At 52.0% G+C, this 121312-nt stretch overlaps 9 protein-coding genes across 20 annotated transcripts; 6 read left to right on the top strand and 3 right to left on the bottom strand.

Moving 5' to 3' along the window:
• Window positions 1–2342: 2342 nt before the first annotated feature.
• Window positions 2343–13169, top strand: CXCR5 (C-X-C motif chemokine receptor 5). The gene is made up of 2 exons (XM_059182719.1): window positions 2343–2550; window positions 10430–13169. Exons 1-2 carry the CDS (start codon window positions 2494–2496, stop codon window positions 11495–11497), a joined length of 1125 nt encoding a protein of 374 aa, XP_059038702.1. The 5' UTR covers window positions 2343–2493; the 3' UTR covers window positions 11498–13169.
• On the bottom strand, window positions 13041–41225 carry BCL9L (BCL9 like). 4 transcript variants are annotated; one of them, XM_059182683.1, is made up of 10 exons: window positions 40489–41225; window positions 34095–34152; window positions 25474–25575; window positions 23827–24212; window positions 23038–23157; window positions 20325–20535; window positions 20060–20144; window positions 17684–19976; window positions 16918–17199; window positions 13041–16471 (listed from the first exon to the last, which is right to left on the bottom strand). In XM_059182683.1, the coding sequence occupies exons 3-10, from the start codon at window positions 25497–25499 to the stop codon at window positions 15378–15380; spliced, it is 4497 nt and encodes a 1498-aa protein (XP_059038666.1). In that variant the 5' UTR covers window positions 25500–25575; window positions 34095–34152; window positions 40489–41225; the 3' UTR covers window positions 13041–15377. The 4 variants fall into 4 exon arrangements, with proteins under 4 accessions (XP_059038666.1, XP_059038675.1, XP_059038690.1 ...); XM_059182692.1 differs by lacking the exon at window positions 34095–34152; XM_059182707.1 differs by lacking the exon at window positions 25474–25575.
• A 19301-nt stretch (window positions 41226–60526) lies between these two features.
• Window positions 60527–64602, top strand: UPK2 (uroplakin 2). Of its 2 annotated transcripts, XM_059155957.1 has the most exons (7): window positions 60527–60584; window positions 60706–60833; window positions 62494–62583; window positions 63056–63187; window positions 63342–63480; window positions 63726–63796; window positions 64130–64602. In XM_059155957.1, exons 3-7 carry the CDS (start codon window positions 62508–62510, stop codon window positions 64264–64266), a joined length of 555 nt encoding a protein of 184 aa, XP_059011940.1. In that variant the 5' UTR covers window positions 60527–60584; window positions 60706–60833; window positions 62494–62507; the 3' UTR covers window positions 64267–64602. The 2 variants fall into 2 exon arrangements, with proteins under 2 accessions (XP_059011940.1, XP_059011934.1); XM_059155951.1 differs by lacking the exon at window positions 60527–60584 and having other exon boundaries at window positions 60757–60833; window positions 61440–62583.
• A 1576-nt stretch (window positions 64603–66178) lies between these two features.
• Window positions 66179–67471, top strand: LOC131836841 (heterogeneous nuclear ribonucleoprotein A1-like). The gene has a single exon (XM_059182727.1). It carries the CDS (start codon window positions 66296–66298, stop codon window positions 67121–67123), a length of 828 nt encoding a protein of 275 aa, XP_059038710.1. The 5' UTR covers window positions 66179–66295; the 3' UTR covers window positions 67124–67471.
• Window positions 67472–72844: 5373 nt separating this feature from the next.
• Window positions 72845–81627, top strand: FOXR1 (forkhead box R1). Its single transcript, XM_059155967.1, has 6 exons — window positions 72845–72947; window positions 78667–78741; window positions 78825–79093; window positions 79351–79574; window positions 80865–81103; window positions 81554–81627. The coding sequence occupies exons 1-6, from the start codon at window positions 72887–72889 to the stop codon at window positions 81580–81582; spliced, it is 897 nt and encodes a 298-aa protein (XP_059011950.1). The 5' UTR covers window positions 72845–72886; the 3' UTR covers window positions 81583–81627.
• Window positions 81628–89285: 7658 nt separating this feature from the next.
• CENATAC (centrosomal AT-AC splicing factor) lies at window positions 89286–96029 on the top strand. Of its 2 annotated transcripts, XM_059182795.1 has the most exons (11): window positions 89286–89482; window positions 89625–89788; window positions 90403–90501; window positions 92455–92521; window positions 92593–92655; window positions 92983–93047; window positions 93193–93298; window positions 94297–94327; window positions 95429–95518; window positions 95598–95730; window positions 95815–95979. In XM_059182795.1, the coding sequence occupies exons 1-11, from the start codon at window positions 89345–89347 to the stop codon at window positions 95912–95914; spliced, it is 1056 nt and encodes a 351-aa protein (XP_059038778.1). In that variant the 5' UTR covers window positions 89286–89344; the 3' UTR covers window positions 95915–95979. The 2 variants fall into 2 exon arrangements, with proteins under 2 accessions (XP_059038778.1, XP_059038771.1); XM_059182788.1 differs by having other exon boundaries at window positions 95598–96029.
• RPS25 (ribosomal protein S25) lies at window positions 95979–98026 on the bottom strand. Its single transcript, XM_059182836.1, has 5 exons — window positions 97879–98026; window positions 97570–97665; window positions 96838–97021; window positions 96092–96191; window positions 95979–95994 (listed from the first exon to the last, which is right to left on the bottom strand). Exons 1-4 carry the CDS (start codon window positions 97879–97881, stop codon window positions 96097–96099), a joined length of 378 nt encoding a protein of 125 aa, XP_059038819.1. The 5' UTR covers window positions 97882–98026; the 3' UTR covers window positions 95979–95994; window positions 96092–96096.
• Window positions 98027–98058: 32 nt separating this feature from the next.
• On the top strand, window positions 98059–101159 carry TRAPPC4 (trafficking protein particle complex subunit 4). 3 transcript variants are annotated; one of them, XM_059182815.1, is made up of 5 exons: window positions 98059–98550; window positions 98717–98891; window positions 99493–99596; window positions 100211–100337; window positions 100488–100625. In XM_059182815.1, exons 1-5 carry the CDS (start codon window positions 98376–98378, stop codon window positions 100564–100566), a joined length of 660 nt encoding a protein of 219 aa, XP_059038798.1. In that variant the 5' UTR covers window positions 98059–98375; the 3' UTR covers window positions 100567–100625. The 3 variants fall into 3 exon arrangements, with proteins under 3 accessions (XP_059038798.1, XP_059038789.1, XP_059038805.1); XM_059182806.1 differs by having other exon boundaries at window positions 98068–98550; window positions 100612–101159; XM_059182822.1 differs by lacking the exons at window positions 98059–98550; window positions 99493–99596 and having other exon boundaries at window positions 98756–98891; window positions 100612–101159.
• A 963-nt stretch (window positions 101160–102122) lies between these two features.
• Window positions 102123–108559, bottom strand: SLC37A4 (solute carrier family 37 member 4). 5 transcript variants are annotated; one of them, XM_059182767.1, is made up of 11 exons: window positions 108464–108559; window positions 106929–107271; window positions 105885–106117; window positions 105332–105575; window positions 104660–104818; window positions 104342–104427; window positions 103719–103832; window positions 103440–103505; window positions 102964–103102; window positions 102648–102831; window positions 102123–102278 (listed from the first exon to the last, which is right to left on the bottom strand). In XM_059182767.1, the coding sequence occupies exons 2-10, from the start codon at window positions 107074–107076 to the stop codon at window positions 102665–102667; spliced, it is 1356 nt and encodes a 451-aa protein (XP_059038750.1). In that variant the 5' UTR covers window positions 107077–107271; window positions 108464–108559; the 3' UTR covers window positions 102123–102278; window positions 102648–102664. The 5 variants fall into 5 exon arrangements, with proteins under 5 accessions (XP_059038750.1, XP_059038724.1, XP_059038739.1 ...); XM_059182741.1 differs by having other exon boundaries at window positions 102123–102831; XM_059182756.1 differs by lacking the exon at window positions 108464–108559 and adding an exon at window positions 107729–108407 and having other exon boundaries at window positions 102123–102831.
• Between the last annotated feature and the right edge of the window lie 12753 nt (window positions 108560–121312).

A 121312-nucleotide genomic window follows, 5' to 3' on the forward strand; every position in this document is an offset into this window, starting at 1 on the left:
GCTGCCCACTGAGCAGAGAGCCCAATGTGGGGCTTAATCCCAGGACCCCGAGATCATGACCTGAGCCGAAGGCAGAGGCTTAACCCACTGAGCCACCCAGGAGCCCCAGGTAAGGCCATTTTCATTATAGTTATGTATGTACAGAGTCTTGAACAAGGAAATTCTTATCTTTATAGAAAGATATAGAAAGTCCTAGTCAGATAATATGTGGACCATTAACCAGAAATCACCCAGAGGCTGATAAGGGACCCAGAAATCACGTCCTTTGAAGAAGGACTGAAGGCACCCAGGACTTAGAAGGACTTAGGCACCCTCTAAGAGGAGAAGACTAATGGGGAGGTGGTCTGTCTTCAGAAGGTGTTTATTAGACAATCCGGAGAGAAGGCAGTGCCAGGACCTCTGGGATGAGTTACAGGGAGACACGCTTTGACTCAGCATGAGGATGATTAAATCATCCTGCCTTAAACACAATCTTTTGAAGGGAACAAGTTTCTTACCCCTGGTGATGTTTGTCCAATTCCAGCTGGCCCTCTGATAAGGATGTAATGACAAGAATCTTGCATTTGTTGGGGGCAAAGGAGGGGGAAAGAGGAGGGACTGGTGTATCTTCCAAATACCCTTCTAATTCCTATGTGATTCTGTATACTATACTCCTTCCTTGGGGGAGGGATGGGCAGAGGGAGAGAGAATCTTAAGCATGATCCATGCCCAGCACAGAGTTCAGTGGAAGAGGGCTCAATCTTACAACCCTGAGATCATTACTTAAGCTGAAATCAAGAGTTGAATGCTTAACCAACTGAGCCCCCAGGTGCTCCTATATTCCTTCCTAATCCATGTACTTAGAGCAGCAAAAATGAATTTGAATATATCAGTGGTTTGGAGGGGCAGGGGTGTTTCGGCATGGGGCTGGAAGAAGGGCTTAGCAAGCATGGGACACAGGAAACATCGGAGCAGCTTCCTCCTGAACGTTTCGGGGCTGGAAGTATGGAAGAGAACTCCTACCCCTTGTCCTGGGGTTCTTCCCCCTTGAAAGCCATTGCTGAAGCCAGTAAGTGAATGAAGAGCGGAAAGATGGGCCCCAACAGCACAAACAGAGGCCAAGAACTCCTCAAATTGTTGAAACCCAAGGAAGTTGTATCTGTTGGGGTGCAGTGGTGCTTATAAGCAAGGTGTATAGGAAAGAAAGACAGGGGATGAATATGGAGGAAAAGATGAAGACATTCGAAAGGGGAGAATCCCAGCAAATGGTAATTTGGCTGGAAGGGATGATGACAAGAGCTAAGAAGTCACATGTACCTTGTGAGTGCCCCTAGTTGTTGTCATTATTTTTACATTATTGGGGCTCAAAGGAGGCAATGTCCTCTCCTGGAAGAAAAGGCACAAAGAGGAGACATGGACGGGATACTGATCAGTGCCTATAAAGGGGCTTCTTAAAGGAAGGGGTCCTCAGACAGAACAGAGTTGAGAGAAAGGAGAGGGTTGCATGAGCCCGTGGGAGCAGCAGCTGGTGTAGAGAAAACACTGAACGTGCGGTCAGGAAAGCTGGCTTCAAGGTCCAGCTCTGCCACTGGTCAGCTATGGGCCCCGAGGCTCTTCCTCTCGCATTCTTAACCTCGGGGTCCTCCTGTGTAAGAATCTACTCCAGCTGGGTAGTCTCTGAGGTTAATAATCAAGTGCCAACCAAGTTCATATGCAGCTAGAACATCATTCTTTTTGAGTCAGAAGATGACTCTATGACTACTTACATTTTCTGCTGGTAATTTGGGTGATTTCATTTTTGACTTCCAGTAATGTTTTAGTGTTGTTCCCTTTGAAAATTTCTAACCTTTCTCTCCTGAACTTGAGCTGGAAAGGGAAGGGGTTTTGCCCCTGCCTGGGCAAAAGGATGGTAGCAAGTAGGGTGACCAAGTGTCCCCATTAGCCTAGGAGTGAGGGGTTTCCCAGGATATGGGACTTTCAGTCTTGGGGGGGGGGGGACCGGATGATCGGTCTCCCAAGTGGCAAGAAAGGTGAAGATTTGAAGGTGGCTTGGAGAAGAGATCCTGGAAGGCTGTCCTTCTGTTCCCTTTCTATGTGGAGTTCCCCTTGTTGCCCCACAGACTGGTGAGGTGGTTTTCATTACAAGGTACAACTCCCTTATGGGGAGGAATGGGGACGAGAAGCCAGGGCCGGCCTTCATAACAGTCACAAGCCCCATTGAGACAACCATTGCCAGGAAAGAGGCTGAAATGCTTGACTAGCACTGATGTTCTGGGGATTTTCCCTTTTTTAAAAAAAAAAAAAAAAACACACACATACACACACAACAGAAAAGACCCAGTGGAAAAAAAAGTGATGAGCTGTGAGGCAGACAGCGGGTCCTACGCAGCCTGAGGAGACAGTGCGCTGCTCATTTGTTTAAATTTGCAGCTGACGGCCGCCACCTCTCTATAGGCACCAGAGAGCCTCTCAGCATCAGTCAGTGACCAGCCTGGTTGATATACGGCTACAAACATGAACTACCCCCTAACCCTGGACATGGACCTTATGAACTACAACCTGGAGGACGTGGTGAGTAGGACAGCTGGTTGCCCAGGCCTTCCCTGGAATTCTAGATATTTTGTGCCCGGGACCGGGAAAGTGGGGCTAGCTGTGGAGTCCCCTCCCTCTGTGGGTTGGCAGAATCGAGGCAGGCCCCATGGTTCTTGCCTTTACGACTGTATTTTCCCATTCCCTGGAAGATGCTGATCCATAGAGCTGTTGCTTGAAATAGACATTCTTTCGGGGGACTGAAAGTATGGGTTCTGGTGTCTGCGTCCTCCCTGACATGCTGTGTGACCTGGAACAAGTCACTTTGCCTCTCCATTGTTCAAAAGATTCTCTCCTTATCTCTCGGGGGTAGAATAAGGGCCCAGATGGGAAAGTACTTGGGAGGTTTTCTTACTCTCGGGAACCTGGCATTGCGCCAGTATATTTATTCATCTCCTGCCCTGTGATCCTATCATTAGGGTTCTACATTTTGTGTTGGATGGAGAAGTTGAGGATTTGGTCCTCATCCTTAAATAGCTTACAGCCTATCCGCAGAAGAAAAAAAAAATCCACTCACTGGAAGCTTTAGATAATAATGATGTGCTGAACCAAGGAAGTGTGAGACCAGGTGGTCAGCAAGGACCTCTGACCACACAATGGGTCAGAGTCCAGGGGCAAAGGGATGCCAAGTTGGTGGGAGAACGCTTGTGCTAATCCTAGAAATGTTTTAAAGAGCATGTTGTAAGCCCCCTCAAAAAAACTGGAATCTCTAGAGATGAGGTATTCTTGGATGGGCTAAGAAAACGCTGTCCCCTATGTCACACTCGGCCACCCACCCAAGTCCCTCCTGTGAACCAGAGTGGTTCCGTCGACCGGGCTCTCAAAGGATATGTACAGGGAACAGCTCAACGGAGGCCCTGGGGCTCTGGTGTACAGGCAGGTGGGGGCTGTTTATGAGGATCTTTTGGGAACTTCTTTCCTCCCTTCCTCCTTTTCCCCCATGGCCAATGGCACTTCAGAGGAAAGGACTTCTCTGAGCTGTGCTCTGGGCTGGATCATAAACCCTTTCTCCTATACCCTGAGATATTCTACAACACCCTCTAGTTCCCCTGGCTAGAGTCTCCACTAGAACTCTACCCACCATGTTCCCAGACTTGCTTGGAAAAGTCTGCCTCTCACCTGCCCAGATCCCAGAGCTTAGAACTCTTAAGTAGAACAAGGGGGGAAAGTGGGGAGAAGTCCAGCCTCTCAGATCCAATCCCCAGATGAGAGTAGAGCCAGAACCATGAGTCTAATCAGACCTGCTGCCTCATTTGTGGGACCCAACGCAAAATGAAAATGCAGGGCCCCTCATTCAAAAATTATTAAGAATTTCAAGATAGCAACAGCAGAGCACTAAACCAAGCATGGAACTCTTCTAAGTGTAGGATCACATGCCCATGAAGTTGACCCTGAGAGTCATCACTGAGTCTGAGCAATACCCTAGACCAGACTTAAACTGCACCACCCTGACAAGGCACCTCCCTCCCAGCCTGGCTCCCTGTCCTGGCCCTGGCCTCCCCTGATTAGGTTAGTGGGTGTTTTCCTTTGCCCACAGCTTTGAGCTGACCACGAACCATGACCCAGTTGGATAACATCATAACCAACCCAGACCTGCCCGGTCTGGGCTTCTGAGAAACCTCAAGAGTTTCCCCTTACTGCATGCCTCACTCCACTGCGTGACCTACTAGGGACAGGTGGTGGCAGGGGCAGGGGACAATGGGGCATGTCCCATATAAGAAAGAAAACTGACAGCCCAGGGAGACAGACCTGGCTACTTGCTGAGTGTCGCAACCCACCTGAGTGGTCTTGGGCCAGGCATCCCAGCACGCCCAACCTCCCTTGATCAGAGTCTAGTCAGGAGCCCAGGAGTCCTGGGACGATCCAGGCTCTGGAGTTCTTCCACCAGCTCTCGGGGCCTCATCCTGCCCTCCCTTACTCCCTGGACACGATCCCTCTCCGGGCTCCTTCCCCTCAGGAGCACAGACCCTCTCCCTCCACCCCACCCCACCCCCTCACTGCAGCTCCACGCAGTTTTTATAACGCCTGACAGTGTCTCATGGCACAGAGGCCCCGGGATGGCAGAGAGCAGCAGAACGGTCTTGCCCATAGTAGCTTCTCAATATGTATTTATTGGCCTGTGATGTATCAGAAGTCCTTGCCTGTCGTTTCTCTCTGAAGTTAGTCTCGCTTCTGTGCTCTTTACTTCCAATTCCCTTTCCTGTCCTTGTCCAAACCAAGTATTGGTTCACTGTCCTAGAAGACAGGGTTCTATACTCTAACATTAGGTTAAAAACTGAGGGCCCTTGGCCATTGCCAAGTGTTGGTCATCCTGTCTTCCCTCCTACCCCCTGAATTCTAAGATCAACTCTAGCCAGTTAAAATGTCCATTTTTCAAAGATAAGCTGTTATTCCCATGAATGGAAGACCCAAACAAGAAATCTAGATGGCTGAGCACAAGGAATAAGGAGCCAGGTCCCTGGGGTGGGCATACCAGGGACCCATTCTGCTAGGAAGACAGATCTAGGCAGACCAAGAGAAGTCTCTGTCTGCAGGAAACTGGATCGCGGAGTGCAGACCTCCTCTTGACAGTAGGGGGGCCTGGACTGGGGTACCTATGGGGGTTGGGCAGAAACTGCACCTCCAGCCCTACCCCATACACAAGCCAGGAGAGGAAGCTGCTAGAGAGGAGGGCCAATCTGGTCCAGTCCCAGGGCCTGCCTCCCCCTAACTCCTCAGTGATGATCCTCCAAAACCATTTCACTGTGATCAGAGCATCATGGGCTACAAAGCCTGTCCACATGTACCATCTCATTTAATCAAGAGGTATAAGAAAGAGAAACCAAAACCACGCTCTTTCTGGACTATGCCTGGGAGAGGGAAGGAGCACTCCCTCAAAATAGGTCAAAAGTCCCAGAGGAATCCCAGGGGAAGAGGCCCCAACATGGGGGTGGGGGGTTGTCTGAGGGGTGAGGGATGAGGGAGAGACCCAGGGCCAGCCTGGGGAGAGATCAGTGTTGAGGTGAATCTGGGCTCAGGCATTCAGACCACAGTGTCCCTCAGGAATTCTTGCTTTTCTTAAGGACACAGGTCCCATCCCTCTGGCTAATGTCATAAAAAGTGGCCATGAATTAGGCGCTGAGAATCAAGTCTTTCAGGAAGGACAGGACAAAATATTTCAAGGGGCTGCGGACCCAGGAGATGGCTTCAAGGGTTTGCTCTACACACCTAGGATACATGTCCGCCTCAAACTGTGTGACTGTCCCCAAAGTGTGAACTGACTTTGGGATACCAGGAGAGGACCCCCTTAAACCTTTGTACTGAAGACTCAGTGCAAAGGTAGGAATAGCTTAAAGTCTTCCCCCAGAACCACATCGAAGCAGTACCATGTTCCTAATCAGGCCATAGACAGAGAGGAAAGAGGGGCCTGGCAAGTTTGCTCCTGAAGGGGGAGTGGGAGCAAGGGGGTGATGTGACAAGTGATAAGCCAGAGTCTCGGATGGTCTTTTGGGAGTGTGGACCCTCAAAAGGAAGAGTGGGGTTAGGACACAGACCCCAGTCTCAATCCCCCAGATGCCCTCCCCCCTCAAGTCACTGAAGGCTGGAGGAGAGCTGCCCGGTTGGCCCATGCACAGCTCCTGACTCTTGATTGGAGATATCCATACAGGGGCCTAAAAGGAGATAGAGCCTCCATGTGCTCCCTATGGCCAGAACAACCAACCGCATGTGTGTGCAGATGCCTCCCATGGCCAGAATGACTGAGGCCCCTGCCGTGGTGGGGCTCTGCCTAGATGAGCCCCACACTCGGCAGCCCTCCCTTCTCCTGGGGACTGAGCGGCAAGGTCAGTCTGGGGCATTCTCTGGCTCTAGGGCAGATGAGCTAGGGAAACAAAGCTCCCACGCAGGTGCTGAGCTCAACGAAGGTCATGCTGAGAGCCCACTCAGCCCTGCGCAGAGCATGACAGCTGGAGGTGTGTGAGGGGCATTTGAAGGCAAGACCCAGTCTCCTGTCCAGGGCAAGAATCCCTCCCCATGCTCCTGAGCTCAGACATTCCTCGTCCTCCCAGGCGCCGCCCAAACCCCTGTTGGAGAGTTCTGCCTGGGAGAAGGTTCTTTCTCCTTTGACAGAACACCCCCGACCCCAGCCTCTGCCCATTCCTCCTGGTCTGCCCTCTAGAGCTTCCCACGATAAGCCCATTCTGCCCTCTTGGCCACGGCAGCTCTTCTAGTCCTAGTCCAAAGAAGGCAGCTCTTCTTCTGCCTAGACTCTGAGTGCTGGGACCTGAACACTTCCTTCCAGGGCGGGGACTTCCAGACCCTTCAGCAAACTGGTCACCCTTGTCCAGACCAAACAAACCGGGGTGGTGTCAGCTGCCCACCAGGTTTCTGTTCACCTCGGGTAAGGTGACAGTACCCCTTCTGGGAGCCACGTCACCCTGTGACTCATCTGAAGCTGGCAATCAACACATTCTCAGGTCTTTTTCTCATCAACTGTCGGTAAGCCAGGTCTTCCCTAACTTGTCCCCAGACGGTTGAACTTTTTTTTTTTTTAATTGAAGATTTTATTTATTTATTTGACAGACAGACCACAAGCAGGCAGAGAGAGGAAGGGAAGCAGGCTCCCCGCCAAGCAGAGAGTCTGATGCCTGGCTCGATCCCAGGACCCTGAGACCATGACCTAGGCTGAAGGCAGAGGCTTTAACCCACTAAGCCACCCAGGCGCCCCAGGACAGTTGAACTTTTAAACGCGGGTCTCGATCTCTCTGTTGTTCCTTACCAATTCCATCTGGTCATTTTTGGGCCTCTCTGGGCTCTGAAGAGAGGCTCAGAGAGAAGGCAGTCCAGGACAGACTCCCGAGGAATGCCCCTGTCAGCCCCTGTCCCACCTGTTCGAACAGAATCTGGTCAGCAAGTGTTCGCTGGTTTTCTCCCTGGCCAGTGCAGGGCCCTACGGCACTGCTCTCCCTGTACCCCCCACCTCTCCCCCGTTCATCCTCTCTCCTCCTCAATACTGGGACCTGGAATGTGCTAGCTCCTTCTCCTGCCCTATCCCCAGCGCTCACAGCAATTTTCCACCTAGATTCCTGGCTCAGCGCTCAGCTACATCCCTCTCCTCGTGTTGGGTTGCCGTCTTTGGGGTATGAGTCCCTGGCTTGTAAGCATGCTTTTGTCTGCTGGGTACCCGCCTAGGCCACATGCTGTCGTGGCCTGACCTGGGCACGTGGCTGTGTCTAAACCGGATGCCGTCAGAGCATGTGTGTGTGTATATGAGGGCCTTGTGCTCCTGTGGCTTTTGATGTCAAGAAATGAGTAAGCAATTGGCCAGATTGTCTACACCGAGCTCCCTCTGGGTAGGCGTCTTAGAGGGGTCCCTTTTGTGCCCCACTCCCCACACCATATAGGATTCATGATCCCTCTACTTCCCACCAGACCAGAGCCAACCTTGCTTCACTACCTCCCTCCCGGGTTTGGGAAGGGGTGGTGGTGACTGATGCCCTAGGTATGGGAAGTGGCTTTGACATGTTCCACCCCCAAGCCCCCAAAATGTCTGTTTGACACCTCCTGCTGAGATGTACTAACAACTCCCAGCACCCCTGAAACCAGTTTCCTCCCATGTTCCTTCCATGTCCTCCCTGCCTGAGCACTTTGCCAAACAAATAGCTCTTGGTAAGAAGGGAAAGATAGTTTCCTCTCAACGGTCTTCTAAACCTGGGTTCTCAGGAGATGGGGCTTCAGGGGTCCTGGGAACATAGCCCACTGTCCTGACTTTAAATGAGCATAAACCAATCAGCCTGGATGGTTTGGAGGGTCAGGACTTGAGTGGCTCTCATAAAGGGCTTTCCGGGCCCGAAAGGCAGACTGTACCTAAGCCCTCCCAAAGGCAGGTAGAGTCCAGCTCCACAGACAGCCCCAGGTTCCCGCATTTCTTCACCCTGGGTCTGAACTGCTTTGCTCTGCATGGAGACTACTCATCTCACTATTTCCCCATTTGCCTCCTGCTGAATTCCAATTCCAACATGAGCCAAATGGTTGTAGTCAATGACAGTATCGGACATAGCTCCCAATGTGGCAAGAGAACCTAAGACAGGCTCCAGGCTCTCAAGGGCATTGGGAGGAGGCAGGAACTGAGGAAGGGGAAAAGGAGTGTCTGAGTCTCCATGGTGGCCCAGAGACGGACTTGCCTAAGGGGTCAGAACAGAAGGGCGCCTGACTGTCTCAGGGAACCTGCCCTCAGAGCCTTTCAGCACACATCTGTTGCATGTCTGTCATGTGTGAAACACATGGCCTTGCCAGGGGGACACAGAGGGCCAGCTTCAGGAGCTCGCCATCTAGTGAGGAAACTCACATGGCAATGCCCAATGCCATAATAAAACAAGGAGACGCGGACCGTAAGAAGAGAATCTCCTCCCAAGCTAGGAGGGAGGTAGGGAGGTGGGACTGAGCGGGACCTTGAAGGAAGCCTAGGCATTCGCCAGGCAATCATGGCGAGAAAGGAGTGCTCTGCACAAGGCAGAGTTGGAGCAAAGATTTGGAGACAGGGGGGCACTGGGGTGTTGGGTGCAGGCAGCCAGCAGGATGAGGAACACGGAGGACGCAGTGCCTAAAGCAATAAAGGAGAAGATGAGTTTTGAAAAGTCAGGGGGCTATCTCCTAGACATTTCAAGACCCCTGTAGGGGAAGGCAGACCTCATTCTGCCAGTCCATGGTTTTCAAATGAAAGCAAGCCCTTTGCTCTCCTGGAAGAAGGGCAACGTGAGACCAGCTAGAGGGTCTGTGCAGAGTATTCTTTCCCATCCTCTCCTTCCCTGGGCTCATCATTTATAGAAGTATCTTTTTCAACCCACAGAAGTTGGTTATAATTGGTTTTGAAACCATGGGGAGGGGTCTGGTGGAGGGGGGAGAATGGGGCTGGGAAGTGAGGAGGAGCAGGTGCAGAGGGACAGCTGTGAGTGAAAGGTATGAAAACAGATACCAGTCTTCCTTTGCGGTTAGCTGGGTAAACAACCTGAGCACTGGTGGCCAGGGGCGGGGCGGAGGAGGAGGGAGGAGGGGGAGGCTCGGGAGGAGCTTCCGGAGACAAAGTGGGCATCTCCCCTTCCTCACTTGCTTCTGAGGCAAAGGGAAGCAGAGGAGAGAGATGACCAGTGACGGAAAGTAGCCCTGAGGGAACCCCAGACAAAACTGCGTAGGGGTCAAAGAATGGGATCTGGAGGTGGATCAGCATGGGTTCAAACACACCCAACCTCTCACCCGACCGTTAGCAAGACACATGGATAAGATAGGAATATCACATACCCGAGCTCGTTGCGCAGATTAAACAAAACAGGTGGCTAATACTACCATTTCGGGGATAATGAAGACATTCAGGAATAGGGAGACATCCCAAGAGGAAGCCAGGAGCCTACCCCAGTGGCTACCCCCTCAGCAGGATCTTAGGCTCCAGTGCCCACTGCTCTGTTCAGAACTGGACAAGATGGCTCCTTGCCCCAACCAGGTCCATTCCCCAGATTCCAGCCTGGGAGCCCACAGCCTTCCATATTTGAGGACACATAAACACAAAGTAACTTACAGGTGCCCTTCAGGGAAGCGTCTCCCCACCACATACACCATGTATCTCCTTCCATCTTTGTCAGGACTTGCAGGGCATTAGTTCCTTTCCCAGGGGAAAACTGAAGTTGGAAAAGGCAAAGTGATTGGTTCATGGACACACAAGGGGAGATTGGGAATTGGTCGGTGGGACATATTGGGAGTACAGGGACAAAAGCAACATTAGGGGGTGGTGTGGGGGGAACAGGAGAAATCCACAGGGGAGTCCGGGTCCCTGCGTGGTGGAGAGAGACGGGTCCTTCACTCCCGCCCTGCTGTCTCCCCGCCCCTGCAGTACAGAGAACTAGGCAACTACAGCGACAGCACTGAGAGTCCCACAGTGGAAAATCACCTCTGCTCCACCGTCGAGGGGCCCCTCCTGACCTCCTTCAAGGCTGTGTTCATGCCGGTGGCCTATGGCTTTATCTTCCTCCTGGGTATGATGGGCAACATCCTGGTGCTGGTGATTCTGGAGCGGCACCGGCACACACGCAGCTCCACGGAAACCTTCCTGTTCCACCTGGCGGTGGCCGACCTCCTACTGGTCTTCATCCTGCCTTTCGCCGTGGTAGAGGGCTCTGTGGGCTGGCGCCTGGGCACTGTCCTCTGCAAGACTGTGATCGCCCTGCACAAGATCAACTTCTACTGCAGCAGCCTGCTCCTGGCCTGCATCGCCGTGGACCGCTACCTAGCCATCGTCCACGCCGTCCACGCTTACCGCCACCGCCGCCTCCTCTCCATCCACATCACCTGTGCCACCATCTGGGGAGCGGGCTGCTTCTTCGCCTTGCCGGAGATCCTCTTCGCCAAAGTCAGCCAACCCCACCACAACGACTCCCTGCCCCGCTGTACCTTCTCCCAGGAGAACCGGGCTGAAACCAATGCCTGGTTCACCTCCCGCTTCCTCTACCACGTCGGAGGGTTCCTGCTGCCCATGCTGGTGATGGGCTGGTGCTACGTCGGGGTGGTGCACAGGCTGTGCCAGGCCCAGCGGCGCCCTCAGAGGCAGAAGGCAGTCAGGGTGGCCATCCTGGTGACGAGCGTCTTCTTTCTCTGTTGGTCACCCTACCACATCGTCATCTTCCTGGACACCCTGGCGAGGCTGAAGACCGTGGGCTACAGCTGTGAGCTCAACGGCTACCTCTCGGTGGCCATCACCATGAGCGAGTTCCTGGGCCTGGCCCACTGCTGTCTCAATCCCATGCTCTACACTTTTGCGGGCGTGAAGTTCCGCAGCGACCTGTCGCGCCTTCTGACCAAGCTGGGCTGTGCCGGCCCCGCGTCCCTTTGCCAGTTGCTCCCCACGTGGCGCAAGAGCAGCCTCTCGGAGTCCGAGAACGCCACCTCCCTCACCACCTTCTAGGTCCTGGCCCCCCTCGGGCCTGCCTTCCGTGCGGGTGCGGTGTTGCCGGAACCCCTTCCAGCAGGAGCTGGGACCCTAGGATATGGGACCCCCACTCTCCTCATCCGGGGCAGCTAGAGCCACGCCCTCCTTCCGGGACGTCCCTGCGCGCCCTTCCGCCCGAGGCCACCAGGCCGTCCTGGGAGCGGAAGCAGTCGCGAGGCCGAGCGGTGGAAGCCTGTGCCCGTCGTCGGTCTCCCCTTCTTTCATCTTAACTGTTGGAAGCTCAAGAAACAACTTTTGCTCCCGCCCTGCCGATTGGGAAGGTCAGTCGCCTCCCAGAACGCACTCCGCCATCGTAGGGACCAGGGGTCTCCACAACGACCCGCCTCTCCTCTCAGCCCTCCCGCCGAAAGAAGCTAGAGGCAGAGCACCAGGGGAGAGATGGAGGGCGAGGCAGAGGGAAGGCCCGCTGGCGAAAGGATGTGGCCTTAACCATCTCGGACCCTGACAGACGCAGACACCCTGCCCGGCCACCAGCCCTGCATCTGGACCGAGCAGGAAACGCCGACTGACCCAATCCAGGAAGCTGCTCCCGGCTCTGACCCAAGTGGCCCCGGGCCAGCCCCATGTCACCGGGCCGGGGAGGTCTGCAGACTCAGGGCAGACTCCAGGCACCCTCAGACATCAGCCGGCATCCTAGGGAAGAACGGAGGCCAAGCCAGCAGAGAAAAGCCGTTGAAAGAAAAGATTCTCCTTCCTCAGCCTCAAGGAGGGACAAGTAGAGACCAAAGCCAGCTGTCTTCTCTGCCCAGGGTGGAGAGGCCCCAGTATGGGCCAGAGGCAGTCAGGTCTGGAGCCCTGGTAGGTCTGGCCACTGAGAAGGAAGGAGGCAGACTGCTCCTTCCTGCCCCCGCTCTCCACAGGCCAGACAACCAGGAGAAACTGGGGCAGCAGAGGGGTCCCAATCACACAGAGGGAGCACTTCACGGAGGGTCGGAACAGAAATGCAGACCCCCGGAGAAGAATGACAGACTGAAAAGGGCCTCTGGGGTCATCTCATCCAGCCCCCTACCTGCGGGCCAGACCCAGAGTTTGCCACCTCTCTGGGCCTCGCAAGAGCCACAAGGCATCCCCTCGGGCCAGGCAGGGTGAGAAGCAAGGAAGTCCCCAAGCCCCAGGAAGCCCAGCCCTGCCCCTGAGAGGATACTACTCAGATGGAACCAGAGGAAACCACTCCGTGCCTGCCTGCCCGCCTTCTGCGGGGAGGGCTTTCCCGCCCTCCTCCGCAGCCCCTGCTCTGGCTAGGGTGGGATGTCGGGGACCCCTGCCCTTGCTGAGGGGGCATCTGGGGGAGGCCCAGTCCCACTCCAGGGCAGCCAACCAAGCCCCCTTGGCGGGCCCCATGTTGGAAATCAGACCTGTGACCCAGGGGAGGAGGGAGAGACTCTCTCCTCACCATGGAACACTGGGAAAGCCCCAGGGTCCCCCTTTTTCCTCCCAGCATCCAACAGTAAGCTGGGTTTGGGGAGTAGCCAGACACGGAAGCAAAGAAGGCAAGAGGTTGGATTTTTAATTTTCTCTTTTTAATAAAAAGGCACCTATAAAACAGGTCAATACAGTACAGGCAGCACAGAGACCCCCGGAACAAGCCTAAAAATTGTTTCAAAATAAAAACAAGAAGATGTCTTCACATATTGTATTTATATATTTATATTTATATATATATATTTATATAATGGTACAAAATGGCTGGGGGTATGGCCATGGATGGAGGGACATAGGCTGGCCTGTGGAGTTCACCTTGGAAAGCTAGTCTGGTGGCGGAGATGGGGCAAGAGGAGAATGGGGAGGACACTGGGCCCTTTGTGGTCTGACCCCTCTCCTCTGGGCAGGAAACACTTAAGAGTCAGTTTGGGGAGTCTTGGGTTGGCGGTGGGGGGTGGGGGGGCGCAGCTGGCAGGCCCAGGGCCCAGGTTGAGGCAGGGTGGGCAAAGCGCCTGGCAGGATGGAAGGCAGGTGGCCCCCAAACACAGGTGTCAGGGCCCTGACCCCGGAGCCCCAGGGAGGTGCTGGGGGAGGCAGGAGCCTGCAGCCAGCCAGCCCCAGAGGAAGCGCTTGACCTGGCTGACGGTGGACTGAGGACAGCACCAGACTGGGAAAAGTGGGGCAAATTCCCTTTGTATCACAGCTGCCAATGCAAGGCCAGACCCTGCAGATCAGGAAGGCTAGGGACGGGGCCGTGGCAGAAGACACCTTGTCTAGAAATGGCCCTTGGCCCTGGAGGCAGGGCACGGAGGCCAGGGAACTGCCCTGCCACCTCACAAGGCAGGAAAGGAAGTGAGAAAAGGAGAAGTGTTTTACTCCTGGGGCCAAGGGGGCAAAACACTGAATCTGTATGGCTTCAGCTCTGACCAGAGGCAGGTGGGGAGTTTTGGGAAAGAGCAGGGGAGCAAGGGGGAGGCAGTGGCTGGGCCTGGGCCTGGGCACAGTGCCCGGAGCCCCAGGCAGAGGGACCTTGCCGGTGAGTGGGCAGGTAGGATGCCCCCTGCTTCTCCACCACTTTCTCTAATCACTCCTCAAAGGGTGGAGGCTGGAGGGACACAGATTTACTCAGCCAACCCCTTTTCTTTCCACCTTTGATGAGAAGTGGGTGGCAGCTCCCAGAAAAATCAGGGCCTGGGGGTTCCCCGGGCTGGGGGCTGCTGCAGGAGGCACAAAGCCATCTGGGCCGCCTTGCTGTGCCTCCCTGGCTCTGCGCAAGGAGCCACACAGCCTCCACCTCTTCCTCCTTTCCCTCATCCCACACTGGGGACGAAGGACTTCAAGTTCTGACTAAGGTGTAGCAGCAGGGGACGCCAGACATCCATAGCTGGGAAGCCAGGGCCCGGGGTCTCCTGTGTCGGGCGAACAAGCCAGCCTGAGCACACGTTCTCCTGAATTCATTCAGCAGCAGACAGGCTGCCACTCTGGGGGTGGGAAGTGGAGGGCGGATCTCAGCCCAGAGGAGGCTCTCCAGATGGAAGCCCAGGTGGTCTGACCTCAGCTTAGGTGTGGGGTATCTGTCGTTTCACCATTTGAGGAAGGGACCGGAATGGTATCCTTATGGACCCAGAGACCCGCAAACAGTGGGAGAGTGTGTTAGACTGCGTGGTCCTGAGTCCAGGGGAATGGAAAGGGGCAACAATTTGAAGGAGGAGGGGAGGGAAGGGTTGCTTTTAACCTTTTCTCTTTTTTGTGACTTCTATCAAAACACAGAAATACAGCACACACACAAACCAGCACAAAAGCGCAGCGCTCTATTTACAGCTGCAGCTGGCACTGCCCACCGGGCCAGCCGCCTGCAGGGAGGGGTGGGAGAGGGGCTCAGCCACAGCAGCAGGGAGAGGAAAGGAGGCAGGAAGAGACAGAAGGAAAAACCGGTGGGAGCAGAGAAACAGAGAATGAAGCTCCAGGAGCACACAGAGCCTAGGATACGAGCCACAGAAAGGAGACAGAGTGGGGGAGACCTCTCCTCTACTCTGGCTGCCCCCCACCCAGGATTCTCTGCTCCCCCCAAGGATTCCATAATAGGACTCTGAAAGCACAGCTGAAGAAGGGGAGGGGTGCAGAGAATGAGGGACAAGAAAGGCTCCATTGACTGGGGAGGGGTGGGGAAGGGGCAGTCCCAGTGGCCGAAATGGAACCCCAACCCAAGACCCCCCCACCCCGCTCTGCCACCTCCCCCCAAGCTGCCGGCAAGTCTGGTTTCCACAAATGCCACTCCCCACACAAGCCCCTCCCACCCCATCCACCCCACCCCTTGACCCAGGCCATCCCAACACTGGAGGGGAAGGAACTTCTTTAAGGGTATCATATTTGTGGGACCGCCCCAGCTCCAGCCACCCGCCCCAGGGGACTGCTAGAAGGGCAGGTTGGCCATGCTGCCCGGCGCTGGGAGGTAGCCCATCTGACTGTCCAGAGACACACTGCGCTGCCGCAGTGGGTGTGACACCATGAGGTTCTGCTGGGGCGGGGGGCCCATGAGGGAGCCCTGTGGGGAGAGCATGTGGGGGGGCTGGCTGTAGACCTCCCCCCCCACCCCCCGCTGCTTCATCAGCATGAAATTCTGCTGGGTCATGAGACCTTGTGGCGGGGACATGACTCCCTGGTGCAGGCCGTGGGGCACCACGCCCTGCTGGGGGGGCACACCTGTCCTGCCCAGCAAGGACATCTGTCCAGGGTGGCACATAGACATGTTGAGACCCCGCTGGACGCCTTGCTGGCCCGGAAGGTTGGGGGGCCGTGAGGGGGTCTGCTCCGCCATCATGTTCTGCAGGTTCATGAGATGCAGATTGGGGGGCTGGGCCTTGGGGGGCTGGTTCTCACTCTTGGGAAAGTATTGGAGGGTGCTGCTTGGCTTCTCAGAGGGGATGATCCTCGATAAGTCGAATTCAGGGATCCCCGTCGGGGTGGGCCGGATCACCTCACTCAGCTCGGGGTCGCTCAGCACTGACGCCACCCCAGGGAGCACGCCCGGGGGGTAGGCGTCACCCATGCGCCCAGCCATGCCTTTGCCCATCAGGTGCTGTTGAGGGGGTATGGGGCCCGGCGGCTGGCTAGGCAGGTCCTCTGGGGGCAGAGGCATGCTGGAAGGGTAGTGCTGCTGCAGGCCGGGCCCCCCGCCCCCACCTCCGCTGGGGGCCATGGCACCATGGGGCTGCTGCAGCCGAGGGGGGAAGGGCATCATCTGGGAGGAGCTGGGCACTGGGCCACAGGGGGCATTCAGGGAGTCTGGGCCCCCTGGAGGCAGCATCATCGAGTTTTGAGAGGGCCCTCCTGTCCCCTGCGCATTGGGGTGCAGTGGAATGTTGGACCCCAAAGGGGTAGGGGAGGGCAACATAGTAGGCGGGGGTTCATGGGACAGGGGCTGCTGGCCTGGCAGGTTCATGCCCATTGGGCTCTGGGCAGCAGCGGAGTTCAGGTGCATCGGGTTGGGCTGGTTATTGCTGATCCCTGTGGCGAGAGAGAGGAAAAAGGGGTCAGGAGCTGTGTGCGCCATGCTGGGGAAGGCTGCAGAACTCAGTTCTTACCCTCCCCCACCCCAGCCAGGCTCATGCCAACAGAGGTGAGGGCCTCTACCATGGGCCTGTGCTGGCCACAGGGACACAGACTTCAGGCATGCAGTTTAGAAGCCAAGAGACCCGAGTTCTGGTCCAGTCTGCCACAGACAATGTCACTCACCAGATGTCGGAAACGATACTCCGCTGCCCTGGGCTTGGTTTTACTCCATGTCAAGAGGAAACCTGACCTGGGACATCACCCTCCCACTCCCAGGGCCCGCTGGGAACACAGGAGAGCCAGCATAACCACAGGGGCAACAGCTGGCCGTGGCAGCTCTTCCCACACCCGGGGCCCACCCCCAGGTCCTCTTCTCCCCGCACCCCCTTCTGGCCTCGCACCTGGCCCAGAGCCCTGCGGAGGTGGCGGAGGTGGGAGCAGGGGTCGGTCAGGCAGCAGCTCATCATCGGAGGTGGCGATGGTCTTGATGGCGTTGTGGTAGAGCGGGGTGGAGCTGGGCATGGCGTACTTGGACATCTGGGACATCATCAGTGACAGGGGGTTCTGGGAAGGCGTGGGGTCTGGGGAGGAAGTGAATGGCAGGCTGGGGTTCATGAGGCCGCTGGGAGGGTTGGCGGGAGGCGCTGAGGAGCTGCTCCGGGGGCCACTAGGCGGGAGGGCACCTACAGAAGCAGGGAGACAGAAAGAGCAGCGGGTAACCAGGGAGGGGAAGACGAGTTTGGTGGTTCACATACATGGTAGGCTAGGAAGAGGCCAGCCCCCAAATCTCCTGACTCCACCAGGCACACCTCTACTCCAGTGTTCTGCTCAACCCATTATCACCATTGCCCACCATTGCCACCATTGCCCCATTGCTTCGGGCAGCTCCTGCAGCCTCGGGGCCCCCAGACAGTGCAGACAGCCCAAGAGCAAACCCCTCCAAATGCCTGGCAGAGCCCCATGGCACTCCTTGTGGAAGCTCACACTCAGCTGCTGACATGTGTCCCTCAAGCAGTGTCCACCTCTGCGCCCCGCACAGATGCCTTTGCGTGCTCACCTGCCCCAGTAAGAACACACCACACCGTTCCCCTCCCAGGTCCCCAGTGCCAGAGTCGCATCCCCACTCCCCTACCCCCCGGACCCCACGGCCTGGCTCAGCTGACTCACCCTGTTCCATGCTGCCCAGGGTGGTGGAAGAGTTCATGTTGAGAGGCGGCTGCTTGTTCTGGGGGACCCCAGGGCTGGGCATGGCTGTCTTGGGTGAGGCGACCCAGCCGGGAGAAGGCACCGCCACGGAAGGAGACTTGAGCCTGCTGGGCGAGCCAGTGGGCGAACGGACACTGAGGGAGGAGCTGAGGACCTGTGGCGACTTGAGAGGTCCCGGCGGGTTAGCCGAAGGCAAGGGCACCATCTGTGAGGGGGTCTGGGGTGACTTGAGGTTGGCGGAGGGCGAGGTGACCAGGGGCGAGTGCACCTGGCTCAGGGTGGGCGACTTCAGGTGCCCCATGCCGGGCGAGCCCATCTGATTAATACTGATGGTGAGGTCTGAAGGCCGTCTGCCCAGCCCCCGGTTGGGGGCCGAATGCACGGACCCGGGAGGATTGGATGCAGGGGGAAGGGGCATGTGGCTGAGCCGGGTGGTGCCCACGTTACCCATGGGCATTGAGCTCTGGTCGGGACTGAACATGTCTTGGGTATTGCCCATGTCCTGGGGCATGGCTTGGAAGGGCCCCTGGCCCCCAGAGAATCCCTGCTGGCCCTGGTTGGGGAACTGCGAGGGCATAAGCATCTTCTGTGGGCCACCCATCATGCCACCGCTGCTGTTCTGGGCCCGCACCCGGGCCATCTCCTCAGGACTGAGGCCCTGAGGCCCCATCATGTCCCCGGGGCCCCGCATCTTCTGTGACATCAGCATCTGCTGCTGTGGGGTCATCTGGACATTCAAGTTCATGTTCATGTTCATGTTCACATTCATGTTCATGTTGAGGTTGCCCGGCCCCATGGGAGGGTCCACCTCTCTCAGCCCAGACTGCCCCATGGGGGGACTCAGGAGGCCCCGGCCTCCGCCGAACTCCATGCCCATGGGGGTGCCTGCCAGGCCCTCGCCACCAGCCATCTGCCCAGGAAACATGGCCGGCTCCATCTGCCGGTGTGCCTGCATCATCCGCTCCATCTCCATGCCCTGCCCCATGGCACCGCCCGCCATGCCCAGGGGGCGCTGCATGCCCATCGACCGCTTCTCCAGCAGCTGGTGCCGCAGCAGCTCCTCCCGGACTCGGGGGGTCATGAATCGCTCTGCTTCACCCTGCCCGCCAGGGTAGGGCACGGCATTCTGGGCAAAATTACTTGGCCCCCCCATGGGGGGCAAGTCTTCGGTCCAGCCCATACCTGGCCTCACAGGCCTCTGCATAGCATTCATGGGCACCTCCATGGGCATCCCCTGCATGCCTCCAAAACCAGGCACCCGTTGCATCTGGTTGCCTGGGAAACGGGGGCCGGGAAAGGGAGGTCCGCCCCGGAGCTGCATGGGATCTTGGACATCCATGGGGCCCCGCAGCGGTGCACCCATGCCAGGGGGCCATTGATCCCCAGGCTTGCTGTGGTAGGGAGGCGGTGGCCCCCTCACCATCATGCCCCCCATGCCCATCATGTCTTGCAGGGGGCGGCCCCCATGCAGCCCTATCTGCTCTTCCTTCCGCCGCTTCTCCTCGTAGTACTCTTCCTGCAGCTTGCGCCAGGCCACCTGCTCTGGTGTCAGGCTGTCCTGGCCCAGCCTCTGCATCATCATGTTCATCTGCTGCCCCATGTCCCCGCCTGGGGGGTGCCCAGGCACCTCATGCTCCAGCGGGGGTCCCCCCAGGCTCTGCGTCTGTGAAATCATAGACTGCAAGGGCTCCTCATACTTTTTCAGCCCACTGGGAGGGGCCGTGGGGGGCTGCTGGGAGGCAGGAGGGGCTTGTGCTGGTGGTCCCCCCTCGCCGGCTCCTCCTGGGGGTCCCTTGAGGAAGGGCTCCGTCTCCCCACTGCGGAGCAACAGCCGCTCAATGTCCCGCAGTGTCTGGAGGGAACGCTCCCGGTGCTCCAGCTGCTCCTTGGACAGGCCCTCAGAGCCCACCAGGCTCCGTTGCCCGTTTCCTGTGGGGGCAGCCTCCGCGAGCAGGGCAGGGCCAGGGGCACCACCGGGGTCTCCTCCCGGAGGCAGCGGATTGCTGGCAGTGGCAGCTGTGGGGGTGTTAGGGTGGGTGCCCCCGGCGCCACCGCCCGTGCTGGCTGCTCCCACGGAGTTGGGTGTCAGGTCCTGACTGGCGTCTTCAGGTGGCCCATCTGAAGGCAGAGTGGGTGGAGCGCTGCTGGGGGCCGATGGGGGCGGCGGTGGCAGCGGAGGGGCCTGGGACTGCGGGGTGCCCGCAGATGGCGTGCTTAAGGGTAGCGGCTCTGGGGTAGGTGGCACTTTCGGGGCCTGTGGGAGGACAGAGGCGGAGCATGAGCCAGGCAAGGGGAGGCACCAACCAATCCCACTATTCTCAGAGGCGCCCCACTCACCTGGTCCAGCTTGGCCCGGGGCACGTTCTGCTGGTGGTAGGCAAGGATGGAGTCAGCCCGGCCCTGCAGTACGGCCTCGGCGGCCCTGCACAGAAGGGTCAGGCACAAATCGGTCAGGGAGGCAGGTGGGCTGGCGGGAGGGTAGGGGGGAGCTCTTGCCCTTCCCCCACCTAGCCCAGCCCAGCCCTGGCTCCCTGCAGGCCGACACTCAGGACTGCAGGCTGAGGGGGCACAGAGCAGGCTGGGCCTGCCCCGAGGCACTTACGTGTTGGCCAGGTGGGTGGTGAAGACGTACACGTACTGTGAGGGAGGCTTGCCAGGAACACCCCCACCCCCACCCCCAGGGGCGTCTGGCCGGAGGCCAGGCAGCGGCCCATGTGGGGGTCCTGGGGTGCTGCTCTCGCTGAGGGGAAGTTGGGCGGCTTGGCCGGGACCCAGCTGTGGGGCCGTCATGGCTGGGTCTGCTACATTACAGTCTGCAGGAGAGAGGAGAGAAGCCGGGTAAGCAGCCTCGACTCAGAAAGGAGAGCCCGCTGGCGCTGCCCCCCACCCCATCCCAGGCAGGCTCACTGCTTTTCAGCTCAGGCCAGCTAGGTGATCTGTTGCCACACTCCGGTGGTACGTGCCTGGTGTCCACGCTTACTTGCCCTAGACATCTTCAACCAGGACAGAAATCATGGGGACCATATGGAGATGAGGGGGAGGGGAAATGGAACAGGCTCCCCTGTGCGTGGCATCCCAAAGGACACTTACAGATGTGATTCCCTCTGACCACAACATCCCTGGAAGGCAGGTGTCCTACACTCTGCTTTACAGAGGAGGAAACAACTCTGGAGGAATGACATTAACTCACCCGACATGACACAGCCCATCAGTGCCAAACCGGGATCTGAACCTGGGCTGGGACTCCAAAGGCCTGTTCTGAGCCCACAGACTACGGGTGTGTGTGTGGGTGGGTGTGTGCACCTGCAAATGCTCTGACCAGGTGAGGCGAGAAGGCCAAGAGACTGCACAGATTGATGAGTCAAATGATAACTGGTTTTGCATTCTAGCTCACCACTAACGGACTCTGTGCCCTTAGGAACAAGACAGCTCATCCCTTTAAACCTCTGTTGCTTCATCTATAAAATGGGAACACTAACTCCCTGCTCTGCACAGCGGGACATGTCAAAGAAATCTATTTTTACAGCAACTTCAGAAATATGTCGCCAACAACAACAACAATCACTTAGAAAACAGAGTTAGAAAAGACTGGCATAGTGGGTGCCCTCCCGGCGTAGACTGACCACCTGAGCACCAAATGATGTCTGTCCCATGGTCACAAAGTAGACCGAAGTCCAAGCCCCAAAAAGATCTATGTGTGGTCATTAACGAGATTAGGTAAGTCAGTGGACCCACTCCCATGCCAAGATAAATAAATTCTGCACAGAATAACAGAGACAAACAAAAGCTTGGGGGCTGGGGGGCCTGAGAGCTGGCCTCAGTGTGTGAGGGCTGTCCTGGGAATAGGAAGGTGCATAATATTCTGTACACAGAGCTAGGACTCCCGGGTACAAGTTATAGGAGGGAGGCAGGCTTTATTCCAATAAGGAACTTTCTAGTACAATAACAATAATGAAAACGAGCAGTGTTGTAAGTGTCACATGTAGCAAGTTATTTACTCCTCACACCAATCCTGTGAAGAAATCCATTCCTATAGATGAGGAAACTGGGACCCTTTCCCAAACTCACACAAATAATAAATGGGAGATCCAAGATACCAACCAAAGTTGTGTGACTGCAGCGTCTGTGCTATTAGCCGCTACATCGGCTGCCCCCAAGATAAGAACTCTCTGAGAACATCTTGGCAACTACAAATAAAATAGTATCAGTGGTTGCCTTAGTGCTGGGGACGGGATGGTAGCACCTTCTCCGTATTTCCCTGTTTCTTCCAATGTTTCTACATCCTGGCAGTCTAAAGTTATAAAAGCGAACTGATGGGGGCTGTGGGTCCCAGGAGGCAGTGACCACCCCCATCTGTCCCTGATGGGTTCAGAGGGGCTCATGGACGGCCAGTCCCCTGGGGTGGCACCTGGGACCAGAGGACCTTTAAAGTTCCAGCCTGTACACCCCACCTCCACAGACATGGTCCACTCCTTCCAAAAACATCTGCTTGGCCTGTGACCAAGCAACAGGCATCTTAACCGTAACCACACCTACTTCCCAGGGCTATTGGAAGGATTAAACAAAGTAGCAAAGGAGCCAGAACATTTTTTCCTTCCTACTTTCTAGGGTCCCAGCCCACCCAGCAGGTCACAATTTAACATTCTCTGGCTAGTTCACCGGCATTAAGTTGTTTCTCCCCTCAAAGAGATGTCAGCTTTGAGGGAAATCACCCAATAAATGTGTGCGGGCTTCCCAAGAGTGGAAGAGTGTCCGGTTCTCCCCATTATTTGAGCAAGGCCCAAATACACACTGGTCAATAAAAGAATGAGAAGGGTGGGCATCCACCCACACCCACACTCGTCCTGGTGATGCACGCTAGGCATTTGCCAGCCGTCAGTCAGAGGCTGGGGATGGGAGCCAGAGACAGAGCCAAGGTCAGCTCCCACCCAGGCTCAGCCAGACTTCTGAACCAACTGTCTGGCTCCCAGCAATGCAGGACGCTCGCCACCCTCCCTCTATTGACCAGTAGGTGGCAGCAGAGGCCAAGAATTCATGGGAGGAGGTGGAGGTGGTAGGGCCAGGAGGGGCTACCCCACTCCACCTCTGTCCCTAGGAAGAGGGGCTTACTGAGCACCTGGAAGGCAGGGGCTAAGCTGTCACAGCGTAGGGAGGGACCGAGTGACAGGTGAGACGGGAAAGAAGTAGTCTGGGTTCTGGCCCTTGCTCTATCTCAGACTCAGGCCTTTGAAGGTGAGGAGAGGGAGGCTCCCTCAGGGCAGACATGTCCCTGGGGCACCATGGGCCACAAGATCCTGGCAGCAATGGGCACTCACTGTGGGTGGCCCCAATGGGCTTGTCGTCCTCCTCGCTGTCGGGTCCTGAGCACCATTCGTCCCCGCTGTATGGCTGCTTCCGCTCCAGCACACACCGCCGCTTACTCCGGGGTGCCACCTCTGCCCAGGCAGGACAAGGCGGGCAGGGGTCAAACCAAGTGCCCAGAGGCCCCGTCCTCCCACAGCCAGGGTCTCCATGGGCCCATTCTCCCAGATGTCCCACCCTAAGAGGGCACTGCCCAGGCCATGGTGGGCACTTTGCCAGCCCTTGGCCCCCACCACACCATTTGTTTCTGATTTCTCTCTCCAGCCCCGCTGCCTGTCTCCCTTCCCCCACCCAGCACCAAGCACGGCATAATCCCCAACCACAACTGGTTCTAATTAGGGCTGGGGGGGTGGTGAGGGAGGGGAGAGCCACTGCTACCCTTGCAGGCCCCAGAGCCTGCTCAAAGACTCCCACCAGATGGGATACCAGGAGGTTCCTTAGGAGGTGTGTGGGTCTGCTCCTCACCCCAGAGCACCTCCCTCTCCCCCTCCAGAGAGGAATGAGGCTGACCATCACGCTGTGTGGCCCCTCCATGGGTGGCACCTGAAGATAACAAGGCCCCACCCTGGCCACCCCTGCTCCTGAGAGAATGGCCAAGCCAGTGGGTATAACGGGGGTAAGAGAAAGGTGACCCCACATAAATGCTGGAGAGAAGCAAGGGAAAAGGATTAGACAAAGGGGGCAGCAAGCGTGGGCCTTGGACTGGAACATACTGGGGTCTTAGGAATCAGGAAATGGGGTACCTTTGGCCTCTGAATCCAGGGATGGGGTCCCAGCCTCTCGCTGCTCTCCAGAGTCCACAGACACGCTCCGCTCCCTCTTCACCTTGCCCTTGAGTGAGCTGAAAGGGGGCACCCCTGCTTGGGGGTTCTTCAGACTTGAGTTGCTGGGTGAGATCTGGTTGGCCTTGGCCCCATGGCTCCCCGCCCCCACGCCCTTCGGGCCCAGGTTGCAGGTGGGTCCTTGGTTCACATTCTGGTGCTGGGATTGGGCCCCTCCATTCCCTGTCTTGCCATGATTGGTCAACTTATTTTCTGGGTGCATTGGCTTGGCTGGGGCTGGGGGGCAGTGGCCGCGCGGGGACAGCGGCGGGCTCCCTGGAGCTTCTCTCCTCCTGGGGTGGGGTAACCTGGGACAAGGTGGGAGAAACACGAAAGGTTAATCTTGCTAGGGGCCTAGCATGCCTGCATTTTAACCGTCCCCATCCTGCCTCACTTAATGGTAATGGGCGTGGGGGCCAAGGAGCGTGTTAAGACCACCAGCTATTCCCTATCTCCTCCTGTGGTCCCTCAGACAAGGGCTGATGCCTTTCTCCACCTTGGGGAGTGAAGATAGGGCAATCCTCTCCACCTCTCAGACCACAATTCAAGTACAAACCAGGGCCTGGGGAGGCAGAATCCACCCCCACCCCCAACATCCATCGGACAGCAAGCCTCCCAGCAACTCCCCCCAACTAGCACCTGACCAACACCTGAACATCTCTTTCAGGGTTTGCTCTCTCCAGACTCCTTCCAAGGTCCTAATCCTCAACTTTGATGTGCTCCACACCAGCAGGTAAGGGGCACAGGACCCCAGGGTCACTGCTCATGCCTCAGCCCTAGTCCCCTGGGGACGTGGGGACAAGCACACTGCAGAGTGGTACCCACTGGTCCAGACAGCTCCTCAGAGCAGGACGGGAAAGCCTGAAGGGGGTCTACCAGCAGGGCTGGCAGGCAGGCAGGCAGGAGCAGGAGGGAAGGGGGAGGGGCACGGTGTGCAGAGCAGACTGGAGCGAAGCTGGAAGCCAAGGATTCCTGCAGCCAGGCTGCGGGCCCTTTAAGCTCCAGCCCGCTCCCCCCACCGCCTCCCCCTCCCCGGAGACCTATTAATAGCCGCTGGAAAGATCACATCACGGGAGAGGATATTTATCCCCCCTCATTCCACACCAGCTCAGATTTATTTCAGCTCTGCTGTCCTGCTGCTGCCGCCTGGCCCTGTCTGCCGGCTTCTCCTGGGGAAGGGGAGGGAGGCAGGCACCGCCCCTCCCTCCAGCTTCCACCCCCAGCTAGACTTGAGGCCAGAGGGCGCCACTGCACCCGACAGTGGGGTGGGCCAGGGTCTGCTCAAAGCGTTTTTTAGGAGGCAAGGGCTGAGAGGGACTAGAACAGCAGGCCTAGTTGATTGCCACTGCCCTCTGTCCCCTGGGACCAGACATGAAGGCTGTGGGCTCCTGCCTCTGGGCAGGCCATCCCATTCTGACCCCCCTTTAGCCCACCGGTGGCCTTAGAAGCCAAGTGGCCATAGGGCTCACTGTCCAAGCCAGCACATCTCAGCCCCATGATCACTGGGCCCTTCCCTTCCCGGCACTCCACACACACACACACTTCCCGCCCTCCACGACACCCACACACCTTGTCTTGTTAGCCAGGATCCTCATGGCTCCCACACACAGTGGGGCTACGGCCCCTGTGCGTGCCCAGGGCCCAGCCAGGTACTCGGTACTGGAGCACGGACTGCAGCAACAAGCCCCAAAGAGAAAACTTGTGACTTGGGGAGGGGGTGTAGGAGGGGAGGGGAGAAGGGAGGACCCAACAGCCCTAGGACTAGGGAACTAGACAGGGTAAGGTGGGAATGGAAAGGGAGGACTACTAGGTGGGGTCTCTATCCTAGAGGCCGATTGTATCCCCATCCCTCCCGCACCTGACCCTCAGGGAGCTTGCAGTCTCTAGCAGGGCCCCCCTTTCCCCGGGCGGCAGAGGCAGAAGTCACTAAAAGGATAGGTTGCAAAGGCGCCCGCGTGAGGCGGCCGTGAGGTCTGCTCTGGCCCCTTGGGGGACTCCCGCTCCCAGGCACGTCCTTCACCCTGGATGGGGTACTCCTCTCGCCCCGCCCCCAGGGCGCCCCCCGGCGTCGAGGCGGCCTGGGTAGGGGCAATGCCCCGCCCCGCCCCCAGCTCGAGGCCTAGCCCGTGCCCATTCCAGCAGGCCCGGGCGGGCAGCGAGAGGCCTGGCGGGGCCCCGGGGCTGCAGCTGGGCTCTTCTGGAGACCAATAACGCTGGCTCAGATTCCTCCCCGACCGCAAGAATGCAGGAGCCTCCCCTCCTCCCCCCCCCCCGCCCCTGCACCCCACCCCGCCCCCTTCGACAGAGCCCGAGCGAGAGGCAGAGCGAGCGAGGGAGCCAGCGAGCGAGCGAGCGAGCGAGCGAGGGAGCGGGAGACGGGCCTCGCCGGGCCCCGCACGCGCCGCACGGACAGACACCCGGCCAAGTGCGGCCAGGGGCTGGGCGGGGCGGCGGCGGCGGCGGCGGCGGCCTCGGGCCGGGGTTCGGCCTAGCCCTGGGCGCCGCCTGGCAGGGGCGCCGAGACCCGCAAGCACCCGAACTCTGACTCACACACACTCACAGCTCACACGTGGACGGGGAGACAAAGACACGCACGGAGCCCAGGAAACTAGAGGCGCGCCCACGCCGACCCGCGGAGGTGTGCTGGAGGGCGAGGGAGGCGCTGGCCCAAGCAGGAGCACGGAATCAGCCTGGGGCACCCGCAGCCGCCCAAGCTGCCCGACGGCAGAGAGGGAGCGCGCCGACTCAGGGAACGGATGAAAAGACTGAGACCCGGCCCCAAGGGAACCAGAGAAAGTTGAGCCTGGTAGTGACAAAGGAACACACGCGCGCGTACACACAAACACGCGAGGCCATAGATACACCAACAGACTCACGCAAACACACAAGCCTCACCCAACCGCCCCCTGCCCTGCGCTCCCCCGCCCCACCGATCGAGGTGGGGGAGGGGGGGAGACTTGGGCCCAGCCTCGCCCTCGTGATCCGCCCAGCGTGACACCGGTGCGCACTCTGCCGCTCCCAGCGGGGCTGCTGGAGGCTGGGCTGGACGCGGAGGCGAGGCCCCCACCCACCCCTAACCGTGTGGGAGTCTAACCCTAAATTAACCCCAGGCGTATTGGCCTTCCCTTTTCTAGGTCTCCCTCCGGGAAGAGAGGCTCCTCAGGGGACGGTTCCAAAGTCCAGGGCCGGCTGGGAAACCTCCCTCCGCCAGCCCCAATCTCCTGCAACAGGTTAGAGCAGAAGCAGTTAAGAGGAGGGCTGGAGAGGGACCTGGGCTTAGGGACGGGGCCTGTGGCCTGACGCTTCTCAGTCAAGCTCGCACCTTCACCACCAAAGTCCTCAAAACTACCTATCACCTAAAGAGACAGTATTATTATCCCCATTTCACCAGAAAGAAACTGAGGTGTGCCAAAAGGAATCTGTGTGCCCCTGGGTCATGTGACCAGTATGTGGCAGCTCCAAGAGCCCATTCCTGGGGCTTCCCCCACCCCAACTTCAGTGTCTCCTCCCCCCTCCCTTGAAGTCAAGACTCCTCATCAGAGCCGGCACCAGAAAGGTGGGCTTCTAGGCCCGCACTACCTCCTGTGTTTACAGCTTCAAATGTTGGGACTTGGAATATTTTGGGAAGGGGCTGTTAGAAAATTAGTTCTCTCCGGTGTCCCCAGTCAGTCCTCAGAAGGATCTTGGAGTGGCCCTCCCCTCTCCAACTCCACCCCCTCGCTCCCACCCCACCGCAGGGCGAGCTGAGTCAAGCACAGATGAGTCAGGACTTTCCCATCTCACACCTCCCCCCTACCCCTCAGGAGTTTGCAGGGGCTCCCAAAGACCATTCCACCTCTACACCCTCAGCTCCCCCCAAGACACCTGGAGGGCCTAGGGATGGGGGGTGGCTAACTCCTGGTGGGTGCTGGGAGTGAAGGGGGCCTCCCAGCACAGGAGCAGGAGCGCCTGGGATGAGGGAAAGGAAAGGCATGGGACGCTGGAGTGGTGACTTGTGCTCACAAGCAGGAGCAAAGGGCCAGGGGCACAAACCAGGAGGCTGTTGAGATAAAGAGCCTGAGGTCAGCTGCTTCCCCATGGCCTTCCCTAGGGCGTTAGGGGGAGCCGGTGAACCTGACCCCGGTGGGGGGAGGGAGATCAGGAAGGCTTCCACGGATGCCTTCAATGGAGGCTCAACACAGAACCAGCACAGGTATAATGGGCATTCACACACCAGTGGCAACCTGACTATTTTCAGCTGCCCCAGCGCTGGGACCCCCTGCTTGGTTCTCCAACTGGCCCACTGGCCTCATTGCCTAGCTCAAAACCACCCAAGAGAGGAAACAAGAAAATGGTTTGGAGGGGCACCTGGGTGGCTCAGTGGGTTAAGCCGCTGCCTTCAGCTCAGGTCATGATCTCAGGGTCCTGGGTTCAAGTCCCGCATCAGGCTCTCTGCTCGACAGGAGCCTGCTTCCTCCTCTTTCTCTCTGCCTGCCTCTCTGCCTACTTGTGATCTCTCTCTGTCAAATAAATAAATAAAATATTTTAAAAGAAAAAGAAAATGGTTTGGAGGCTTCATGCTCCCCAGCATGGTGGGCAGACTCCTCTATAGAGAAGAAATGGGCTGCTCAGGCCCTCCGTGAGCCATGGAGGTGGAATTATTGTCCCTGGGCTCAAGGAGATGCAGCTCCCAAGACAAGGGCTGGGTCCCTTTTCCCCTGGGTTTCTGGACTCCTTGGTCCCTAGAAGCTCTCCTCTACCACCCAGGTCACTTCCTCTTCCTGAGGTGGTGACTCAGCCCAAGAGGGGAGGTCAAGGATTCACAGCCCAGCAGGAAATCTGCTCGAGGACCAAGGTATTGCTCTGGGACCCTCTGTGTGGGTCCTCGGAGGCCTTCCCCTCACCCTGGCTCCTGGCAGCTCTCCCCACTTCCCCCAACCCCACCTCTTGCCAAAGGAGACCATGCAAATCAATCATTTTTGTCTGGTTGACAAACCACCTTGCCCCACCTGCAGCCCCAGAGTGTTGCCAGGCAACCCCAGTCCTGCAGTTCTGTGGGAACTCCTAGTCCCAGACTACTTTAGTTGGGGTCTCTGAACAAGGTGCTTCTGGGGAGAAGGGGGTGTTCTGCCCATTCTGGTGCCCACTGTCCCTTCTGGAGTCTGTAAGACAAGTGGCATTGCCTAGACAAGCTTGAAGTCACCTCTCTTGGCTCCCTCAGCCAGTGCCAAGGTGGCCAGACCTTGGGACGCAGTCATGCCTTGGCAGTGGGGTGCCCCCAAAGGCTGCTGCCCAGTCCCTGGCTGCCCCCTCCCTCAGGGCGGAGGGGGAAGGGAGGGTGGGGGGCACAAGGAAACAAGACAGGGCAGGAAGCCCAGGCAGGCGGCGGGCACTCTGGGCCAGGCACAAACAGCCAACACAGGAAACCACAGCCCACCCCCGCCCACCCCACCCGCCCAAAGCTCTGGGAGAGAGGAGCTGCCAAGAGCCTGGTACCCCCAACCGGGGTAAGGGCCCAGGGTTAGCCCGGGGCAAGGCAAGAGCCAGAAGTTCTCTTCAGTCCTCTCTCTGCCCCAGACCCTACCTGGGGAGGGGGAGAGGAAGCCAGGCTGGCAGGGATGGTGCTGCCTCTTTAAATCCACCGAAATCCTGAGCTAGGCCCAACCCAGCTCTGGTTTCACAGGAAGGAAAGGAGCTCAGGAGCCAGTAGGGCAGGCAGTGGTGGCTGGAATTAGCCCCACCGGCCCAAATATATCTGGTCTCCGCCTGCCACCCCACTGGCACTTCCTGGCCCCTGGCACCTGCACCACGGTGGGGGTGGGAGAGGGTCTAGGTGCTCCTCCCTCCCTGGGGGAGACCCCGGTGTCTGCAGTGGTCCTGTCGCTGGGTACATGTGGGTGAAAGGTGACTTCCCAAAGCCCAGAGGCCCAGAAGGGAGGACTGGGCAGGGTAGCCCCCTGTAGGCCCTCACCTGGCCTGTCCTCCAAGGGGTTAATCTGGCCCCTGTTGGGGGGGGGGGGGTGGCCTAGGAACCTCCTCCAAACTGCCTGGCGGCTGGGAACAATGGGGCCATTGTGGGAGGACCAGAGTGCGGGCAGACTGCTGGCACAGCCAGCAGCGCACCACGGGGCGGGACCTCACCCAGCGCCCGACACTCGGCTTGCTCCCCCAGGTACCGCCAGCGGCAGACACATCCTCCCTGCCCCCTCACCCCGCCTGCCTGGCCCAAGCCCCTGGCCCCAGCAGCACCTGGAGGGCCCTCCAGCTCTGCCCACGTTGACATCCAGATGGCCGTGACCCTGCAGGAAGCAGGAGCCTGTGGGCCAGGACGGGGTGGGGGTGGGGACTGAGAGACAGGATGTATGCCTGTGATCCTCCCGCAGGGAAGACAGGAAGGCCAAACGGGGTTTCTGGTGTCAGTCCTGGCACCCTCAGGGTAGAAGGGCTTAGGGGATTGTGAGACCAGGGACAGGCAGGGTCCCCTGCCCCCAGGCCTCCTTTCCCACACTCATTCCAGAAACCTGCTCCCTGAAGAGATCCTGTCCCCAGAAGCCTTACCTCCTGGGGTTGGGATGCCAGGCCTGGAGTGCATTGAGGGTTACGAGGGCCGGGTTCACGGTCAGGGAGACAAGGTGCCAATCACATCCCGCCCTGTCTGAGCTAGAGGACTTGTCCCTCTGACCTGTATCCTCATCTTCAAAGTGAGGGTACATGTATAGGGTAAGATGGTTTTCTTAGTGAAACCAGCTCAGAGAATGCCTATGACATAGTTGGCCCTCAAGAAACCACCTCTGGCCACAATGTCCCTCCCCTTCTTTACCCTCTCGTAGCCCCCAGATATGTGGGCATTTGGTAAATAAAGGTAGGCATTTGCCCTTGGAGCATCCAAGGGAATGGGGCGCAAGGACATCATATAAGGGGGACCAGGTACAAAGACGTGGCTCTTCTGCTCTCTTGGAAGAGCTAGCTCTTCCCTGGGCATCACTGACTTCACCGACATACACTCAAAACCAGAGTGTGAACCCAGAAAGCAGTTATCCACTCTCTTAGCTTCAGGTGTGTGTCTCAAAACCTCAGGAGGCAAGTCAGAGGGGATTTCCTGTCAATAGTGGCCCAGCTGCCCCCAGCCAGGCAGCCCTCTCCCTGCCTACTTGGTCATCTCCTGCAGGACGTGGGGTGGAGGAAGCTGGAGCCTACTTTCTCCTCATGCATGCACGTCCTTAAAGAGCGAAGGGTCTGAGAGGGCCAGAGTAGCAACTGGTGCAGGAAGTTCTGGAAAGCAGGGGTCCAGGGAAAAGACTTGTCCTCTTCTCAACTAGAGAGGGTTGTCCCTCTCAGGGTGGCTCCACAAGCCCCCAAAGGGTTAATAAGGCCCTAAAAATAACCTGCTCCCAGCAGGACCCTCCAGCCATCTGTTCCCATTTTCTCCTGTTCACATTGGAACATCTAAACCAGCCCTAGAGCCCCAGCCCAATCCCAAAAATAGCCCCAGCCTGCCCAAGGAACAGGCCCCAGGGGCCAGGCATAGGCAGCATGGCCAGCCCAGCAGTGCAGCACGGCCCAGGCCAACCCAGAGCCCTCACTTTCAGGCCCATAGAAGGGAAGGGTCCTCTCTGGCTCCAGAAGAAGGGCTGAGGGTTCCAGAAGGATGCGTGGAGCCAGGGGCGGTACCAGGCCAGAGAAGGTTCCTGGCCACCAAGCCCAGGTTTCAGACCCAGGAGCCCTGGGATCACAGGCACTTCTGCCACATCTTACAATCCACTTTCCCCTGAGATCTGGATACTCACTCCCTGGAAGAGCCAAACGCTGTCTGTCCACTCTGCTGTCCACGCCTGGGGTCCTCCTCCAGAGGTTCCCAAGCCTCGGCTCCATGCCACTCCCCTCAGAAGCCCTGCTCACCCCGTGTTCCTTGGCACTCACCCTACCCCAGGGCACACAGGGCTGAAGCAGAACTCTTTCCAGCGCTGCCCACACTTACCACGCAGCCCATGAAAAGAGTCCTCTGGCCCCTATGGATACTGATGTGACCCCACCCCTCCTCTGAGCTTCAGGATGCCTCCTCCCTGCCCGTCTGTGTGTGGCAGGTGCCAGGCATGCCCATCTGGGCTTCTATACATATCACAGGCCTGGGCCCTGCTCTGCCACACTCGGGGAAAATGCCCAGGCAGAGGGTACAGGGAATCCGGGGGACCCTGGGGCAGCCCTAACAGCTGCCATGCATGTCGCAGCTCCACATTGCCACTGTTCTCCCCAAGGAAGGTCCCTGACCCCTTAGGCCAGGAAGGAGAGGAGGCAGCCAGTTAAGCCATTTAAGGACAGAATGTGGCGTTCAGCCTGGTGCAAGAACAGAGCAGCCGGGATGGAAGGGTGGGAGGGTGCTAAGTTGATCTGAGCCAGCAGCCTGGGGGAGGGAGAGCTCAGCCTGAGAAGCACTGGCAGATAGGGAGGGACATGTCCTACGTCCCCAAGGCCCCTCTCTGGGCCTATGGCCATTTGGTGAACCTGCACCCAAGATGTAAGCTGGCTCCAACAGTGGGGAGACTGAGGCAGTGAGAAAGTGAGTCTGGAAGGGTCTTAGAATCTCCGAGTCCAAAGTACTGGGAAGGTTGTTCTCCCCCACCCCCACCCGCACTCCCCAGTCCTCCACTGCTGTTGGCCAACCATTCTTCCAGGCCAAAGCGCCCCCGGGGGTGGGGTTAGGAGTTCCTGGAGAAAGCAATGTCTAGGAGCAAAGAGGAGGCTCACTACCTCATACTGAGCATTTTACGCCATCGCATCAGGCTGTCCTGAACACTACACATACACACGATCTAATTTAATCCTCACAACAGCTCTACACCAAAGTACTTTTATGATCCCCCAATTTAAGGCACAAGGAAGTTAGGTGACTTGCCTAAATTACACAGTCCAGAATGAGAAGAATAGGGATTTGAACCCAGACACGCCCGCAACTGGGTTCTTAACCATTTTGCGAGACCAGTTCACCCTGTATCAGTGCTCTAATGAGAGAATGGGCGCCCCTCACCATTCCACACACACTCCCTCCACGCCCGATGTGCCCCAGGTCCTGGCTAGAGACCACAAGTTCCTGCCCAAGGAAGAGATCAGAGAGAGGGCACCCCTCCCCACCCCCTCGGCACAGGTGCCCTGAGAGCAAAGTTCTCCGGGGGGGCCCCCAGTCCCACCCACCCCCAGTCCGCTATGTCCTCCTTGTCCATCCAGGTCCCTAATAGTCGGAAGGGAGCCAGGCAAGTTACCATGACAACAATACCGGGCCCCTGCTGAGAGAGACCGGTGGGCTGGAGAGGAGTCTGCCACCCCTCTCCCTCTCCAGGTGGGGGTCAAAAGTCAAGTGGGACTCACTAATGAAGGGTAGAGTCCAAGCCCTGCCCCCACACCTGCTCAGCCACACCTGTCACTGCTCCCCACTTTTTTCATTGCCTGAGTTGGAAATGGGATGACTTCCTCCTGGTCCCTGAGAGGCAGTGGCCTCCAGCGGGCCCCCAGGAAGGAGAGTGGGGGGGATCAGAAGCCCCTCCCTCCGGAGGACAGTCTGAGAGACGTGCCTCCTCCCAGACCTCCGCCTTCTGCAGCCTTCCCTAGTCAGCCCAGGAGCCTACAGGCGTGTTTGTTGTGAATTCAGGGAGTTGTTGCTAAGTAAGGAAGGAGGGGAGGGAGGGAAGGAGGGGGGGTTAGCAGTAGGGAGAGAGCGTGTGTGTGTTTGTGTGTGTGTGTGTGTGTGTGTGTGTGTCTGTGTGTGTGTGTGTGTGTGTGTGTGTGTGTCTGGAAGCCAGGGCAGAAACCACATTTCGGTGGCTGATAGCCACCCTGGCTTTGACTCAGCAGGGGGAGGCCAAAGCCAGGACAGAGCGGGGCAAGCACTTGGGATGACCAGGAAACCCTACCTTGCCCTCCAGGGGTGATTGGGCAGGAGCTCCCCACCTCCCGGGCCTGGAAAGATTCCAGCTCTGAGAAGACCTGGGACTTTCACAGGGGTGGGGCTTTACCCCTCCCTGCCCCAGCCCCACCCCCCAGGTTCCAGGTTGTAAGGCTGCTAGCTCCCCTCCTCTGGGGGCAGGAGAATGAAAGGAGAAGTGGGGGCAGAAAGCCAGGAGGAGGGTGCCCAAGACAAAAAGCCAAGCAGGAGACCAGCAGACAGGAGAGCAGCAAGGAGGCTGCAGAGGGCGGGCACAAGCACACGGAGCTCTCACCTCAGGAGTAACGTGTGCCGGGCTCAGGCTCAAGGGTGTGGTCTGGGAAGGGGGCTCCCTGTGGAGAGAGGGTCACTCACAGCTAGAAGCCCCAAGCCAGCGATCTAGGGCCCTGCTCCTCCCATAACCCCAGCCCCTCCCCCAACATGTACACCACAGAAACGTGTACACACACACACACACACACACACACACACACAGCCTGCAGCTCCAGGAAGTCTCTGAGCTACTCGGACACGACCACACACACCCCCCCACTCCAGGACTTCTGTGGATTGGCTGGGAGCCAGGCCTGACCCAGCTGCTGCACCACACTGCTCCCCCTCCCTATCCTGGAAGCAGGAAAGGAGAAGGCACTAGAAGATGCCTTCGACAGAGGCGGGGCCAATGACTCCCATGACCTGGCCTGAGGTCCTGGGGGAAGGGATGGGGAGACCAGAGGACCCTGGCTTTCAGTGCCAGCCAGCCCCAGGGTCATCCTATGTCAGAGATAAAAATGGGGCCTCTCCCGTGTCCATGTGTGGTCCCTTTGGCTATACCCCTTGTCCCCTGAAGACGCAAAGTCCCCACCGGCCTGGTTGGGAGGGCCTGGGGTGAGAGGATCTGGCTTAGCAGTTCTGTAGGAGGGGGGCTGGGTGAAGCTCCCACAGGCAGGCGGGAGGGAAGCTGGTGGCTGGGCTCAGTTTGTACTGGGGGTCAAAGGGGAGTTCTTTTCCGAAGAATTCTGGGAGAGACGCCAACTAGAGCAAGCTGCGAACCACCCCTCCCTCTTTCTCTCTCTCTCTCTCTCTCTCTGCACTGGGGGCAGGGGGGTGTCCCTGCCAACCAGACTTAACCCTGTCCAGCCTGTGTTGCTCCCAGGCCCAGGAAGGGGGAGCTGGGTAGGAGACCTCCAGCTGGGCCCAACTTCTAGTTCAAGAGGGCAGGTGCGGGGCCTCTTCTGCCAGAATGAAGCTGGTTCCACACAGCCCCATCTGGTAGTGCCCTGCCCTGCCGCCCCCTAGGTGACTTTTCTAGGCTCATCTCCTGAAGGTGTCTGCAGTGACGTGTGTGTGCGTGTCTCAGAGACAGAGATTGAGAAACAAACTGAAAATTCCTGGCCAAAGCCCTCCCCTTGCTGGGTCACTGAGCACTGTACCAACCTGTGCCTCTAGGCCTCCCTTCCTCCCACTGTGTCCTGGGACCAGAGGCCACGGGGGTGGGGGGAAGGGACAGCTTATCCTCTGCCTACATCCTGCTGCTGTCTGCACAGGCCCTGGACTCCTACAAACAGCCCCTGCCTGGGCCCTCTTCTTCCTCACTGATCTGACCCAAGTGCTTCTAGAAGAAAGCATTCAATTAGAGCCTGAGACCCCAGGATGGGATACTGAGTCATAGGAGATTAACAAGGGTTCCGGGGCCCGAATCCCATGCTAACATAATTCTGTTATCACCACCCTTGCTTTGGGAAAAAAAATAATAATAACAACAAAAAAAACCTCCCCCCTGCCCCCTCCCCCATTGTAGAACACTGTCTAATTGCAGAATGAACTTAAACATGAAGGACTTCCCAGGCTACAATGGCAGCTGGCCCCACCCCAAATACCCCAAATGCCTTGTATTTCTGGGGTGGAATATCACCCCCTTAGGATTCTAGCTTCCTCTGTCTTCTGTAAAGACTGGAAATATGAATGTCTTGTCTTGTTTTGCTGTCTCCCCCTAGCTAAAGAAGTCAACTTTCCTGAATCTTAAATTAGCCACCAAGCTCCCAGGTCTGATGCGGCCAGCCCCTTCCTCAACCCCAGTGAAGCAAGTGACTGGGATGGAGGCTTAACTCCCTCTCCTAGCCCTTCCTTTGGGGACTGGCCTCCCTATGATCACCCACCACTGTATCATGAGGTCAAGAAGAGGGTGTTGGGACCCCAAAGGTGCTGGGTGTCTGTGAGGGGCAGAGGAAGAGAGCCCAGTCGGGGGGAGGGGAGCAGTTTATCCCAAAGTCTCCCCATGCCACCACTTTCTCTCCAAGGACCCTGGCCCTGCCAGAAGCCTTGGCCCCACTCCAGGAAATCTCCCTATCAAGGGACAGAGTACTCCATGTCCCAGGTTGCTGCGGGGAGACCTGTGACTACACACACCAGTCATGTTCAAAGGGAGGAGGAGAGAAGCAGGAACAGAAGCAGAACACACACACACATGTTTACACACACATAAACTCATCGAAGAGACACAACCCCAGGCACACACACTCCTCAGAGACACTCCCTGGGACGTGCAACTGAGACGCAGACACGACTCCCAAAGACACACGTCCAAGATCTCTACCTCCTAAAAATAACCCCAAACTCCCTAAGAATGCCTCGAGACCCACAGAGGCTGCCATACTCCCAAGGAATGAGGAGAGCCAGAATCACAAAAGACACAGGCCAGTCACACAGACCTGCTGACAGACAGAAGATATACCCACACTGGGATACACAAACACACCACACACACACACACACACACACACACACACACACACACAGTAGTATGCACGTGGCTTTAGCACTCGAACTCACATACACAGACCCTGGCAATGCACAGCGTGAGGTCAGATTAGAGGACTAAATTCTGGACTAGTGGGGAGGAGGGGAGCCAGAGGGGGGTGGAGAAGTACTCAGGGATTTCAAAACAATCTTGGTTTCGAAATGCTGGAAATGCTGGATTCAGGGCCATTCCCAGTTGAGGCTGGGGGGTGGAGAGTAGGGGGGAGGGGAAGGCAGGCCAGCGAAGGGCCACCAGCCCTTTGGAGAAGGGGTGGGGCAGAGGGAATCCCAGCCCCCCAGAGAGGGGGGGCCTGGAAGAGACACCAAGGTTAGGAGGGTCTGGTGGTCTAGGCACCAGCAGGAAGGGCCTGGGGTGGAAAGGAGGCGAAGAACGAGAGGACTCTGCTTTGGCCACTGACTGAAAAAGTAAGAAGGCAGGGGAGGCTGCCGTTCCCCTCAGGAGTGAGAGGAAGAGGGAAGCTGCCTGTGCCCGCTTCCCCCATTTACCGGGCGGTGGTCAGCACCTTCTCCTCTACAGAGTAACAACCAGGCTCCCCTTTACCAGCTAGTAGAGCCCAAAGGTGGGCCCAAAGCTAAGGGGTCCGAGGGGGTGGGGAGACAGCAAGGGCCCCACAGGGCTCAGAGATCCTCCGTGGGACCCAGGACTCCCCATACTCAGAGCAAGGTGGGAGACAGCTCCTGGAGAACCAGGGGCTTCCCTCTTCTTCATGGGGAGGGGGGCTTTTGGGGAGACTGAGGCAATGCCACATACCCCCACACCCAGGAAGTCACCCCTCCCCTCCCAGGGCAGCAGAATGCCCTTACTGCCCCTCCCCCAGCCTCTAAGGAAAGTGGGCAGTTCTCTCCCAGGGAGGGGAGGTCAGGCCAGGCTGGAGGTGGGGCTCTGGAGGCCTGGCCCTGGCACCCAGCAGAGGAAATTCCAGGCTGTAACTCCAGGCTGCCTTTAGGGCCGCCCATCCAAAGGACAAGCAGCACCTCGAGAGCGAGAGCGCTGTGGGGGCCTTCTCCGCCTAGCCCCCCAGCTCCTGGCTTCCGGCTACCTAGCCCTCCAACTGGCCCCAGCCCAGCTCTGATAGTTAGAGGACTGGACCTGGGGAAACAGCCTCTACCAGACCCATCCCGGCCCCTTGGCCACTCTGAGCTGCCTTTCCCCAGATCCCTGGGGGCAGCCCCTCCAGTGTGGCTATGGTGGGCAGCTGCCAGGGCTGGCAGGCAGGGGCACACATGCCAAGCTACAGCAGCCAGGCGCTCAACAGGTTGAGCCAGTCCCTGGAACAGCCAGCCCCACCCCAGGGAGAGCGGGCCTGGCAGAGGCTCCCTGCCCGCGGCACCCAGCCTGCACCCGCTTGGCTCCCACGGCTGCCCGCTTTCCCACGCTGCCATCCCCTTCTGCCCCCTCCCCCCAGGTCAGCACCCGGGCAGTGCCCAGGGCTCCTGGCACAAGGAAGGAATGCCATTTCCCCAACACCCCTGGGTACCCAGGCTTTTGGGGTGCCTCACCACCAGCAACCAAGGAGCCCCAGGAAGAGTAAACAAGAACCCCAAAGTGTTCCCCCCACTTCCTTGCAGGCTTTTCCCAGTCCCAGGAAGAACGGATACTCAGACACCCTGGCTCCCTTTAGCTGCCCCATCCCCTGGGCACTGGGGCAGAAGTTCAGCCTGTGGCGCCAGAGGCAGTGTGGGGGTGCCCCCAGCTCCGGTCTTATACTCCCTGGAGGAGGGGCTGCGGAGCTGGGTGAGTTCCGACTCCTTCCACTCCTGCCAGAGCTGCTGCTACCTGCAACCCTGGTTCTCTTCTCCCTCCACCCCACTCCTGGGCTCCATCCCAGCCACTCCCCCACAGGCAGGCATCCCCCCTTTGCAGGCATCTTCTTTAATCTAAAGCAGGTGCCAGGCATTCCAGCTGAGTCCACACTGCCACCCACTAGGCCTCTGCCCAGAAGGCTACTGTCCTGCTTGTTCAGGGAAGCAGAGTCTCCAGCCCAGGGCTTCTGTTTAACCCAGGTACCCAGAAGCTGGGGGCCAGGAACTACGCAGACAGAGGCACAGGCGCCCTGCACAGGGTCAATAAGCAAGTTCGCAAGTCCCCCCATTACGACTGTTGCACTAGTCCCAGGTTTCTGTGGACCACCAAACCTTCCCCAGGACTCTGTAATGTCGTCCCACCTTGACCCTCAAGCCCGGTAATTAGAAACTCATCTTGAACCCGCACATGGACCTCCAGGACCCATCTCCAGCCATGGGGCCCCTGCTATTCCAAACACAAGTGTTGCCATGGATGGAAGATGATAGGTACTCTACCCCCAAACCAGCACCCTTCTCAAACATCAAACCTTCCCCCAGGCTCCACCCCTAATCAGGAGCAACACAGGTAAGCAGGGAGCCTCTAGAGAGAGGTGGCTAGACCCTGGCCTTCCAGGCCTGGTTCTCCAAGGCCAAGGAGCCTGATCACCTTGGGGAGGTAACACCTTCCTTTTCTACCAGACTTCCCTTACCCCTCACCTTCTTGACCCATTCTCACTGCATCCTGAGGCTTCAAACCAGTCGCCTCACAGATGACACAGAAAGACGGGGCCTGATCATGCTTTCCCCTGGGGCTATGAAATCGTGGTCCTGACCCAGAGAAGGCAAGACCCGTGCTGGGAGCCACAGAAAAGCCAGGCCCAACAGAAGTGTCTGCTCTCCGGAGAGGCTGAGGAGTGGGGAGAACAAGAGGAGTAGAAGGCCACCCACCCTGGAGGTCAGGCTCAGAGAGCTGCCCAGAGACATCAGTAGGGTTCCAGCAGACACAGTGTGAAGACAGCTTTCCTAGGTAAAACGGGAAACCAAGGCCAAAGATCAAGTGGGCCTCAAGCCCCTATCCCATGGCTCAGTCACATGCCCAGCTCACCTCTCCCAAAGCAACACTCTTCCTCCCTGCAGCAGAGCCCCCCTCCACGCCTCCCCAGACACAGACACACACCCCAAGCAGCAGACAGACTGAGGGAGGCTGGAGGAGGGGGTGTCAGAAAAACCCGGAAGGAAGGAGGCTGGACAGACAGACAGAAGCAGATCCTGGCTTCACTGCTCCAGAGAGACACCCTCCAGACTCCCAGACTGCGAGGGACATGCTCTTTCTCAGCAGCCCAGAGGGAGAAGGGGAGAATAGACTTTAGTGTCTCCAGAAACCAAAATTCCAGCAGCCCAGGGATAGGGCATACTCCAGACACACTAAAAGCCTTAAGTCTCACTTCTCTTCCTCATATTCCTCCCCCAGGAGCTCCCAGCACCAAGGCAGGGGGAGCCTCCCCTTAGCAGTGCAGGGACACCTCCAAGGAACTGTGTGACTGCCCCACCCCCCAGCCAAGCCCACACTGCTGAGAATCCTTGGCAGGGGAGACTCCAGGAGTCACAGCCCCTATTGCTCCTAGGCACTGCTTGGGGGCAGAGGGTAACCCCAGCAATCCCCAATCCTAATGCACTTCCTTCTGGAGGCTCCCATCAGCCAGGGGAGGAGTGCTGGGGTGTGAGACCCAAGGGGTTGGGGAGCCTGGGAGGGGGACTACATCTCCCAGAAGCCCCCAGGGCAGGGTTGCTGCTCCAGCTGGCCCAAGGCCGGCCTTGTTCTCTGCGCTAGGGTGGCAGGGTCCCCTGGTTGTCCCTAAGCCCTCCCCCCTGAGCTCTGGGGCTGCCAACCTGACTGGGGGCCCAAGAGTAGTCACCACTAACCCTGGGGGAGTCCCCCAGCCCTTAAACAGCCTGGGGGTGCGTGCCAGAGGGCAACAGACAATCAGACTATGTTCCCCCTCCCCAGTTCAAACTGGATCTCCCTCCTCGCGCCTCTGCCCGCCTGGCATGACTTTCACCCTCGGCCCCAGCCCACCCCTCACCTCGCGCGGGTCGGGGGTCCTCACGCCAGACCGGAGCTGGACGCCATGACCAGATCAGGGTCGGTGACTGGATTGGGGTCCTCCGGCTTGCCAGTTGGAGGTGCGGAGGGGGGCGGGCAGGCGGTGATCTTTTGATCCTGGACGCCTTGATCTCAATACCAGCCCGGCCCGGGAGAGGGTATCCGGGGGTCGCTGGGCGCCTGGGTTCCTGCCTCCCAACCGCCGAGCATGGTCGTGGGCGCCGGACAGCGGCCGGAGAGCGTGCACACCCGCCCGACCCGGGGCTCGGGGCTGGGGTCTCGGCCCCAAACCTCACGGCTCCGGCTCCTCCTCCCTTCCTTCCTTCCTTCCTTGCTTCCTTCCTTCCTTCCTCCCTTCCTTCGCCTCCTCCTTTCACTTTCCCCGAGGCCCGCGGGGACGGCGGGCGCGGGGCGGGGAGGGGGCTGTCTGGGCGCTTATTGTTGGTCGGACGCCGAGGGTCCGGGTCGCAGCCCCCGGGCGGCGCGGCGCCGGGGGACCCAGGCGTGCGGGCGTCCGGCCGGCTGGCTCCGGGCGGCGTCAGTGGTGCAGCGGCCCCGGGTCCGGGGCATGTCCGGCCACTGGCTCCGCCGCGCGCCGCCGCCTCCCCGGGTTCCCCTGCGCTGCCGGAGCCTCGCTCGCCCCTCCACTCGGCTCCTCTCCCCAGCCTGAATAAGCATCGGGGCTCTCTGGCTGCCTCCTTCTGCCTTCATACCAGAGCCCGGAGAGGCCCCTGTCAAAATAAGAGCTCCCCCATCTCTCTCGCCTCGTCGCCCAACCCGGCTCCCCCAGCCTCCCAGTGGTCTGACTCGGTAAGGCGCCCGGCCGGGATGCGGGAGGCAGGTTGGTCCGGGGGTGGGGAGGGGGCTTCTATCCGCCTCTCCTCCCCATTCCTGAGGACTGGGGAAGAGGCGCGCCAACAACATCCCCGGCTGGAGAGAGGTTTCACAAACCTACCCTCCAGTCTACACTGATTGGAAGGGATGGGAGTTCCCTGGACTCCCCTCAACCCCCAACACACACACACACACACACACACACACACTCTCTCTCTCTCTCTCTCTCTCTCTCTCTGCTGGATCCCTTTTCACTGTACCCATCCACATTCATTATAAACCGAGCATCTCTTTATTCATTTGTCTTTCCTAGTAGACCATGAGGTCCTTGAGGGCATAGACTGAATGTTTTTCATCTCAGTCCTTAGCACAAAGTGGATGCTAAGAAAATGTGGAAGTAAAATCTTTGTCTTCTCCAAAGAACTCCTAACCTCAAAGTGCTACACACACACACACACACACACACACACACACACACACACGACCCTATAAGAGGGTAGATGCAATGAATAAGAAATTGTAAAGCACTTTTTAAAAGCGTTTCACAAATGTGATGTCAGTGTTTACCACTGACCTTTGAGAAAGAGGTTATGGCCCCATTACACTGATGGGGAAACTGAGCCTTATAGTAGTTAAGGACCTCCTCAGGGTTATACAGCTAGAAAGTGGTAAGCCCAGGAGAAGAATTTGGGACTCCTTGTCCCAGGATGCTTTCCTTATATCCTACTGCTCCCACCCAAAATTAATACCAACCACTAACAAGACTGCTTCAGAAATGAAGAAAACAAACAAGCCTGTTTGCTCCTGGTATTCAGTTTCACTGCCTTTTCCCAGGCCCCTCCTGGGTCCCCAGAGAGCCCTAACCCTTATAGACCATCCTCCTTTCTGACTACCTATTACATCTATGACACCCAACAGAGATGAGTGTTTTATTTATTTGATTGCCCCAACAGATCCTTTAGGGTCCAAACTCTGCTTCCTATGCCTTTGTATTCCCCACAGCACTCAAGCACTCTGTTCATAGTAGCGCTTCCATTCACTTGCTGGGGGAGCGGGGGACTCACTCAATGAGTTGAGAGTGCCAGCAGCTGGGCACTGGGCAAAGTCTGAGGAGGCACAGGTGGAGATGGGGGACAAACACTAAAAAAAGATCACAGTACCACCACCACCACCACCACCACCCCCGTGTATCTAACATCAGTTTACAAAGCTTCTTCATACACATTATCTCTAGATCATGTTTTGATCTGTTCAACAAAACTTCCTCAAATGCCTCCTAACTGCTGTACCAAACACCAAGATGGGTTAGGGGTTGAATCATTACAATCTCATGAGGTAGGTATTGCCACGGAAAACTGAAGCCCAGAAAAGCTGAGCTCTGGTGTGAAAGATCCTAGAGCCTAGGATCCATGACCTGACCCATGGAAGAAGGGTTTAATTTCTTCTCCGCTTTCCAGGGTCCAGTGGATATAATATAACCCGCAAGGGAAAAGGGGCTATTTCTCAAACAGAATGCTTGTTAGGAGGAAGGGTCCACCCCATTTATGTGGATCAGTTTCCCATTACATACATGACAAACCACATGGGCATGTTACGATCTGTTTGGCACAATGTCCGGTTCACAGGAGGTCCAGAAAACAGTGTTCGCAGAAGTGAGTGACGGCTGTGTTTCAAAAGGTCTGTAAAATGCGGTACACAGTAAGTTCAAGTGCATGCTGCATGTCCAGTGGAGCAGCCGTGTGGCGCGCTCCCCTGGGTGGGGCTGTGACTCATTCCCCCAGCGTAGGGTCCAGGTTGGGATGCGGAGCTGAGCTCCAGGCAGCCACGAGTTCTGGGTGGAACCCTGGAGTGAGCGAGGAGAGAAGAGGGGCTGGAATCGAGCGGCTCCCTCTACTGGCCAACTCGAGAAATCACCGGGTGTTTCCATGCATCTGTGTGTCACTGTGTCACGAGGAGTGTCACAGGTGTGCCAGCGACTGACGGTGGAAATGCCGGCATGGGTATAGGTGTGTGAGGGTGCCTGTTCGTGGCTCAGTGTGGGTGTGCCGGTGCCAAGTGGGCCTGGCTTTGGAATCGGAGTGTACACACACAACCGCATCATGTAACACAATTAACTTTGGGACTGGAGGCGGGGGTAGGGGGTAGGGGGTAGGGGGCGCGGCGCTAGGGCTGCCGATGATCTGAGATTACTTCGTGAGGCGATTAGGACGCAAGGATCCTCCAGCTGGGACTCCTCACCTAACCTCTCGCAGGTGGGAGAGATTCAGTTCCTGGGAAGGGACTCTAATCCCCTAAAGCAACTAAGGACCCAAGAAAGGGTTAACGTTGAGCCCTACAGTGACTTCAATCATTGGCTCAGAGCACTGTCAGTCAGAGTTCTGGGGCGGGGTTTTCGGGGCCGCCTTCAGACTGCCCAGGGCCCCTCACTTGCCCCTCGACCCCCACATCGTTTCACTTCTGGGCTGCGCCCACACCCCCATCTTGATGGAGACACCTTCCTGGGCCTGGAGGAGGAGCGGATCCGGGCATCCTGGCTTCCCCACTCACTCCAGCTGCCTGGCTTCCCGATAGATGGTGATTATTATGTAATAGACCTGCTGGACAGAACCGTGCCAACGCTGGGAACACTCTGCCCCCTCCCGAAGCGTGCCCCAAGGCCTGGCACCAGCAGCCCAGAGTCCGCCGTCCAGCTCTGCCGGCGCCCCCAGCACCACCTCCGTCCCGGGGCGGGAGACCCCTGGGCCACCTTCCCCGGTGGACCTGGGGCCACGTCTTGGGATGGGGCGGGCGCCAGCTGGCAGTCCGGCGGGCGCCCAGCAGGTCCCAGTGTCGGCCTGCGGAGTTTGGCTCTACCAGCGCCTTGCCAGGAATATGGGACCCACCTGGCCCCTCCAACCTGAACTTGGAACTTGGGAGCCAACAGAGTTGGGGATAGGGGGCGCAGGGGCCAGGATCGGAAAGGGAAAGAAGTTTGGGAAAGGTGCAGGGGCAGGAAAAAGGAGGCTGGGAGAGGGGGCCGGCAGGGGCAGTGGGGGAGGGACTCTTATCCTGACAGGGCTCCCGCCTTCCCCGACTGGAGGGTTTGGAAAAACTGAGCAGGCAGCCAAGGCTTGGCTGGAAATCCAGCAGCCCACCCTCCTGGGGACACAAAGCTGGAGGGCGGAGGCTGGGCGGGGGAAGAGAGCGCGACCCCGGGGAGGGCAGGGCCTCTTTTGGGGCTGGGGGCCCAGGGGCCAGGTCCCTGGGGAGGGGGTTCCTGGCGCTGTCTCCCTGCAGTCTGCTTCCCCCTTCTTCTCTCTCCCCCCTCCTTTCCCCCTCCTCCCCTTCCCCGGCTCCAGTCTTGCAGATTGCGGGCAGACTTAACTCCTTGTGTGCCAGCCTGGTGGACTCCGGGGTGGTGACGCTAGGAGGGAGAGAAAGAGGGAGGGACTCCGGACCCCACTCCCACCACTGTTTAACACCTTGTGGCCCGGAATGCAGTCTCGGGATTTGGGCTGATCAGAGCCCTGGAAGGCTGGCTGACCGATACTCGAGGGGATACGCACAAAACCGGGCACCTGAGAGCTGAGTGATCTGGCCCATTCTGGGGCAAATCTTAATTGTCCTTACTCCCCCAACCCCAGTCCTCCGTGTCTCTCCCTCCAATCTCTGACCACCCTCCCCCACCAACACTAGTCATTACAAAGGTCCCTGACAGACGGAAGGCGGCGGAGAACCCGGAAGTCTGGCTCCTGCGGCTGCCCCAGCATTCTCTGTATCCCCTGTGAGGCCCAGCGCAGGTGACCACAACCCTTGCCTCTTTTGCCTTCGACTTTCTGCGGAGACAGCTCCCCAACGGAGGCAGGGAATGCTAGCCTCCGCCAGCTCCGGCTAGGACGAGCGCCTGAGTAACTGGAAACGCTGATATCGCCTTCACCCCAGCCCCTTTCTCGGGCAGCACCCCCTCCACCATCAGATTTGCCTTCCAGTACTCTGAATGACTCCGCCTGAGGGAAGTAACCCAGGCTGGGCAGGAAGGGGTTAACGGGGCTACCCGACTCCGTGTGAGAGCCAGGTGAGGCACCGCCCATCCTGGCCTTCAGGTGTAGGGGGGTGGGTTGGGGGAGTGGAGGGACACTGACCTAAGGGCTGCCTGTTTTGGGCCCCCTGGTGGCTAGAACTGGCTTAGCAGTTAACGGCTCCAGCTCTGTTCAGGTGGAAATGGGTGGAGGACTTGGGAGACAGCTGGAGTACTACTCCCGAAGGAATAGCACTTCCGGAGGTAAAGAGACTCCTCTGGGAAGACTGATGGAAGGAGGGAGCTCCCACAACGCCTGCTCTGCCACCCCCACTCAGCAGGCTGCCTCAGCTACTTCCAGATCTTTGCCTGAGGGGACTCTTACTTGTGGGTCCCAGGTGCCCAGGGACGGGAAGGGGGGGCGGGTAACAGAAGACATGACCCTGTCCTCCGAGGTTCTCAACCTAACAGAGGGGGTCAGTCGAAGGAAGCTGCTCCTCACCTGTTTCTTTCTGTGCCCCCAGCCTTCCCAGAACGCCTATTCCTTCCAGACCCCAGCATCAAATTCAAACCTATATTCAAAGCTTCCACCAGCTAGCCTGCTGCACTCCAGCTTCCCTCTCCTCCAGCCAAGCTGCCCTCTGGGTTTCTCCTCATAAAAGTACCCCGCTTGAGGGATTTTAGGTGATCGAAACCACTTCCCTTTCTCCCCCTCAGAGCTGAGACCCTTTCTCCCCTCCACCCAGAAGCCCTCCCAGGTTACTGAAGGCCGTGCCCTTGCAGACTTCCTTTCCTCCTTCCTTTGTTTTTCCTTCCAGTTGCCTTACTTCCCACCCTCTCCCCATTTCTAAGACTTCCCTCTTCTGTGGCCAGTTCACCCAAATAGGGGCAATTCTGTCCTCCTTTAAGGCTGTGACACCTGCCTCAATATTTGCCTTTTCCTCCTGGAATCCTCCTCTGACCAACCCCATCTACTTATTCATTCAAAAACTATTTTTGAAGACCTACTATGCACCGGGCACTGGACCAGACAGTAGGTATATGTCGATGAGCAAGACAGATGTGGTCCTTGCCCTCAGAGCCTGCAGTCTAAGTGGGGACAGACAAGCGAACAAGTGATCTCAATTCAGTATCATGAAGCCTTGGGGAGCACTTGAAAGAGACCCTTATCCTGGAGTTAGGAGCCTGAAAAGTTTCCTACAAACTCAGGGAGCAACATCTGAGCTGAGACTTATGGCCGCCTAAGGTGCGCCTAAGGTTCTGTCTGGGCAGACAGTACATATCCCTGGAGGCCTAAAGATAGACCAGGATCCCAGCAAGGAATCTCACCAGATGTTACGAGGGAGGAGGGAGGGATCTCTAAGGCTGTCTTCCCAAACAACCCATTCCTTTTCTTTTTATTTTTTAAATATTTTATTTTTTAAGTAATCTCTACACCCAACATGGGGCTCAAACCCACAACCCCGAAATCAAGAGTCGCATGTTGTGCTAACTGAGCCAGTCAGGTACCTCCCTCACCCCACCCACAGCAATAATCCATTGCTAAGAAATTCCCCGAGACCTAAAAAGAGGACAGACCTGAGAGTCAAGAGTTTGTGACCTTGTCCTAGTCACGTGTGACCCTGGCCTAGTCACACCCTGCCTCCAGCCTTATTTTTTTTCATATGTAAACCAAAAGGATTGGATGAGTTTATCTTCTGGGCTCTTTATCGGGAAGATAACAAACAAGCAGGCTTGGTTAGTGGATCCAGAAATACACACTCCGGGGCGCCGGTGGGCGTGGGGAGGGGGGAGGAGGGTGGCTTTTAGAAGTTCTGGAGAGGCTACCAGGAAGCTGGGGCCCAGAGTCACATGTCACCTACCCTTCACCGTGCACTTTGCCTGGCAGTTCTGGGTCCTGGGAACATTTTATTTTCTGCCATCAACTGAGGGGCAAGGACCTTTCTGAGATTGTGTTGGGAGGGGCGAGCCTGAAGCACTCAACAAGATACATTAGTTAGTGCTATAATTTGCTCTTATAAGTGACCTTAGAGAGCTTTTGTTTTTGAGAGAATATTCACAGGTCGGGGCACCTGGGTGACTCAGTCGGGTTAAGCCTCCTCCTCCTGCTTTCGGGCTCAGGGCATGATCTCAGGGTCCTGAGATGGGGCCCCGTGTCAGCTCCCTGCTCAGTGCAGTCTGCTTAAGATGCTCTCTTCCTCTCCCTCTGCTCCTGCCCCCCAATAAAATAATTCATTAATTTAAAAAATAGACCTAACAGGTGAGGAAACTGAGGCCCAGTGTGGTGATAGGATGGTGGCTAGTGGGTGATGGCTGGCCATGGTACACAGGCCTCCTGGTTCCCAGTCCAGACCCTCCCCACCACACCACTGCAGTGCTTGCTTCCAACTTTCCATTGGACTTCTTCCTGTGTCTGGCTCATTTTCCTGCAAGGCCACAAGATCTGGGAAGGCAGGCTTGGCCGCCTTATCAGGGCTCTGAACACAGGGAGGGGGGCTCAGCTGCCCAGGCTCCTGGGGCTCCCCCTTTTCTCTCTCATCAAGACTCTCTTCATAAGCAGGTGGCTCTCTGGCCCAGTTGAACAATGCCATCCCTGGATTGTGGATAAATCCCTGGGCCCAGCATAGTCCTAGTCCCAGTCAGACCTCAGACCTGCTCTGTGACTTCGAGCAAGCCGATGGACTTGCCTGGGGCTCATGTTCTCTGTCTGTCAAAACCTATAACCGCTTCTAACTGCTGGGCATTTGGCACTTCTTGAAGCCCCAGATTAGGCCATGGCTTTCCAAGACAAACCTCTTGGTAAGAGAAGGTAAGAGAAGAAGCCTAACATTTCAGTCTTCTTGGCAGAATCTCATGGCCTTGGGACCATGTCCACTTCATCTGCTGGGACTGGAGTCCTGCATCTTGGGGGTGCCCATGCCCTGGCATGATACTGGAACCCAGGAAAGAGGCAGAATATGAAACCCGAATATAGTCTGGGATCCCGCCACCCAAATAATTTGCCACCACCAAAAATCATTTCAAAAAGGAATCCCAAAGTTTACTCGTATCTCCTGATGATCCAATTCATAACCTACGGCTCCACTTGTTAAAATTCCCTTTCCCTCTTCTGTCTGCTACAGCGTGTGGCAGCTGACTCACTCTCCACCAGGTTCTGTCCTCTGTAGTCCACGCAGCTCCTCTGCCTCCTTTAGCCCGCTTTCATCCCCTTATCATACAGACTGGCTTAGCCTGTCAGGCTTCATTATTTTCCTTTTCTTTCACCCATTACCCAGATTCTCCCTAACCCACAAGAAAGCTGCCTGGCTCCAGCCTCCTGTCTCTCACCTGCTCAGCTCCCAGTTCTGCATCACAAAAGCTCTGGAACTGAGCAGGCCGAGACAAGATTTCCCACAACAGGTGAGGGATAAAATTATCTTGGGGGTGAGGGGAGGGGAGATGAGGGAGGCTGAGAACAGTCAGTGATGAGTAAGTTTTGATCCCGCGTATTGACCAGGAGAACATTTGTGTGTTTTAGGGTTTTGTCTTCATCTCCATCTTGTTAAAAATTTTTCTTATTATCTTATATGAAAATACAGTATCATGTTTCACTGCCCTCAAGGAGCTCATAAGGTAGTGACAGTTAAACACAATGAAAGATGCTAAATAATGAAAAGATGTGGACTTGATGTAATCAGTGCAGGTGGCATCCTCAGGGAGCCCTGTGGAGAAAGAGGAGACTGACCTCAGGTCCAGGGGAGCACGAAGGTTTGGTGAGGGGTACAAAAAGGACAAAAGCAGGAGGAATCACAGATCTTGGTGGGAAGGGGCCTCAACAAAGACCCAACTACCTGGTTCAGGTTCCCCACCATCCCCAATCAGGCCCTACCGTCACCTTCACCGGCCCTGGTAAGCAGTGTGTCACATGATGTTAGTCTAATTCTTCCTCCCCTTCACAATTTGAGCTTTAATGAGTCCTGACTCCTCCCCTCCAGCCTCAACGTTCCCAGCTCACTAAACAGCCACTGCTATGATGACTGATACCTTGCCAACTCAGAGTAAAGCAGGACTATCAAACCTCTCCTTTATTCCAAATAGTGTATCTCTATTAATATGGCCTAAAATTGAATTTACCCTTGGCAACCATATTGTGCTGATGACTTAGACTGAACTTACTAAACCCCTCGATTCTGTGATTGTTTCACCTGAATTGCTGCCCCCCCCACACCCGAACCGCTTCTGAACCATATCTGGTCCATTATACATGGCTGAGGTCTTACATAGACCTCTGATCATCTCCTCTTGTTAAGTTGGCCTAACATTCTATGGGTGGAGATGACTTGGGGATACTTTTCTTGTTCTTCAAAGTGTTTACTATCTCTCTAGGCTTATATGTGTGAAACATTTCATATAAGATAATAATAAAAATATTTAACATGAGAGAGATGAAGGCAGAACCCTAAAACACACAAATGTTCTCCTGGTGGATACATATTGAGAGCCAAGAAGACACCTGGTTTTATAGGTGGGGTGGTATCATATCATCATAAACCTCAAAAGCCTAAAGGAAGAATAAGAAAATTCAAAAGGTTTTTGAGTACAAGAGTCTTCCAGAAGCAGGCTGATAATAGCAAAAAAATAAAACAAAGCACTGACTTTGGAACTCTACAGATCCAATTTTGAGTCCTAGCTCTGTTGCCTTCTAGTTACAGAACTTTGAGCAAATTACTTTAACCAGGGGTGCCTGGGTGGCTCAACGGGCTAAAGCCTCTGCCTTTGGCTCAGGTCCTGATCTCAGGGTCCTAGGATGGAGCCCTGCATCAGGCTCTCTGCTCCTCGGGGAGCCTGCTTCCTCCTCTCTCTCTCTCTGCCTGCTTGTGATCTCTGTCTGTCAAATAAATAAAATCTTTTTTAAAAAATTACTTTAACCAGTTAGGACGTCAGTTTCTTCTCCTGTTGAACAGGATAATACCTACTCTATAGATAAATGTGGCAATTAAATGAGATGATATATATGAAAAACTGCATATCTAATAGGCTTTCAACAAATTAAGAAGAAAAAGCAGAGGAAGGAAGGCGAAGAGAAGAAAGTCATGTTTAGGACAGGTTTGGTTTCTGAGGGGAGACTACATTTATGAGAGACCTGAGAAAAAAGCCCAAGTGTGAAGTGAGCCTCTAGTGAGGCCCAAATTAACTTGCTGGATGCTTGGTCCAGGGCAACATCTACAAAATGGTAGAGGGCTAGAAGCAGAGGTGAACGATATTTCAGAAGGAGAAATTGATTCATCTTGGATGATGTGGAGAATGACAGAAGAGACAGCAATGGGGAAACACCCAGAGAGGGGATGGATTAGGGCAGAAGGCTCATGTTTAGAGTGGTAGAAGTAGGCGGGACAGTGGGACATCCCAGCAATGAGCAGGTGGACAGATCTGAGTAGAACTGTGGGGAGCTGAAGTCTGAGAGAGTTAGGTGTTTGGGAAGCACCCTGGTGGGGGTAGCTGTATAGGCCTTGGGTCTGGTCTCTGAGCATGAGGTGGGAAGCCAGCCAAGCATAGTACCCTCCAGGACACCCCAGAGCCACCTGATTTTGACTTAGGACTAGAAGAGAAAATGTCCAAGAGGGTTTTCCCTCCATACCACTCCAGGCCGCTTGGTCAGAGCAGGGCAGATGAACATGAACTTAGGTTCACCTTGACATCACAGGCCTCAGCCCAGCGCCCACTGGGACCCAAACCCTGTTCCTCCAGGACTCTCTGTTCCTGGGCCCTGATAACAGAAGGACACAAGTGCCTGTCTAGCCAATGGACTCTGGCTTGTTGCTACAATCAGGGGCTTGAAAAGGGAGAGTTGGGAGGGGAGGTGTAGAAGGAGAGATCTGGACAGAAGCGGGTGGGGACAAATGGAGAGCCAGAGAAGAACAGAGAAGTGGGGGGCTGCCATAAAGAGCAAAGTGATCACCATGAGTATGTGGAAATGCAGGCTGATGGAGGAGAAAAAGAGAGACTGAAGGAGGGGGCAGAAAAAAAAGATTTGCTGAGAAACTGATGAAGTGCAACTGAGAAAACTGTTGCCATGGTGACGGGTCCAGAGGAGGGAGTAGGAATAGAAATCGGATTATGAGTTGGGGGAGTGGGGAGGGGGGTCGTTCAAGACCCAGAGGCAGTGTCCCCACACCAGGCCCACCCCCCCCAGCCCTTCCCTTGTCTTGAGGACTGCCTTTCCCAGAGGGCTCCCCAAGGCCAGTCCTAGGAGTGCAGAGAGAACAGAAGCCTGGGAGGGGCTGGGGCTCTGGCACTTTCTCCGCTCCTCTCCACCCTGGGCTGACACAGAACAGATCTGTACCCCACCCCCAGCGTGCACTCGCTCCCACACAGCTCTCTCCGTCCAGCCCAGTTTCTGTCCTCCAACCTCTTCCTCAGAGGCCTCCTCCCCAACCCCAGTGAAGAGAGGGGAGGGGACTTGTGGTAAGAACCTACTGTGTGTCCAGCACAGTGCTGGGCACCTCAGGCCTGGACCCTTACAGCCTCACCACAGCCCCCGAGGAGGGGTACTGCCTCCGTGGGCAGCCAGGAAACTGAGGTCAGGGTCCCAACCCAAGCTGGAAAGTAGCAGCCCGAGCTGGCCTTCAAAGCCATCTACTGCCCTCCTTGTCCCTGGCCTGCTACCTTCCACAGCCCCACTTCCCACGCCCAGCAGCCCAGAACTCCAGCACTCTTGGGACAGGATGGGCAGGATGGGAGGGCCTGGGAGACCAGTTCAAGGCTCTCGCTCTGCTCTTGGAGATAGAGGACTGGGGACACTGGAGGCAAATGTGCCACAGCCCAGCCGCCTGCAGAGCTCTAGGTGAAGTGGGAGCAGGCGCAGGGGAGCGCTGAGCTTAGGGCTAGGGGAGTGGGGAGGAAGGGCTGAGGGGGAGAGGCTGGTGGGGGTGAGGGGAAGCTCTGAGGCAGGCGTTTCCGGCAGAGCTGAGGAGAAACTTCCAGCAAGGCCGAGTGGGGAGTGCTCAGGCTTTGCAGCCTCTGAGCTGGTGAGCTAGTGTGACTGGGGGCAGGTCCCTGCAAGTGGGAGTGGCTGTGGGGGGGACGTGGTCTCCCTCCCCCTCCCTAGGGCTTCTGTACAAATAACAGTTTTGTAAAGGGCACGGATCTGATGTGCATATCAAACAGGGCCTAAGGAGATGGGAGAAGGCAGAGTTCAGGGGGCTGCGACCTTGGGTAGCAGTGCCAAGACCACCCCTTCCTGCCAGAGGGTGGGGTGGGATTCCGAAGGATGGTTGGGGGGGGACCTTCCTCTGTGCCCTGCTTTTCCTCCTAGCAACCACCTTGAGACACCTCCCTGTTCTCTCTGGGGACTGGCTGGAGCTCCAGCCACAGACCTTCAGAAGTGGAGAGGGGTCAGCAGTAGCTGGACCCCAAGAGGCCTGCAGGGCAGGATTCTGTTGGATCCCCTGTATGCGGGGCTTGAGCTCCCGGTCCCTGCCCCACACCCCTGTAGAGGGGGAGGAGGGGATAGAGCTCCTTCCTCCTTAGGCCTGAAGGGAAGGCTGCCCCAGACCAGCTCACTTCTGCTTCCCTTCACCCCTTCTCCACACTCCACCAACATCCCAGGAAGCCCCTCCTGCCCTCCTTCCCTGAGCCCACCATAGGTTCCCACAGAGAACCGGGAAGGGCACCCAGCCTGAGGTACAAGTGGTAAGGAACTGTGGGGGTGGAGGGAGTGGGGGAAGGAGACTCTTCAAAGCTACCCTCCCCCTGCACACCTGCCCTCCCTAGGCTGTTGGTCTCTTAGCCCTTCATGGAATCCCAGACCCAGACTGTCAGTCCTTCAACACCCTGTTGCCTGGCCCAGGCACCCTCACTCACACACCTTCACTCCCAGAGGGAAGGAACCTCCATGACTCTTACTTGCCCAAGCCAAGGAGCACGTTTCAAATCTCTCCCATTCCTGTGAACCAGTTTGCTGTGGAGCATGGCCCCTAGGAGCATTCTTCTTCGGTACCTGGGATACCACACTCTCCTGGCTCTTCTTCCTTTGAGGGGAGCTTCTCAGGCTCTCTTGCTGTCTCCTCTTTCCCTTTGACCATGATGGCGGCCCCCAGGCTCTGTCCTGTCTTCTCACTGACTGGCGCTCCTCTCTCAGGCCCAAGCTGCCACACAGGTGCCCACAGGCTTCTTGAGCTCCAACCACACACCTCTCCTGGGTGTCCCTCAGGCACTTCAGTTCAGTGAGTTCAAAAGTGACAGCTCTCCAACCCCTCCCCACAAGTCCTGCCCCCCACCCCCCAGCTAGTGGCAGTGCCACCATCAGCCAAGCCAGGGCCCGGGGGGGGGGGGGGGGGGGGGGGGGGGGGGCGGGCATCCTTTGCTCTGCTCCCCACCTTGCCCCGTAGAACCTCCCAATCAAACCATCACCCCAAAATTCCATCTTTGGTCATTTTTTGCCCAGAATCTTATCTCAGCAGTGTGTCAAGAGACATCTGAAATATCTCCCAGCTATTCGTCCAACGCCATCTCTCCATTGCAGCAAAAACCATCATTTTACGATACAAAATTTTTTAAAGATTTTATTTATTTATTTGACAAACAGAGATCACAAGTAGGCAGAGAGGCAGGCAGAGAGAGAGGAAGGGAAGCAGGCTCCCCACTGAGCAGAGAGCCCGATGTGGGGCTCCATCCCAGGACCCCGGGATCATGACCTGAGCCAAAGGCAGAGGCTTTAACCTACTGAGCCACCCAGGCACCCCTTTACGATACAAATTTAATCATGAAACTCTCCAGTTTAAAACCCTTCAACAGCTTCTTTTTATCCTTAGGATAAAAATTAAAATTCTTTAAAAAAAAAAATCAAAATTCTCTAAAGGGGCTTACAAAGCTTTTCATCTCGTCCTGGCTACTTCTCCAATGACTTCCCCAAATTCTACACTAAACCTTCAGTCCTTTGAGACTTTGCAGCTCCCTTACCCTAGAACAACCTCTCCTCTTCCCCTTTTCCTCCCTCCACCTTCACCTTGGGAACTCCTACTCAACTTTCAGAGCTTCACTTAATTACTGTTTCCTCCAGGAAGCCCTCAGGACTTCCCAAGCCCTTAGAAGTTGCCCCTTCCATGAGGAGCCTCTCTGGCAGGTCATTTAATGTCGCTGACCTTAGTTTCCTCATTAATACAATGAGGATAGTAACAGTACCACCCACCCCCCTTCCAGAGGTTGCCATGAGGATCAAGCAAGGAAATAAATGAAAAACTTAGCGCAGTGCCTGACGTGTGGTAAACACTCGGTAAGTAACTGTTAGCATTACTTTTTCTACGAAACTCCCGCTGCAGTGTAGTAGAGCGGACTCCAGTATTTCCCATTATACCATAATTTCCAGGAGAGCAATCATGTTCACCTCTGAATGCTCAGTACTTAGCGCAGTGACTGGTGCAAAGGCATTTAATAAACATTTATTGAATAAATTAATTCATGTTAATTCAGCCACCATTATTTCTTGGATGGATTAGCTCTCCTTCAGACCTAAGGCTTAATTACCCCACAATCAAGTCTCCACCTTCTCCTGCAATAATCTTTCTCCAACCAAACTGCATTTTGCCACTTTCCTACTTCAACCCTGTTAGAGGCTCCTTACCATCTCTGGAAAACCTGAGGGGCCAGGCCTTTGCCAGGTGGTTCCTTCTCTGTGCCTGTTGTCTGTTCCTTCTCTCCCTCCCCTTCCATCACAAGCCCTCCTTGCTGGGGCTCTGGCCAAGTATGACACTGAACTCCTGGGTACTTAACAGCCCTCCAGCCTCTAGCCCTTCAACCTCAGTCTCCCTCCTTGCTCTCTTAGCAAAACACCTACTCCTGTTCTTTTTTTTTTTTTTTTTTTAAGGTTTTTAAAATTTATTTGAGAGAGAGAGAGATAGTGAGAGAGAACATGAGCAGGGAGCAGAGGGGGAAGCAGACTCCCTACTGAGCAGGGATAAGGTAGGGCTCCATCACAGGACTCCAGGATCATGACCTGAGCCAAAGGCAGATGCCCAACCAACTGAGCCACCCAGGCGTCTCCACCGACTCCTGTTCTAACACTGGGTTCCAGATGACACGATCTGGGGCCCCCAGGGGTGAAGCTGGCCTCAAAGAAGTTTATCATTTGGCTCACAAAGTGCATTTTATAATATATGTTTGTTTAGAATTTGAAAGTAAGACCATGTTACATACAAATTCAGATGTCTGGCCTCTCTTGAAAAAAAAAAAAAAAAAAGGCACCTGGGTGGCTCAGTGGGTTAAGCCGCTGCCTTCGGCTTGGGTCATGATCTCAGGGTCCTGGGATCGAGTCCCACATCGGGCTCTCTGCTCAGCAGGGAGCCTGCTTCCTCCTCTCTCTCTCTGCCTACTTGTAATCTCTCTCTGTCAAATAAATAAATAAAATCTTTAAAAAAAAAAAAAAGAGGAGGCACAACTGCCTTAGGTACCCCCTTTCCTCAAGGCAACGCTTCCCATTGAACCAGAGCTTCTGCCCCTGTACTCTCTCCAGTTGGCCCCAAATTCACTCACCTTGTTTTACTGCTTTTGTTCTCTGCCTGGCTCCTGGAGACACTGGGGTCTGCAGATCCTGTTGGCCTCACATATTTGTGCTCCATCCAGCTGCAGTGAAGACCTTGGCTTTCTTTCCCCAGTGGCCACCTGGATGGCTGCCACTCTCTGTCCCGTCCCAGGCCGCACTCCCCTGTTCCTCCTCTCTTCTCACATCTTTATTCGACCTTGACCTCACTCTTCAGCATTCTTCCCGTCCCATCCTTCGCCCCTTCTCATAACTTGCCTGCATCTTGGTCTCCAGCCTTTTACTCTTCCCAGCACCCTATACCTCCTATGCCTTGGAAACCTGAACTCTGAGTCAGTCTGCCCTGACAGTTGTATCATCTCTGCACTCAAGCTGTTGTGTAATTTGAAAAGCTCCCAAAATGTCAAGGTCAGTATGATGGTTAGTATTATCTGTCAACTTGACTGGGCCAGGATGATTGGATATTTTGTCAAACATCATTCTGTATGGCTCTGTGAAGATGGTTTTTGGATGAGGTGAATATTTCTATCAGTGAACTTTGGGTAAGGCAGATTACCCCATGGTATGGTGAGCCTCATCCAATCAGTTGAAGGCCCTATAGAACAAAGACTGACCTCCCCTCTCCCTTCCCTTAAAATGAAGGAATTCAGCCAGCAGACTACCTTTGGACTCCAATTGCAACTCTTTCCTGGGTCTCCAGCCTGCCTGCCTCCCCCTTCAGATTGTGGATTTGCCAAGCCTCCACAATCACATGAGCCAATTCCTTAAAATAAATCTCTCTCTCTGTACACATCCTGTCTGTTCTGTTTCTCCAGAGAACCCTGACTAATGCAGCCAGTGCCCCTGAAAATGAGTGGTCCCCAAGCTCAGCTGGGCCGCCACCATCAGACAGCCTTCTTCAAGGCCCTTGGTAGCCATGTCCTCCTCTTCCCATAAATAGCTACTCAAACTCTCATCCTTCCTCAGACCCCAAACCCTTCTCCCAATTGAGTTTTCTACTTCCCAGAGAGAGTGGAGGTCATCAGGAAGGAACTACCTTAATTTGCTCCTTCCCTCCCCCTTTCTCCCCCACCCTCTCCCCCACAATTTCTCTGCATTGCTGCCCAATCTTTTCTCTCTGTTGAGAGAGAGAGAGTCATTCCTATGGCTAAAGGCTAATGCCTCCACCTCTGATCTGAACACCATTTTTTCCCTCCTGCAGAAGTCTCTACATCAGTCACACCCCTTCCCCTTCTACATCTTTACCTTTTTTTTTTTTAATATTTTTATTTATTTATTTGACAGACAGAGATCACAAGTAGACAGAGAGGCAGGCAGAGAGAGAGAGGAAGGGATGCAGGCTCCCTGCTGAGCAGAGAGCCCTATGTGGGGCTCAATCTCAGGACCCCAGGATCATGACCTGAGCCAAAGGCAGAGGCTCAACCCACTGAGCCACCCAGGTTCGTTCCCCCTCACACCACAATTTCAACCATTGCCCACTTTCCCTCTCTTTAACACCCCCTCCCCGTTCTGTGCTCCAGACTCATACACGCAACTATGAAAATGTCATTTTCATCAAATTTCCCAAGATATCTGTGTGAGTTGTCTATTGGCAACTTGTAAAAACAGATATTATTCTGAGTATCTTGTGAAGTTGCCGCAAAAGATGTCAGCCTGGGCCACAGTCATCTGAAGGCTCGACTGGGGCTGGAGGTCTGCTTCCAGGCTTGCTCATTCTCACGGCTATTGTCTGGAGACCTCAGGTCCATGCTGGATGTAGGCAGGAGGCCTCAATCCTTTGTCACATGGACCTCCCCATAGCAGTGCTCCCACGTCCTCCAGAGTGAGTTATCCAAGAGAGAGCAAGGAGGAGGATGCATTCCTTCTCTGATCTAGTCTCAGAAGTGATCATTGCTTCTGCTGGATTCTGCTGGCCACACAGACTAACCCTGACCCAACGTGCTGATCCGTTACCACTGCCAATCCCTTCCCACACTGTTCCCAAAATGTTCATTCCACCATTAAAACTCTTTAAAGACTCTCTGTTTTCTTCAGGGTTAAAAAATCAAACTTCTTAGCACAGGATACTGGTCCAGTGACCCAGCTGGTGGCTGGAGATCTTGTCCTGCTCATCTTTGCATCCCTCTTTCTAGCCAAGATATATTTGTTTACAGTTCCCTGAAGGTGTCAGGATAATTCACTTCTCTGAGCCTTTTCATATGCTGTTCCCTTTTTGGAATATCCCCTTCTGCTTATTTCAACTGGTTCATTCTCCAAAACTTAGCAACTTGAGAGCAGGAGTGATTTCTTGTCCTCTCCGTATCTCATCTATCCTGGAGCCCATCACAGAGGACTTGTTCAACAAATACCTCCTAAATGGAAACACGAGTGGACAGGCAGTTCCTGTGTGCCTGGGGCCCCGGGGGCTTGCTTGGTGTACAAGGTACAGCTGGCCCATATCTCGTCACTTGCCCTCTGTATCAATGACACAGTTGGAAATCCAAATTCTGGTGTCTGGGTTCCTCTTCTTCTTCTTCTTCTTCTTCTTTTTTTTAAAGATTTTATTTATGTATTTGAGAGAAAGGCAGAGAACAAGGGGCGGGGCAGACAGAGAGGGAGAAGCAGACTTCCTGCTGAGCAGGGAGCCCAATGCAGGGCTTGACCCTGAGATCATGACCTGAGCCCAAGGCAGACACTTAACTGACTGAACCCCTGATTTCTGATTTTTTAAAAATTAATTACTGTATTTATTTTAAGAAGGCTCCACACGCAATATGGGGCTTAAACTCATGACCCTGAGTTGTATGCTCTACTAACTGAGATAGCTAAATGTCCCCAAATTCTAATTTGTATCCCACCTCATTAGCTACTAGCTCTGGGACCTCAGGAATCTCATTTATTGCCTCTGAGCTTCTAGTTTTCATCTGCAGTAAGGGTTAAAGGAGAGGATAAGATGAATTACTTAAATTAATATTTATTGAACCAGATATCATGCTATGTACTCTTAAATAAATTAGCTTGAGTGATGGTCATAATATCTCAATGAGACAGATTCTATACCCTGTCTACAGAAGAGAAAACTGCAGCTCGGAGTACCTAAGTAGGTAACATGGCCCAAGTCACAAAGCTGGAAGAGCTGGGGTAAGTGGTTGCATCATAGGGAACATTAGAAAAAATAAAGGAGGGGCGCCTGCGTGGCTCAGTGGGTTAAAGCCTCTGCCTTCAGCTCAGGTCATAATCCCAGGGTCCTGGGATTGAGCTCCGCATCAGGCTCTCTGCTCAGCGGGGAGCCTGCTTCCCCCTCTTTCTCTGCCTGCCTCTCTGCCTACTTGTCAGCTCTGTCTGTGAAATAAATAAATAAAATCTTAAAAAAAAAAGAAAGAAAGAAAAAAGAAAGGAGCATCCGGGTCTCTTCCAACCCTGCATGACACATATTTTTTTCTTTTAGCCTTTTCCTCAGATCTCAAGGATAGAGGCTTTGCCACTTCCCATGAGACCAACATTCTGTGACACCACGTCTTGCTTCTTGGTCCAAGTCCCCAGGATTCCCTCAGTCTGCTCCTGCCTATTGTGACAGTGATCTCCAGCATTCCTTCCACACCTTTATTTTAAAGCATTTTTACACCTGTCACATCTTGCTAGATGACAGAAAAGGAACAAGTCTTCCCATTTTTTTTTAAGTCTTCCCATTTTATAGGTGCAAAAACTGAGGTTTAAAATGACTCAGCTAAAGTCACATGGTACCACTTATCAACAGGAGGACAATAGTCCCCATCAGAGGCTCACAGGCCCATGGAGTCAAGTGGGCATGGTTCCTTTTTTTTTTTTTTAAGATTATATTTATTTATTTTGAGAGAGAGAGAGAGAGAGAGAACGAGTGATGAGGAGGGGTAGAGGAAGAGGAAGAAGCAGGTTCACCACCAGCAGGAAGCCCAATGCGGGGTAGGGGGAGCTCCATCCCAGGACCCCAGATAATGACCTGCCTCAGTGGACATGTTTCTAATGGACTGGCAAGGCAGAAAAGCTGCATTATAGAATAAGAACCGGCGAAATACCAGACAGACCTGGGTTCTGATCTGCGAGCCTCTGGCTATAGAACTACCACAGTTTGGGAACAGACACAGAGTACTATAATTCAGCAAGAGTAGGTCAATTTTAAGAGCTGATCTTTTAGTCCAGGCAAAATAGAGAGATCAAGAACTCCCTGGAGGCAGAAACTTATTTTGCCTGTGTATTCCTGGTGCCTCGCACACACTCCGAGTACTTCATGAATGTTTGTTGACTTGGGTATGGGATGAGGAAGGAAGGGGGCAGAAGAGGAAACTTCAGTGAGTTTAGAATTAAGAGTCCGAGGGGGAGACAGCTTAGAGAGTGGGTCCAAAAGAGAGACCCCACAGGCATTTGTGGCCCTGGTTCCTTTCCTCCAAACTGCAAAGACATCCCCTAGAGGCCCAGGGTGCTGTGGCTTTAAATGACTTCAGCGTGTCAATGAATCTGCTTTGCTAAAAGAGTTATCCTCTTGCTCCTGCGCTTGGCCTCCCCCTCCTTGCAGCTCCCCAAACCCTTCTCGGCCGCTGTGATGGGATAATTAGATGCGAGAGCTCAGCACAGATGATGCTCCAGTTGCTTAGCAACTAATGGTTTCCATGGAGACCGCAAAGCACAGCCTCCAGAGCAGCCAGTGAGCAGCTCGGCAGGGCAGGGAGAAGACGCAACTCTCAGTTCCTCCAGAAACCTGGGGAGGGCCGGGGTAGGGAAGGGGGGCTGGAGGGAAAAGGGAAGGCTTAAAGGCACAGGGCCTTGTTAGCCCTTTAAAATCCGGGCAGAGCTCTGCCCTGCCCTACCCCACTCTGTCCCACTCCTAATTTCAGACGGGGTGTGGACTGTGGTGTGGAACCAAGACAACCCAGCCTGCACTTAACCTGCCCCCCTCCTTTCTGCTTCCTGGTTTGGGACTGGAAGAGATACTTCCCCAGCCCCAGGGTCCACATCCTTCCAGGTCAGTGATGGGATTTCAAGAGCACCAGGAAGATCCCCTCACCCCTAGGATGCCAGCACCTACTTTGTTCCCTCTCTCCAAAGTTCTCCGCAATGTGCAAACAGTCCTCTTTCGGTTTGTAGGATGGTGGTAGGCAGACAAAAGCCAAGGCCCAGAAAACACAGAATTCAATTCCTCACCCCAAGGCAGCCTGTCCTGAGAGACTGGGAAAAACACATCTGCCCCTTATCTCCTCCAAAGAGGATCTGTTGCTTGTGTGTGTGTGTGTGTGTGTGTGTGTGTGTGTAAGGGGCACAGCACAGAGCATGTGGTAATTCAGTCTGGGCCTCTCAGACGAGGCAGTTGACGTTACCTGGAAGCTTATTAGAAATGTAGACTTTCAGGCTTCACCTCAGACCCACTGAATCAGAACCTTCCTCTCAGTGAGATCCTTAGTGATAAATCAGCCCCGGAAATGTGGACCAGAGATGGTCTGAGAGCCTCCTACCCTCTGTTTGGGTCCATGAGTTCTAGCCTCACAGTCACCCCATGCTAGCACTCCAGCTTTGAAGCTCCCCCTCCCATCATGGGGGTAAGGACATAGCCCCCCCCGCCACTTCCTTACAGGACCCTGGCCCTTCTCTGGGACTGGGGAAGAGAGAATGGTTCATGGCGTCCAGACAACCTTCAGGGATGTAGCTCTCGGTCCCTCCTAGCAAAGTCTCCCTCTGAGTCTGTTTCCACACCTACAAAAGAGAGCCAGTGACATGGACAGCCCACAGTGGCTAGAATGAGAAGTATGGTGGCCCATGCCCTGTGCCCATTGCGAGGACTTTCTCCTCATCTCTCCTCGCTTTCCCCAACTCCTCTCTCGCTTCTGTCTGGTTGAGCCCAGGGGTGGGGGATGTAGTCAGAGGGGTTGTGTGTCTTTTTATTTTCTCCTGCCAAGTCTCTCTCTCCTCCATTCTCCATCAGTTTGACAATGGTGCCGACTGAGGCTGACTGCCCTTCTCTACAGGACAGGGCTGGTGCCCCCCTCTCCTGTTTCTCTGAAAGTCTTCCCTAGCATCTCTTGGCCCCTCCAGAGGACTTTGACTCCCACACACTCCCTGGCACGGACACCCCTCTGCTTCTCCCCGAACAGCAGTGTCTGGGCCTCACTGGCCTCCGTGAGTTGGAACCCTTAGCTCTGCTGCCCCCATCCCCTACTACCAGCCTCAGTTTCCCTCCCATCCTTGCTCGTCGAAGGCCCTGTCTGGGGCCCCTCAGCACTCATCTCCTCTTCTTGCACACTAGGACAATCTCAGAACTTGCTGCCCTTCTGGAAGGCTCCCCACATCTGTGGGGAGCCATCCTCAACAGGCCACACTTCCAGAGGCACGTGCAGGCAGGAATGCTCAGGCCCTAATATGTGGGAGTTCTAGGGGAAGGGGTGATTTCCACCCCCACCTTAATAACCCAGCCCCTCTGCAGCTGACTAAGCCGGCAAGATCCAGCTAGGGCATCCCCACTTCTGGCCTGAAAAACCTGTCTGGGGGGCCTGCCCTGAGGCTGTAGGGCCCAAAGGGCAGGTTGGACTGGATTCCCCTCCAGCCACTCCCACCCCAAGACAAAATCAGCCACCGCAGGGGCCTGGCCTCACTTGCCTCTAGAAGCCACAGCCAGCCAGCTCCTGTTCTAGCTCCCGGCCCAGCTATGGCATCCCTGCTGCCCGTCCGGACCTGGCCCTTGATCCTGATTCTGCTGACTGTCCTGGCCCTGGGGGCTGCAGGTCTCTGCCATCTCTGGTGGGGTGTGGGGAGGGACTCTGCGTCCAGCGCAGGAGGCACTGTGCCTTCGGGGCCCTCGAAGAGGAGCTGGTCTGGCCAGTTTGGGGTGGGGGGCCGGTGATGGCAGTGACCAGGCATCAGTCACTGAGCTCAAAGCACACTCCTGGTCCTCTTCCAAACCCGGGAGGCAGAGAGGTGTGGGAAAGGGCCCCAGGCTAAGAATCCCGGTAAGGTTGGTGGCCGCCCCCTACTGGCATCCAGAGCCTGGACGCTGGTGGACAGCCCAGCTTCTGCAGCCCAAGCCTGCCACCTGGTGGTCAGATGAGCAAAGGCCTGTGTTCTGCCCACGCGTGGCAGAGTGGAAGAGGAGGCGTCTGCATCCTTAGACATGGCCCCCAGGGGTCAGGGCCCCATCTGATGGTGGGGAAGGGGATTGGTTGCCCCAGCTCGAACTCCCTCTTGGCCCCCCAGCAGACTTCAACATCTCAAGCATCTCCGGTCTGCTGTCCCCCGCACTAACGGAGAGCCTGCTGGTTGCCTTGCCCCCTTGTCACCTCACAGGGGGCAATGCCACACTCATGGTCCGGAGAGCCAATGACAGCCAAGGTTTGCTACCCCCTCCCAGGGTGGCCCCCTGATCCCCAGAGACCCTACCCAGGACACCATCTGCACCCCTTCCCCAGCTCCTGCCTTCCTATAACCCTTCTCCTGGGCCACCCATATTTCATATTCCATACTTCACCCCCAACTTGCTGCCCAGTGGTGAAATCTAGCTTCGTGGTGCCTCCATGCCGTGGGCGCAGGGAGCTGGTGAGTGTGGTGGACAGCGGGGCCGGCTTCACAGTCACCCGGCTCAGCGCATACCAGGTGACAGACCTCGTGCCAGGAACCAAATACTAGTAGGTCCCAGATCCAGGGCACCTGTGGGAGGGGGTGCAGGGAGAGAAGATGGGTCCTGACATTTGCTGGTGGGGAGGGATCTGGTCAGTTTGGGGTAAGAAAGTAAGGATACGGCTGAAGGGATCAAGAGCCTAGAGGAAGGCACGGCTAGGAAGGGGGAGGCCTGGGCTCTCTCCCTCTCTTCCCAAATCCCAGATAATCACTGAGGAGTCTCTCCTCTCTCTCCCAAACCTCTCCACAAAAGCATTTCCTACCTAGTGACGAAGGGGACATCCACTGAGTCCAGTAGAGAGATCCCAATGTCCACACTTCCTCGTAAGTAAATCAGGGCCCTCCAAATCTTCCCTGGGCTCCCTTAGCTTCTTTGTGTACCTGTATCCTAGCCCTGAGCCCTTGGCCTTTTAACTGCCTGTCGACTCATCTCATAAACTAAAGGTTCTCTGTGGGTAGGGATCGTGTCCAATTAGTTTCTGTGTCCTCAGTGGCCAACACAGGAGATGCTTCATAAACGTTTACGTGATGAATGTGTGGCTCAGCTGACTGGTTGGTTGAATAAATGGATGAAGGAAATCTGGGTGAGCCAGAGAGCCTCAGGTTGGGACAGGGGCTCCTCCTGCCCACCAAGGCCTCCCCTGCCTCTTCTGACAGGAAGGAAGGTGGAATCCATTGGACTGGGAATGGCCCGGACGGGGGGCATGGTGGTCATCACAGTGCTGCTGTCTGTCGCCATGTTCCTGCTGGTGGTGGGCTTCATCATCGCGTTGGCCCTGGGTGCCCGGAAGTGAGGAGGCCAGCGCCAGGCAGCAGGCCTCCATGAGGTCTGGGACCCTTTCCATTTCCCCAGCCTGGGTGCCTGCCTCCTCTGCTGAAAAGACTACCTGCTCCCAGTCCTCAACCATGGCTTCTAAGGGGCCTTCACTTCTCCTCCCTGCCCCCTCTCACTGGAGCCTTTTCCTCCCTCTGCCCTCCCCTAGGTCCCTGGTGCCTCCCCTCCCCCCACTCCCTATAATCCCCTCAGCCCACTCCTGTCAGAACTGACGCTCCTCCCACTTCTCCTCTTTAATCTCACCCCCCCCCAACAATTCACCCTTTCGTCAGTAACAGAAATCCCCTCAATAAAGTCTGACACCACATCTGCCCTGTGTTTCCCTTCTATGGGCTCCACCTGGGGGTAAGAGAATCCTCCTTAGGCAGCAGATGCTCCCCATCCCCTCCCTGCCCCACAACCCAGAGCAGCTGGTCACTGAGGGAAAAGAGCAGGAGTGGTCCCCTTTCCAATACATGTCCCTTGTAAGGATCAGTGACTTTTTTTTTTTTTTAAAGATTTTATTTATTTGTCAGAGAGAGAGGGAGAGAGCACGAGCACAGGCAGACAGAATGGCAGGCAGAGGCAGAGGGAGAAGCAGGCTCCCTGCTGAGCAAGGAGCCCGATGTGGGACTCGATCCCAGGAGGCTGGGATCATGACCCGAGCTGAAGGCAGCTGCTTAACCAACTGAGCCACCCAGGCGTCCCAGGATCAGTAACTTTTGTATTGATCTTAGAGGAAGTACAGGATCTTTAAGGTGATCTTCAAGACCAGCCCTCGTCTTTCCCCTCACAGCTCCACCATGTTCCCTCCAATATCCTGTGTTCCTTCTTGCCTCAGGGCTCTTGCACAGATTATTCCATATGCCTGACTTGCTCTTATGACTGCCCCCAACCCCACCCCACACCAATTGCATAGGTAACCCACCTCCAGGGAAGCCTCTGACCTCCATCCCCTCACTAGGTTCCCCTATCCTGTCTTTCATAGCATTACTCTGGTTTATAATTATGTTTATGTGGTTATTCTGTTTTCTTTCCCAGTAGACTGTATGTTCCCAAGAGCAGTCATTTTGTTCCCAAGGGCCTGCAGTACCTGTGTTCCACAGTGCTGGGGGCATAGTGGGTACTCAGTAAATACTTGTTGAATAAGTGAACAAATGAATGAATGAAAGTACAGTCCCTTGAAGAAAAGGTGGGGACTGGGAAAGCGCCAAAAATTGTAAAAACAATAAAAAACAACAAACATAGAAGATGCTGGAACAATGGCCTTAACAACCCCTTTCTAGAGCAACCCAAGAGCCTGGGAGACAAAGGCAATGGAAGAGAGGAACAACAGTATTTATTCATTCAACAAACATTAACTGAGCATTTATTATGTACCAGGCACTACTAGAAGGGCTAGGAATAAAATGTAGCAAGGCATTGTTCCTCCTTCATGGGGTTTATGTGGAACTCAATGCAAAAAACAGATTTCCAAAAATGTGAACGAGTAAATAAGTTAAATAAAAAGTGTGGTAAGTGTTGGGTGCCTGGGTGGCTCTGTTGGTTAAATGTCTGCCTTTGGCTTAGATCATACCCCAGGGTTCTGGGATCAAGTCCCACATCGGGCTCCCTACTCTGTAGAGAGCCTACCTTTCCCTCTCCCACTCCCCCTGCTTTTATTCCCTCTCTCACTGTGTCTCTCTGTCAAATAAATGAATAAAATCTTTTAAAAAGACTTTATTTATTTGAGAGGGAGAGGGAGCACAAGCAGGGGGAGTAGCAGGCAGATAAACCATCTTAAATGGTAGACTGATTTGAAAAGGCCTATTAAAAAGTAGATGCAGCTTTCTGCCTGTGGACGCCGCCGAGTAAGCATCGTTAAAGTCTCCCCTCCCACCGCCATCATCTCTAAGTCAGAGTCTGAACAGCTGCGGAAGCTCTTCATCGGAGGTCTGAGCTTTGAAACAACCGATGAGAGTCTGAGGAGCCATTTTGAGCAATGGGGAACACTTACGGACTGTGTGGTAATGAGAGATCCGAACACCAAGCGCTCCAGAGGCTTTGGGTTTGTCACCTATGCCACTGTGGAGGAGGTGGATGCAGCCATGAATGCAAGGCCACACAAGGTGGATGGAAGAGTTGTGGAACCAAAGAGGGCTGTCTCAAGAGAAGATTCTCAAAGACCTGGTGCCCACTTAACTGTGAAAAAGATTTTTGTTGGTGGCATTAAAGAAGACACTGAAGAACATCATCTAAGAGATTATTTCAAACAGTATGGGAAAATCGAAGTGATTGAGATCATGACTGACCGAGGCAGTGGCAAAAAGAGGGGTTTTGCTTTTGTAACATTTGATGACCATGATTCTGTAGACAAGATTGTCATTCAAAAATACCATACTGTGAATGGCCACAACTGTGAAGTAAGGAAAGCGCTCTCTAAGCAAGAGATGGCTAGTGCTTCATCCAGCCAAAGAGGTCGAAGTGGTTCTGGAAACTTTGGTGGTGGTCGTGGAGGTGGTTTTGGTGGGAATGACAACTTTGGTCGCGGAGGAAACTTCAGTGGTCGAGGTGGCTTTGGTGGCAGTCGAGGTGGTGGTGGATATGGTGGCAGTGGGGATGGCTATAACGGATTTGGTAATGATGGAAGCAACTTTGGAGGTGGCGGAAGCTATAATGATTTTGGCAATTACAACAATCAATCCTCAAATTTTGGACCCATGAAAGGAGGCAATTTTGGAGGCAGAAGCTCTGGCCCTTATGGTGGTGGAGGCCAATACTTCGCCAAACCACGAAACCAAGGTGGCTATGGTGGTTCCAGCAGCAGCAGCAGCTATGGCAGTGGCAGAAGGTTTTAATTACTGCCAGGAAACAAAGCTTAGCAGGAGAGGAGAGCCAGAGAAGTGACAGGGAAGCTACAGGTTACAACAGATTTGTGAACTCAGCCAAGCACAGTGGTGGCAGGGCCTAGCTGCTACAAAGAAGACATGTTTTAGACAATACTCATGTGTATGGGCAAAAAAACTCGAGGACTGTATTTGTGACTAATTGTATAACAGGTTATTTTAGTTTCTATTCTGTGGAAAGTGTAAAGCATTCCAACAAAGGGTTTTAATGTAGATTTTTTTTTTTTTTTGCACCCATGCTGTTGATTGCTAAATGTAATAGTCTGATCATGACGCTGAATAAATGTGTCTTTTTTTTTTTTTTAAAGATTTTATTTATTTATTTGACAGAGAGAAATCACAAGTAGTTGGAGAGGCAGGCAGAGGGAGAGAGGAAGAAGCAGGCTCCCCGCCAAGCAGAGAGCCCCATGCGGGACTCGATCCCAGGACCCTGAGATCATGACCTGAGCTGAAGGCAGCGGCTTAACCCACTGAGCCACCCAGGCGCCCCCAATAAATGTGTCTTTAAAAAAAAAAAAAAAAGTAGATGCATTACAATAACTTTTTATTCAGTCTTTTATTATTTATTTATTTACTTGACACACAGAGATCACAAGCAGGCAGAAGCAGGCAGAGAGAGAGAGAGGAGAGTTGGCTCCCTGCTGAGCAGAGAGCCTGATGTGGGACTCGATCCCAGGACCCTGAGATCATGACCTGATCCGAAGGCAGAAGCTTAACCCATTGAGCCACCCAGGCACCCCTTACTCAGTTTTTTTTTTTTTTTAAAGATTTTATTTATTTATTTATTTGACAGAGAGATAGAGAGCAGAAGTAGGCAGAGCAGAGGCAGAGGGAAAGAGAGAAGCAGGCTCTCTGCTGAGCAGAGAGCCCAATGTGGGGCTTGATCTCATGACCCTGGGATCATGATCTGAGCCAAAGGCAGAGGCTTAACCCACTGTGCCACCAAGATGTCCCCTTTATTCAGTTTTTTAAAAAATATTTTATTTATTTATTTGACGCAGAGAGAGAGAGAGAGAATAAGCAGGTAGAACAACAGGCAGTGGAAGAAGGAGAAGCAGGCTCCCGGTGGAGCAGGGAGCCCAATGCAGGACTTGATTCCGGGACCCTGGGATCATGACCTGAGCCGAAGGCAGCCACCCAGGCATCCCCCCAGGACCCTGGGATCTTGACCTGAGCTGAAGGCAGACGCTTCACCAACTGAGGAGCCACCCAGGTGCCTCCTCCTTATTTTATTTTTTTTAAGTAGTCTCCACAACCAACATGAGGCTTGAACGCACAACCCGAGATCAAGCGTCTCATGCTCTACCCACTGAGCCAGCTAGGCACACCGAACACAAATTATTTTTACAATTAGAGAAATTAGCCTTAGAATTACTATTAGAGATAATAAAGGTAGAGTCTAGCAAATTTTCAAAAGGGAAGCTGTTGTTTTCACTTTAGTTGAAAAAACTAAATTTATTTATTTATAAATTTATTAATTTATCGAGGGTCTACTATATGCTAGGTACTCAAAGTTTCTGGACCATTAGACAAGCCACAGGCAGTGTAGTACAGAGTGCATAGGCTCTGATAGGGAATCCAGGATGCACAGAGGAACCAAAGGGGGCTAGTTCACCCACTGGCCAAATCTGGGACAATTTTATAATTATAAAATTTTATAACAATTATAATAAGTTGTTAAAAAAATTTTAAAGATTTTATTTATTTATTTGACAGAGATCACAAGTAGGCAGAGAGGCAGGCAGGGTGGGGGGGAAGCAGTCTCCCCACTGAGCAGAGAGCCCAATGTGGAGCTTGATCCCAGGACTCTGAGATCATGACCTGGGCTGAAGGCAGAGGCTTAACCCACTGAGCCACCCAGGCACCCCAATAAGTTGTTATTATTAATAATTACAAATAATCCACTCTAAGAATCCTTTGGGTCCATACAGACAATAAACAAACAAGTATGAGATAAGGGAACGCCTGGCTGGCTCAGCTGGGGGAGCATGCAACTCTTGACCTCAAGGTTATAAGTTCAAGCCCCATGTTGGGTGTAGAAGTTACTTAAAAATAAAATCTCTACCTCTTGGAGTTAAAAAAAATAAATAAATAGGGGTGCCTGGGTGGCTCGGTTCATCAAGCATCTGCCTTCAGCTCAGGTCATGGTCTTAGGGTCCTAGGACCGAGCCCTGCACTAGCTAGCCCCCTGCTCAGCAGGGAGTCTGCTTCTCTCTTTCCCTCTACCCCTCCTTCCAACTCATGCTCTCTCTCTTAAATAAATAAAATATTAAAAAAATAAAATAAAATCTCTTTTTAAAAAATAGGGACACCTGGGTGATAGAGTTGATTAAGCCTCCAACTCTTGGTTTCAGCTCTGGTCAGGATCTCATGATCCTGGAATCAAGCTCTGTATCAGCCTCTTCATTCAGCAGGGAATCTGCTTGGACTTCTCTCTCCTCTTCCTACCTCTCCCACTTGTGATCTCTCTCTCTTTCTCAAAATAAATAAATAAATCTTTAAAAATATATATGAGATACAGAAAAGCTCTTCCTTGCAATAGAATGTCAGTTAAATAAATGGGAAAGAAATGATAGATTTAGAGAAATCATGATTTTACACCCATGATAGTAATGATTGATTCAGGCAGGATCATAAATGGATACTAGAATTAATGGGCCTAAGCTTGGTGAGGACTAGATTTTTTTTGTGTTGTTGGGTGTTTTTTTTTTTTTTTAATTTTTTTCAAGAGCAAGATTTTATTTTTTATTTTTTATTTTTTTTTAAAGATTTTATTTATTTATTTGGCAGACAGAGATCACAAGTAGGCAGAGAGGCAGGCAGAGACAGAGAGGAGGAAGCAGGCTCCCCACTGAGCAGAGAGCCTGATGCGGGGCTCGATCCCAGGACTCTGGGATCATGACTGAAGCCGAAGGCAGCGGCTTAACCACTGAGCCACCCAGGCGCCCCTATTTTTTATTTCTTTTAAGATGTTATTTATTTACCTGACAAAGTGAGAGAGCACAAGTAGGAGGAGCAGCAGAAGGAAGGGGAGAAGCAGGCTCCCTGCTGAGCAGGGAGCCCAAAACGGGACTAGATCCCAGGACCCTGGGATCATGACCAGAGCTGAAGGCAGACACCCAGCCCCCTGAGCCACCCAGGTGCCCTTATTTATTTTTTTAAAATAAAATTTTATTTATTTAAGTAATCCCTCCACCCAAGGTGGGGCTCGAACTCACAACCCTGAGATCAAGAGTCACATGCTCCACTGACTGAGCCAGCCAGGCATCCTAAGGAACAGGATTCTAGATCAAAGTATCTCCCCACAAATTACTTACTAATTACGAGAGAGAGAGAGAGAGAGAGAGAGGGAGAGAGAGGATAACTACCCTCAAGAAACCTGGTGGTGGGCACCTGGGTGGCTCAGTGGGTTAAGCCGCTGCCTTCGGCTCAGGTCATGATCTCAGGGTCCTGGGATGGAGTCCCGCTTTGGGCTCTCTGCTCAGCAGGGAGCCTGCTTCCTCCTCTCTCTCTCTCTCTCTCTCTCTGCCTACTTGTGATCTCTCTCTGTCAAGTAAATAAATAAAATCTTTAAAAAAAAAATTAAAAAAAAAAAAAAAGAAACCTGGTGGCTACCACTAAACCAAGTGGTTGAAGTTAACATCACTAATAATGAGACACACTGACATCGTGTGCCTCTTGGTGTGAGTTACTGAGAAGGAGGCAGCCTCTCTCGTGTGATATTCTTGCCTCAAATGCACAATTCTAATTATGAGCAGACATCAGACAGACCTAAACTGAGGGACATTCTACAAAATAAATGTCCTATACTCTTCCCAAAATGTCAATGTTATGAAAGATTTAAAAGGCTGAGAAACTGCTTGGGATGAAAGGAGGACAAAAGACTTGAAGATGAAATGCACTGCGTGAGCCTGAACCGGATCCTAGACCAGGGAGCTAACTTATATAAAGGACGTCGTTGGGACAATTAGTGAAATTTGAATAGCATCTGTATGTTAAATATAGTATTGACTCAATGTTAAGTTTTCTGATTTTGATAACGGTTTCATTTTGGGCTTTCTGGTTATATATGCCAATATCCCTGTTTTTAGGAAATAACCAATGAAGTATTTATGGGTAAAGGGCATTATGTCTGCAAATTACCCTTAGTTCAGAAAAATTACAATAAATGTCTTTTTTACAGAGTGAAAAACTAAAATGTGATAAAATATTAATACTTGGTGTCATTAGTGGATTATAGGATTCAGATATACAAGAATTTTTATACTGTTCTTGGGATTTTTCTGTAAATGTGAAATGATTAAAAACCAAATTTTAGGGGCGCCTGGTTGGCTCAGTGGTTAAGCCGCTGCCTTCGGCTCAGGTCATGATCTCAGGGTCCTGGGATCGAGTCCCGCATCGGGCTCTCTGCTCAGCAGGGAGCCTGCTTCCCTCTCTCTCTCTCTCTCTGCCTGCCTCTCCGACTACTTGTGATCTCTGTCAAATAAATAAATAAAATCTTTAAAAAAAAAAAAAAAAAAAAAAAAAAACCAAATTTTAGGACACCTGGGTGGTTCAATCAGTTAAGCGACTGCCTTCAGCTCAAGTCATGATCCCAAGGGTCCCATTTGGCATCCCAGTCAGGATCCTGGGATGGGGTCCTGCCTTGGGGTCCCTGCTCTGCAGGGAGTCTGCTTCTCCCTCTGTCGCGGTCCCCACACCCTGTGCGCTCTCGCTCTCGCTCGCTCTCTCTTCTCTCTCTCTCTCTCAAATAAATAAAATCTTTTAAAACCAACAAAACAAAACACCCTCCTGGGACTCCTGGGTGGCTCAGTCGGTTTTCAGCTCAGGTCATGATCCCAGGCTCCTGGGATGGTGTCCCGCATGGGGCTCCTTGCTCAGTGGGGAGCTTGCTTCTTCCTCTGCCTGCAGCTCCTCCTGCTTGTGCTCTCTTTCTCTCTGACAAATAAATAAAATCTTTATTTTTAAATTTATTTTTTAAAAGATCTTATTTATTTGAGAGAGAGAGAGCACGCGAGCACAGGGGTGGAGTGGGGGAGGGAGGGGAGAAGTAGGGGGTGAAATAGACTCCCGGCTGGTCAGGGAGCCCGTGGTCCCAGGACCCTGGGATCATGACCCAAGCCAAAGGCACATCCTTAACCTCTAAGCCACCCAGGCGCCCCTAAATAAAATCTCAACCCCCTCCCCCCCCAAAAAAAAACCCCAAGAAAACCCCACCTTCCAATCCTATCTCCACCAAGTACTATGGGTGAGATCTTGGATAAGCCGCAGAATCTATCAGAACCTCTAAAAGTAACTATTGATGCGATGCCGGGATGGTTCATCAGGGGTGGTGGTAGGGAAACTTACCAAACACAGGAAGAGCTCCGTGCAAATGCAGAGCGGGAAGAGGGCCCGGGATCCCTCCCTTCAGGACCCCCAAGCCCCCAAAAGAAAGTGTAGGAGTTGAAGAGCGAGGTCGCAGAGAGAAGCCGGTGCAGGCCAGAGACGATTAAAGGCGTCAAATTGAGGACTCTCCACACCTGAGCCGGCGCCAACTAACCGGATCCGAGCCCGGGCTCTGAGGAAGTGGGGCGAGGCCTCAGCCTCAGTGTCTCCAGTATCCCACCCCCTGCCGGGCGACCTCTCCTCTCTCTGAAGGTGGACCTGAAACTCCAACACCACGACCTCTGGGCCAGCCTCCATGGCCAGGTCCCGGGCTTGCTGGACTGGGACATGGGCAATGAGTCCTTTCTGGCCTTCACCACCGCGCACCTGCCCCCGGCGGAGCAGAACCGTGAGTGCGCCGGGCCGTGGGGGAGGGGCGCGGCGGGCGGCCCGGGTGTCCTCGCGGGGCGCAGGGGCACTCGCCCCCGCCCCCCACCCCCGCCCCCACCTCTTGTCCCGCGGGCCTACCTGGAGCCCGGTGCGGTTTTGCGGGCCCTCGCCCCTCCGCTGAGCCCGTGCCCCCTCCCCGCCCCTTCCCCGCCCCACCCCACCCCACCTCACCCCACCTCACCTCACCCCACCTCGGGCAAGGAGGCCTCCGCGGAGAACCCCCTCTGCGGGCAGTGGGTCCCACCCGGGCATCCATTCGCCAGCCTGCCGCCTGCCACCTCCACCCAGTCCCAGAACCTTCTAGGCCTCACGGCGGCCCTTTTCCCATGGCGCCTACCGCCATTTGGCACACCACACATTTCCCTCGTTGTTCTGTTTTTTTTTAAAGTTAACAGTTTTGTTCCAGGCTGTAGCCCCCCTCTTAGTACATTGGCTGACACCTAGAGGCGCTCAGTATTTGCTGAACCAATGGTTGACCTCAGGGTCTTTAAAAAGAGGACTTTTCTTGGGACCTCAGGGGCAGAGAGTGGAGGTATCACCTCCTAGTTTGTGGTACATTATTGCCATCTGTTCGGGCAAGGTGCTTGGATCAGTCCATTGTCCCCCTTCAGTGCACCCCCCACGCCCTCACCCCACCTTCCCTCACCTCCCACACTCCCCTGTATCTACCCTAATTGTTTTAATATCTTTAGATAGGTGTATCTTTGAGAACTATTTAACGTTATTTTCTGTGTAGAGATGACCTTAATTTACTAAATGCTTATTCTCTCTTTTTTTTTTTTTTTCTTGGCCTACTCGCACTATTGTTATTATTTTTTTAAGATTTTATTTATTTGAGAGAGAGAGAGCACTAGAGGGAGGAGGGTCAGAGGGAGAAGCAGACTCTGTGCTGAGCAGGGTGCCTGAGGTGGGACTTGATACTGGGACTCCAGGATCATGACCTGAGCTGAAGGCAGTCGCTTAACCAACTGAGCCATCCAGGCGCCCCTGTTTACTCAAATGTTTTTGAGAGCTATTCTGGTTGCTGAATGAAGATGTGGTTCCTTATTTCTGATGGCTGGGTGGTATTCTACCATCTGTGTATGCTACCTTTTGCATTTTAGTTCTCCTTGCTAATGAAGACTTATATTGTCTCCAGCTCTCTGCCTCCTTAAGTAATGATAATGAATTCCAAAGTTTTTGTTGAGTAAGAAATATTTAAAGATTTTTATTTATTTATTAGAGATCACAAGCAGGCAGAGAGGCAGGTGCGGGGGGGGGCAGACTCCCTGCTGAGCAGAGAGTCCAATGTGGGGCACGATCCCAGGACCCTGGGATCATGACCTGAGCTGAAGGCAGAGGCTTTAACCCACGGAGCCACCCAGGCGCCCCTGAGTAAGAAATATTTATTGAGCACCTCCAATTTGCCAGACGATGTTCTAGACACTGGTAATACATAATGAGTGAAACAGACAAGTCTAAATGAAGCTTACATTCTACTGGGGGCAGACAGACAATCCACATAAAAAATATATAGTATGGTATAAAGTGACAACTAAGATGGGGAAAAAGGACACAGTAAGAGGGCTCGGAAATGGTGGTGGCTGTGGGTTGAGGTGGTGGCAGCCACAGTTTTAAGTAGGGTCATCAGATTGGGCTTTCTTGAGAACATAATATTGGAGCAGAGGGTTGAAGAAGGTAAGACAGTGAGCCAAAAGGATATTTAGAAGAAAAGTTTCTCAGGCAGAAGAAATAGTCAGGACAAAAGTCCTAAGGAGGCAATATTCCTGGGGTGTTTGAGGCACAGGAAAGAGACCAGTGAAGCTGTATCAAAATCATATACAGAGGGCAGTTCACAGGATGTGGAACAAAGATCTGGAAGAGCCCATGTGCCACTTTAAGGATGTAGGGTTGACTTTGAATAAGTTGTAGCATGGTTGAAAGGTTCTTAGCCAAGGAGTGACAATGATTCCCGAGGGTGTGTAGTTGCATAGGTGGCTGGTACTTAGTTTGATGCTCTGCTTTCAGTGTCTTAAGATTTTTAATGTTTTTATTCTTTTTTTTTTTTTTTAAGATTTTATTTATTTATTTATTTGACAGGCAGAGATCACAAGTAGGCAGAGAGGCAGGCAGAGAGAGAGGAGGAAGCAGGCTCCCTGCTGAGCAGAGAGCCCGATGCGGGGCTCGATCCCAGGACCCTGGGATCATGACCTGAGCTGAAGGCAGAGGCTTAACCCACTGAGCCACCCAGGCGCCCCTATTCTTTTTTTTTTTTTTTTAAAGATTTTATTTATTTATTTGACAGAGATCACAAGTAGGCAAGAAAGGCAGCAGAGAGAGAGAGAGGGAAGCAGGCTCCCTGCCGAGCAGAGAGCCTGATGTGGGGCTCGACCCCAGGACTACGACCTCAGCTGAAGGCAGAGGCCTTAACCCACTGAGCCACCCAGGCGCCCCACATTTTTAATTTTTGAACAAAGAACCCTTCATTTTGCACTGGGCCCTGCAAATTATGTAACTGATCCTGCATGATCTATATCACTGTGGCTGATGTGTTGAATGTGGAGATAAGAAGCTAGTAGACTAGGCTACTACTGTAGTCCAGACAAGAGCTGGTGGTAGGCTGGAGGGTCAGGGTGGTGGCAGAGAAGGCATAGTATAAGAAAGAGAGATTAGAACATGATTCCTTCAAAGTTTTGGCTGGTTAAGTAAAAGGATGGAGTGGCCTCATACTGAGACAGAGGAAACTTCTGGTAGGACAGATTTTTTTTTTTAAGATTTTATTTATTTGGGACGCCTGGGTGGCTCAGTTGGTTAGACGACTGCCTTCAGCTCAGGTCATGATCCTGGAGTCCCGGGATCGAGTCCCGCATCAGGCTCCCAGCTCCATGGGGAGTCTGCTTCTCCCTCTGACCTTCTCCTCGCTCATGCTCTCTCTCACTGTCTCTCTCTCTCAAATAAATAAATAAAATCTTTTTTTAAAAAAAGATTTTATTTATTTATTTGACAGACAGAGATCACAAGTAGGCAGAGAGGCAGGCAGAAAGGAAGAAGCAGGCTTTCCACCGAGCAGAGAGCCCAGGACCCTGGGATCATGACCCGAGCCGAAGGCAGAGGCTTTAACCCACTGAGCCATCAAGGTGCCCCCAAACTGAAGTTCCTTGAGATAGTCTGCAAGGCCCTAGCTCCTCATCAGTGTCGTCATTCCTCCCAGGCTCTCTCCTTATCTCCGACACACGACACTCGAGATCCCAGGCCTTCCCACAAGCTGTTATCTTTGCCAGAAACACTCTTTCCTCTTCCTCCTGCCCTAGTTAATGGCTAGTTACCCATTATGTTTCTGGTTTTTTAAAAGATTTACTTATTTGAGAGAGGGGGAGTGTGAGTGAGTGGGGGAAGGGGCAGAGGGGGAAGGAAGAGAACCTCAAGCAGACCCCCCGCTGAGCACCGAGCCTGATGTGCGCCTCCTTCCCTTGACCCATGAGATCATGATCTGAGCCAAAATCACGAGGTTGGATGCTCCCCCGACTGAAAAATCCAGGTGCCCCCATCCTGTTTCTGTTTAAACATCTTTGTAAAATAGGCCTTCTCTGACCGCCTGTCCAAACATAACACACATTTTATCATAATTACTTTGCTTAAGGCCTATCTCCAGGTCTGTCTTGTTCACTGCCGGGCAAATGGGAGGAGCTCAGCTTAACTGGATGGATGAATACGTGGCAGGCTAGAAGCACATCAAGTGTGTATTAGAGCTATGGGCTCAGCACTATGCTGGCTCCTCAGGATTAGGGGGAACTATTTCCATCTCCCCCCGCCCCGCCCCAGGCCCAATGAGTGTCGTCACATGGCAGTTGAATCTAGGTTTTTATCTGGAAAATGAGGTTATACTTATTGGAGAACTCAATAATTAGAAAGGATTCCCATTACGTTACTAATAATGTTCAACATAGTATTTGAAAAGAGGAAAAATACAGGTGTTTCTTTCTTTCTTTTTTTTTATTTAAGATTTTTATTCATTTGTGAGAGTGAGAAAGAGAGTGAGTGGGGCACCTTGGTGGCTCAGTGGGTTGAAACTTCTGTCTTCAGCTCGGGTCATGATTCCAGGGTCCTGGGATTGAGCCCCACGTTGGGCTCTCTGCTCAGCAGGGAGCCTGCTTCTCCCTTTCTATCTGCCTGCCTCTGCACCTACTTGTAATCTCTCTCTCTGTCAAACAGATAAAATCTTAAAAAAAAAAAATAGAGAGAGAGAAAGAGAGTGAGTACAAGCAAGGGGAGCAACAGGCAGAGGGAGGAGCAGGTTCCCTACTGAGGAAGGAGCCCAATGCAGAACTCGATTCCAGGACCCTGGGTTCATGACCTGAGCCAAAGGCAGATGCTTAACCAACTGAGCCACCCAAGCATCCTGAAAAGAGGAAAAAGTAGAAAAAGAAAGAAAGAAAAAGACGAAACTACTATTATTTATAGAAAAAAAGAATGTTAAGATAGAAACTATACGAAATCAATATGCAAATTATTAGAACCAATAAGGGCCCAGCAAGTTTGCTGGTAATAAGAACAACATACTAATAAACACTGTTCCTCCATAGCAGCCTGAAGAAACTGGAAAATATAATAATAATAAATAATAAAAATTATATTATAATTAAAATTATAATATAATATAATATAATAATTATATTATTAAAAATTATATTATATTATAATATAATAATATAATATATTATATTATATTGCAGTAACAATCAAAATTATAAAGTATCTAAGAGTTAACCCATCAAAGAATGAACTAGACCTTCATGGGAAAGATGCAATCACTATTTAAGGACATAAGAGTTCTGAATAAATGAAGACATGAGGGGTGCCTGGGTGGCTCAGTGGGTTAGACCTCTGTCTTTGGCTCAGGTCATGATCCCAGGGTCCTGGGATCAAGCCCTGCATCAGGCTCTCTGCTCGGCAGGGAGCCTGTTCCCCCCGCCCTCTGCCTCTCTGCCTACTTGTGATCTCTCTCTCTGTCAAATAAGAAAATAAAATCTTTAAAAAAAAAAAAAAAAAAAAAGGAACTTCAATTTGGCCCTCATGGAAAGCCATCAGAAAGTTTTTAAGTAGAAGGGTGACAAGATTGGATTGATATTTTAGGAAGATGCTCCAGCTGCCCTGGGATTAAAGATAGAGCAGCAGAGAAACATAAACGCCATTCAGGTGCTCCTGGACTTGGGGATTGCCTGGGTGTGGCTAGACCGGAAAGAAGAGATCAGAAGTCAAGAACACTTGCACGTTTCTGGCCTGAAGGACTGGGTAGGTGGCAGTGCCACTTGCTGAGACAAGGTACAAAGGAAGAAGAGCAGGAAGATGGAGTTTGGTTTTAGAAATGTTGAGTTCGAAGTGCCTATAGCTTGTTCCGATAAAGACCTCCCATAGGCAATTCTGTTGATGGGCAAGCAGAGCCGTCTGGCTAGAGGTCAAGATTTGGAAGCCCTCAATTGAGAGATGGTGGCTGAAGTCACAGGCATCCATGAGCTCTCTTGGGGCACAGGGTGTGTGGAGTGAGGAGAATGAGAAGGTCAGAGAGGTCAAATTTGGTGTCCTCATGCCCTGGGGAGAGCCCACAGCTATCTCCCAGAGAAACTTCCAGGCCCAGGATCCTGGGGCAGCAGTGGAAATCCTAGGACTATTCGACCCTCTTCTATCTTTCTTTTTGTCAGTTGCCAGATATAGACTCCGAATAGTTGAGCCACCAAAAGAACCCGTGAACAAAACAGCCAGCCCTGATGACGATGGTGAGTAGGGGGCAGTAAGTTCTGCTCGGGCCAGATCCCAGAGCCAGCGAGCTGTGGCGCACAACCTCCTTCTCTCCACACAGGCCCAGCCCTTGAGCCCAACCTGTGGATGTGGGTAAACCCCAACATCGTGTTTCCCCCTGGAAAGCTGGAGGTCCCAGAACCTCGCCAGAGGGAGCATCTGCCAAGCACACTCCCCTCCCCTCAGCTGCCCCCCAAAGAGCAAGACTTCGCCAATGCCAGCTGCTCCTCCGAGGCCGCAGCCTTGGAATCAGAGTCGCTGCCTTCTTCCAGCGAGCAGTCTCCCCCTCGGAAGCGGAAGCGGTTTGCCTCTTCCCCCAGCACCTGGGAGGTAGGAATTTCTGGGCCCGTGGGCAGGACTTGGGGCTATAGGCAGGGCAGCTTCGGGATGATACAGTGGAGAGGTGTTTGCTTAGGGATAACCAAGGGTTAATGGGTTCAGAAATCAGCCATCCCCCCCTTGGGTTGGGGAGAAGCCCAGACAGGTGGCCCTAGACTACCCCGCTCCCTGCCACTGCACCCCACCCCCACTCCCCCCGGAGCAGAGGCCGTGGAGTTAGGACCAGTTCCTACTCTGTGCTCCTCTAGCTCACAGAAGAGGAGGCCGAGGACCAGGATGACCGCTCCTCTGTGGCTCTCCCGCCCCCTCACAAAAGGGCCCCCCTCCAGAGTCGGAGGCTCCGGCAAGCCAACAGCCAGGAGGGGAGGCTCTGGTCCCGGCCCCCCCTCAATTACTTCCACCTAATTGCACTGGCATTAAGAAACAGTTCCCCCTGTGGCCTCAACGTGCAACAGATCTACAGTTTCACTCGGTATGTGCCCCCGGGGGTACCTATCAGGGGGGAGGGCAGGGACCCTGGCCTGATACTTTCCGATCTGCCCGTGGTCCTGGGCTGCTGCCTTGGCTTCCCATGTGGGTCTGAAAGGATAAGTGTGTTCCCAGGCCATCTTTCCCAGGCATTGCTTCGGGTTGTCTCCAGATGTGTGTCCACGTAACCTGTGTGCGGGAAGATATCCACATCCACTCTCTTTCACATCTAAAAAATCCACCTGGTTTTTTTTATTGTTTTTTTTGTTGTTGTTTTTAAATATTTTATTTATTTATTTGAGACAGGGATTACAAGTAGGCAGGGGGGCAGGGGCGGGGAGAGCAGGTTCCCTGCCAAGCAGAGAGCCTGATGTGCAGCTCCATCCCAGGACCATGGGATCATGACCTGAGCCAAAGGCAGTTAATCCACTGAGCCACCCAGGCACCCCCAACTTTTTGTGTTTTTTTGTTTTGTTTTTTTGGTTTTTTGTTTTGTTTTGTTTTGTTTTAAGATTTTATTTATCTCTTTATTTGAGAGGGAGAGGGAGCACAAGCAGGGGAACAGCAGAGGGAAAGGGAGAAGCAGGGAGCCTGACATGGGGCTTGATCCCAGGACCCTGGGATCATGACCCGAGCCAGAGGCAGATGCTTACCTACTGAGCCACCCAGGTACCCCTATACCTTAGTTCTTTAAAAAATAATTTCACCTGGGTCAGAAGTTCTCCTATCCTTCCTGTCAGGAATTTTCCAGTAGAAAGTCTGGTTTCCCCAACAGCGTCTCGCAAGCTTTCCCTTTGGGCTGGCCTGCCGGCCATTGCCCCACACACCCCCAGGGGAGCCCAGTTGAATCACATTTAGCTTTGAGAGTCGTGTACACAGGAGTGTGAGGAGCTTCCCCGACCTTTTCCCTCTAGCGGGCGAGTCTTGGAATATTAATCCACCAGTGGTGTCCTTCCTTGACCTGGATTCCTCTCACAGGAGCTGATGGGCCTGATTCTCTTCTGTTCGCGTTGCAAGTCTCAGTCCTGAGCCCTCAGAGGGAAGGAGGAAAATGAGCCTGGGAATGCGAGCAATAAACTGGGTTTAAAAGATGAGGGTTTGGAAAAGCAGCACACCAGGTCGGGTTTTGCCATGTGTTCCATCGGCAAAGAGCTGGTCTTTGAGGCCGGCTTGCCATTCTCCCCCCGTGAGAGAGGGGCTGGGGCTCCTGGCCCCTGGGGGAGAACAGGAGTCTCAAGACAGGGCCTCTCCCCCAGGAACTGGGCCCTTCCTGACCATTCCTCCCTATCCACAGACAACATTTCCCCTTTTTCCGGACGGCTCCGGAAGGCTGGAAGAATACCGTCCGTCACAACCTCTGTTTCCGAGACAGCTTTGAGAAAGTGCCGGTCAGCATGCAGGTCGGAGCCAGCACGCGGCCCCGCTCCTGCCTCTGGAAGCTGACCGAGGAGGGTCACCGCCGCTTTGCCGAGGAGGCCCGCGCCCTGGTCTCCACGCGCCTGGAGAGTATCCAGCAGTGCATGAGCCAGCCAGGTGAGAGGCCCTGTCACGCCAGGGACCCAGGGCAGGGGACCCGACCGTCGGGCGCAAAGCTGAGTGTGCAGGGAGGGAGCCTGGTTCACACTATTGGGGGGGGGCACCTCCTATGGGAAGGGGAGAAGATGCCAGTGGCCTGAGACCCTGGGGTAGTGCCTGCCCGAGATGGGACCCCACCCCACACAGGCATGTCCTGGCAGTCCAGAGGGAGGACAGAGAAACAACTGAGGTGCAGTTGACCTCATAGCCCGTGGAAATGGTGACCACACAGTGAGAGAAGCGGGCTATGAGCAGTTATGTGCAAAAGAGGCTTTTTCTTTTTCTGGAGACCTAGTGGCCTTTGGGCCTTGAGGGAGAAGTAGATTATCTGCTGTGACATGATCTGTGCTGAGGGAACAGCAGTTGCAAAGGGCGGATAGATTCTGTTGACTCTTTTTTTTCTTACAGATGTGATGCCCTTCCTCTTTGATCTTTAACTCCAAGAAGCAGGAGTCAGCCCATCCCGTATTAAAGTTACCTGCAGCAGCCTGGTGTGTGTGTGTGTGTGTGTGTGTGTGTGTGTGTGTGTATATGGTCGGTCTCTGGGGCTGGGAACAGGGTGGAGGTGGAGGTCAGCTCTGAGGCTGGAAGTGTGTGTGTGTGTGTGTGTGTGTGTATGTGTGTGTGTGTGTGTGTGTGTGTGTGTGTGTGTGTGTGTGTATGGTCGGTCTCTGGGGCTGGGGACAGGGTGGAGGTGGAGGTCAGCTCTGAGGCTGGAAGTGGATACCATTGGCCTGGTGTCCCGCAGAGGGAGCCCACGTCCTGCTTTACCCAAAGGAAGAAAACACTCAACCCCCTTCAGGATCCTGGAGCTGTTCCCATTTTTCTGGATTATGAGGACAGTCTTGGGAGATGCCAGCTCAGAGCAGCCTACCACTCACAGGAGGGGTTGTAATCAACTGGGAACAGTGGAAAGAAGCCTAAGGAAAGACATCACTGTGGGGCAGTTGAAGGAAAGACAGACCCTCCTAGCAGGCCAAGAAGGAGCAGTGAAAAGGGCAAACCTTTCAAGATTTTACTTACTTATTTGACAGAGAGAGCACACAAGCAGGAGGGAGTGGCAGGCAGAGGGAGAAGCAGGCTCCCGGACCCTGTGGAGCAGAGAGCCTGACATGAGGCTCCATCCCAGGCCTTTGGGATCACACCTGGAACTGAAGGCAGATGCTTAGCCCACTGAGCCACCCAAGGGTCCATTTAACTGTTTTGAGCAAGGGGTGGGAACTTGGAGCCAAGATTCGGGCCCATCCCCCTTGCTGTTCCTCTCCACCACGCCCTGCAGAAGCCAGAGCACCCGTGGATTGAGTTCTTAGCGGCTTCAGATCCCAGCCAGGCTGCTGTGCTTTCCTGGTGGCAGGAGCTGGTGTCCAGGGTAGGGCCAGGTGCCAGCCTCAGGTCAGAGGGGAATACAGAGAAGCCTCGTGGGCTGAGTGAGAAAGGAAAAAGGGTATTTTGTCGTTGTTGTTTGTTTTGGTTTTGGGTTTTTTTAAAGATGTTATATATTAGAGAGAGGAGAGTGAGAGAGAGCACACAAGCAAGGAGGAGGGAGGAGGAGAGCGAGAGAGAGGGAGAGGCGGACTCCCCACTGAGGAGGGAGCCTGACAAGGTGCTTGATCCCAGGACCTTGGAATCATGTCCTGAGCCAAGGCAGATTCTCGATGACTGAGCCACCCAGGCACCCCAGGAACAAAGTTTAAAGCTGTATCCCAAGCCCCAGACATTCAGACAGTGCTTGAAGACAATACTGAATTTGGATGACCTCGCTCATTCCTTCTCCTGCTCTCCCCTTGCCCCCCAGGGGTAGCCTTTGACCTTGAAGAACGGGCCCTTATACCTGGGGCTATAGACAAGGAGTTCAGCCAGGAAACCAACTTGGTATTACAGCTAAGCAGAAAGTATTTGTTGCATCATTTTAAGATATACTGAACTTTTCAAGAATGCAACTATTCTGTAAAGTGAAGGATAATTGTGGGCTTTTTTGTTTTTTGGAAGTTTACCAAGAATTGTTTGCCATTTCAGAAAATCACTTCACTGACAGCAAAGCTGCTCTGATATTTAAGTTACCGATACCACACGCTTGTATGAGTCTGTGTTTATGTCTGCTGTTCTCATGGGGAGTCTACATGTATAAACAAATATTTAGTTATTATATAAAGGCAGCCAATATAAAGAAAAATTATTTTCAATACACATTTGAATATCCTTTCTTAAATCTAAACTCTTCTCACCATAGGTATGTGCAAATTTCCAACTATCTCATATTTTCAAATCTTGTTTATCTATTGAAATGTACTTTTTTTCATAAATTTCTCTACCTTTATTTTTGTTATATTACAGTTAAAGTGTTATATCCACCTTTTAAAAATTACATGTGTTAGTAAATTATTTTATCAGTAAGATTCAAGAGGTAAAAACAGTTTTTTTTAAAAGATTATTTATTTATTTGACAGAGAGAGGGAACACAAGCAGGGGGAGAGGGAGAGGGAAAAGCAGACTTCCCACTGAGCAGGGAGCCTGATGTGGGGCTCAATCCCAGGACCCTGGGATTACGACCTGAGCTGAAGGTAGCTGCTTAACAACTGAGCCACCCAGGTGCCCAAAGCAGTCTTTTTTTTTTTTTTTTTTTAAGATTTATGTATTTATTTGAGAGAGAGGGGTGTGGAGGGGAGGGGGAGAGGGAGAGGGAGAGAGAATCTCAAGCAGACTCCCTGCTGAGCACAGAGCCTGTCACGGGCTGAATCCCACACCCTGAGACCACGACCTGAGCCGAAACCAAGTCAGACGCTCAACCGACTACGTCACCCAAACACCCCAAGATGGTAAAAACAGTCTTACAAATCGTTTGCTCTATTCCTAGGGTGTTAAGGCTGGTGGGGTAGAGAACCAGTGAACCAAGCAACAGGTAAAATATAGTTCCTGCCCAGATGTGCTCACACACAGTGACATCGGCAACCAGTGAGGACAACGCATGTTTATGTCCAGCCCCCCAGAGCCTAGCGTAGGGCTTGTCAGGTAGTAGGATCACGCTGTTTGTTATGACTGGTCACTAGTAACTTCTCTAAGAGGCACATTCCATATTCTCTGGAAGCACGGAGAAGACAACAACCAGCTCTGTCTGGAGGAGTTAGGGAGGGCTTCTCGCAGGAAGAGTTAGCACTGGGTCTTCTTCCCAGGTCTAGAAAACAACAGCCTCTACTTGTCCAGAAGTGCCCAAAGCCAGCTGGGCTCTGTGGGGCACTGCTGATGCTCCTAGGAGGCAGGGGGCAGGCTGAGGAGGTGCAGAAGAGCAGCAACAGGATGGAAAGAAAAAAATCACCGGTTCCAAGGAAAAGACAGGACAGACCCGGGCAGGTGCCTGGTTGGAGCAATGGCCTTTCCCTAATGCACTTGGAAGTGCTTTGTGATTCTCTCCTCCGTGACCACCTGCGTGCTAGTCTCTGTGTGATAGCCACTGGGGAGTGGCTATCATGTCCTTCACCTCTGGACCCACCCAGCCCTGAGCAGCCAGAGCACCGCCCCCACAACACCAGGTGCTAAAGATACAGTGAAACCCAAAATGGTCCTTCTCTCAGAATTTTCAGCCTAGATAGAAAGATATTAAACAGGGTGTCTGGGTGGCTCAGTGGGTTAAAGCCTCTGCATTCGGCTCAGGTCATGGTCTTAGGGTCCTGGGATCGAGTCCCGCATCGGGCTTTCTGCACATCAGGGAGCTTGCTCCCCGCCCCCCTGCCTGCCTCTCTGCCTACTTGTGATCTCTCTCTTTGTCCAATAAATAAATAAAACCTTAAAAAAAGAAAGATAGGGGCACCTGGGTGGCTCAGTGGGTTGAGCCTCTGCCTTTGGCTCAGGTCATGATCTCGGGGTCCTGGGATCGAGCCCTATATCGGGCTCTCTGCTCAGCGGGGAGCCTGCTTCCCCTCTCTCTCTGCCTGTCTCTCTGCCTACTTGTGTTCTCTGTCAAATAAATAAATAAAATCTTTGAAAAAAAAGATATTAAACAGTCCTATTAATGTGCAATGATAAGAAATAGTAATAAATATTAGGTGATTGTGAGAGGAAACGATACAGATACTTAGACTGAAGAGGAGGTAGAGAAGTCCATTTTTTTTTTTTTTGAGATTTATTTATTTATTTTAGAGGGGGGAGAGAGAATCTTGAGCAGACTCTTCACTGGGCAGGGAGCCTGACTGAGCCAGCCAGGTGCACCTTATTTTTAAAATTCTGCTTAGCCACTCATTGACAGTGGCTGCTAGGGGGGCACACGTGGGGAAGCCTGTAGGCAGAGCAGGTTTGAGCCGTTCTTTTTTTTTTTTTTAATATTTTATTTATTTGACAGATGTAGATCACAAGTAGGCAGAGAGGCAGGTCAGAGAGAGAGGAGGAAGCAGGCTCCCTGCTGAGCAGAGAGCCCGATGCGGGGCTCCATCCCAGGACCCTGAGATCATGACCTGAGTGGAAGGCAGACGCTTAACCCACTGAGCCACCCAGTCGCCCCAAGCAGTTCTGATTAGAATCTGAGAGATGCCTGAGTGGCTCAGTGGGTTAAGCGCCTGCGTTTGGCTCAGGTCCTGAGATTGAGTCCCACATCAGGTTCCTCGCTCAGTGGGGAGCCTGCTTCTCCCTCTGCCTGCTGCTCGCTCTGCTCGTGCTCTCTCATTCTCTCTCTGACAAATAAATAAATAAAATCTTTAGACTCTGTGAGACATCAGGGCAGTTTCATCACGTAGATGACTGTTGTTAAGTGTGGGGTTCGGAGGACAAGACTGAGCTGAAGATGTAAATACATCTGAAAGTCATCAGGATATAGACAGTATTTAATATTATGTCCTGTGTGCTAACACAGGTATCCACAACACATTCTGGGGAGAAAAAAAACCCAGCAAAATAATATGTTGGATATGACTACAAATGTGACAGAAATCATGTTCATATATATAAATGTGATGCCTAACTATAGAAAAACTTTTAGTTTAGCGCTTTTTTTTTTTTTTAAGATTTTATTATTTTAGGGCTCCTGGGTGGCTCAGTAGGTTAAACATCTGCCTTCGGCTCAGGTCATGATACCAGAATCCTGGGATCAAGTCCCTCATTGGGATCCTTGCTTTTCAGGAGCCTGCTTCTCCCTCTGCCTGCCATTCCCCCTGCTTGTGCATTCTCTCTCTCTGACAAATAAATAGATAAATAAGATCTTTATTTTTTAGAATATTTTATGTATTTTGTCAAGGAGAGAGAACCTGAGTGAATGAGAGAGAGCATGAGCAGCAGAAAGGGTCAGTGGGAGAAGCAGACTCCCCACCTAGCAGGGAGGCTGATGTGGGGCTCGATCCCAGGGCCCCCGGACCATGATCTGAGCGAAAGGCAGATGCCTAGCCCACTGAGCCACCCAGGTGCTCTAAATAAGATCTCTTAAAAAAATAAAAATCTTGCAGACAACTCTAGAAGGCTTCACAAAAGGGGTGACATTTCATTTATTCAATAATAACATTGATACAGGAGCCTGTGAATGATTGAGAGCTTACCATGTGCCAGACAAAGCCACCAGCCACATGGAAATTCCATTCTCGTTCATATTTCAGATCCTTTATCATAGAATTTATTAGGCAGGGCTGGAAAGAAGTAAATTTTAGGCAGAGGGAACCAAGGGCTGGAAGATGCTAAATGCAGAGTACTCCAGCATATTGCCTGGAGGAGGTGGTGGAGGAGGTCAGGGAAGTGATGGGAGATAAGACAAAAAGAATTTGGGAAACATGCTGTAAAAGGCTTTGAAAGTCATCCTGGGAAATTTAACTTTTTTCCTGATGCTAATTTAGAGGCATTAAATTAATCCAGAAAGTCACTTGGAGACTTTCCTAAATCCAGAGTCTGAAGGATAAATGGAGCTGACTTAGACCACACATTTGGAAACCCTTTAGAAAAATTGTACAAATTGAAACAAGGTTTGCTCTAGGAGTATATCCAGTAATATATAATCCAGTAAGGCAACTTGAACATGGTGGATATGGGGAGTGAGTGAAAGCCGGTATCAAAGATAACTCTCCCCCAAACTCCAGGATTTAGCTTGGTGGTGTTCCCTGGGAGGATGAAAATAGGGGATGTTCTCAGGTGGAAGATGTTGAATAGATGTTGAATTCCATTTCACACAGTCAAGTTCAGTTGCAACTGAATGAGCACTCCATGGTGCAGAACTTTAGGGAAATAGTTTCAAAAGCAAAACTGCAGAGGGGTAATAAGTTAGTGGAAGTCGAAGTAGTGTAGTCTACACTAGGCACCTGGGAACAAATGAGGAAAACAGATGTCTGGGTTGATCTGCTTTTGGGGTTTGACGAAATGAGAGGTCTGGGACGGTCAAGGGAAGTAATAGATTGCCATGAGAGTGTGGTGGGAACAGTCGTGGGATCAAGTGAGTAAAGTGAAGCCAAGAGGACCTAAAACCTAGACCACTAATTAGCAAATTTGATTAAGCATTAGAATCCCCTGAAGGACTCATTAAACTATAGATGGCTGGTCCCCACTCTAGAGTTTCTGATTCAGTAGGTCTGTGGTGGGGCCCAAGAATTTGCACTTTTTTTTTTTTTAAGATTTTATTTATTTATTTGACAGACAGAGACCACAAGTAAGCAGAGAGGCAGGCAGAGAGAGAGAGGAGGAAGCAGGCTCCCTGCTGAGCAGAGAGCCCAATGTGGGGCTCGATCCCAGGATGCTGGGATCATGACCCAAGCCGAAGGCAGAGGCTTTAACCCACTGAGCCACCCAGGCGCCCCAGAATTTGCACTTCTAACAAGCTTCCAGATGCTGATGCTGCTGACCTGGAGGCCACACTTTGAGAATTCAGAGCAAAGCAGCTGGTAGATGCTGAAAGTTTTCTGAGTGAATGAATACGAGTACTCATCTTCAGGAATGGAGATCTTCCTGCAGTTAAAGGCAAGATGGAAACTAAGGCCACATGGGAGGATGGAAGATGGTGGTCAGAATACAACTTCAGAGTTTGAATTCAGAGGAGCATTTTTAAGGTCCAGGACTGACCCTTCCGAGGAAATGATGAGAGGTCAAGGCATTGAGCGTTGTGGGGTCTTTAAAATGAGTCACATCTGACAGAGGCCTGAGTCTACTGGGAGGCTCCAAGAGGAGGTCAAGATCTGAAGGGGGTCTGGCTACTTTCTGGGCCTGAATTAGGTAGGGTTGACTGTATATACACCCACAGACATTGTAGTCCATCCAGGTTAATGCACCAGTACTGGTAACAAATCCAAGTGAAGTTCGGACTCTGTTAGTTCTGTCCAGCACCTCCTATAAGTAAGGTATGGGCTGGGCCCCAGGCTTTTTGGGGGGTACTCTAGGGTAGAGATCACAGCCTGGAGATTTCAGCCCTGTAGGGAGCAATTTGCTTTAAGCCCTAAGGCTTAGGGGAGCAGGACAGATGGAAGGTTCTTCATTCTAGGAAAAGTAGCGTGTAAAGAATGAAAATTCCACTGAGTGAGCATGCTTACAGAATAAACATGTCTGTTAACCCTCAGCAATGACTCTGCACCCTTTTCATAGCTTCCTTTTACAGTTTTATAGTAACAGCTTCTCAGAACACACACACACACACACACACACCCTGGGGTATATGGCTGTGATTAGGTCTTAGATGAAGGCCACTTCCAGCATGCTTCCTTACCACCATCTGGTACAGCAGAGCATGAAAGGTGCTGCCTCTGATGCTTCGCACTTGTGCAACCTTCCACAGTTACTTTCTCCCCGTGCCTCAGTTTTCCCATCTGTAAAATGTCGGTAATAATAGTAAGCCACGTAGGGCTATGGTGAGGATTAAGTGCCTCGTGAATGTAAAGCTCTGGACACACAGTGAGCACCCTGTAATACTAGTTACAATGTGTTCCACTGTCTAATGCGGGTCCTTGTCAATGCCCCGACATGCGTGCGGTCTGCGGTCCTGCAGTGGCACCTCACTGTCGCGCGCGCTCTTTCCCGGGCATCTGCACAGCGGTGCCGCCACTTTTTCTGGGCCGATAGCATCTGGGAATATTGATGTAGGCTGGGTGCACCCGACGGCAGAGAGCCCGGGGCGGGACTCGCGCAGCCGCAAATGGGTCTGCAGTGGCGCCAGCCTGCCGCTGGGGGTCGCGGGGGAAGCGCTGGGTTCGCCCCGCCCCCGAGGGGTCAGGGGTCACCGGAGAGCGAAAGAGCTGCTGCGCGTCGCAGATGCCGGCTCTTGGGCCCATGGCGCCAGCGCAGCGTTGCCCCCTGTGCCGCCAGACCTTCTTCTGTGGTCGCGGACACGTCTACAGTCGCAAGCACCAGCGGACGCTGAAGGCAGCTTTGGAGCGGCTCCTGCCCCAGGTGCGGACGGGAGGCGGGAAGTGGCCGCGGACGGCCTGGGTGGGGGATGCGGGCAGTACAGGGAGGGCGCGAGGGGGTGGGACGTGGGGGTTCCACTGGGGTCCTGGTTGACCTCTCCCGTCCTCTCCCCTCTCCGCCGCAGGTAGAGGCCGCCCGCAAAGCCGTCCGCGCCGCCCAGGTGGAGCGCTACGTGCCCGAGCACGAGCGGCGCTGCTGGTGCCTTTGCTGTGGCTGTGAGGTGCGGAAGCACCTGAGCCACGGAAACCTGACCGTGCTGCACGGGGGGCTGCTAGAGCATCTGGCCAGGTGAGATCCGGCCTGGGAGCCGCCTCCAGCACATTCGCATCCTGGTGGGTTGGGGGGCGGGTGGTGGTGGTTTGGGATGCGTGAGAGGAGGAACGCTTTTGTGGTTGGATCCAGTCAGCTTATAGCCTCGCATCTTTGACGCGTGGAGGGCGTCTTAGTGGTAGTGCCTTGGTCTTAGTGGTAGAAGGTTACCTCCCATCATCTCCTCCCAGATTCTCTTTCTCTCTCTCTCTCTTTCTTTCTTTCTTTTCTTTCTTTTTTTAAGATTATATTTATTTGAAAGAGACAGTGAGAAAGGGATCACAAGAAGGGGGAGTGGGAGAGGGAGAAGCAGGCTCCGTGCTGAGCAGGGAGCTGGATGTGGGGCTGGATCCCAGGACCCCAGGATCATGACCTGAGCCGAAGGCCGACACCCAACCGGCTGAGCCACCCAGGTGCCCCTCTCCCATTTTTATTGGAAGAGGGGAGACTGGACATCTGGAAGATGTAACAGTATTCTGTCATCCTTGCCCAGAGGCAGAAACCCAGATATCAGTGTGCATTACTTAATATAATGCCTAGATGTCTGAGTAATATTCTATAATCCATCATTGAGATTATCCATTCATTCTCAGCCCAGAGCACAAGAAAGCAACCAACAGATTCTGGTGGGAGAACAAGGCTGAGTTCCAAATGAAAGAGAAGTTTCTGATCTCCCCCCAGGACTATGCCAGGTAAGTTATGAAAGGTGGAATAACAGAATGGGACTTCTCTGGGTCTGTGTCAGGTACTGGAGCTTTCTCTGTTAATTGGAAAGTTCTGCAGGGCCTTTTTAAGTATCTATTGTCTTCATAGCACTCATTATTCTAATCACTATACTGGACACAAAAGAAGTATGATAGAGTCCTTGAAAAGTTTATATTCTAGTTGGGGGATGGGGTTTACAGTCCATTGAGCAAATAGAGAATAGTATATAATAAAAGTTCACTATAATCGATTATTTAATGTGTGGTACAGAGAATATTAAGGTCCCTTAGGAGTAGAAGAGGCTTTTTAATAGTGTGTGCAAGCACCTGGTACTCATTCAGTGCCCACGTTGAATTGTTTTAGACTCTATTTTAACTGGCCCCTAAAGGACCCTGAGAAACTGGAGTGTAGTCAGCTGGCCCAGCGTAGAGCAGGTGTCAGTGCTGCTTCGGGAAAAGGACACAGACAGCCTCGCACTACTTTTATTAGGACAATATTGAGATTATAGGAAATGGAACCCAAGGGGATCCCAGAACCAAAGTTACAGAAAAACTCATGACCTCTATTATTGTTTCCTATTTAGTGTGAAGAATAATGAGGGAATGGTGAGAAATGCCTAAATCCTTCAAATCTGTGGTTCAAACTGGGCAGGAGATGGAGAACTGAGGCCAAAAAGCCTAACTCCTTACACCCTGGCCCAGCTCCAAACGGTGTTTGGTGGGAATAAAGAATAGTTGAGCAGAAAAAGTTATAATTGAGAGTTATGAGAATGGACTCCTTGACTTTTTTTTTTCAAGATTTTATTTATTTATTTGACAGAGAGATCACAAGTAGGCAAAGAGGCAGGCAGAGAAAGGGGGAAGCAGACTCCCCACTAAGCAGAGAGCCCGATGCGGGGCTCGATCCCAGAACCCTGAGATCATGACCTGAGCTGAATGCAGAGGCTTTAATCCACTGAGCCACCCAGGTGCCCCTAGACTCTTTGAATTTTTTATTAGTTTTCTTTTTTTTTTTAAGATTCTGTTTATTTAGAGAAAGTATAAGAGCTAGCATGAGCAGGGGGAGTGGGAGAGGGAGAAGCAGACTCTCTGCTGAGCAAGGAGCCTGATACTGGGCTCATGACCTGAGCTGAAGGCAGATGCTTAGCCAGCTGAGCTACCCAGGCACCCCAGTTTTGACTTTTGAACCTTATACATTTAACGTGCACATGCACAAGGCAAAGCCAAGTTTGACTGCTTTGACTGGTAAAGATACCACAAGCCACTTTTAGATTTAGACAGGTTATCACTTAAATATCGAAAAAAATAAACCCGGAGTGCCAGCTTCCCAGATCCTTGCCCACCCACCAAAAAAGGCCACTCTGAAACAAAAAGGGCTAGGTAACTATAGTGTGAGCTGTGGGACACTATTTATAAAAATAAATTACAAAATAAAATCAGACCAGAAAGCAAATCCTAAAACTCATTGCAAATAATGACAGATTATCATAGCTATATATCAAATTGATAAGTTATAAAAAGAGTAAGAATTCAAGTGACTTCAACTCAAAATTCTAACTGTATAGCCTTAGGATATTTACTAAGGACTGAAGAACAGGAGAAATCCTGAGCTTTGGTTAGTAGTTCTATTGTTGATAGTGATATTGGTAGTATTGGTACACCTTTCTGTGTGTATTGTAGGATAATAACAACTCTAAGTCTCATGATGGTCTAAAGCCCATTTTTGATTTCGCAAAAAGGAAATATGTGCTAGAAGAGAAGTGGAGCCAGTATGGCAAAATGTTTAAGTGAATCTGGGTGAAAGGTCCATGGGTGTTAAATGTTGTATTTTGTTTTTGTGATTCTGAAATTATCCAAAATTTGAAGAAAAAATGATCTACTGAGGATTTTTTGTAACATGCATAGACAGGTTCTTGGCTGACTTGCCCTTTTTCTTTTCAGATTCAAGAAATCCATGGTGAAAGGTCTAGATAACTATGAGGAAAAGGAGGATGAGGTGATCAAAGAAGTGAGTTAAAAGGCCACTGAAGGACACAGCCCCATGGCCTTGTACCAAGCTAAGCAGCCTCTCCCCCACAGATGGCAGCTCAGATTCGTGAGGTGGAGCACAGCCGGCAGGAGCTGGTTCAGTCTGTCTTAGAGGTTGGTGTCCCTCGGAGGAGCCAGAGCAGTATCCAAATCCATCTGATCCCTGGTTCTCCCAGGTCCAGCATTTCACCTACCAGCTCTTCTAGAACTCATGGACTCCGTGCTTCATCTGTTCGGCTTGAATTCCCTTACCTGTCTGCCAGGGGGCAGGCCTTGTCAGTGGCAATGTGGGCTGAGCTGGGAGGGGAAAAAAGGAAGTTTGCAAAATGGGTAGTACCATATGTCAGTATGCTAATTTGTTTCCTACTGGAGGGTGGGAGCATGGCCTAGATAAACTCTTAAGCATCCAAGACACATTTATTTTTCCTGAATCAAACTCAGCCTCAGCCAGTGCCAGACCCAGAAGAAGGCTCTTCAGCACTTGGAAGCTGGAAAGGGACCAACAGGTAAAATTGCTAAGGAATCTCGTTGAGTTTGGATTGTTAGAGCATTCTGTAACTTTCTGGTTGGAAAATGGCAAGAGTTCACCTCTGCTATCCTCATGGCTCAAGGACCTCCTCTGCCAGCCTGGCTCCTGCTTATCTTTTTCAGTCTAGTGGCCTCCACCTCACAGCAGCCCTCCTACTTGGACCTGCCACCTGCCCCAGAGCTTGACTGGATGGAGACAGGACAACCTTTGACATTCATCGGCCATCAGGTACCATGGATAAGCGAGTCAGGAAGGGCCAGTGCTCCCTCAATTCCCAGGACATCCATCTCTCACGTTTTGTACCTATTCTGGCCATCCAGATCTTGTTTCTTGGCTGCACCACTCCATAGTGTGTTGGGTTTTTTAAAAAAGATTTTATTTGACAGAGACATAATGTGTTCTTAGACTTCTTTCCCCAACGTCCAGTGATCTCATCCACACCTCTTGCCTCCACTGCCACTGAGGAGTGCCAACTCCTACAGTCATCCTCTGTAGAACTCCCCGTTTCTGCTCAATTTAGGACACTACATTCCAGTCACCTGAAGCTAACCCCTACTGTCCCTAGATTACCAGAACTGTAGCCAAGTTATTTCCTCTTCTTTCATCTCCTACATCCTGTTGAGGAGTAGGCCTGTTTTACCTCCTGGCTAGATGTCCTGTGTTACACTTTTCTGCAAGTTTCTATGCCCCCTGTAATCCTTTTCTGAACACAGAAAGCCACTGCCTCACCTGATGTCTTGTACACTCCAACCATACTGTGCATCTTATGGTTTTTGCACGTGTCACTGCCATTGCCTTAAAATGATAGGCCTTTCTTCAGCCTAGCTCAAAGGTCACCTTTTCATGGAAGGCTTCTGTGAACAGGTTGCCTGTTACAAATGTACATGGGACCATGTAAAAAGCTGTAAATGTCACCTGTATAATTTATGCTTAAATCTCTCCCCCCACAATATATACTGTCTTGTGAGGAAAGAGTTTTGCTAACGTAACACCTAGTAGGCACTCTATTTTTGGACATCTTTACTACTGAGACCATAAGTCTTTTGAGGAACAGGACTTTCAGTTATCTGTGCTTTTTAAAATTTAACACCAACCAGGGGACAGAAGTAGCACTGTGGTGCTTCCACCCCCAACCCCCAACCCGTGGCTTTGTCCTTTTTCTCGTTGGGAATATACTGTCATCAGTTTCTTATCTGGGATTTCCCCCTCCCCCCTTCCAACTACAGGAGACACCAGGAATTGGTAACATCCACTCAGGTAAGGCCCAGAGCAGTGTTTCTCAGATGGTAAGAGGCAATTATTTTATTATTTTTTAAAGTTAATTATCTTGGGGGCACCTGGGTGATGCAGTCAGTTCAGCATCTGACTCTTGGTTTCAGCTCAGGTCTGATCTTGGGGTCATGAGATTGAGCTACACCTCAGGCTTCAGGCTCAGCACCAAGTCTGCTTAAGATCCTCTCCCTCTTCTCTCCCTCACCCCCGTGCTTGCTCACTTACTGAAATCTTTTTTAAAGGTGGACACTGAACTGACTGTGCCCCCCAATCACCTTTTTAAAGAATAAGGTTGATTATGAAGTGCTATCTGATGAAGGACTTGAATCTCAAATATATGAAGAATTCTCAAAACTCAGTAAAATCATGTAGAAAGATGGTTGATCAGAGTGGCTAAAATTAAAGACTGTGTATGTGAAGAAACATTCATAAACTGCTGGTGGGAATGTAAAATGGCACAACCAATTGGAGAAACAGTTCAGGGATTTAAGAAGTTAAACATACACCCACCATTATGATCCAGACATTGCAGGAGACAAGCAAACATGTCTGCACAAAGGCTTGCACACCAGATGGTCACAGCTTTAGTTGCAATACCCCAAAACTGAAGCTGAAAAGAATCCAAATGTGCCTCCATGAAGGAACAGAGCAGTGCTCAACAAAGAAGGTACTGTTAAGTGCAGCATAGATGAATGTCAATTATTAGAAGCCAGATTGAAAAAAGGTACATAACTAGTAAATGCAAATTAGATTAACAGAAGCATATTCATAGTTTCCTGGGGTTGGGAAAAGGTACAGAGGAGCGGGAAGTCCTTTAAAGGGGCAGAACAATATATAGTGGTGATATTTAATATCTTGACTGTGATGGTTTCACTCAAAGTTTTTCAAATTGTGTATTTTCCATTGGGCAGTTGTAGGTCTGTTATGCCTCAACAAAGCTGTTAAATACCAGCCCATGGTCAAAAATTCCCCAGCCCGTGGGGTTTTGCTTTTGAGCATTAGGTAAGAGTTTATAGCAAGGGCATGTTTCACACTAGTCTGAAACTTTAGGACTGCCTTCATTCCTGCTTAATGGGCCTTTTCCAGGTGCTACACCTCCTTGGATGGTCCAGGATGAAGAATACAGCTCTGTAAACCAACAAATAGGACCATCCTATGAAGAATTCCTTAAAGAAAGTAAGTTAACAAATTCAAGAACAGGCTACCTAAATTTTCCTAATCAAAGCAAAACCGTTTAAAAACTCTTTCTTTGTAGAGGAAAAACAGAAATTGAGGAAACTGCCCCCAGACAGAGTTGGGGCCAACTTTGATCATAGCTCCAGCACCAGTATAGGCTGGCTGCCCTCTTTCGGCCGGGTCTGGAATAATGGACGCCGCTGGCAATCCAGGTGTGGATCCAGTGCCAGGACCCCAACCCACTATCCCTTTGGAGATTTCAGCCTTTATCCCGCTAACCTTTCATTTCCTTTCAGACATCAGTTCAAATCAGAAGCTGCAGCAAGAAACAAACAGTCACATAAAAAAAGCCAGTCGTTTCCGGATACTTTTTCAAGCCAACAAACCCATACCTAAATCCTTTTCTTAGGAAAGAGACATACCCACGTATTTGATTTAATAAAATTTTATTTTCCAAAATGGTACAGTTGGAGGATCTGTAAAAAATAAAAATAAAAGAATCAGAACTCTAGAGCCTAATACAAAAGTGGGATGTATATACTTTCTACACCACAAGCCCTCATCCATTCTTACCTTGTTCATGCATCTTCACCAGCAGCTGGGGCATCTCCACCCTTGGTGTTTCTGGTGTAAATTACTTGAGCTCTGTGCTTTGAAACCAGTTTAATAAGTCCTACAGAGAAAAAAATAAGGGTAGGGGTTCTATGCAGTACTATGAAATATTTAACAGACACTAAAAATACTGAATTTGAGCATTAGAGTTTAATAACAAAGGCAAACATCCCTCATGTCTTGGTGATGATCTAATTTTATTTTTTCTTCCTAAATGAAGGGCCCATTACCTGCTATGGGGATGCTTACCCTCATAGCGCTTTAACTTAAAAATTACTGTTTCCACATTAAACACTACAGATGCTTAAAACATTTACATTCATTTACATTAATATGAAATCATGGTAATTAAATCACCACTAAATTTTAAGAATACTTAAGTAAAAAATGCTTTCCTACCAAAGCTTTTACTGTTTTCACAACCATATTTCAATGTTGGGTTTCTTTTGTAACTCTTTAAATAAAATTAATTTATTTGAAAACAAGGGATCCTGAAGCTCCACCAATAGGACATAAGGGTCCACAGGACAAAAGTGGCCATGAACCCTGCTCTGGGGTCTACACAAGGGGGTAACATGTTAGAATATTATGGCTAGTGGTCAGCCTGTACCTACTTTACAAAACTCCAGTATAAACATTGAAGATGGCTATTACAGGCAAGCCAATTTAACATATAAAAGCACACCAGTACAACACATCCCTCTCACCTTTACTAAGGAGCTCCTGAAGGGCTGCCCTGGCCAGGGAACCTCGAATCTTCAGTCTCTCAGAGACAACAGCTGGAGTTATAAGCTTATAGTTGGGAACTTCTTTACAGAGTTTGTCATATGTCGCTTTGTCAAACAAGACCAAATTATTCAGCTTGTCCCGAACTTTGCCTTTGGACCACTTCTGCTCACAAAGAGACAAAGAAAATCAGTGCTTCTGAAGAAACCACCCCCCCCCCCCAAAAACAACCGGTGTCAGAGAACTCTTCCACTGCCGTCCTGCTATACTGCAAGGGTGGCTGTTTCTTGGCCTATACAAACCTACGAAATTCAGATTTTACTAAGTTCTACAAACAAAGACTCAAATAATCGAAACCAGGATACAAAACAAAAGGAACTCTAGCTGCCACTAACAGCACCAAAGATACGTCAGGCTGGGGGAAAAAAATAAAAATGCGACTTTCCCATACAGGCTGAACCCCACCATACCAACTAAAAATATAATGGACTAAGCCTCAGAATACTTTACATATTGTTAACTTCTAAGTAGCGTGTACCACCCTATTCTTCCAAAACAACAGAACGGTGATGCAGAGTACAAGCTCTAATAATCGGACTCTAGACCGCACAACCTTAAAAGCCATTTGCCCTACACGCCACTTATTACCAAGACACATGGGTCCGACGTCCCCGGACCCTCACTCCTAGGTAGGGGGGGGAGCTCACGCCTACCTTCTTTTTGGCCTTGCCCCCAGATTTGTTCACTGGGTCTTTGTCTTTTTTGGCCGATTTTCCGGCATCCTTCTTCTTCTTGTCATCCTTGGGCGGCTGTAGAGAAAAAAGGGGGAATGCAGGCAGGTCACAAGGCAGCCCCGCACCGTCCTAACCCCACTACCGGAGCACATGGGTGAAGCAATCCCCCCGCCCACCTTGAAGAAGCGGCCCGGCGGGTCTGAGACCCTCCGTCCGGTGTCGCCCCAACTGCGCCCCAGCACCGCCCGGCTCTCAGAACAGCCCGGCCCCCCATTCCCGAGAGCTCACCATAACGAAGCTGGGAGAGGAGCGTCCACCCCTGCAGCCTCACTAAGATGTCGGACAAAAAGGAAGCACCTCTCCCAAACCGGCCCAGAAACCTCCACCCGCAACGAGCGCTTCCGGGGCAAGGGGCGGAGCCCGCGAAGAAAGGCCGGAAATCCGGCCCCCTCGTGCTGCGGGGAGCGGGCCGCAGCGAGGGGACGGTTGTTCCTGAGGGTCGCATCCTGAGAGCTGGCCGCGGCTTACTGGGTTTTGCCGTTAGTTGTGAGGCAGCCACACTTTGCTTCCCCTGGCTCTGGAAACGAGTAAAGAGAGACGCAAAACAATCTGCCGGGATCCGAAGGGACCCCCAGCGACCCCGCTAAGCGTGGTGCTTCAAGTGCGCAGGCGCCGGCGCGCGCCGGGCAGGGAGCAGGGGGCGGTGGCGGGTCCCGAGGTTGCGGTTCCGGGGCGGGGCCGTCAGGAACAAGCCGAATAGGCGTCTCGGAGCCGCTGCGGCCGTAATGGCGATTTTTAGCGTGTATGTGGTGAACAAAGCTGGCGGCCTGATCTACCAGTTGGACAGCTACGCGCCACGGGCCGAGGCTGAGAAAACTTTCAGTTACCCCCTTGATCTGCTGCTGAAGCTGCACGACGAGCGTGTGCTGGTTGCCTTTGGCCAGCGCGACGGCATCCGGGGTGGGCTAGGCTTGCGTCCGATGGGCGGGCCGGGTGCTGCGGAGTGGGCTGGTGTCTCTGCAGGGCGGGGGGAGGGTGAGGGGACAGGGGGTGAGGCTGGGTCGCAAGTCCCTTTGGCGGAATCCCCGCGCTGGGGCTTCGTTGACCTTTATCCTCACCTCTGCAGTGGGCCACGCAGTGCTGGCCATCAATGGCGTGGACGTGAATGGCAAGTACACGGCCGATGGGAAAGAGGTGCTGGAGTACTTGGGCAACCCTGCCAATTACCCGGTGTCCATTCGGTTCGGCCGACCGCGCCTCACCTCCAATGAGAAGCTCATGCTGGCCTCCATGTTCCACTCGTAAGTCCCCCAGCCCTTCCTAGGGCCTGTGGCCCTGCACTTGGCCTTTAGGCCGGCTGGATTAGTGTGGTTCTGCGGGAAGTCTCCTGAGCGGCCGTGCTTACCTTTCTAAGTCTCCTTTTAAATCGTCAGTTCTTGTGTTGTGAAAGAAAAAGAACTAATGCAGGATGACTAGGTTTTAGGAAATACCGGCAGTGGTGTGACCTTGCACAAGTCCACTTCTCTTCCCTCAGATTTAGTTTCTGAAGTCAGGTAACTTAATTAAATGGTCGTTAAGACCTTTTTCTCATTCTCAACGATAGTAGATGTGCTGGGTAATCATAGCCATGGGGTAAGTAACCATGACACATATGCCCAGTGATAATTTTACCCTCAGTTTTCAATGTATAATGTTTTACACCAAAGTATGAGTGTAAAAAACGTGCAGAGCTCAAATGAATTTTAAAGTTTGGTGCTGCTGCTAGGCAGTTGACACGGCCTCTTCTGACTTCTCCGTGTAATGTGAACTCAGCAGATAGGGTCACTTCGGGGGACAAGTTTGAGAAGCATCCCTCCCTTATACAGCCGGCTGCATTCCCAACCTTACCTCCTTTGCAAATAGGCTGTTTGCAATCGGTTCCCAGCTGTCTCCAGAACAGGGCAGCTCAGGCATTGAGATGTTGGAGACCGACACCTTCAAACTGCACTGCTTCCAGACACTGACAGGTAGGCGTCTCCAGATAGGCCAGAGGGATGGGGGAAGAGACTGACCAAAGAAACTTTGGTAAGCAAGGGGGTGGTGGTTAACTTTTCCTGGGACAGTTGCACAGACACATACGTCTATTTGTTTTGTGAATCCAAAGCCAATATATAATCTGATGCCAATTTCCTCAACTCCGCCCAGAATGCTCAGCCGAGGTTATCCTGTGTGCAGATAAAACTCACCATAATGGTATCTCCTGTTGCACACGTTTCGGAAGGTGTATTTCAAAATGAAACTTGAATGCCAAATGGAAATGACCTTTGGATCATGTCATTGCCTCACACCCTTAATGGGGATAATTGAAAACTGCCTGAGTCTGTCCCCTGCCTGGCACTTGCTGCTGAGGGACCACAAGGAATTAAGTGACAGAGCTAGAGGTCAAAACGTGATCTCAGTCAATTGGGTGATGTGATAAAGTCACTTCCCTGTTCTGGTCTTACAGATTCACAGTCTTGCCTTTCCTGCTTTATGCAGCAATAAGGATAAAAATAAAAATGGGCTTATGAAAATGCCATTTGCACACAGGATATTCGCTGCATTCTCTACCCTTCCGTAACCATTATCGGTCCTTCTCCAGGGATCAAGTTTGTGGTACTGGCAGATCCTAGGCAAGCTGGAATAGATTCTCTTCTCCGAAAGATTTATGAGATCTACTCAGACTTTGCTCTCAAGAATCCATTCTACTCCCTGGAAATGCCCATCAGGTAGGCGGTCCCCCTCCCCGAGATACTGGTCGAAGAGTCCTTGCCCCTCCCTTTTGCTCTTCCCCAGGTCATTTTTCAAAGGGATAAGAAGAGTTACTTTTAAATAAAACAAAAACGGACTAGTCTTTTTTTTTTTTTTTCTATTTTGAGAAACCAAAGACTTTTCTTGCCATTCATGTCCTTCTTCAAGCAAGAGTACTTGGGCATCCAAAGTGGGAGGAGAGTCTGAGACCTCACACTTTGTTGTCATTTGTGCCTCTTGGGTCTGGCCTAGGTGTGAGCTGTTTGACCAGAACCTGAAGTTAGCCCTGGAGGTGGCAGAGAAGGCTGGAACATTTGGACCTGGGTCATAGGCTGAGCCTGCAACAGATGCCCCAAATTTTGAGAGATCCTATAGCAGGGATCCTGCTGTATCCACTCCAATGGAGATTCCCACAGCCTCGTTAGTGCACTTGAAGACGGGAGGGTGCTGAGCCTGATGACATGTACTGATCCCTGAGCCTTAATGCCATGCGCTCTGCCATCCTATATCTATCAGGAGCCTGATTCCCAACTCTGTACAGGGTTATTTATGGAGGGAGTAGGCCCATAAATGCTAAATAAACATTCCTTTGATCTGTTCGCTATTTTAATTGGTGCTTTGTGGGGGAAAGGCTCTGGTGGGGAGATGGGAATGATAAGGAAATTCTGGGAAGATAAGCTATGTTCTGGTAGAAAACAAGTAATTGTTCGCTTGGTTTGTTTTGTTTTTGTTTTATATTTTAGGCACAAGTGACAAATATATTTCTTTTTATCGTTATTAAAGTTGACAAGTGACAAATGTATTTATTTTTATTGTTATTAAAGTTTTCCCCAATGTAGTTCAGTAAATGAAGCATTTAATTTTTTTTTTTTTTTTTTTTTAAAGATTTTATTTATTTATTTGTCAGAGAGAGAGTGAGCGAGAGCGAGCATAGGCAGACAGAGTGGAAGGCAGAGTCAGAGGGAGAAGCAGGCTCCCTGCGGAGCAAGGAGCCCGATGTGGGACTCGATCCCAGGACGCTGGGATCATGACCTGAGCTGAAGGCAGCTGCTTAACCAACTGAGCCACCCAGGCGTCCCGAAGCATTTAATTTTATTTTATTCCACTGTTGGTCATAGTTTGAGCCCTACACACTCCCTCCCCTTTCACCTCAACGGGGCCTCCTTTGTATGTAGCCACACACTCACCACTAGTAAAAGGTCAGGCTGGATCTGCTCCCAAATCTTCTTGGGATTCAGCTCCTTGTCAGGCTCTCCAGGAAAAGCATCAAAAACCGAGCACAGGATTTTGAGTCAGGAGCCTTGGGTCTAGTTCCAGCATCGCTGACGTCTAGGGTGGCGGCAGCAGTGGTGGTCACAGTGGGGTATTACCAGGTGTTTACACCAGGCTTTACTGCTTTTACCCTAATCTCAGGGTGCATTCTATTACAGACAACAGATTTAGCAAAGTATAGACTCTCCGCCTCAGAGTCTCAAAGCTAGTTACTAAGCACCTGAGTTTGAACCCAGGCTTTCTGACTACACCATCTATGAGCCACTGTTAATATTGCCTTCCTCCATTCAGTGGTTTCACCTGCCTGAAACCCAGAAGCTTCATCTGTAAAATGATCATTGAATTAGTGAAGCTGAAAGCAGAGGACCCATAAGCTTAAAGAAATCCCTGTCAGGTTGCCCATTCGTGGAAAAAGCAGATACCAAGAGAATATTTCCCAAAGAAAGTGGTCTCTGGCTTGGAGTACCCCTTTGGAAAGAATGACTCAGTGATAATGTTTAGTATCAAATCTAGTTTTAATCTGTGTCAAGTTCCCCACCCTCCCAGCCCCATCTGCCATCTTCGCAGGGTACCCGTGAGCGTGATGGGCCTCCTCCTCCCCAGGAATCGGAGGTACTGGCAATAGCAGTCGCCCGGTGCTGAGAGGCCTTAGGGCAGAAATTATAGGCCACTGGTACCCTGCAGCTGCAGGAGGAGCCTTACTTCTCCTGGGGACAGTGTGGGAGGGCCCAGGAGGGGAAGAAGGGTCTAGGGGACTCCCTGACAGCAGGGGTTTCCTTTTGGAAGGCAGAAAATAGGAGCTAATGGAGTCCGAGAAAAAAAAGTTGCCTTTTAAATAGAACAGAGGATGGGGAGCTGGGACCTCATTAGCCACTGATAACTTCCAGTGCCACCTGGGCGAGGGAAAAGGCGCACAAGAGGAAATCAAAGGTTCAGTGCTAGTCGGAGCAGCTCCCCTTTCTCTCTCTGCCCCCCAGCCTCGTGCAGGGGAAGACCACAGGTGGGAGAGGATGCACTGGAGCCTGTACACTCTTCACTCAGTCTTCTTGGGCACATGGCCCATCTTGGTGCGGATGTTTCGTAGGAGAAAGAAGGCAGCTGTGCTGGCTGCACAGATCACTTCAGCCACCCAGAAGGCTGTGCTCCAGCTGTAGTGCTTGGCAATGGTGCTGAAGGGCAGCCCAGCCAGAAAGCCGCCCACTGCAGAGGGGGTGGGGGAAGAGCCTGGGTCACTTGTGAGGCTAGAGTTGGTGGGGCTGGCCCCAGCGTCCAGCTAGCCTATGCGCAAGGCACAGCAGGGATCAGGTGGACGCTCTGGAGAGCACTGCTTACCATTGGCCATGAGTCCCACAATGGCATGGGAGGTGCCGCACAAGTTGGGAGGGGCGCTCTCGTTGGCTATAACTCCGAACAGGGCAATGGGACCGTAAGAACAGAAACCAAACACAGCTCCCAGCACCAGGATCCAGAGCTGCAAGGACAATGCAGGGTGGCATTTAGAGTCTGAGAAACCCTACCCACCTACCCCTGCCAGGGGAGAGAAAGATGCTTGGCCCCAGGAACACATGATTGTAGTAAGGAGGTAGTAAGTGGCCTCCCTCTCCCCACTTCCCGAATCAACTGACAGGGCCAAGCTAGAGGCGTGGAGACACGCTGAGCCAACCTGAGGGCCTGAGTGGGTAGGTGAAAGGGACGCAGAAGCCATCCCTCCCAGTTAGATGCTGTCTCTTAGAACTGATGCTAGCAGCAAGACAGACAGGGTAGGACACGGGGGAGACAGACCAGGAGGAAAGCCACAGGTAAGGCACCTCATGCTCCGTAAAGCCTGTGAGCTCAGCAAGAGGGTGAAGAGCTGGAGTCCAGAAAGCAACATCCTAGAGGAGCACAGGGAAGAGAAGAAAACCAGGCCCCAAGTCCAGGAGGAGCGCCAGAGTACAGAGGGCACGAGGTAAACCAGAACTGGAAAGGGAAATCTGAGAGGCAGAGAAAGGCCTGGGCCAGGGTAGTCAGGGACAGGGAACCTGACAGTCACTGGCCCTTGCTCTCTCATCCTTGTGCCAGTGGCAGGCCAGGCGCTCCCCATTTACCTTGGGGGAGTCACTGGTCACAGTTACCCGGAAGAGGTACATGGACACGGTCATGCCAGCCATCATGAACAGCAACAGGCCGTGGCGAGGATTCCCGTAGATGGACAGCCCCGCCTATGGATACAGGCCCAGCAGTGTCACGCCCCAGAAGCAGCAGGCAACATCTGCCTCTGGACTCTGACACGGCAGGGCTTCTGCTGACAGGTTTTTGGCAATCCCACCACAGTTCTTGGCCCGGGGCAGCTCTGGGAGGCCCTGGGACCTGCTCATTATATCCCGAGGCCAAACTCCACCACATCCCCTCCTCCATCTTGGGGACGCGTGCTAGCAAGCGGCACCTAGTGTCTCCTCAACCCCAGCTTCCATCAGCCTGTAGAGAACCCCGCTGCCAAGCTGAGACAAATTCTGGCCCTCCTTGACATCCGTTAAAACCCTTTCCCCAAGAGCCTTACCTTGTCACCATATCCTCAGCAGATAAGAGTTATGTGGAATCATTCCAGCCTCCCCCCACCCATATGCCAGCCTGCCCATGCCCCAGGGCTCCCGCCTCTCTGGTGCCTGTCCCAGTCATGCTGGGAAGATTTAAAGGGACCCTCCTCCTTCCTGTCCCCTCGCCCACTCACCTTTGCCATGGCCCGGTCGGACAGGTAGCCAGCTGCGATGCTGCCTACAAGGCCCCCAACCTCCAGGGCACTCATGTAGGAGCTACCTGGAGTAAGGAGTTGTGGTGGGAAGAGGGAAAGGAAGAGTGGAAGGGGGTTAAACACACTGGGGTTGTCCGACTGGCTGGAACCCAGAGAGGTACAGGTCCCCAAGGGTGACTGGCCGCAACTCTCTGGGTGGTGCCTGGCCTCGGATAGAGAGAAGCTGGGCCTGAGTTTCCCATCCCCTTCATTGATTCCTGCTCCCTAGGCCCACCCCTGCTCCAACACTCATCTTACCCACGAGGACTGACTGTCCTTTCTCCTGGATCAGGAAGAATTGGCCCCAGTCAGTGCAGCAGGTCTTTACTCCAAATACCACAAGGTAGCCAGTGGAGAGCACCCAGAGGTAGGGGGACAGCAGCAGGTCCTGTAAGGTGCTCTCCTCCTTCGAGGAGCCTGGGGGCAGGAGGAGGCCAGGCCTCAGGCTCTGTTCTTGCTGCTCTGCCCTGACCGAGCCCCCACCACTCATTAACTAGCCACAGGGCCAGAGTCCATCCCCATAGCCAGGCACCAGCAGGACGGCACCCCTTTGCCCACTGATCTGCCCTGTCCCCTCCACTGCAAGCCTCAGCAAATGAGAGAGAAACTGAGGACCAAGGCACATGGCGGAAGGTATCTGAGCCATTTAAGCTTGGGATGCTGTCCAGGACAGGGAAGTCTAACTCTGCTGTGAGGAAGGACCAGGATATAACGTGAGTCACAGCATTTATTGGCTCTGCCACTTGTCTGGTACTTAAGTGTCTCTTGGAACGAAGTTTTATTTACTCCCCACCAACTCGCCATCACCATCCCTCCCCCCTGCTGCCATTGGCTAGCCTGGGGCCAGGCATACAGCCAGTCCTCAGTGAAAGTCTGCCAAATGAATGATGAATGAAGGTGCCCCAATCACCGGCTTGGGTGGGTGCTCACCCTTCTTGCCCTTGGAGGGGGTGGGGTCCAAGTTTCGGAGTCCGACGTCGGCAGGTTCATTGTGGATGAGCAGGAGGCAGAGGAAGGAGACCACCACACAGAGGGCCCCCGACAGGGCCAGCGTGCTGCGCCAGCTATAGCTCTGGGCGAGGACGGTGGCCAAGATAGGGCCCAGCCCTCCAGCCAGGTTCATGCTGGCGGACAGGATGGCCCACCAAGTGCCAAACTGAGATGGTTCGAACCACTGTGGGACAGAGGGGATGGAGGAGGTGCCCACATTCAACACGCTGAAGGTGCAGGTCAGGTGGGGCAGACCTAGGAGCTCACATTACAGGGATGAGGAAGAAGGCGCTTCTACTTGGCAGGGCCAATTCCCTCATCTGCCACCCGATCCCACCATGTTTAGCTCCTAAAATATCTTGACAAGCAATAGGAGCTGGACTGGAACTCCCAGGGAACCTGCTGCCCCGGAATGGGGGTGCCGGTGCTCCCACATGCTCCTTAGGCATCCTCTATGACAGTCTAAAGAAGCTCCCCGGAAGCAGGCACGCACCTTCCGCAGGATCTTCCCACACGGAGGCCAGCCCAGCCCCTGTGCCAGGCCGTTGAGGAACCACAGAGCAGCAAAGACAGGTACCACGGAGCTCCAGGAAAACGCTATATTGACCAAGCCCACCAGGAGCAGCCCCGAAGAGAAGAGCCAGCGAGCACTCATCTGGTCAGACAGGACCCCGCTCACAAACTTGCTGATGGCATAGGCTGCCGCCTGGCTGCTGGTGATGAGCCCTGCAGGGGGGAGAGCAGGATGCGGGACGCCTGGGGAGTTAGGGGCTGGGGCAGAAGCGGAGGAGGGCTGGAGGAAGGCATGGGGTCAGGTGTGGCGAGGTGCCAGGCAGGGTGAGACAGGTCCCCTCCCAGACGGCTTGGAAGAACCTGTGCTGGGTTCCCGGGGCCCCGCTCCTCGCCACCAGCGCTAGCCCCAGGCTGACCCATGACTTTGCAGCCTCCTGTAGAGTTCCAGCTGCAGCTGTCAGGAGGCAAGAAGGGAAAAGCAGGCAGCCCCCCTCCCTGGGATTTACAAAGGCCTGATGACATTTCCCCCTCACACTGGCTCCAAGCCAGGGCTTTTGGAAGTTCTGTTTCCCTATCTCAGGAGCTTAGAAGTGGAGTCAAGGACCTTCCTCCTCCTGAAATGTCACCTGGTGGGCCATGTGAAGTCATTTTGCCAACTCCCCAGTTTCCATTGCTCACAACGTCAGTGGCCAGCAGGCACCCCGCAGTCTTAGCATGCCCCCACGCAGTGTGGAAACTGCGCAGGGTGACCCTCAACACAGAATAAGCCATGTTTCTGGGGGCACTCGTGGGCCACAGGCACACAAGGACACATCAGATGAGCAGCACTCCTCAGGCACGCGGAGAGCACATGCCTAGTTCCTCGCCCTTACCCAGGTACATGGTCAGAGTCCCCTCAGTCAGCACCTGCAGGCTGCCCCCCCGTCCTCTGCTGCACACGGACCCTCCACACAGCCACAAACACCCAATTTGTCCTACTAGTGCTGGGTCCCAGGGCCCAACCCCTTACCCCACCAGGGCTCACCCAAGTCATCCTTGTCCAGAGGGATCTCCTCCACCAATGATGGCATGACAAAGGAGAAGGTCTTGCGGTTGAAGTAGTACAGGCTGTAGCCTCCAAACATGGCTGAGAAGATCACAGTGCGGTAATAGCCGTAGCCTTGGGCCGCCATGGTGGAAGGGAGCGCGCCCCACTGCCCAGGACCTGGAGCCTCTGACCACAGCTCCTGCCGGTGGCTCTCTCGGTGCCCAGATCTGCTGAGTTAGGCTTTCTCTGCTCCCTCCTCCACCCAGCCTCCCAGGCTCCCTTTATAGCCACCTTCTGGACAATCATTAAGCCTGGGACGGCTTGTAGGGAACCCAGTGTCCTGAGGGCGACAAGAAAACAGCAGATTACTGACTGGGGAAGAGGTGGGGGCTGGAGGGGGTCGCGGAGGGAGGCACTGCCAGTGAGCCAGCACCAGCCAGCATGCTATGTCCCCAGAACTTCTGCGTTCCTCTGCTTTTCCTTGTCTGCCCGCCTGTGAAACCAGCTGTGATTAAAAGTTCAACCTAATTACTTTTGTCTTCAGGAGCCCAGGGGAGGTAGGGGTGGGATAACCAGAGATGCCCTCGCTAGCCCTGCTCCCTCAGTCACCTACCTTCTCATTCATCCAACCAAGTTTAGGGAGGGCTTACTGGTTGCTTAGCACTGCATTAGGTGCCGGGGTAGTTTCCACACACACACTTAATGAGACACAAACCCCCAACAACCCGACTCCCTAGGACTGACTCAAGTGACTCCCAGGGCTCAGCGCTCATAACTGTTTATGGATAGTTGCAGACCTGTAAGCAAGAGAAACTTCCCTTTGCAGGCCCTGTGTTGCACCGAAAGCTGCCCTGAAGGCTGGGGTCCTGGCGGGGCCACTCAGCGGTCTCTGGTCCCTTTACCCTGGAACGTCAGGATGGGGTGCCCTCCGGCCGGCTGGGGACTGCAGGGTTTGTGACAGCATGGCCCATGGGCGGGAAGGTGCACCCCGCGGACTTCAGGCGGCAGCCGCGAGCCAGCCCGCTTTGCAGGGCCCAGGCAACACGCCCCCGGCTTCTCCGCTCGGTTGGGAAAGCAATAGGAGCAGAAGGCGTAGGCACAGCGAGGCAGGCGACCGCACGTAGTCTCCCGGAGGCTCCTCGCTTCGGGCTCCGAGTGGCTCAGCCCGGCAGGATGGGGCCAGGCGCAGGCTCTCGGCACCTGCCCAGCCCCGTGTCCTCAAGCTACCCGGGACACCCGACTCGGGCTGGAAGCCCACGGGCCCGGGTGCGGGAGCTGGAGAGGTGCGGAGACACCGGAATGGTGCGACGAAAAGAAGCAGGTGCGTGCTGGTCACGGGCAGCGCCCCCGGGAACCCCCAGACCCAGGAACTAACCCCCGCCCGGGAAGGGGCAGCTGCAGGAACAGCTCCGGTTCGTATCGGAAGTTAGGGCAACCTTTGCTGGGGCTCTAACAAAGGAGCCCAAAGACCCGAGACTCCCCCTCCAGCCCCGCCTTCTCGCGGCGCCCCTCCCCCGCATTCAGCCCGCTACCTGGACGCGGGCGGGAGCCGAAGTAGGATAGAGCGGGACGGCAGGGCCCGCGGGCGCATGCGCGTGCGCTGGGGGCGGGCCCTCTGCCGGCGCCTTGCTGGCTGAGAGCCAAGTCCACCCTTCAGCGTTTAGTCCTACTCTTGCGGGAGGTATAGGTCCTTGGGCGAGGACAGCGCCCCTTAGGGGCTGTATTCGTATGTTCCCTTCTTAACTGATGGCTTTCCTCAAATCCGTTTTTAGTGAGTGCACTACCATTGCTCCCGCGTTGTTCACAGTCTGGGAAAGGTCTTGTAGAGAGCACAGTCTTTTCTGTAAGAAGTTAAGGCAGTCCTCAGTAAGCACAATCTGAACATTTAATTTGTAATCAGACTTTTGGGAACGGGGTTAAGATAAAATAGACGGAGTGTTTAAAAGTACCTGGCTGGAAATAAACATTAAATTCTAATCCCAGACCCACTACATTTTAACAATGTGACCTTTGGTAATAATCTCTATGAGCCCCAGTTTTTTATAAACCTCATAGGTTTGTTGTGAGGACTCAGAAGAAGATATTTTTTTTAAGAAGATTTTAAAAACTGTAATTGTGGGATGCCTGGATGGCTCAGTGGATTAAGCCGCTGCCTTCGGCTCAGGTCATGATCTCAGTGTCCTGGGATCAAGGCCCGCATCAGGCTCTTTGCTCAGCGGGGAGCCTGCCTCTCTCTCTCTCTCTCTCTCTCTCTCTGCCTGACTCTCTGCCTACTTGTGATCTCTCTCTCTGTGTCAAATAAATAAATAAAATCTTAAAAAAAAAAACAAAACTGTAATTGCTAAAGTAATCTCTGCACCCAACATGGGACTTGAACTTTCAACCCGGAATCAAGAGTCTTAGGTGACACCGACTGAATCAGCCAGGTGCCCCTCAATAGAAGATTTAGATAAGAATTAAGAAAATTCAGATCATTGCTTTCATAGAGACCACTGGAGAATTGCTGAAAGAATTTTAAGTATTCCAAAGTTAACAGCAAAGAAGTTTTAAATTGGGAAGGTGGTCCAGGAAGGGAGGAGACGCCCACAATCTGCCACCAGCCCAAGCAGAAGGCCTCATGAAAGATTTTAAAATGAGATTATAAAACACTGCAGTATGATAACTACATGCAATGTACAATCCTTGATTGGATTCTGATGAGAACCCTTAGTGTGATCAGCATTTCCCCTCCTTTCTGTCTGGGTCCCTGAAATGATGAATGCTGTCAGAGATTCCCATCCACATGGGTAAGTCATTCAGCCTCCCAGATGGCTGTCTTGGATCTAGACAATTGGGAGGAGCCGACCTAGGAGAAAATAAGAAATTAATGAAGAATCAGAGTCTTGATATCAGCAAAGTATGGATAGTAAATTATCAGGAAGATATTGAGGACCTTGTAGACTTGGCTCTGGTGAGGTAGGAGATCATGATGGAGAAGGTGTTGTGGCTGGAGATGAGGTGATGGTGATTCACCTGATCCTGAAAGTCCAGATGAGTCAGAAAGTGATTCACAGAGAAAGAATCGGCTAAAGAACTCCAAGCTACTGAGCCCCCTGATGAAGTGTCCTCAACAAAACTAAAAGACAACCTACTACTGAATGGGATGATATTTGCAAGTGACATATCCAATAAAGCATTAGTACCCAAAATATATAAAGAACTTATACAGCTCAATGCTGAAGAACAAATAATCAGACTTAAAAATGGGCAGATGAGGGGCACCTGACTGGCTCGGTCAGTAGAGCATGTGACTCTTCATCTCAGGGTTGTGAGTTCAAGCCCCATGTTGGGTACAGAGATTACTCAAAAATAAATAGGTAAACTTAAAAAATTTTAATTAAAAAATGGGTGGAAGACACAAACAGACATTTCTTCAAAGAAGGCATCTAGATGGCCAACAGACACATGAAAAGATGCTCCACAGCACTCATCATCAGGGAAATGCAAATCAAAACCACAATGAGATATCACTTCATACCTGTCAGAATGGCTAAAATCAAAAACACAAAACACAAGTGTTGGCGAGGATGTGGAGAAAAAAGGAACCCCCATGCACTGTTGGTGGGAATGCAATCCGGTGCAGCCACTCTGGGAAACAGTACGGAGGTTCCTCAAAAAGTTAAAAATAGAGTTACCATATGATCCAGTAATTCCACTACTGGGTACTTACCCAAAGAATATGAAAACACAGGGCGCCTGGGTAGCTCAGTTGTTGGGCATCTGCCTTTGGCTCGGGTCATGATCCCAGGGTCCTGGGATCGAGCCCCACACCAGGCTTCCTGCTCTGCTCAGCCGGGAACCTTCTTCTCCCCCCCCTACATCCCCAACTTGTGTTCCTTCTCTCGCTGTGTCTCTCTATGTCAAATAAATAAATGAAATCTTTTTTAAAAAATCTAAATTAATGTTGGCACAAGATTAGGTACTGGTCTTTGGACCAAAGCAACATGAAAGCAAATACTTTTGACATCTGTTGGGGTGGATTGTAACTATCATACATTTGGAGTGTTATGATTCCAAGCAATCTTTATACAATGTGAAACACTGTATATTATATTTTTTTATAAAATTTGGCCAAATTTTACAGAAGAAATCATTTCTCTGATCATGTGGTCCTATCTATTTAAAACTGGATTTTTCGGCATAATATGTGACCAAAGTTAACTTTCTTCCTAAGGCCTAAATAAAGAGAAAGAAGTTTCCCAGTAACCAAAAAAAAAAAAAAAAAAAAGAAAGAAAGAAAGAAAGAAAGAAAGAAAAAGAAAAAGAAAAAACTTTCATGACTTTGATATTTTTCAAGAGGGTAAAAAAATTTTTTTAATTAAATCATGAAAAAGAGTCTAGGTCAGTTTTTTGTGTTTTTTTTTAACATTTTATTTGTTTATTTGACAGAGAGAGATCACAAGCAGGCAGAGAGGCAGGCAGAGAGAGAGGAGGAAGCAGGCTCCCCACTGAGCAGAGAGCCCGATGCGGGGCTCAATCCCAGGACCCTGGGATCATGACTTGAGCCGAAGGCAGCGACTTAACCCACTGAGCCACCCAGGCGCCCCTAGGTCAGTTGTTTTTGCAGAATGTCTCTCAATATAGATTTGTCCAACTGTTGTTGCAATAAGCGTCATGTTAAGCAGTTTTTGGTGGATATTCTCAGTGGACGCTGATATACCACAACAGGAGGCTTGGAATAAATTTGATCATTTAGTTAAAATGGTCCTCATCTGATTTCTATACTGTAAAGTGTATCTCTTTGTAATTAGTCATCTATGGGTTCCTACATTGATACCTTCATCTGTGGGCCTACTCTTTCTAGGCTTCAATTTCTTCCATTGTTACTGGATTCCTTTAACAGTTTTTTTTTTTTTTTAAGATTTTATTTATTTATTTGACACAGAGAGAGAGAGAGAGAGAGATCATAAGTAGGCAGAGAGGCAGGCAGAGAGAGAGGAGGAAGCAGGCTCCCTGCTGAGCAGAGAGCCTGATGTGGGGCTCAATTCCAGGACCCTGAGATCATGACCTGAGCTGAAGGCAGAGGCTTAACCCACTGAGTCACCCAGGTTCCCCAACCTTTCCAGATATTTGTAAATATTCTTTTTTGATACTACACAAAGCTAGACAAATGTTAGTTTCTTAAAGACTGGCTGCAATGTGGAATCTAAAACCAAGTCAATGAAGTTTTCATATTCTGATAAGTTAAAATCTATTGGTCTATCTTGTACTAAAAATGGGTATTTTACACATGCATAATTTTTTTTTTTTTAGAGTGTGTGTGTACATCCAGTGGGAGGAGGGACAGAGGGAGAGGGAGAGAATCTTAAGTGGGCTCCATGCCCAGCACAGAGCCCCAGGCAGGGCTTGATCTCCATGACCCTGAGATCATGACCTGAGCCAAAATCAAGAGTCATATGTTCAACTGAATGAACCACCTAGGCGCCCCGCATGCATGATTTTTTTAACATCATGTATTCGTCATTTGGAAGTGGTTGGTTCACTGAATTTTGCAGATCTTCCCAATGTTAATGCATTTCATTACATAATACCAAAAAATATATATTTGGTAATACCACCACTGGTTTTTTTCTAATTTTTTCAATTTATTTATTTTCAGAAAAACAGTATTCATTATTTTTTCACCACACCCAGTGCTCCATGCAATCCGTGCCCTCTATAATACCCACCACCTGGTACCCCAACCTCCCACCCCCCGCCACTTCAAACCCCTCAGATTGTTTTTCAGAGTCCATAGTCTCTCGTGATTCACCTCCCCTTCCAATTTACCCCAACTCCCTTCTCCTCTCTAACACCCCTTGTGCTCCATGATATTTGTTATGCTCCACAAATAAGTGAAACCATATGATAATTCACTCTCTCTGCTTGACTTATTTCACTCAGCATAATCTCTTCCAGTCCCGTCCATGTTGCTACAAAAGTTGGGTATTCATCCTTTCTGATGGAGGCATAATACTCCATAGTGTATATGGACCACATCTTCCTCATCCATTCGTCCGTTGAAGGGCATCTTGGTTCTTTCCTCAGTTTGGCGACCGTGGCCATTGCTGCTATGAACATTGGGGTACAGATGGCCCTTCTTTTCACTACATCTGTATCCTTGGGGTAAATACCCAGGAGTGCAATGGCAGGGTCATAGGGAAGCTCTATTTTTAATTTCTTGAGGAATCTCCACACTGTTCTCCAAAGAGGACCACCACTGGTTTTATTGGAAAAGGGTTAAAAGAGTAGGAAGCCTTCAAGCTCAAATTTTATTTTTGGCAGCAAATACTGTCAGTTGTTTTCCCTGAAGGGATGGGATCACTTGATACATTTTGTACAAAATGTCTGGCAAATACCCGGTCCCAATAACCATGACTTGTTTCTCAGGTGTTCTTTCCAGTAAAACTGGTGTTCCATGAAAAAAGAGGCTAATTCAGCTCGCAGCTCAAACAACTACATGGATGTGTTTCCTCCAGGAAACCACTGTACTTCCAACAGAAGTAGTTTACTTTATAGGGGTGCCTGGGTGGCTCAGTCCTTAAGTGTCTGCCTTCAGCTCAGGTCAGTCAGACAGGTTTTTTTTTTTTTTTTTTAAGATTTTATTTATTTATTTGACAGACAGAGATCACAAGTAGGCAGAGAGGCAGGCAGAGAGAGAGGGGGAGGCAGGTTCCCCGCCGAGCAGAGAGCCCGATGCGGGGCTCGATCCCAGGACCCTGGGATCATGACCCGAGCTGAAGGCAGAGGCTTAACCCACTGAGCCACCCAGGCGCCTCGCCTATTTTTCTTTTATTGTTTTTTTATTTATCGCCTTCAGGGCCATATTTATACATATTATACAACAATTGCGAAATCCAAATCCAAATCCCCCTATGTTTTCCTCTAAGTTTTTTATAGTATTAACTTTTAAATTTAGGTCTTTGATCTGTTTGGTATTTTTTGTAGGATATTTATTTATTTATTTATTTGACAGAGAGAGACAGTGAGAGAGGGAACACAAGCAGAGGGAGTGGGAGAGGGAGAAGCAGGCTTCCTGTGGAGCAGGGAGCCCGATGCAGGGCTTGATCCCATGACCCTGGGATCATGACCTGAGCCGAAGGCAGATGCTTAATGACTGAGCCACCCAGGCGCCCCTGTTTGTTATTTTATATATATATATATATATATATATATATATATATATATTTTTTTTTTTTTAAAGTAGGGCTTGAACTCACAACTCTGAGATCAACACCTGAGCTGAAGTCAAAAGTCAGACACTCAACCCACTGAGCCACCCAGGCGCCCCTGACCTGGTTTTTTTTTCTTTTTAATTTTATTTATTTATTTGACAGGCAGAGATCACAATTAGGCAAAGAGGTAAGCAGAGAGAGGAAGGGAAGCTGGCTCCCTGCTGAGCAGAGAGCCCGACGTGGGGCTCAATCCCAAGACCCTGGGATCATGACCTGAGCAGAAGGCAGAGGCTTTAACCCACTGAGCCACCCAGGTGCCCCATCCCCTGACCTGTTTTGAGTTAGTTTTTGTATATGGCATGAGGTAAGGTTCCAATTACATTTTTTTGCATGTGGAAATCTAGTTTCCCAGCACCATTGGCTGAAGAGAGTGTTCTTTCCCTATTGCATTGTCTTGATACTCTTGTCAAAATTCAATTGAGTATATACGTAGGGGTTCATTTCTCGTCTCCCAGTTCTATTCCATTAGTCTGTATGTGTATCTATATGCCAGTGCTACACTGTTTTGACTACCGTAGCTTTGCATTTTGAAACTGGAATTGTGGGTCCTAAACTTTGTCCTCCGTTTTCAAGATTGCTTTAGCTAGTTGGGGTCCCTTGAATTTCCAGATGAATTTTAGGATCAGATGATCTGTTTCTGCAAAGAAACTCACTGGAATTTTGATAGATACTGTCTTGAATCTCTAAATTAATCTGGGAAGGGGCATCTGGATGGTTCAGATGGGTAAGTGTCTGCTTTTAGTTCCAGTCATGATCCCAGAGTTCTGGGATCAAGCCCCTCATTGGGCTCCCTGCTCAGCGGGGAGCCTGCTTCTCCCTCTGCCTGCTGCTCCTCCTGCTTGTGTTCTCTCTAACAAGTAAATATAATCTTAAAAAAATACTAACAGATTTTCTGTGGTTTCCATAGAGTTTCTACATAGAAGATCAAGTCATCTGTGAACAGAGATGGTTTTACTTCTTCGTTTCCAACTTGGATGGCTTTGATCTCTTTTCTTACTTAATTGTTCTGTCTAGAACTTCTAGAACTATATTAAATATAAGTGGTGAACACAAACACCCTTGTCTTATTCCTGAGCTTAGAGGGAAAGCTTCCGTCATTGAGTATGATGTTCACTATGGGTTTTTCCAAATATGGCCTTTATCATGTTAAGATAATCCCTTTCTGGGCGCCTGGGTGGCTCAGTGGGTTGGGCCGCTGCCTTCGGCTCGGGTCATGATCTCAGGATCCTGGGATCGAGTCCCGCATCGGGCTCTCTGCTCAGCAGGGAGCCTGCTTCCTTCTCTCTCTCTGCCTGCCGCTCAGTGTACTTGTAATTTCTCTCTGTCAAATAAATAAATAAAATCTTTAAAAAAAAAAAAAAAAGATAATCCCTTTCTACTCCTAGATATTTTAGTGTTTTTTTTTTTTTTTTATCATGGAAGAGTGATGGATTTTGTCAGATGCTTTTTTTGCAGCAGTTAAGATGATCATGTGTTTTTTCTCTTCATTCTGTTAAGGTGGTACATTATACTGATTGATTTTCACATATGAAACTACCCTTGTATGCCTGGGATAAGTCTCATTTGGTCATGCAATATGGTCCGATTAATATACTGCTTAATTTGTTTTGTCAGTATATGTATTTTTTAAGATTTTTGCCTCTTTATTCATAAGCATACTGATTATGGTTTTCATTTCTGAAGTGCCTTGTTCTGGCTTTGGTGTCAAGCTACTGTCTTCCTCATAGAATGAGTCAGGAAGTATTTGCTCCTGTTTGATTTCTGAATAGTTTGAGAAGGATTGGTGTTAATTTGTCTTTATCTTTTTAAGTTTTTTAATTAATTAATTTATTTATTTGAAAGAGAGAGAGAGCACAAGCAGGGGGAGCAGCAGGCAGAGGGAGAGGGAGAAGCAGGCTCCCTGCTGAGCAGACAGCTCAATGTGGGACTCAATCCCCCAGGAGCCCAAAATCAGGCCATGAGCCAAAGGCAGACATTCAACTGACTGAGCCACCCAGGTGCCCTGTTAATTCATCTCTAAACATTTGGTAAAATTCACCAGTGAAAACATCTGGTCTTGGAGTTTTCTGTGTTGGAGATTTTTTTTTTTAAGATTTTATTTATTTATTTGGCAGACAGAGATCACAAGTAGCAGAGAGCCAGGCAGAGAGAGAGAGAGAGAGGTGGAAGCAGACTCCCTGCTGAGCAGAGAGCTTGATGTGGGGCTCGACCCCAGGACCCTGGGATCATGACTTGAGCTGAAGGCAGAGTTGTTTTTTTTTTTTTTTTTAAATATTTTATTTATTTATTTGAGAGAGAGACAGTGAGAGAGAGCATGAGCGAGGAGAAGGTCAGAGAGAGAAGCAGACTCCCCATGGAGCTGGGAGCCTGATGCGAGACTCGATCCCAGGAATCCAGGATCATGACCTGAGCCGAAGGCAGTCGTCCAACCAACTGAGCCACCCAGGCGTCCCGAAGGCAGAGGTTTTAACCCACTGAGTCACCCAGGTGCCCCAAGATGTTTATTCTTTTTATATGTAGGCATTTACTGCTATAAATTTCCCTCTGTGCTTTGCTTTCTGTGAATCCCACAGGTTTGGGTATGTTGTGTGTATGTATGTGTGCATGTAAGTGTGTGTGTGTGTGTGTGTGTGTAGACTTTATTAATTAACCTGAATGGACATATCATTATCACCCAGAGTCTACAGTTTACATTAGGGCTCTCTTTTGGTGTAGTACATTTTTGGGGTTTGGACAAATAACACCATTACGGTCTACAGGATACTTTCATTGCCCTGAAAAGCTTGTCCCCCATCTGTTCCTCTCTCCCTCCTCACCAGCCCCTAGAAACCACTGATCTTTTTACTGTCTCCCCTGTTACTGCCATTTGTCTGAAGGTATATTCTAATTTCCCTTGTGATTCCTTCTTTGACCCATTGGTTCTTTAAGATCGTACCACTTACTTTCTACATATCTCTGGGTTTTCCAGTTTTCCATCTGTTATTGATTTCCAGCTGCCCTTCATTGTGTCCATGAAGATAGTTTGTATGATTTCTGTCTTTTAGAATTTATTGAGACTTTTTTTGTGACCTAAAATATAGTCCATCCTGAAGAATATTCTATGTACAATAGAGAAGAAAGACTATTCTGCTGTTGTGGGGGGCAGAATGTTTTATTATTGGGTGAAGTCTTTTGGGTCTAATTGATTTATGGTGAGGTTAAAGTCCTCTGTTTTCTTACTGATCTTTCATCTAGAAGTTCTATCCATCAGTGCAAATAGGGTATCGAAATCTCAACTATTATTGTGGAATTGTCTATTTCTTCCTTCAGTTCTTTTTTTTAAGTTATTGATTGATTGATTGATTGAGGGAGTGGGGTACAGACGGAGTGGGAGAGGGAGAAGCAGATTCCCTGCTGAGCAGAGAGCCTGATGCAGGGCTCAATCCCAGGACCCCAAGATTATGTCATGAGCTGAAGGCAGACATGTAACCAATTGAGCCAGCCAGGTGCCCCTCTTCCTTTAATTTTTCACTGAATGTCTTTTCATGCTTTATATTTTGGGGGCCTCTTTTGTTTGGTATATACGTTTATAATTGTTATAGCTCCTTGATTAACTGACTCTCTTATTAACATACTGCGTTTGTCTCTTATAACAAGGAAAAAATATGTATGTAATAAAAGTATATGGAGAATGTCTTTTTTAAAAGATTTTATTTATTTATTTGACAGACAAGAGATCACAAGTAGGCAGAGAGACAGGCAGAGAGAAAGAGAGAGAGAGAGGAGGAATCAGGCTCCCCGCTGAGCAGAGAGCCCGATGGGGGGCTCGATGCCAGGACCCTGAGATCATGACCTGAGCTGAAGGCAGAGGCTTTAACCCACTGAGCCACCCAGATGCCCCGAGAATGTCTTTCTTAAGTCTCTTTTGACTTATAGGCTATTTTGTCTGAATTGATAGAGCCACTCCAGCTCTTTTTTAGTTACATAAAATATGATTTTCCATTTTTTCACTTTCAACCTATTGGTGTCTTTGATCCAAAGTGAGTCTTTTGGAGATGCCTGGCTGGCTCAGTTGGTAGACCATGTCACTCTTGATCTCAGGGTCATGAGTTCAAGCCCCATGTTGAGTGTAGAGATTAAATAATATTTTAAAAGATTTTATTTATTTATTTGACAGAGAGAGAGAGCACAAGTGGGGAGGAGTGGGAGAGGGAGAAGCAGGCTCCCTGCTGACCAGGGAGCCTGATGAGAGGCTTGATCCCAGGACCCCAGGATCATTACCTGAGCCAAAGGCAGATGTGTAACCAACTATGCCACCCAGGTGCCCCAATAAATAAATATTTTTTTAAAAATAAAGTGAGTTGGGGTACCTGGGTGGCTCAGGTGGTTAAGTGTTCAGCTCTTGTTTTGGCTCAGGTCATGATCTCAAGGTTGTGAGATCAAGCCCTGCATTGGACTCCACACTCAGTGGGGAGTCTTCTTGAGATTCTCTGCTTCTCTCCCTCCCAAAACAAATAAAAAAATTTTTTTTAATAAAATAAAATAAAGCGAGCCTTCCGGAGGCAGCATATCCTTAATTATTAAGAACCACACTTATTTACTTTTTTCTCGATTCCGTAAGGTTTCCAAAATTGATAATGTCCCCGGGACACCTGGGTGGCTCAGTTGGTTAAGAAGCTGCTTTCGGCTCGGGTCATGATCCCGGTGTCCTGGGATTGAGTCCCACATCGGGCTCCTTGCTCGGCAGGGAGCCTGCTTCTCCCTGAGACTCTGCCTGCCATTCTGTCTGCCTGTGCTTGCTCGCTCTCCCTCTCTCTCTGATAAATAAATAAAATCTTTAAAAAAAAATTGATAATGTCCCCTTAACAAAGTAAACTCCTTAGTCTTAATTCCTCTACTTACTATCTCCAGTTTCCATCATTTATAATTTTTTTTCAGGATTCTTTTTTTTTTTTTTTAAGATTTTATTTATTTGAAAGACAGAGATCACAAGTAGGCAGAAAGGCAGGCAGAGAGAGGAAGGGAAGCAGGTTCCCTGCTGAGCAGAGAGCCCAATGCGGGGCTCGATCCCAGGACCCTGGGATCATGACCCGAGCTGAAGGCAGAGGCTTTAACCCACTGAGCCACCCAGGCGCCCCTTTTTTCAGGATTCTTGAACTGGCTAATAACAATAGCAAACATTTAGACAGTGTTCATTAGGTCCTTGGCCCTGCTCTGAGAGCTTTTCTATATTATTAGATATATTAGATATATATTGTTAACTCTCCCAAGAAACCTTATGAGGTAGGTCTAATTTTTATGGGAAAACTGAGGCAAGAGGCAAAGAAACACCCACATCACAGGGCTAATAAGCGGCAGTCAGGATTTAAGTCACGCATTCTTGCTGCCTCTCAAATAAGCCAATTCTGAAGCTGTTGGGAAAAAAATAAGGAAGATGCCCAAGACATTTCTTAAAGTATAATGAGGTTATTAAAAAGTATAAAACTCCAAGGCGCCTGGGTAGTTCAGTTGGTTAAGCGACTGCCTTTCGCTCAAGTCATGATCCTAGAGCCCTAGGATTGAGTCCCACATTGGGCTCCCTGCTCCATGGGGAGTCTGCTTCTCCCTCTGACCTTCTCTCTTCTTATGCTCTCTCTCAAATAAATAAATAAAATCTTAAAAAGAGAATAAAACTATAATAATTAAAACCGTACATTATTTTTTAAGTTTATTTATATAAGTAATCTCTACTCCCAACAGGGGGCTCGAACTCATCACCCCAAGATCAAGAGTTGTATGCTCTTCTGATTGAGCCAGTCAGGTGCCCTAAAGCTGTGCAGTACTAAAAAGTATCATTGAAACATAATTAAAAATTCTAATATAAGCTTTAATCCATCTGAGAACTTGTTAGATAATAAAGGTGGCTCTCTGGGGCGCCTGGGTGGCTCAGTGGGTTAAGCCGCTGCCTTCAGCTCAGGTCATGATCTCAGGGTCCTGGGATCGAGCCCTGCATCAGGCTCTCTGCTCGGCAGGGAGCCTGCTTCCCTCTCTCTCTCTCTCTCTCTGCCTACCTCTCCATTTACTTGTGATTTCTCTCTGTCAAATAAATAAATAAAATCTTAAAAAAAAATTCTAATATAAGCTTAAATCCATCTGAGAACTTGTTAGATAATAAAGGTGGCTCTCTGGGGTGCCTGGGTGGCTCAGTGGGTTAAAGCCTCTGCCTTCGGCTCAGGTCATGATCCCAGGGTCCTGGGATCGAGCCCTGCATCAGGCTCTCTGCTCGGCAGAGAGCCTGCTTTTCCCTCTTTCTCTGCCTGCCTCTCTGCCTACTTGTCATCTCTGTCTGTGAAATAAATAAATAAAATCTTAAAAAAAAAAAAAAAGGTGGCTCTCCCTAACAGCCTAGAAAAAAAACCCCAGATTTAAATTGTATTGGAATACTGGCTAATCAGAACACTGCTTCATACCTTACAGTAACATAAACTCTAGGTGGATCCAAAGTGTAGACACAAAAAACCATAAATACTAGACAAAAGCATGGAAACATTCTTATAATCTTGGAATGGCGATGAACACACCACAACAAATGCCTAAAAGCCATTCAAAAATAATGGTAAATTCTACCTAAAATAAAATTTACTCGGAAGACCATATACAGAGTCAAAACCTAAACTGGGTAAGATATATTTACAATTCATGGATTAAGGACTGATTTCCTTAATAGAGTGAGAATCCTGAAAGGTCATTAAGACCAATAGAACCTAACAGAAAAAAGGGGCAAGAGGTAAGGAGCGATAGCTCACAGAGAAAGAAAATACAAGCAGCACTTAAGATGTTCAGCCTCAATTCTAAAATAAAACCGAATCCACTTTTTAGTTTATCAGGTTGGCAAAATTAAAGTACTAATGTTGTGTTGGTTTTAGAAACCATGTGAGGGGGGCACCTGGGTGGTTCAGTCAGTTAAGCCTCAGCCTTTGGCTCAGGTCATGGTCCCAGGGTCCTGGTATTGAGTCCCTCATTGGGCTCTTTGCTTAGTAGGGAGCTCTCTGCCTCTGCCCTCCACTCTGTCTGCTTGTTTTCTCTCTCTCTCTCCAAATAAATAAATAAATAAAATCTGGAAAAAAAGAAATAAAGAAAGAAACAATGTGAGGTTGGGTCTCATCTTCC

The sequence above is a fragment of the Mustela lutreola genome, chromosome 1 (assembly GCF_030435805.1).
Source record: "Mustela lutreola isolate mMusLut2 chromosome 1, mMusLut2.pri, whole genome shotgun sequence".
Taxonomy (NCBI): Eukaryota; Metazoa; Chordata; class Mammalia; order Carnivora; family Mustelidae; genus Mustela; species Mustela lutreola.

Excerpts from the sequence above, each read along its gene's own strand:
- CXCR5 (XM_059182719.1), top strand. The coding sequence starts at position 2,494 with ATGAACTACCCCCTAACCCTGGACATGGACCTTATGAACTACAACCTG. Across the intron at positions 2,551-10,429 it reads ACTACAACCTGGAGGACGTG|TACAGAGAACTAGGCAACTA; the intron begins GTGAGTAGGACA and ends CCGCCCCTGCAG.
- BCL9L (XM_059182692.1), bottom strand. The coding sequence starts at position 25,499 with ATGAGGATCCTGGCTAACAAGACAAG. Across the intron at positions 24,213-25,473 it reads ATCCTGGCTAACAAGACAAG|GTTACCCCACCCCAGGAGGA; the intron begins GTGTGTGGGTGT and ends ACCTTGTCCCAG. Across the intron at positions 23,158-23,826 it reads CCTGGATTCAGAGGCCAAAG|AGGTGGCACCCCGGAGTAAG; the intron begins GTACCCCATTTC and ends CTGCCTGGGCAG.
- UPK2 (XM_059155957.1), top strand. The coding sequence starts at position 62,508 with ATGGCATCCCTGCTGCCCGTCCGGACCTGGCCCTTGATCCTGATTCTG. Across the intron at positions 62,584-63,055 it reads CCTGGCCCTGGGGGCTGCAG|ACTTCAACATCTCAAGCATC; the intron begins GTCTCTGCCATC and ends GCCCCCCAGCAG. Across the intron at positions 63,797-64,129 it reads CCCAATGTCCACACTTCCTC|GAAGGAAGGTGGAATCCATT; the intron begins GTAAGTAAATCA and ends CTCTTCTGACAG.
- LOC131836841 (XM_059182727.1), top strand. The coding sequence starts at position 66,296 with ATGAGAGATCCGAACACCAAGCGCTCCAGAGGCTTTGGGTTTGTCACC.
- FOXR1 (XM_059155967.1), top strand. The coding sequence starts at position 72,887 with ATGGGCAATGAGTCCTTTCTGGCCTTCACCACCGCGCACCTGCCCCCG. Across the intron at positions 79,575-80,864 it reads CAGATCTACAGTTTCACTCG|ACAACATTTCCCCTTTTTCC; the intron begins GTATGTGCCCCC and ends CCCTATCCACAG. Across the intron at positions 81,104-81,553 it reads GCAGTGCATGAGCCAGCCAG|ATGTGATGCCCTTCCTCTTT; the intron begins GTGAGAGGCCCT and ends TTTTTCTTACAG.
- CENATAC (XM_059182788.1), top strand. The coding sequence starts at position 89,345 with ATGCCGGCTCTTGGGCCCATGGCGCCAGCGCAGCGTTGCCCCCTGTGC. Across the intron at positions 89,789-90,402 it reads CTGCTAGAGCATCTGGCCAG|CCCAGAGCACAAGAAAGCAA; the intron begins GTGAGATCCGGC and ends ATTCATTCTCAG. Across the intron at positions 90,502-92,454 it reads TCCCCCCAGGACTATGCCAG|ATTCAAGAAATCCATGGTGA; the intron begins GTAAGTTATGAA and ends TTTTCTTTTCAG.
- RPS25 (XM_059182836.1), bottom strand. Across the intron at positions 97,022-97,569 it reads GGGGCAAGGCCAAAAAGAAG|AAGTGGTCCAAAGGCAAAGT; the intron begins GTAGGCGTGAGC and ends CTTTGTGAGCAG. Across the intron at positions 96,192-96,837 it reads TCAGGAGCTCCTTAGTAAAG|GACTTATTAAACTGGTTTCA; the intron begins GTGAGAGGGATG and ends TTTTCTCTGTAG.
- TRAPPC4 (XM_059182815.1), top strand. The coding sequence starts at position 98,376 with ATGGCGATTTTTAGCGTGTATGTGGTGAACAAAGCTGGCGGCCTGATC. Across the intron at positions 99,597-100,210 it reads CTGCTTCCAGACACTGACAG|GGATCAAGTTTGTGGTACTG; the intron begins GTAGGCGTCTCC and ends GTCCTTCTCCAG. Across the intron at positions 100,338-100,487 it reads TCCCTGGAAATGCCCATCAG|AAACCAAAGACTTTTCTTGC; the intron begins GTAGGCGGTCCC and ends TTCTATTTTGAG.
- SLC37A4 (XM_059182767.1), bottom strand. The coding sequence starts at position 107,076 with ATGGCGGCCCAAGGCTACGGCTATTACCGCACTGTGATCTTCTCAGCC. Across the intron at positions 105,576-105,884 it reads GTGGGAAGATCCTGCGGAAG|TGGTTCGAACCATCTCAGTT; the intron begins GTGCGTGCCTGC and ends TCTGTCCCACAG. Across the intron at positions 104,819-105,331 it reads CCCCTCCAAGGGCAAGAAGG|GCTCCTCGAAGGAGGAGAGC; the intron begins GTGAGCACCCAC and ends TCCTGCCCCCAG.